This window comes from Rhea pennata, chromosome 5 (assembly GCF_028389875.1).
Source record: "Rhea pennata isolate bPtePen1 chromosome 5, bPtePen1.pri, whole genome shotgun sequence".
NCBI classification, from domain to species: domain Eukaryota; kingdom Metazoa; phylum Chordata; class Aves; order Rheiformes; family Rheidae; genus Rhea; species Rhea pennata.
In genome coordinates this window covers 63,715,668-63,835,141 of record NC_084667.1, presented here as the reverse complement: position 1 = coordinate 63,835,141, position 119,474 = coordinate 63,715,668, and the positions used below count along the sequence as shown (strand labels likewise).

Genomic DNA, 119,474 nt, shown 5'->3' with positions numbered 1-119,474 from the left:
GGCTGACCTCTGTGTCTTTTGCAACTATACTTTTTCTTTTTTTCTTTTTTTCTTTTTTTTTCTTTTTCCTGTTATATTTCCTACTTAACTTTTTCTAAAAAGCTGGAAGAATTTCAGTAGTTCTTTAGAAGAATAACATATTGCTTTTGTGCATTATTGTGCCCAATGCCTGCTATGGATATAGAAGGAATCTATTACTTAAAGAATAGAAAGTAACGCAATTAATCCAAATCAGTCTTAATTCTAGTAGGTTTTAATCTATATTATAATTATGCCCAAGAGTGTTCTTCAGAGATTCTTTTTTTTTTTTTTTTTTTTTTTTTTTTTTTTTTTTGCGGTCGCTACTATGTTTCATTTGCTTGAATGTTAATGTTCACCTTCAGGTGTCTCTCTCAGGTGAGTAAATGCAATTGGTATAGTCAAACAGGCTAAGTCACCCTTTAGCTGCTTGCTGTCAACCCCCAGTGATGAACTGGAGACTGCCCAGAATTAAAGAAACAGTTTTAAGGAGGAAAGAACCCAGAATGGCATTTTTAGAAGACTTTTACTGAAAATACTATCAATGGAATGTACAGAATGAACCAAAATAGTGTAATGCAAATATTTAATTACAGAAGTATATTAGCATGATGATTTTATAATCTTAAAACTTACAGAAGTTTTGGTATCAAGATTTTTTTAGTCTTCTGTTACAAAACATTAATAGGTGGCCAGCCTAATAGGGCTGAATCTTGCCTCAGTTTCAGATGCTGAGCTGGGGGTGAGAGTCTCAACTTCCCTGCACCTGAAATCCTCCGCATGAGCATGACTTCAGTGCTAGAAGAACACTGCTCCAGGCCACAGCCCATCTTTTTATTATTGAATAGCAAGGGTAAAGCTTCCATACTGAAGCTTGGTAAGGGGCTGTACTCGATTTATTATCTTGTTTCTAAATAGACTCTAACCTTAAGCCTAATTTTTATATTCCCTAGTTAGACAAATGAGTAAGGTCTTGTTCTGTGGTTGTTTTTTGCTTTTCATGTAAAAAGCACATTCCTTCTGCCACTTTCTGCATACACGTGATTGCTTTGATTCTTCTTCCCTCACCATCTCTTTGGGGCCTAAATCTTCTGGAGTAGTCTATAAAAGTCTACAAATTCTCTGAGTATTATCGTATCCCCTCTTGGCTTTTCTGTGTGCATTTTCTATTTTTTTCTATTTTAGGAATAGTTTGTGCTTTCTTGCTACAACATCTGGTCCAACAGAGATACTGCTGAAAAGCTAAAATCTTTCTGTTGCCTTTGCCAGAAGCCAGGTCATGCTGTAACGTGAATGCCTTGTCTCAGCTTATCTGACAGCACTTAGACGTCTTCTCCACTTCCACTCAGTAGGTCTCATGCTGGCAAAGCCCTACAGTGTATGATGAGCATTAAGTCCTGGATGAAGCCACCGAGATTCTCATGTGCTTAAAAGTAAGCCCTTTCAGATGTTTCTGCAGCACTGCACCGCAGTTCATTTCCTCCACTGTTGCTACCGGTCTTTATAAAAGAAGAAAGAGAAACAAGCAAAACGCAGTTGTACAGACTCCATGGCTGAGGCAAAGAATATTAACGGAGCTACTTTCTTCTTTGAATCTTCAGGTTTCCTCGGTTGTGGGTTTCCTCAGGTGTAACAGGGTTCCTGTATCTGCAGGAACGCCGTGAGTCTTCCCACGTGTATGGTTCCTAGATGATGCAGAACGCCCACGTGGCAGATGAATCGGAGTCCCGCTGTTTGTGTTGCTCTCAAAGTCACGTTCCCTGGTTCTCTCCTGTGTTAGGAACCTCTGCTCAAGGGGAGCGAAACGCTTCGTTCTCATGCTTTGGTCGTGGCACGCGCTTTCTAAACAGAGCAGCTTTAACTGGGCAGTGTTTACAAATCCTGAGGTGTGCGAGCTTAAGTGCAAAACGGGAAACATCAGCAATTTTTATCTTCCAGATGAAACTAGCCCTGTTTCACCACTCCTAATTCTGCAACGCTTCTAGCTAGAGAAAACCTTACGAGGAAGGCGCCGGGCAGCGCAGCCCGCTGGGCCAGCTGTCTCTTTTGACATAGATTTCGTTAGGCAGTTGTGGTTCTGGAATTACACACGTTCTGGGTCCGTTGCGTTGCGACCCCCAGCACAGCTGGTGACGTTTGGTTGTTTCACGGGGGAGGAGGAAGGACGGGAATCGTCTGTTTTGATCTCGTGGAAGTCAAATCTTTACGGGAAGCAAGCCGCCGTTCTGCGTGTCTGTGCCTGGTCCGAGGAGGGGCGGCTGGAAGGGGCCGTTGCTGCAGGTTCTCCCTCTCGCTGGCCGCAGTGAGGCTCTTGGGCCAGGAAACCTTGCGATTCCTAGCTCAGAGAAGATGTAGCTGTTCTCCTTTGGGTATGCGTAGATGGGGTCATTGACTCCATTCAGCTGAAGGCTCTCTATAATCGATTTTCCAAACGGGCTGAGGCCGTTGCGTTCTGTGCCCTAAGGCGTCCCAAGGATTTGTATGTTGTGTGCTTTGACCTGATTCTTTCCTCCCCCTCTCTCCCAACAGCGTCCTGAGGTAGATTTGCTCTGCTTTGTCGTCTCCTTTGCAAGCGTCTGGGGATGGGGGCGGCGGAAATCTGATTTAATCTTTTAATTAATTCATAGAAGTCGACATGTAAAATCTGCTTTTGTCTTTCCACCACCCAACCTTTGGTGTCGTTGACCCGAATTACGGCCCTGATGGGGCCCTCGCATGATGTGCTCAAGCTGCTTGGACCTCTGGCAGCACGGTTGCAGAAATGAAGCCGCGAGACCAGACCATGGGTCTCTGAGAGTTAAAGAAAATACGTGTCCTGAGTAGTGCTCTTTGTTTCCTAGTGAGATAGTAAAGAGCTATATGCATTGCTCTGCACAGATCCCTGGTCTAAGCAAATGAACTGAGCATTCAAGAGACCTTTCTTGTTCATTATACTCAAATCAAAATACTTTGTTTTAATTCTAACACCTGCAAGTGTTATACGGATCCATATATATTTGTGGCTGGTGCCAGTCCTCGTCACGGTGGAAATTCAATTTAGAAACAAAAGAGATTTCGCACAAATTAAGAATAAGGGAAATTTGCAGTGAAAAAAGAAGCCTTAGAAAGGAAAAGATAAGACATGGTAGTTCTCTGGATTAAATGTTGATTGGTTAGATCAATATTTGCACATATTGTGTAATATTGATTAACATTTGATAGAAGTATGAAAATGGGACAACTGCTTTTTGAAATACTCAGTTTGGCAAACCAGTCTATTCACGTATAAATGTCAGATATGGTCTGAGTTTAAATGCAGTCACTCTGCTGTTGAAAACAGATGTGTAAAAAGTCTCAAAAAAGTACCAAAGCAAATACATACCTACATTCCAGCTTATTTAATTACAAAAATGCTTTTGAAAACTGTATTAGCAATTCTCTCCACTAGCAAATCATCTCCTTTCTTTGCGGAACTGAACAATGGAGAACTGACCTAAATACACACAATTATGCAGGAAAATTTGCTTGGGGGCACAAAATGGAATTGTAGGCAGGGTTTGGAAGTTAATTTGAATTTCAGACCAAGTCCCAACTGTTGCAGAATGAAGAATCAAAGGGAACTCCAGTATTTCACGGATTTTTCCAGCAAGCTGTGAATACTGAATTTTCCTGTAGTAATATCCTTTTTATAAATGGGGCTGTTGCTTGTAAAATAGGCTGTCACCTACTGAAGTTTTCTTATCCTTTTCTCTCCTATACTTCAAAAATTGTCTGTCTGTTCTCAGGGAGAGGTCTTGGGACAGTCTCTTACTCCGGGTTAGTGATGAATGCTTCATCTGGGTTGTTGCCACCAAGTCTGGCTACTACAGAGCTGAGCAGCTGAAAATGTGACCAGTATATAGCCAAGGTCCAGGTCTCTCATCGCGGGCACTGGCCTTTCTCTGTGTTCCCAGTGGTCAAAAATTTGATGGTCAAATCTCTGCGCTTGCTTTGTCTCCCTCTCTGCAGAGAGGATATGCTTGCCAGATCCAAGCCAAAACACACCAATACTGAAAAATCCTATAGAAGAAATGGGAAGAGTCCAAAGTTGTCAGTTCCTCTCAACTGATTATAGTGCAGAGTGGGGAAAAAAATAACAGAAGAAACAGAAAAGTTAATAAAAAATCAAAAGCTGATGGTCCCTTAATGATGTAGGAATTGATTCTACAGCCTCTGGTCAGAAAATAGTTTCTTGCATTTGCAGCATGCTCCAAAATCAGGATGCTGCAATATGATATTCCTATACCAATGCCCTGCAATGGTTCCTGCTAAGCAAAAGCCTTTCTCTAGGTGTGCCAAAGCTATTGCAAGGGAATTATGTCCCTAATACTACTCTCCAGTTGTAAAATAGCATTTTCTTGTCTGCAAGCTTAAGCAAGTCAAAAAGTGAGAGGTACTTAGATGAGGTGGCAAGGTGGGACATAGTGATGTGCTCTTTTCATGTCTGGGTCCCGAATCTGAGTTACTGGTGAACCCAAAAACTCCAAAAATGCTGCAGTGAAGCCTCACACCCATTTCTGCGCTGGGCCCTTCAGCAGACAGGGATGAGGAAAAACCTCTAAGGGTAGTTGTAGGGTGATCTGGGAAAAGCATGGAAAAACAGGCAAGTGAAAGCTTGGTGATGGCTTAAGCATTGGCCAGAGCCCTCATCCCGCTGGTGGGTCAATTTCCGACAGCCTTTGGGATCAAGGACAGTGCTTTGCAGAAAGCAGAATTTATTCCTTTTTTATACTATTCTTTACCAATTTAAAATAACTTGTCTATGGCAGAAATATCTGCTACAGCAAACACTGGGGATTGGTATTTCAAATGCCTTAGAAGAGAAACATCCCTCAAGAAACCTATTTTCTGAAAAGCTTTGAGTTATAGTAGGTACCACAGGGAAATGGCAGTGTTCCTGATTTCACTTGCTAATGCCACTCTCAATGAGTGGGCAGATGGTCCTGGGCTTGTCCCAGCATCCTGGCAGCTGTATAGCAGGGTTGTTGGGAGAAGGGGCAGAGACTGGGAAGGGGGGACAGGTCTTTGTTCGCTCCGGAGAGGAGCTGAACTTCTGCCATGTAACAGGCTGCATCTTAGGGCTGTGTCTTGCTCCTGTCTCTATTTCTTTAGGAAGAAATATGCTTGACCCCACTTATATGTTACAGCTCATACAGATGGAGGATATAAAAACCAAGTGATGTAATGTCTCCATTTGAAACATCTGCCCACTTCCTCCTCCACCCTGCAAGTCAGAGGAAGCCATGAAAGGACATTCCTTGTGCCTCTCTCTGATTTCGCCTTGATAGGGCTCCGACCAGTGTTCCTTCAGTTAGTTTATTTTCTTTTAAAGCACATATTTCAGGGCACTCCAAAAGCAGGGTAGCCAAATCGCTGGTAGACCAGCATGAGTCAGAAGCAGCTGCAGAAAGGTGTCTCCTTAGTGTGTTTTACAGGCAGTGGGCACGCTCGTCCCAGAAGGAGCAGAGCTCTGGCACTGAGAGGTCAGACCACATAGCTGTGCTGATTTTAGCAAAGTCACGTGCCGGTGTAGTCAGCAGCACGTAACTCTCTGAAGTCTGTTGCAGTGCTGCTGCTTTAGGGATTTTTCGGAGAAAGCGGCTTGTGTACTGCTGCCCTCCCCTGAATTTTCTTTGTGTGTTTGGCAACAGATTAGAAAGGAAAAGAAAAAACACAAAAATATTCGGAGGCAGTGTTCCACCGAGGTGGGTTTTTCTACCATTTAGCTGTTGGGTGGACAGTGTCCCTTTAAATGCAATGCCTTCGACTAAGAGGAATGACATTTCCAAAGAAATGTTCTCTGATTACCTCAGCCGCCTGCCCCTCGTGGTGTCCCTGGCTCTCTGACACATGCGCTACCCTTGAGCCCCAGAAACACACCCCGACCCTTCCTTTCTCTGCTGAGGATCTCTATTGCAGTAATGCCTGTAAAACCAAATCCATTTTTACACCTCCTCCTGCAGGAGAGATGCCAAGAGCCCTCTGCTAATACAGCGTGGCCACTAGTGCAAAGCCCTCGACACTCCTACCAGCAGAGTAGCCCATACCTTAAAATTAGCACTTTCAGAGTGCAAAGCAGGGGGGTGAAGGTCCACCGAAGCAGCTTGATGGACAGGTTTAGGACTCAATGAAAGAAGAAAGGGATGTAAAGGAGAACGTAATGAAGCCCAGGAACACAGGTATAAGTTCAAAGGTATGAATGATACTATCCTGCAGGGCCTGTGCCAGAAGGGTTTGTTGGGGTGGGTGCTGTTGCTGGAATGGGAGCATCACTTGGTGTGATGGAGACGACATGCTGAAGTCAATGTAAACAACATCCACTGCTTTCTACTCATCTACTGAGCCAGTCATTTCATTGTAGAAGGCTATCAGATTGGTCCAGCGCAATTTCCCCTTCATAAATCCGTGCTGACTACTCCCAGTCATCTTCTTGCCTTTGGTATGTGTGGAAATGGTTTCCAGGCATGTCATGTGAGTCACTGTGTGGTGACCCTTCCACTGGTGCGCCTTTCTCTGTCCTCTGTCCTCCTGGTTGGAGGTCAGACTGGGAGCAGCCACTGACATTTTTAAAAGGGAAGATTTGGGATCACTAGAAAGCATTGCCAGACCCTAGCGCATATTCATTAGGAAGCAGAATTGCTTCTGCGAGGAAGTGACTGGGGCTCCCACTGCGCTCCATCAGTCTGGGTGAGACCACAGGGGCTGGGGCACGCAGGGAGCGGAGCAGATGCTAAACGAGCGGCAGCACCCTGCTACTCCCTTCCAACACCCTATTCCACGTGCTTTTCTGGAAAGAAAAGCAGTGAGAAGGCATGGGAGACACAGTGTTTGCTTGTCATCGTTGTCTCAGTAGTTTTATTATTTACATCTGTTTGTGGTCTGTGACCTAGTAATTTTTCTGGCAGGGAAAGACAGGACACTGGTTTGGACTGGTGAGGGGGGTTGTGCTGCAAGCGTCCTCTCATGCAGTGGCGTGGGTGCTACAAAATCTAGGGCTGACAAGGGGGAAGCAACTAGATTCCCTTCGTCCCCGTGGATCATCCATGCTTGAACGAGCCATCAAACCCCGTCGAAGGACAGGAGCTGCAAACCGAAACGCTCCCGCTCCTCACCTTCCCCGCTTATCGCTGTCCCTGTTCATTTGTCTCACAGCCGTGCCGGAGGGCGTCTATCGCGGGGCCGGTGCCAGCCAGGCCAAGGACCGTTGCTGGCCGCACACCAGGGGACGGGTCCTGCCCCGTGTGGGTGCAGCAGGCAAATTCCAGGAGCTTCTGCGAAGCAGAGAGGCCGCGTAAGGGCTGGGCTGCCACGAGAGCTGCCTCTCCGCCGCGCTTCCCTCGCCGCACCTGATCCTGAACGCGCAACCGTCAGCAAAGCCGACGGCAACTCCGCGCACGAAAGACTGGACTACACCGTCCGAGTCCGGCGGACTAGAGCAACCTTCTCCTAAGGGACGGGGAGAACGGGCTGAGCGCTCCTGCAGTGCCCTCCATCGGCGCTGAGGACCCTGCCGGCTGCAACCGTCCGTTAATTTAACTAGCACCGGCAGCATTTAGCAAAAAATGTGTGCGAAGCGCTGCGGTTGTGCGCGGCCGTGGGCTGCCGCGGGTGTAGCCGCCCGCCGGCTCGCTGCCACCACGCTCACAGTTTTGATAGGACCCAAAGCCTCCCGTCGCCGGAGACCCCGCCATCAGCCGGGGCTGCGGGCAGGCAGCACTGAGGCCCTTTCGCTCGCTGGGTAAATTCTGTTTCCCTCCCCACTGTGCCGTGCTGCTTGTCGACGTAACGCTACGCCCCGGGTAGGAGACTCCTACAGAGAAACTTCAGTGCGGGCTGGCAAATTGCAGAGCCGCGCTTGTGAATGGAGACGCCCTAGGAGATGGGCTGAAGCGAAGCACCTGGTGTAATTAATTACATGCTTGAAACGGGGGAAAGTAGGGCCGAAGGCAGGCTAAGTGCCAGGTGATTGTTTTGGATAGTAAAAAGGAAGAACTTTTCATGCAGGAAGAGCAAATGCTCTGCTCAGGAGTCTACTGGTGATGGAACGATTAATCTCTTCTTCTCTTTTCTTCCTCGTTCTTTACTTTGGGTTTTTTTTGTTCCTCCTCTGCTTCCTCCCCTTTTTGTTCTCATTCCCAGGTCAACACCTGGAGGTAGGGGCTGTCTTAGGAAAGGAACCCCACGGCGGCTTATTCCAGCCAAGATTGTATTTCAAATAACCTGAGTCTTCGTTTTGCCCAAATCCGCTTTGATCTGCAAAGCAACCCCCTTTTAAATGACCAAAGCAGGAATCTGAACACCAGTGATTTTGCTTTATCAGCCATCTGGGTTGGATTTCTTAGACCTGTAGCAACCATACTGCCCCCAGCTAATGTTGTGAGCGATGGTGGTGGTCCCTGACATGCACAGAGATGTGGAATACAGCAGAGCTTACCATGCTCAAAGCTGCTCCTCTTTTTTATTTATTTATTTATTTATTGGCAATTCTCTGTGTCTTCTGACACTGCAGGAATCAAACAAGCTCACTTGGGTGAAATAAGAAGTACATATGGAAACACAGCCATTCTTGGGAGAAAAACCCTTCTTTCAAGAAGGAGAGGAGAATAGGATTTGTAGGGCCCTCTGCATAAAGCCTGGTGCTCAGTAATGTTGTGGTTGCACACAGACTGATCCCAGACCTTTGCCAAGCTGCAGATCTGCCACACTGCTGACCAGGGTCCCACCTACAGCCTCACTGTGACCAACACAGGGAGAATGATGTACCTGCACTCTTTGCTTCTCCAGTCCTGGGGGTCATCCTGCAGTGAGCCACAGCTTTTCCTCTCCAAATGTTATTTTCAATTATACTGGTTGCCACTGGGCTGATAGGGAAGCTGTTGGCCCTTGGACAGTTGCGGCCTGACTTGCAATCCTGCCTCTCCAAAAGAGCTGCTGTGATGGTGGAGAGTTGTGGTGATGCTTCCATGCCACTTCTAGACACGGTGACATCGGGGAGAACACCCTGAGCCAAGTGCACAGCGCTGAGCTTCACCTCGCAGTGTTGGCGTGGCGAAAGGGGCTGGTTAGCAGGTCTCCATGCCTGGGCTCAGGGAAATAGGCTGTGTGTTACTGCTCTTCCCAGAGATTTGTTTTTGACCTTGAAAGGAACAGCGTGCTAGAACAGGCCTTGTGGAGATAATGCTAATGATGGGAGGTAACGCAGCCCATTAGCAAGGATTGTTTATAACCCTTAGAACCTTATAACCAGAGAAATGTAAATTCTGAAACAAAGATCTTAATTTCCATTCCATCTTCTTTTCCTCAAGTGCCTTGTTTTCCTGGTTTTAACTGAAAACAGTAGAAGAGTAGTTATTGTACCTTTTATTTATCTTTTTGTGATATTTTATTTATCTTTTTGTCTATTATAGTTCTTCCTCCCCCTTTCCCCTCTCCCCCAGTGATCACTGTAACTCGAGGGGAAAGAGTGAGGATTCTGGCAAAACCTGTTCCTGACTAAACAAGTGAAATCCTGCCCCCACTGACACCACTGGCACATTTGCACTGACTTCATTTGGGCCAGAGTTTCACCAAATACAGCATTAAAACTGTATTTCTGCAGATCATTTTGGAGCGGTCATCGCTAGGGAAAAAAAAAATTGGAAGCAAAGAAAAATACAAATGCAGAAGAGCCAGCAGCGGTGCAAGAGTGGGTGCAAGCAGCTACGCAGGCGGAGGAGCGGCCCCTTGGCGACTGGAGCCAACAGCACCGGAGCAGTCACGCGGTAGCCGGTGGCTGCTCCACCATCCCGAGACTGAGGCCACTGGAAGGAGGCAACGTAGAGGTCTTGCCTGATCCTTGACAGAACCCCGTGGTTGCCTGATTCGTCGTGCCGGATCTGCCTCCACCAGGCACGCTTTGGAAGGACGGGTTTCTAAATAAAAACAAAAATCCCTTCCTTGCATTTTCCTTAAAAGCATTTTATTGCTTTTCATGTTTAACAAGTCTGGGAGAGCGGAGAGGCTGGTGAAACCCGGACCCTTCCGCACTCGCAATATTATTTAGCTCTTGTCATGCTCTGTTTCTTTGTGTAGCCATTACCAGCGACTAATGCAGCGACACAGCACTGAGCACGGCTCTCCCTGGGGCTGGGGATCTCATGTCAGGAGGGTACGATCCAATTCACATCGAGATGGAGACATTAAATCTTTTTACTCTATGCCTTGTCAAAAAAAAAAAAAAAAAAAAAAGCCGATCTGCCTGCTATCAAATGCACTGAGAGCGCCCCAGCCCATAAAAGCAGTTTTATGTGCTCATTGATACAGAATAGATTGTCACTAAACCTTTCAGGCACTGTTGTCAAGGTCAATAATCCTGATCTATTTTAACACAGCGGGGCAGAGGGGGGAAAGGAATCCTATCAAGATATGACCTTTAAAGGACCTCCTCCTCTGAGAATCAAAATTAAAAAAAAAAAAAAAAAAAGTGGAAAGGATGTTATTTTGTTACCTTTGGGCTTATCTGAACTGGCAGTAGTTATAGACTTTAGCAAGAAAATAGCTCAAGAAATGATTTGGTTAGTAGCAAGATGTTGTAACCCATAAAACGTGCAGTGCGCTAATTTGGTGAATTCACACGAAGATGCTTGAAGGACATTTTTAGCAATATACGACTAGCTCTTTCCTTCATGGAGCACGGAGATTGCACATCCAGGAGCACTCATTAGGCCTGTCCTCGCCCTTCCCTCCTGCTCCTGTTACCCTACGTGTCTTTTCTGCTGGCTTCGAACCGATCGTGGCAGGGACTGTGTCTGCCTCTGCGCCGTGCTTAGGTCTCCAGCGGGATCTGGGCGAACCGCGGTGCCAGCGAGCACCCCGCGGGGTCACACACAACGTGTGTGCGCCGTTGGTGGGCTTCAGCCGTGAAGAAGGCAAAGTGGAGAGCGCGGCAGCGAAATTATTACCTCCTCCTGGGGACTTCAACCAGATTCAGTGTATACGCTGAAAGCAGTTCAGTCGCTTTACTCTCGGTCTCAAATCTTTGCTGGGCCTGCTCCTCGTATTGCTGTAGACACAAGAACTGAGCTCTTTCATCTTCCCCTTTGCAACCTCTCCCAGGTCCCTGAGATGGGCCAGCAGGGCAAATACACTTTTTTCCAGTTTTCTGTTAAATGTAAGCAGGCTTCATTGCACTATTTTGCAACCTAACACTGCTAGATACGGATCAGAACGTGACCTTGCAACCTTTTTTGGGGAACCCTGCTCTCCCTCCCTTCACTAGAACGAGGATAACTGGATATGGCGTTACACATCTAAACCTGGGACTCGCGGCCAAGGAGCTCACACACAGCTTACATTAGCCAGGATCTACAAGCATCACTGTACCGAATAAAAAGATCTGATACGCACAATCGCCAGGCTTGTTAGCCTCACTTGGGAAGAGCTATAGGTAGGAGAACAAGTGTATAGCACAAGCGCAGATTTTCCAGCCAGCATAAATAAGTCTTTGCCTACTTTGCTTCAGGGAGCTAATTTTTCATGTGCCACCAACACTGGCTTTTTCGCTTGACATGATCTGTATTGTGGCATATGCAGCAAGCCTTTCTCCCTTCCTCTGTGTTACATTTATTTCAAGCCAGTATAAATACATCTCTGGAAATCTGGAGAGAAGAGAGTCTAAAGGTCCTTCATGAATTCTTTTAAAAAGCTGGTTTTACACAATGTGCTCTGCACTGCCATCCTGGAGCCTACAAGCAAAATCCCGTCTGTTTCTGAGATCTGGTATGTCCATCAGCAGGCCCTCCCTCTTGCCTTAGCTGTTCCCTTCAAGGTCCCACCATCAGCAGTAGCAGTAGTAATCGCAGTTCTCATATCGCTAGAGACTGGACAATGAAAAAATGTGGGACTGTTGCCACAAACGTTGTGGCATCTTCCTTTTTGCACAGGGTTAGCCAGTGTTTCGTAACTGGGAACTGATCAGCAGGCAGCTGGCTCAGAGATCATCGTCACACTGCTGCACTGAAGTCAAGGAAGAAATGAATTTCCATCCCGAAGTCCTTTGCTCTTTGTCACTTAAACTTCTCGGGGAGAAGCCAGACTCGAACCAATTGCTGGTGGTGCTCCTCCGCTTGGTCTTATTACTTGGTCTTCCCTAATCTCTGGGCCAGGTTTCTGCCATGCCGGGTTGGGTTCCAGGCTGCGCTCTGGCATACCTTGCTCTCACCTTATGCAGCAGGGCAGCAAAACAGCGTTCAGCTGGAAGGGATTTCTTGGGTCACTGAGCTAAACTTTCCACCATGGGGAACCAAGTCGTGTAATCCTGTTGGCAGACAAAGAGAGGGACAAGAAGTGAAATGGTTGTTAGTGTTTTGGATTATCTCTTAGCATATAAATGGACAGACATACAAATGGATGACATAATTAGAGTAGTCAGTAATCACAAAACACTGACGTTTCCATAGCTTGGGAAAGTCTAGACTCTGTATACTGCTTGCTGTCAATTAAGATGAAAAATGGTGGGTTTAGCAGGTCAGCTAAGATATACCCCACACAAACCTGGCTAACACACATGCATTGGTGCCTAACAGAAATGGTCCATGAAGACCATGCATTATACTTTTTTAAAAGAGAAACCACGTATACAATTACATGATAAGGTTTATCAGAACCTGTAAGCTCTGCCAGTGTCCTGAACCATGAAAGCTGTAGATATTCATAAACGTCAGCAAGATCTGCAGTGAAACTGTAACTTTGATATTTACTTTGGGACTTCATTACTATTTATTAGTATGTATAAGATCACAGATTTGAAAGTATAAATAGAGAGGTTTTCTGTGGACAGCAGAAACATGGTTTAGAATATATGCATCTGGGAGGCAAGTGGAATATCTGATGCAAAGCAAACATTAAACAAAGGCTTTTTCTTGGAAATCTTTTAATACGCTCTAGTTCAGTTTATATTTCGGCTATCACAAACAGGGCCCGAGCATAGGCAAGGAGGAATTATGTAACTTTTGTTTATATTTCCATTATTTTAGCTGATGTATTTAGAATGGCTTGTTAAATTAATCATGACTCATGGGCCGATTCACAGAAGTTCGTAGGCCGTTTTGCACTCCTGCATTTGCAGAACTTTAACACGACGCGCTTAAACCTGGGATACTTGGCAAATTTTCTCTTCATTGACCCTATCCTGCGCCAAGCGCCTCCTGCCCTCGTACTGCTCGCAGGGCAGTATAAACCAGGAATTCAGTGTCCTCAGGACAGTTCCTGTGGCAAGAAGGGGGGGGTAAGATAAGTTTATGAAAGATGAAAAACCATCTCACAAGTAACATCTGACTCACCCCCTCCTCATATACACTGGCAAAAAACAAGATAAACATCATGTCATTGGGATAATTACAGTCAGATCTAGTCATGCATGAATACATTTGGGTTGTTTTTATACCAAAGAATTATTTTCTGCATATTTATTTGACTAAAATGAGTAATTTTATCAGGAATTTTCCGGCTTGATTTTAGAGACAAAATTACCCTTACTTCTTTTTCCTCTGTTACTCAATAGCCCATGTGTTTCTAAGGGAATCTGTCTTAGTTCCCTAGAATTTCCAACCGATCCACTAGCTTGTATCTGTTCTTCAGATCATCTGTCCCCAGAAGTAAATAAGGTTCAGCTTCAAAAAGTGCAAAAGAACTTGTCATTTTCTCTCCAGGTTTCCAGCTGCTTTAGCTCCTTCATATTATCTCCCTGACCTCACTGTCAAGTCTCATGTAATCTCCAAGGCCCACGAGCAGTAGCAGCTCATGACATTGCAGCACAGTGCCGCAGCGCTCTCCTGCTTCCCAGCTTTCTCCCACCCCGTGCCAGACGACGCTGGCCGTGTTTTTCCACAATGAACATGGCAGAAGGCTTCTTGTGCAGCAGAAAGGCTATGAGCAGCCTGGGGACGACCTGGCCACAGCGCGGTCCTGCCCCACCTCTCGGCTGCACGAGGCATGCAACGCCGTGAGCCCTCTTCTTCAGCTTCGCACCATGTGGCCTGTGGTGGATGGTGGGTGCTCGGGCTGGTATTCAGCCCTCAGCAAAGGGGGCAGCAAACTCACACACGTCGCTCCTCTTGAGTTATCATAGTCTGTAAGTTTTGGCACCATCTCCTGTAACCATCTTAAACCAGGAGTTTCCAATTTAGAGGCAGAGAGACAACCCTCAGCCATCAAACTCTTGCGGACCGACCAACTTCTGTCCTAAAAAACCCATTGCATAACATGGTTACACAGACCAAAAACCTCAGCGGCCGCTGGGAAGCACTCGTCTAGACCACCATTTTCAACCTGGACAACCGTGTGGCCCTGAGCTGCTGCTAGGTGACTGAGAAGAAGTAATAGGAGGGCCTCTTCTCAACAGGCTTCCCCTCCAACAAGGGAAAGCCACATCTCTGCAGGAGGATGTCAGCAGATCTCTGGATCTATAGGGAAGAAGTTACATATGTAGAGCACTCTGCAGGCTGCCGCGTTCTTGAGCTGCCGAAGGGCTAAACTGAGGCAGTACCAGGGAAAATGAAGTCAAAGGAAAAATAGTTGTGTTTAATGTGTAAAGTCTGGTTAACTAAATTTAGCTAAACTGTTCATAAAAGATTTGCTTTGCCATTAATGACATTAAACGTTCGGACTTCCGTGGGAAATTTTCGTTTCGAGTTCCCCTGATTTTAAGGAAAGTGACCTTGGGGAACGTTAAGCAAAGCGCAGGTTGAAGCTTCAACTTAAACAATGGATTTAGCTAAAACTAAAACCCAAATGCATCGCTTGGGCCCAGAGCTACACGTCCTCCTCTGCTCCGTCCCCGCACTACTCTTTAACCCTTGGGTTATCGCTTTGTGTGGAGGAGCAGAGGATTTGGGGTTTCTCGGGAGCCACCGGTGGTCTGTTTTCCACCTCCGTGCTGCTCTAGGCTTGGCGCTGCTGCAGCGGCAGAGTTGCACCTTCCAGAAACCCGCCTCAAAGAGCAGGACTTGGTCCCTGCGGGCTAACCTGTCTCTTCACGAAGACAGGCTGCCCCGTGAGATGAGCGGGAAGAGCTCCATGGGCTTCGTTTACACCCCTCGTGAGTGTGAATGAAGTCAATTTGCCCCAGGTGAATGATTCCCACCTTATTCCTTCCCTCCACGATTTGCTCTTTCCTTTCTCCAGAGCTCCCCTGCACGACTCCGCAGCGGGAAACGCGCTGGATACCCTCGATCTGACAGTCAGGCTCTCTTTTTTTTTTTCCCTTCCCCAGACGTGGCAGCTTGCTGCGAGGGGATTTTTCACGTGTGCTTCTCAAAGCCATCTCCACCCTTGCCGGAGGTTGCCCGGGGCAGCTAGCTGTGAACCCTCGCAGGTCCAGGTGGCACCTCTCCTGGGAGTGGCTCTACAGATGATGGGGCCAGCTGCGTTTAAGCAGGTGGAGGGCATAAAGGAGATTTTCTGGGGGAGTATGTGCAGTGACCAAGGAGCTATGCATGTTTTAATATGGATCTAGGAGGAGTGGGCAATTTGCATAAGCTGGGTGAAGAGCAAAGTGCTATTGAGGTCAAGGAATAGTAGTAGAATGAAATCAGGCATAGTCATACATTTTTATTGCAGTATATATTTCACTTAGTTAAGAGGAACACGTGTGCTCAGCCAGGGCCTGAATGAGGCACAAAACACCATGCATACAACATGGGTTGTGGTGCTCTACAGCTATTAGGAGGTAAATTTATTAATGTTTGCTGTTTTTTCATTATGAATGGGTAATCAAGCATGTTTATTGCTCTAATGACTACAAAAACAAGTGTTAGCTATTACCCAGGACTGGTGGTGTTTCTGCAAGTGACAGGTGACTTCATGCTGACCTTGGGCTCGGGACAAATGTTTCGTTTCAAGAGATGCATCCAAGAGGTAAATGATGCTAATGCTGCCGCAAAGCTTGTTCATAGCTGTCAGGTTTCCACCAGAGGACAAAGTTCCTGTGTATCTTTTTTAAATTTTTAAAAACAAAATAAATGGAAAAATACTGTAACATAGATGTGTTGGCTTGTCTGAAATTGTATTAAGTGCAAGTATCTTAAATATAGAGTTGTAAATAGGGCCATGGCACACAGTAAAGAGGCTGGGCAGTGTTTAACATGCTACTTTATTCAAATCAGCAAGTCCCGTTACAGTACATTACCGTAATGTTTTCTGTCATGCTCTTCCTTCTCTGCTCCGCTAGACCTCCGTGTCTCTCAGACACGCGGCGGCTGTTTGCGGGAGGTATTAGGAGTCCTGTCTCGGTGAAAGGTACTATCGGCGTCAATTATTTCCATTTCAGCTGTGCCGTTGTGAAAGTCAGCAACTGCACCGTGTTTCTCAATCTCGGATGTGCTATGCAATCCAGGGAGTAAAAGCTGAAATATCTACGTGTTATCTCCATATGTTACTGCCACGTGAAACGTGCAATATAATTTTGTGGGCAGGGGTTGTATTTAACCACAAGCAGAGGAAATGCATCGCTGGCTGAAGATGCTTCTGTGTCAGCTTATGATCGTGGTCTTTGACGTTTGGTGAGAACCTGGGAGCAAAATGGAGGGAGATCAGACGTGACCTCCACCGATGCTGAAAACATCTGCGTTGCAAACCACATGCAGACAGTATTTTCTAAGCGACTTAAAGTGGTTGGGTTCTTTTCTTTTTTTCCCCCCAAGAAAACAACTAGAAATATCTTTAAAAGGCCTGAATTTTCAGAGGACGTTTTAGCGGTTCGTAACAAAACGTGTGCCTGCGTTGCCTTTCAGACCGGGTGCTTGGAAAGCTCCTGTCGCTGGGGGGAACCTCGGCCCACGTTTAGGTTCTCTCTTTCACGCAGGAATCGCGGTCCTGTGGTCTGGTTTAGAGGAAAAGGCGACGGCAGCGAAACGCACGCTTGCGTCCGCTTCTTTTGCCAATGACCCCACGTTGTCGGGGGAAAAACCCTCCCGTCTCGGGTCTCGTTTTTCCAAGTGCCGGGCTGGCGGCAGAGGGGGCTCAGCCCAGAGGAGCGGGCTCCTGGTGATAACATCACCTCTCTTCTCCCCACCTTCAAAATGCTCCCTAGGACCCGCTTCCTCTGCGGGATCTTTTTGGGCTGACTTCCTCAAGGAGAGCGTCTCCAGCGAGCCACGTGCTGTGTGCTGTTACTCCGTAGATCGTGTCTCTCCGAGCGAGACCGGGAGCTCTGCAGGACAAGGGCCTGGTCGTCTCGCGTGGCTGTAAAATACCATTGCGATTTGCAGGAGTAACAATAATAACGACCTCTTAAATGGCCCTAGAAGATAAAATACAGAATTAGGATCACTCTCTGGAGCTGATTTACAGGACTCAATAGCACAGAGAACAAGGGTTTTTAGGATGGCTTGAATAAGCAGTAGAAACAATTTTAAATTACTTTGATTAGGGTTTTTGTAGCAACACTTACCAGAAGATTGCAACAAAAATCTCTGTCCACGCAGAAAAAAATTAAAACAGATATGATGCTGGGTTTTATCCAACTTTGAAAAAGTGAAATAACTTTGTCTGCATAATAAACCTTGTAGTTTCTCAAAAGGAAATGCTAGTACTTGTATTTAAAGCAGTTTCAACACCGGCTTTCATCGTTAAGGTGACATCACCAAAAATGGCAGAAAAGCATAGCTTCTAAATAAAATTAGTACCAAATAACCCAAAATTTATATGAGCTTGAAGTAATCTTGGGAATTTTCGGCAGTTAAAATACCACCTCTGCTAAAGCACTGTTGCACCATATCCAAATATCGAAATATCTTAAGGTTACAGAAACCCACCCTGAGTTTCCCTAGGTGGAAATCAGTCATTTTGCCCGGCTCAGTGTGACACATGTGAGCGGGGATTTATTTATTCTATGGGGCTTTGAAATGCGAGTGAAATTGCAAATCCTGTGGTCATCATTGCTCTTCTGCTCTTCTTCACGCTCTTTCTTTCTGATACATGTGTACATAGCTGGCTTATACTGTAACGTGCTAATTAAACTCCAGTAATTAAAACTTCCACTACTTCCTGCAGCTACGGCCAGAGTAGGCTGGCTTTTATGGTAAGAATTATTTAGTTGTCATTTTTATAATTAAGTCTGTGGCTTTTGAGGCTGAAATGTCTTTCAGAGTATCATTGCATGTATGGCTGCTAACTGCTAACGCAGAGACGACCTGGAGCAGGCTGGTTCCTGCTCATGGTGGTCATCAGCATCAGCCAGGTGAAGCTGGAGTGGTTTGATCCCTGCCATGCAGCTTGATTTCTAAAGGGATTTTTGCAAAAACTCAACACAAGAGGGCTCCAGTTCCTTTTGGCAGGAAAAAAGTCACCGCTGAGGAAAGGAGCACGGCAAGGCTGAGCAGAGCAGCTACCTCCTGGTGAGGCCTTGGAGCCCCGCGACAAAGAGCAGCAGGTACCTGCTGGCAGAAGATGTCTCGTGTGTGCCTGGCTTCCCCGGAGGGGCGAAGAAGGCGGGTCCGGCACAACCGCAGCGTTAATGTACCTGTAAAATGAATGAAACAGGTACAAAAGCCCGAGGTTTTGCACACCAGCATTCACAGATGGAGATCTGCTGGAGATCGTGGAGATCCGCATGCTACGTAACTGCACTGTTTTAGTGCTGGGAGCGAACGTGGAAGTCACCGCTGGAGCGTCTTCTGGGAAGAGCTCGCTGCGCTGGAGCCTGGAGCCCCGGCAGCCTCCGTGGAGCTGCACAGAGCTGGTGCTTCTGCTCAGGACGTTCTTCGGTGAAAAATGATGGTGCAAACGCTCTGCCATTTTCACGCACACAAAAAAGCAGCTGCTAGCCAGGGCCTGAACACTTGCTAATGGTGATAAAGGAGGAACTACTTGCATACTTACTAGCAAATAAGGGGATTTTAAAGACCAGAAGTAGGAAAGACATTGTCAATGATATCTGAAAATAGCCTGCAACTGAAGGAAGGAAAATGGTGTTAATCATTTCTACTTGTCATTTCCGCTTTGGAAAAATTTCTTCCAGAATCATTACATGGCAAGTCTGTTATGTGAGGGAATCTTAGAGCCTGCCACTCTTCTCTGTACTGTAAAGTACTTGAACGAAATCTTTCAACTGATATTGATAAGGAAATGGTTTCCCTTGTGAAGGATTTGTAGCATGTGTGTCCATGGCAAGAGGCATCTTCTGGAAATACTGCACCCAGAGAGACAACTCAATGCATCAAAAAAAAAAAATACACACACACACACACACACACACACACACACACACACACAAAGTAAAACACTGTGAATAGCAAAGACACGTGTCCTGTCTAGGCAGAGCAGCCTACAGGGCTCTGAACAGTTAAGATAAGGGCAGATGTGCAACCTGGTGGAAAAGCAAGGCAGCGAATGGAATGAGCACCCTCCAAATGTGCATTTAACAAATGAATAAAGCTGCCTTCAGGGAGAGAAAGTCTGAGCTCCAGCAGTATTATTCGTTCTCTATCTGATCCTTAGTCCTCATTAATGCAGATTTGATACCTTGGTGCATTGAAACTTTAAAGCTTGACAGGAAGAGCCAGGCTCTGAGCTCACATGGTGCAGCATAACATACAGGGATGGCATGTGAATCCTTTGGATTTCCCTCCCCAGTCCCTGGCAGCAGGCAGGTTTGAGCAAATGGCTAGACTGGGCTGAAAGCTGTGGTGAGCTGGGAGGCAACCGTGCAACTCCTCATCTGAGAGCACGGTCAGGCTGGATGCAAGTAGTGAAGCCACAGAGAATCCTCACTGTGGAGCACTGCATGAAATATGGCCACGAGGCACGCGAGGACCCTCAGCTGGACCTCTTTGACGCTCATAGGGGATTCATAGCAATATTAATTTTAAGTGCTTTCTGAATCTTCTCAGCCTTGGATGGGTGGTGCGAGCAAGAAAGCCCCACTTTCACTTGGACTCCGGTGAGTTTTCAGAGTTGTCTTACTTATCACCTGCTATATTTGGTGGTTTGCCTCAATAAGGTCTCTTTCCTGTAATCCTTGGCACCAGATCTTGCCCCTGGAAATGGCTTTTCTGCTGCCTCCCACTCTCTCCTGCAGGAGTTGGTTCTCTCCTATCAGAAGAGCTTTTCAAACGTCTCCCTGCCACTCTGACCCTTCAGTATGCCATCAAACACGGACAAGGGGTGGAGAGGCCATTTGCCGGAGTCAGGATACCTCACCCAAGATATATTATCCCCATATATGTTTTACTGTACAATTGAATGGTGGTGGAAAAATACAGTGTATTTTCCAAGGACTTTAACATGATTTTTACAAGCAAGTAAGCCTTCCATCTCCGATGGGAGGGGTTATATGCACTTAAATTGCTGGTATTTAGGACATGGACCTGCACATGCACGTGAAGCTTGCGTGGCTGAATGTGTTATGTTACAAGCCATATCCTCAGCTGTGTAAATAACTGTGGAGCCACTTTGGTGTCAGACTTGTTAGCACTTCGTCCCTTGAGAGTTTACACTTGCAGTCTTTCCTACTGCTGTTAGCTCTTACTCACACGAGTAAATAGATCTTCCACTTTGGGCCTTGCAACCCCTAAGCTGCTCGCTGCTCCCAGAAGAGCCTCAGTGTCTGCAGGCTTTCCAACCTCTCTCAGTGAGGCTGCTGTCATGTTCTTTGCAACCGTAGTATTTATTTACTAAAAAACACCTCATTGGTTCTGACCTGGCTCCTGATGAAGACAGTGGCAAAGCACCTCCTGGCTTCGGCTGCCCTCGCTCCAAGGCCTTAGCTAAGGAGCTGCATCCTATGAACTGCTGAGCACTGTAAGCTGCTCCAGGAAAAGGCTAAAGCATGGGCCAAAAGGTTCATCGCACCAACTGACTCCGCTGCCTGGGCTGAAAATCACTCCCGTGCCGAGTTCCCTCAAACAACTCGGCGCTATCGAGGGCTCGGCTCTGGTAGTCAATAATTTGGAAGGCTTCATGGCTCGAGTTAGTAACCTTTCCAGTTTGGTGGCCTTGCACAACTGCAGTCTCTCAGATATCGCTGTTGTATAAACCACGTGCTCTGACCCTCCTGAAATGCAAACTTCCTTAATGAAATTCAGCTTTAGAAAACGCAGGTGTGGCAACACCTGGTTTTACTCTGCCGACACGTTAATGCAATCAGCTTCCAAAAGCCTTACTATATGGGGAGAAACGACGTGAGAGCTCAAGGCTTTGCTGGAAGCAACAAGTATCTCTTTTCTTTATGGTGTCAGAATTTGGAGACAAAAAGTTTCATGGGTGGTCTGCAGCAGAGAGAGAAATCTTTTTCTTTCTTTTCTTTTTTTATAATTTTAACATCCTCCACAAACAAGCATTAAAGGATACATTGCTTTCAGCAGGCAGAATGTGCTGATTGCTTTTAATTGCACCTTTCAGTGAATTTACTAACTGCTCCTTTGCTATTTATTAGCCTGGGAACCCAGTGCGAAAAGCAGTTTTCTGTGAGGCAGACCTTGCTTTGAGGAAAAGTGGCAGTGTCCTACCCTGTAGCTTGTTTGACTGCATTCAGGCCCAGTCTTAGAGGTATATTTTTGATCTGCAGTAAAAATAAAGTCACAAAGCTACATGAGATTTTGTTTTCTGTTTGTCTGGTTTTGTTTTTGTTTTGTTTTCTTTCCTTAGAGAAAGCAGCTGCCCATATTTGGCTGAATTCAGACCGAACTGCATGTATTTACGTTTCGTGTTGCCTGTATTACACGGCCATGGGTTTCACAGATCTTGACGTTAATACCTTCCCACCCACGGGCCTTGTCTCCAGACAGGAATCAGCGACGTTATCCAGATCGTATCAGTTTAATCTCCAGCGCATCTCCTCCGGTCTCCCCAGCTGTCCCCTGGGGCTGGATGTGGACCCCTATTTAAACTTGCTCTTTTATACCCTGGCAACCGTGGGAAAACACTTTTGTGAGCTCTGATGTTTCAGCGCATTCCCTGAGGAGTGAATGTCCGTGTCCGAGCCCGGGCAGGCTTTCGTTGCACGTGAGGAGAGGAGCAGCTGGCCTGGTGGCCGACCAGCGAGGCTCTATGGTTGGCACAGAAGTGGTGCGTGAACAAAGATGGATTTTGGGGAAGCCAGCTCGCTCCTTGGCTTTGCCGCAGGCCCCCTCTGGGTTTTGTGTACGGCACGTAGATACCTCCACTGTCTCTGAGCGCCGGGTACTGTGGGCTTCCTCTGGGGTATTACTTCATCTAATCTCTTCTACTTTTGGAGATCAAATGTGGGCAGATGGAGTAGGTTCCTGGTTCCTCTTCTCGAGCTACTTTGGTGTTCATCTACGTCATCCCATCGCAGCAGGCAGACAGCAGGTCCAGCCCCGTCACATAACTCAGTAGCAGAAGCTCATCCAGAGCCCCACGGCTTGTCCCGCTTTAGGATGTGTTGTGTAAACACCCTGGAGAGACATCACGCTGACCTTGGTCATAGCGGGGCGGACGCCTGCCCAGCTGGTCCGAGCAAGGCTGCCCTTCCCCTCCGGGCTAGCGTGTGTCGACTGGGACAGAGACGGGACAAGGAAACGTGGTGACAGCTCCGGCCAGAAAAAGCCATCGAGAAAGGATTGGTGGATCAGCAGAAGTTCTCCTCGTCACCCGAAATCTGGCAGAAAAGAGTATGTTAGGGAAACCACATATTATAAAACCCTCAGCCTCTTCCCTCTGCAGTCACTTTGTCTAAATGTTTCCCTACAGTCCTCAATAAGCTCTAAATACAACATTTGATCCTGTAAGTTCAGCCCTATGGAGGTAGGATTCGTTTATAAGTATAACTCAGGTCTTCTTTCTACACACGAAGCAAGTTACCATTAACTTTATAATAATTTTAAGGGGGTGTTTGCTGGAGTATTGGCTGAGCAATGCCCCCTGGGCTTGCACCATTAGTTCAGCTATGGCTTGGACCACATTTAAAAAAAGTTATATGGGAAAGGAGGAAAAGCCTGACAGGTTAAACTGACTTATTTTACGATGAGATCAGCTGGTTATTAGTGTCGGCAATGTTTTCAGACATGTAGTTCTTCCTGCTAAAGTCAAACATGTGCAAGCATGACTTTAGCAGAGCGAACCAGAGACCCAAGGCAGGTGCAGAGCAGAGCAATGGATTTAGGGGGCTACGCAGCCTCTGGTAATATTGTGGTGACATTATAGACGTATTGGAGCGAGTGTGCACATGTGGCACAAGCTAGATTTGTGACACCTAGAAGGCAAAGTAAAGGGCAGTGCTGGGAATCTCACCCAGCTTTGGAGCATCCACCATCCTCACCAAGATCTAACGGAGAAAACCAGTTAAAAACACTTCCCCATCTTCTTTTTAGATTCCTCCAGTGTTACAAAATACAGATCCCCTGATATGATTTTGTATGTGCTACAGTTTCATTAAAAAGAGTTGGTTACTTTATAAGATTTGGTAACAGAAATGTATGTTTTGTACTCAGGTGCTTATTAGTACTTCGGTGCAATTTTTCCCATTTGTTCCGTCTTAGATGTGTGCTCGAATACGGCATTTCCTCCTGGGGACTGTAATTTGTACTCAGTGGGAAAAGAAATCTCAAGAGAATGAGGACTTTTCAAATAAAATATCCAGGGCACAAAATCTGCCTTCATAAAGCTATGGGCATGCTGTTCGCCATTTCCTAATCTTATCCCTGTGTTTTTTATGCTGTTGGAGACTAACTTCTAATGACAAAGTCCTTGTACAGAAAAAAGTGAATATTTTGACCAATAGCCTGAAATCACACATTCTTTCATTGAAAACAGTTAATTAGGAATTGAGCTCTGAAGTTAATTTCACCAAGGTCATTGGCCGTTCTATGGGGTCCAGTGACCCCGTCTTAAGTAATCACGGCATTAACATACAAGGTTATAGCTTTCTTTTCAGTTGATGACATAATCTCTTTAATTGGTGTCAGGAGGCCTGCTTGTGAAAGAACCACGGAAAACACCTAGCGACGATAATTTTACTTTCCCCATTCACGGAGCGAATGAAACGAGCCTTAAGAGCGTACCGGAGGCTCATTACGTCTCCAGCCTGTCAACACAAAGCCCCGGCGTTGCAGCCCGAGCATTAGGAACGATCAATTCTGTTTACTTCTAACTCCAGCCGGCGAACTATTAACCTTTTCAGCAAAACTGGTGAATAGTAGATGTCAGATAATCCTCTCTGAGAAAGTTAAGAGGGTAGATAATGCATTTTAATTGATCGAAACTTTCACGAACAACAGTTTAAAATATCAACGGGAGCATCCCTCACCATTCCTGCTTCAGGTGGGATGTGAGCCGGATAGTCTGCGTGGACTCCAGGGTCCACTTCAATTTTCATCTTTTCCAAGATCAAATTTTGCCCAAAACCAGAGCTGAAAAGTAATATCCTGCTTAGCAGAAATTCTGCTCTTCCAACGCAAGGTCCCCTCCTCAGCTGGGGTGCACCGGCGCAGCAGGACCGGAGCTGCATGGATTTAAGCCAGGGCAGGATTTACACAGTTTGTTATTGTAGGTAGATTTAAAACAAATATCCCTGCTGATGACATTTGCAAAACTCCAGCAACGGGTGTCAGTAATTTTATGGGTTCTCCCAGGAGTACTAGGAGTTACTTCTTAGCCTAGATATTTGGATTTCCCCCCCCCCCCCCCCCCCGTCAATATTGGCTCTTGCATGTCCTAGGATTGATCCAGCTCCTCCACAGGAGATTTTCTTTGCAGCTCCTGTGAAATCTGCCAGCACGCTCTGAGGGACAGCAAGGCTTAAATTCTTCAGCAAACAGCACTGCCTTGCTTCCAAGATGTATTTCACCTGTACCACAGTTATTCATGTCTTCTACTTTTTTTTCTCCCATCACATTCTCATAAATCTTTTATTATTTCATCCTTTTAGCATCTCTTTGGGGGGGGGGAGGCTTTTCCACTTTTCTCCCACTTCTACTGTTTCACACTATTCTCTGGTTTTATCCAACATGTGAAGCTGTCTTCTAAGTTCGTATTTACCAGTTGAAATGATCTTCATATTTGTTTTACAGTCTGGTTGAAAATAAATTCTGGTTTTAAAATGAGGAAGAAAAAATTTGGAAAAAAAAAGTGATTGTTTTCAAAGAAACAATCATTAAAAAGAGAAAAACCCTTTAAAGTTAAAACATCAGTTTTTCTCAGTTGTGGGCACTCAGCACATTCATGGCAGCCCTTCCCGATACTTTATTTTTTAACAAGCGTTGGAATGAATACTCCTTGCATTAACCCTCTCTACCCTCAGACTCGTGATGATTAAAATTAAGTACACAGAGCATCCAACTTGTTATCTGATACACAAAGGAAGAATGCAAAATGAGAATAAACATTAGACTGGCAAAAGCATTGACACGGAAGAGCGATTTTTAAACGTGTTTCAATAAACTCAGCATTACCCACTGCTTATTAGTGAAGCTTTATTCCACTATTTTCCTTATTCCATTAGAGGAGGCCAAGCCCAAGAACCGAGACGCTGGGGCTGGCTATCAGCAGAGGACCATAGCAAGGTCTGTGGACACTTGTCCCCCAATGTGCTGCAGCTCCGAGCAGCCCCATGCAACGCACTGGGTGAAGCCAACGAAACCGGCGGGGGAACGGATGGGCCGAGCGTGGTCGACCTGCCGCTCGGCGGTCAAACCTGAAGTACTGTACCCATCTGCCCTGCACCGGCCTGTTAGAGCCCTGACCGTGTTCCCTAAGGAATGCTCCTCTGCGAGCGCCAGATTGTACATGACACAGTCGCCTTCTCAGCTTCTCTTAGTTGGGGCACCGTGGTGGTTTTTTGATTTTTTGCATAGCTTTGGGGGGAGAAATCTCATTGCTGCATTTCCTCATGGGTAGACCTATGGCTTCTTTGAATGTGGCACAGGAAGAGAAGGCTGTTTAGATGCCTGGGGTGGAAAGTGCTTGGCCCACTCCAAGGGTGTTTTGGTGATGGGGCTTCACCCGCTGGGCTCAGCTCCTTCCTCCTCTGCATCGCAGTTTTGGATGTAGTGATGAGCTCCATGCTGACGTCCTGATTAGTCTCATTGCAAGAGTGCTGCTCAGTTTCCTTCTTGCCTCCTCCTACTAATTTCTGGAGGCAAGAAAAGCCCTGCCAATGGTTAAGCCATAGGACAGGACACCCAGGTGTGCTGGTCCAGCGATCTCTGCCATCCTTGCAGCGGCAGGTTTCTCCCGGGATGTGCTCGCCAGGCCTCCTCCAGGGACCCCAGTGGAGTTCACCAGGTCAAGACTAAGGTCTTTTAATCACAGCTCTCTGTTTATTCTTCATATTCAGCTAATCACATGTCAAAGCCCAGTCCTGTCTTCAGTGCAGAGGTGGGCACGTGTGCATATGTGTATGCACAGGCTGTTCCTGGGTTTGCCTATAATTTACCGCATGCGACCGAGTGATAAAACAACTCTTTTACTCAGCCTCCAGTAGCTTTTAGTTAATCAAATCAAATTTAAAATATATTCTGTCCTCCCCGCTCCCAGCTTTCCTTCCGACACAAGCCTGCTTCTCACCACTGCAGAAACACAGCACAATTTTCTTATTTTCCTTCTCTTTTTTTTTCAAACTTGGTTAAGTCTTTAGGAGCCGGCCTTGCCCATTTAGCAGCAAAATGCGTATGCGTGCGTGCGTGCGTGTGTGCGCCTCCGGTGAAAAGAAGGGGGAAAGAAAAAAAAAAACCCCACAGGTTTGAGTTTGTACAATGTTTGCCCCTTTTCCCAGCAGGGATGGGTTTTGAGAGCCTGGAGACAAAAAGCATGGCCTCAACAAGCTGAATTTAAAAAAGAACATCATTTTCATTATGTAGTCAATCTCAATTACAAGCAAATGTTTTCTCTGTTGAGACTTTTCTCTTTTCAGAGCATTATGCAAGGCTCTTTTGTGGGTTGAGAGAAAGGATCAGTGGTCAATAGGGAGCAGAGTGTTGTGTACAGCGGATTTTTGTATCCTTTAGTCTAGTACATAATGCGTTTTGTCAGGAGAACAGCCCAACATCCTGAGCAGATTTGCTGAATTAAAGAGCACAGCAGGGATAGGAAACTTGTTGCTAGGTGACTGACAACTGCTGCATGTCCGTATCTCTGCGCCGGAGGTTACTCTTTCCTTTTCTTCCCCTACTCAGTCTTGCCTTTTAATCTGCATCTCTAATTAACTCTGTTAATACCGCGTAGCCGCTTGCCTCCCTTTTGCATTGCCTCGGCTGGCTGCGTTACCCTGATTTCCTCTGGCACGGGGAGAGAGTTATTTAATGTTTGTGCTCGGCTTGGTTCGGGGGAGCTGGAGTCCCGCGAGGACCTTTCGGAGGGGCTCTGCCGGCCGCAGCGCCCCGCGAGCCGTCGCTGCGCTGACCCTTATTTCTGAGGCCTGTTTGTTTCAGTTCGACTTAATCGAAACACCATCGCTTCTAACCGGTTAGGTTTGGTGACCTTCCAAGCTCTTTTGCTTGTGTGTTTTGCAAAATAGATTTCCTTTGCATAAGGCTCTTTCTTAAGTGACGGGAAATCCAGGGCTGCATCTGGCCTAGATTTGCCACGGCAGAAGTCAGTTAAACAACAGTGTTTACCCTGCTTATTTTTAATGTTTTCTTTTCATGCCCAGATCAACCGTTAGTTACATTTGTGAAACTCCGTGTTGTTCCGAGGACGGAGCTGCACTGAAGAATTGCATCCCTGGTTTATGCTCACAAAGGGAAATGTAATTATTTTATTTTCAGTTTTCACTCCAAAAGCTGATGCAAAATACATGTTATCTAGGGAATGTCCTAATTGCAAGAATATGACTATTTGTTTGGGAGTTTTCACAGAATTACACAAAAATATGTGTCAGTCTTTGTTCTGAGTACTCTTCAGAACAACGTGTTTCCAAGTTACACATACGTGTTGTGAGAAAGCTGAATTTGCAGGTTCAGTGAAGTTAAAACAGCACTGAAAGCTCTTATTTTTTATTGCAGACTTGTAAGTAAAGTAACACTCATGATGAGTGTGGACCTTAGAGAGTCTTTATACTGAAAATTAGATGGCAATTTAGGATGAGTAGTCAAGTAGATTTGGGAAACGCTGCTGGTGAAAAGAGGCAGCCAAGTCATTGCTCCTTGGGAACTATCCCAATTGCCTGGTCGAGTGCTGAACTGATCTTTCTAACAGCCACGATTTCCAGGTTTGCATCTAGGCAGTGTGGTTGGAGGTTCATAAAGCCATAACATTTTTTTCTAATCCCTTCTCTTCAGCAAAGGGCAAAATCCTGCCTTGGCAACATAGCTTCAAAGTGGAGAGAAGGATAGGAAATGTTGCAAACTCTTCCGGCAGGTGTTTGGACAGGCGGCACACGCAGTAATGCAGAGGGCCAGGAGAGGGCAAGCGGTGAGTAGACACCAGCACGGGATGGTGGACTCATCCATATTTAGCAGCGTGGGCTATGGAATAATGTGGGGGAGGGGGGTTGATGAAGATATATGATCAGCTTGATCCAAACCTGAGGCTTTCCAACACAAACAAGGTGGCATGGATCCATTTGCTTTCATCTGAGTTTCCTGGGAGTCAGAAAAAGGAGATGAAGACCTTACCTTCTAAGGCAGGCCTCGGGCAGCAGTTTTCGTGAACCTGGAGTCACTGCTCCCCCGCTACAAACCCAGAATCAAACCCAGAGGTCAGAGTTTGTGCTTCAGCCTTGCTACAATTTTCAAGTGTGCTGGAGCAGCCCCACAAATCCGGGTCGGGCTGGGGCTGGGCTGGGCTCTGCAGTCTAAAGGGCAGGATGCATAGCTTTGCACAGTGATGTTCAACATGTCCTAATTCCTTCACGCTGATATTTCACCCACACTTCTGCTGACACGCTCTGCAAGAACTTTTGTCAAGGAAACAAAAGCAGATCCTTTCATGTGATTTTGAGGGTCACCTTCTGCTCCTTTACTCATGCAAACAGTCTCTTTGAAGCCACTTGGAAGACGTAAGTTGGATTTACTGTACCACTTGATGGATTGACCATGAATTCAAGTGGCTGCATTAGTCCGTCTGTCTTGTAATCTTCATAGTCATTGATTGATATTGAAAACTTGATGATTAAACTGCATGCTTTAGTGACAGGGTCAAATCCATGGCAGTCTCCCTGGCCTCAGGCTCATGCTCGAAGCACAAAGGCAGGTTTTGTCTTCCTTTCCTCGACTTGTGAGGGTGATCGGCACACAAGCATTATGCCACAGTTCTTACTAAGCAACTAAGAGGCTCTAATTTTCCTGAGTGGAAGGTCAATAAGACAAACTATACCACGAGCTACTTTGAGGTGACACTTACCTACCTGCTCTCCATCCCCAGGATGATGAGATTCAGTCCATTCCTTCAGTGAAGCAAATCAGTTCACAATTCAAAACCTATCCCTCTGGTTTCTTACCTTGCCATGCAATCGGCCACCTACTCAGCTGTGCTCTCGCTTGTGCAACGCTGAAGACAGGTCACTTAATGTTACGATGGCTTAGTTTTCTTATCCATGAAATGGCTGTAAAATACTTGGACATCTTCATAAAACACTCTGAGATAAAAAAAGTTACTGTATTGGGAGTATGACTGAACATCAGTCATCACACCTGCTTTGCAAACGTTGGCAAGCACCAGCTAGTGCTTAGAATAGACTCCCAGGGACTCGTTTGCTAGATAAATACGCAGGAAATGCTGCTTATAAAATAGTGTTACCCGCACGCTGCTGGCAAAGCCAGGAATCTTGAGGATAGAACAGCAGCAAGCAAATTGCTATGTAGATTGATATTCACAGTTAAAACGAGAAAGCGTTCGATTAGGATTCTTTAAAAGGAAGATGAGCTGAATAAACTGGAAGAAAAAATAAAGATTAAGAACAAGTTAGTGCTGATGAAGAAAAAATTGTCCCACCATGTGAACTTCCAGTTTTCTTTGCTGCAGACACGTCGCTGGTTGATACCTGTTAAATGTCTCTCACTCTGCTCATTTTCACTGCAGTGGCTCCCAAGGGCTGGTCCTACGTGAGTGCTTGGTGTTCCTCTCCTAATCACTTCTGTTCCAAACAGAGATGCCAAATACCGCCTGCGAGCAAGGAAGAGACCCAGGTGGACGGATCCATGTGATGATAGCACGTGAGGTGTTCAGACCACCGTTTAAGAAGGAGCCCAAGGAGGATGAGGAAATGGGAAGAAGGTAGCGGAGCCAGGAAAAGACAGATTGCTGAGCTGGAACAAGCAGCTTTCAGCATGGGAAGGTCTTCAGGGTTGTTCAGCCAGTTGCCGTTACTTGGTGTACGGTTCTTTGTAGTTAAGAGAGTAAACTAGACTTAGAAGTGTAAATTGAATGATACAGTATCTGTTTCATAGCCCAAACTATCCTTCACCCGCTAACGGGAGCGGTAGTTGTGCATCTCAAGGGTTCTTTGCTGACTTGTCTTGATCTCCCTTACTAATACATTTATGAACTCTAAGATGACGTGGCTAGATTGTATTCGTGTCTAAATTTAGCAGTCAATTTGGTTTATTGCTTCAGGGCTGCAGTGGAAAGAATCAACAAAAAAGCCTCCCTTACACCACTGGAGTTGAAAATGCATTTGTGTGAAAACAGAACCGAGCTTGCAGATAACAAGAATAACAAGAATTAATGATTTATTAAGCACACGGAGGGGATAGAATTAAAAAAAAAAAAAAAAAAAAAAAAAAAAAAAAAATGCACAACACCCTTTCCCTACACTTGTGGGGTTCTCCTTTGCATGCTTGGTGTCTATGCATTGCACTGGGTCTGCCAGCGCTGTTCCCCAGGCCCAAATGCTGCTACGGCAGAGTGCGGAGAGGACATTGGTGTCTCCAAGCTATCACAAGTAGAAGAGGCGCTGTCAGCAACCGCTCGGGACTGGCACTGCAGCCTCCTTGGGGCTAGTTTCTGACATTTCAGAAGCCTCTCCTGGATTTTAAGCTGCCCTACTAGGAAATAAAATTAAATCACTTTAGTGAAATCAACAGGACCAAGTAAAACTTCTCAGAAGCCAACAGACAACACAAAGGACGATGGTTTCCCAAGTCACTCTTTCAATGGAAAAACGTGCGTCGGGTTCTTGTAACAGAGTTTCCTCTTGTGGGAAACCCATCAGAAATGCTTTCGTTCCTGAACTAGGCCGTTGGCTGCACGTCTCAGGGTCTCTTGCTGAAGGCTCCAGTGCTGGCACCTGCTGAAGAGTCTGTTGGTTTATTGTGTTGAAGAAAAAATAGTGGGAACTAGGTTAAGTTCTCCTGTCCTGTCCCGTTATTAGTCCTTTGAATAGTTGTGGGATCAGAGTCAGTTTAAACTTACCCTCAAGGCTCAAGTGGGTTGAGTGACGAAAACTTGGGCTATATCTTCACTTAATCTCTGGTCCTTCTTCTTTTCTGCCCACTTACAGCTAAATTCACAGGCTGGGGATTGGGCTGTGCCTGGTTTTACCCATTTCTGCACCGATTCTTCCCCCACTGCTGCAAACTGGGTTCACAAACACCACCTCAGATTTACGTGGGACTTTCTTGCTATTTCATGAAGAAAAGGAGCAAAGATAATTCAATTCTTTTAAATGCTCCTCCAAGAGCTTTATTATTTTGTTGGTGAGGTGTTGGCAAATATGCTGTTGAGCCCAGGATTTTTCTCCTCTTTATTTCAAAACAAAAAGAATGTCAGAAATGTAGAAAATGATCAAAACTGGAATTTCCAGTCACCTTTTCCTGTTTGAAAATGAAATTCTTTAGAAATGTAACAAAACTTGTCTTTATTTATGGAGCAATGAGCTCCGATGCCATTAAATTAGTTGTGACATTTTAATGTAATTAGACAACATTAGTGTCAGATAAGATTCATTAATGGACCTTGATCTTTGGTGGTTGTTCAGAATTGCTTTTTGCACTGGAAATCTGTGTTGGATTAAAAAAAAAGTATTTCATAAATTCACCTTTCTGCTAAAATGCTCAGCTAATTGACATAAGTACATTAATGAGAGCAACTCACAAATAGGATTATATCAATATTCCCTCTGCATCAGTTAGAGACCCAGCAGCAGTGGTCATTAATTATTGCCTTACAGTAATCCCCGGTAGCTTTTGCAGGAGCTGGGCTATCCTTCTTCGAGAAGATCGTTTGCGTTGTTATTTTTCCTAGATTCGAGGCTTTGCCGTTGTTTATACCAATGTAATCCTCTTGGTCAAAACTTCAAACCTGAGTGCCTAAAATTAATCTCCTAAATGCGTATATTTTGCTACGCCTCCAAAACGTGGTCGGATTTTCTCCTCTCAGAATAGCTGCAATTCAAAGAAAATAGGAGGAACATATTTGAAACGCAAGATACTTTTGAGGTCAGAGCCTAACTGTGGATTGAACTGGATCGGGACGATCAGGAAAGGTGAGGACTCAATTCTTACTAAGAATCAGATTCTACCTACCCCAGCACTAAAAAAAGTCTAAATCTGAAAATTCTGGCTAAATATTTTAGCATAATTACTCCTGTTTATACTAGCCCCTTTATGTCCCTTGCCTTGAATGCAACTGTATTAAACTGAAAGAAAATGTTAAAACTGGTCAATTTTAGTTATAGGCCAAAAGTGATAAAATACTTCTGGTGTTTTGGAACAGACCAGGTTTTGTAATGTTAAAACTAATGGTGATATTTAAACTTCAATGACGTGTTTTTAGTGATCCTTCTTTATCTTTTACATAAAATCCAGCTCTTGTTTATCATCTCGATCTATTTTCTTTTCATCCCAAATGCTTCATGCAAAATAAAGCACTCAGTGTATGGCTGCACACAATTCAGCATTTGTGTGACATTTCTTGTACAGAATTTATTTTTTTCCTGAAAGGAGAATATCTGCATCTAAATGTAAAACAGCAGCGACACAAATAATGCCACCGCTGCGTACAAGAAACTGCATGTTTATTACCAATACCACTTATCTGCTCAGGGAAAGCTAGCCTATAAATAGATGAGATTCCTCTATTTATAAGCAGTCTCATTACAGTTAGGTCTAATCCACAGTGCTCTGAAGCCACAAGAGAAAAAGAAATGCGTTAGGTCCAGGTAACTTTGGAGCAGACGCTATCCGAAGGGAAACGCCTCCACTTGCAGGTACAGCTCCATGAGCATTTTTCTTTTAAGAGTCTGAATCTGATGCACAACAAAAGCGTTTACAGTAGAGGCGAGCACACAGGAATATGCCTCCCACCCCCGGCGCAAGGTGAGAGGGTTGTTTCCCGTCAGACAGTTTGGTGTCCGAGAGCGCGAACCCGCAGAGCGGGCAGAAGGTGCCTGGGCAGCCGCGCGCGGGACAGAGCCCCGAGCCTGTTCGACGCGATCCTGCCGCAGCCCTCTCCGAGGAGGCAGGACGAGTCGGTATCTTTGCAAAGTGATGAATTGCTGCGAGGCAGCGAAGCCTCGACTGCGACGGACACGTGTCCTCTGCCCCCTGATTTCTCCCCGCTGCAGCACCCCCCGGTCGTCTCGCCTGCTTCCGAATGCTGCGTGATGGTTAAATTCGACCTGCCCCTCCTTCGCGGGGGGACGAACCTGCGCATCTCCTCCGCTCAGCCATCGGTTTTCATGAAACTCGGGAGAAACCGCCAGTCTCTCGGACTTGGTGGAAAGTGCCCAAGGAGGTGGGATATTCTCCTGAACAAAATGATAGCCAGAGGTAGGAAATGCCTAAATGTTAGGTTCACTTCTAAGGCTATTTTCCGATTTTTTTTTTTTTTTTTTTTTTTTTTTACAGAAAGAGCACAGGTTTTTATTGTGCTGAGCTTAGAACGGGAGATTTTAAACAAACACTAACAACGGTAAGAAGTCGCCGAAGTAGTAAACACAACTGTAATGCAAATCTGCTAGAAAGAAAAATGGTTTAATACAGAGAATAAGGGCTCAAACCCACGCTTTGTTGCATTTGCATTTGCAGTTTGCAAACGACTCGCTATGCATCAGGCTCCCTAGGTACTTGGCGAGGGAGATGTGGAAGCCCAAGGGTTTAGGCAGGAAGGATGTACAGCTCAGCAGGTAGTCATGTAGCTTTGGGGAGCAGATTGATCATGGTCCTGGTTAGAACGTCTTCATTTGGGCACAACAAACATAACTTTTCATAGTGTCTTGCAGCTGAGCAGGGGAGCACAAAAAGCAGCTGTTTGCTTCATGTCCTTTGCTACCTGCAGAGCATGACCTTGCCATGGGGAGAAGTCCTCCATGAACCTAAGACTTGGCTACTCCGCTGCCCCAGCCCCACCACCTCTCACGTGCCATTCCCCTGACACAGGAGCCGTAGCTAAAGGGTTGCAGGCAAGACACGCTCTTGCTGGTATGTTGAAGGCACCCAAATACATGTGCTGCGCTTCGTGACGCAGCTGGAAGCCAAGAGCGATTCGTAGGCCCTACCTGTGGGACTCGCAAACTGTTTTACCACCACCACCAAGATGGAAGCATGGGCAAACCCACCAGCATGGAGGCTACATATTCAGCAGGGCTAATGTGAAGGCAGCGTGATGATTCCTGTTGCCATGTAGCAAGTGGATGAAGTCACCAGCAGTTGTATTTATTTAAGGTCGTGGAAGAACTGGTTCTTCAAGAAGCATTGAAAGCAGGTGAGGGTGATGACTTTGTGAAGCACCTTGGGGGAGGCTGTGAATTGTGGCAGCAGGGGAAATGCCAAGAGGTTAGTGGAGAAGGAGATGCGCAGGCTGCTGAAGTTGGTACCTAGCGCATGGAGGATGTGAGGGCAGTAGCAGGCGAAGTGGGGAAGAACTCGAATTATGCAGGGCACAAAGGCAAGGACAAGGAGCTTGAACAAGACGCTATAGAGAAAGGGGGAGTCAGTGAGTGATTGAAAAAGACTGGGCTGATCTTGGCAAAGACAGAAGGGGATTTCAGCAGCTGTGTTCTGCCTGGGTGGCAGTGAGGACAGGGAAAAGGAAGTTTTATTATATAACTAATAAGCAATATTCTAGCTTTTTAGCAGTGTAATTTGGAAGACAGCATTTATCCCTTTCTTTGCGTGCTCCACATGCACGGATCCTGCTTGGCTCCTGCCAGTGCTGGAAAGAGCTCTGGCATTTTATTCAGCTTTGCTTTCATTTTTATTGAATTTTTGTTCCTCAGCCACACGCACGGTAAATGTTTTTATTTCATCCTGGCTCAGAAAGGCTCAGATCCCATTCTGATCTCTCTTACTCCAGCTCCGTGTTGCTGCAAATCCATTGCTAACAATGCAGTTAGCACAGATTTTCTGCAGGTGTAAATGCAAGAAGCATCTAGCCTTGTATTTGGATCAGGAGGACTGACTGCCTCTTAATAGAAGCATAATGAAACCATCAAGAGTTTTCATTCAATTAGACTTCTTTTCCCTCTGGCAGATGATTATAACACATTTATAGCATAATGGGCAATTACTTTATACTCCTTGTCTGTTGACATCTTATTAAGTCTACATTTCCGTCCCTAACAAAGAGATCAGACATAATTCTTAGGAACTACAAGGAATACATAGGAACTACCAGAACACATTTAAGCAGAATGAATATGTATCTGCTAGTGAGATACATGGTATGTGATAGCAGCTTTCTCCACTCCTTTCTGCACTGGAGGACTTTCAGTTGCATATTCTTCTACTTCTTCATACATTAACTTTTTCTCTGATGTCAAAGACTGATCTTTGTGCTGGGTGGGTGTGGATTATACAACAAACTCTGTACTTGTGAACGAACTGTGTACTTGAGATTGAGAGATGCGATGAAGGCTGCAGAGGAAAGTTTTGTCCCTGGAGGCTTTGGAGATATGTGTAGAGCTGGGTTTTCTTAAACCTGCAGTGAGGAGGCAGGAAAGGCAGGGCAGGGGCAAGAACTGATGAAGTCAGACCTGTCGTGAAGCACAGTGGGTAAGGATGCGCCTGTTTTCTTTGGCTCAGTGATGTTTCTTATCCAGCCTCTGAAGAATCTTCCCGTGCTGCTCCACCACTTTGAGATGTCCTAGTGCCAGGCGTGTTCAGCATGAATGTGTATGAACAGGAGCTGTGCATACATACCTCTGAGAGCAGAACACAGCCTTTCATCACGCTACTTTCAGAGCTCTAACATGAGGATTTTAACGGTCAGGGTAATCCCAAAGAGGATGCGTCTGGAGAGGCGCTTTGCAGAACCAGCTCAGGTCACGCACACGGTCCCGATGGCCTGCGGCTCACCTGGCAGCCTGGAGATCTCATGTCCCCAGCAATAATTGCCTTTTGAACAGCCTTGCCCACTGTACTGCAGCGTTCACAAGTCCTTCCTTAGGCATGCTGCTAGGTGATGGGCCAGGAAGCATCCCAGTGCTGCATTAGGTTTGTGTGCTGTCAACTTTATCGAATTATTCGGTTAGGGCATGCCCTATTCCACCAAGACGCGAGCCCACTGGTTGTAGTAAACCATCCGAGTGTGTGAGGGACATGTACAGGGCTTTGCCAAATGCAGATGTTCAATGAGGTTGGCAGCTGCCTCAGTGCTCCTCTCGTGGTCCATGCTGGTGGTGTTCCAGGCTCGTCGTGTTAGAGTTTCTAATAACAGCAGTGCCTGCTGTCTCTTTACTGCCAGATTAAAGGGGAACAAACAGCACGTACAAAGACATGGAAGGCTTTTTTCCCCTGCTTAGTTTCACGCTTTGTTATTCCGTTGTGCTCTGTGACTATATCCCCGTGACTGACAGGATAAGGAAAGCCACATCCTGATGGAGTTGCCTGGGAGTCCTGAACGTAAGCCAATAATCCTACCTGGCTGGCCGCAGCGGTTCACAATTCAGCTCGGGAATCGCCTTGTAAAGAAGAGCTTTAAGAAACAACGACAGAGTAGTAACCCAGAAAGTTACGGAGCCTGAGGAAGAGGTGAACGTCTCATGTAGACCAGCCAGGAAAAGTAGTGGGCTGAACAGAGATAGAGTCAGATGTTGTTGTGTTGGTGCTCCATCCGTAGGGTCGGGTTGTGACAGAGCTTGGTGTGTGGAGTGCCAGCCAGGACTATGGGACAACTGAAGGAGGCAGTGAAATCAGTAAGGTGGACAAAATCACTTCATCTGTGAGTCCATTGCACAAAGATTCTCTTAATCACCGGAGACCTGACTCGTCTTTATCTGCTTTGTACTCTTCCCTGGACTGGACAGGGGCACTTGGGACAAGTAGACCTCTCAGACGTAAGGCCCTCAACATGTTAGTGTCCTCATCCAAGTGCCAAAGTGCTTCTCTGTTTTGAATGTGTTTTGGGGCTATCTATCTCTCAACAGTTTGGAGGATTCTTTTTTCCCACCCTTAACGCTGGTTTTGAAGTTTGGGATGTTTTTCTCTAACCTCTTCCGAAACGCCCACATGCGATCCCAAGCAGCGATGGAGCTTCACGTGAGTAAAGCTGGTATCGCCGCTGATGCTGGGAAACCTCTCAAGTAGCTGGTGATTTATCGTTAACCAAGTTGGGGTTAAACTGATGATAGATCCAGCGTCAGGAAGGAATTTGTGCCATAGATTAGATGTGCACAGGCCATCGGTCTATGGCTGTATTTTTTTGCTTTTAACCATAACATGGGGTAAAATCTTCTCCAAAGTGTCACCCAAGTTCTCAGCATTTTGTACCAAAGGTGTTAAATTGGTCTTGGATGTCTCCTGAGAGCATGGTGTGACATACAGGCCAGGAACTCTGCCCAGTCTTTCTGAATCAGCCTTCTGTCCCCAGATTGCGTGTGATGGCAGGGGTGTACCCTGGGGAAATGTGCAGCCCTTTTGAATTCTTTGTCCCATGCGTGCATCTATGCATTCCTTTGTAGGATAAATATACAAAAAAGTCGGTGCTTCTCCCTACTATTCACTCTTGCTTCTTCATCCCTAACATTACTAGTATTACTATTTTTTTTAAACTGCACCTAAATTATTCATATACCACCCACTTCCCACATTATTTCTTTTATGAGACAATTATTTGTTTCTTCTTAAGTTAAATACCTGTATGTATTTTGTTTTCAGAATAAATATGAATTTCATTATACTTTGATTATTGTTAAATAGCACTGGGGATATGCTCTTTGGGGGCAGCTTGGATTTTGATTCAAAATGTCAGGTCTTTTTCTGAATAGCTCCTTCAACTGGAGACCTTCCCCATCAGCTCTTTCATAAAGAGAAAGAAGACAAATGGGAAGATAAGCTAACTAGGAAAGAAAGAGATATTCCTTCCCTTGACCTAGAAGCTTGGCAGGACTCTTTTTCAATGCAATGTATTATGTAGTGGTTTTCACTATTATGCATATATTTAGCAACTGCCACTCACCAATCTGCAAAGGGAATAGGGTGGTAAAAGATGGAATGCAAGGGAGGAAAGAAACGTAGGAAAGGTTTTTTCTCTGCTTTTATACTGCAAAGCCCACACTGCAATACAACCAAGAATATATCTCCATTGTAATGTGGGACTCTGTAGCTTTTAATACCTTTGGTTTCTCTTCATTAATATACTTCCTGGTGACATTTCTTAATGAAAGGTTCACTTAAAACCGCTGTCAAGACCAATCAAGAAGCAGGTCTAATTAAAAACAAAGGTAACAAGATGCACCATACTGCAATGAGGAACACAGGGCCTACAGGAGGACATATACCAGAACAGTCCTCATCCTCCAGCTGGAGAACATATTCTGAGGAGGTCTGTCTAGGAGCTGAATTTTGTGCATCCTTTAGGCGTGTTATTTTTGCTGAGTTCCTAATTTGCATGCTGTATCTATACCAGCTTGCAGATTACTTCTGTCAGTGAACTCCGGCAGTGTGAGGGCTGGATACCTGCTAGTGTTTAGAATCTCTGTTTTAAAGACCTGCTGGAGGAAAGTATATGTAAATGCCAATGCATCGTTACATATCCTGAGTGTTGTTTCCTTGCCATTATGCCCTGGCAGATTATCCAGCTTGCAGATAAATCACTCGTGCATTGGGCACGGTGCAAGCAAAATAGATCAAGAGGGTCTAGCGCAGAGTCAAAACAATGCTGCTCTGCCCTTTCCGAGTCCACCTGAGTGTCTTTAGACCTGGAACAAGACCCAGCAAGCAAATGTGGCACAGAGACCTGCTCAGCTTTGCAGATAAACCAGTCTGGGTCAGGTTGAATTCAGCACTGGCCTTACCAGACCCAAGCTGTGTGGAGACAGCTTGTTAGCATGGTCGCACAGGTACATGGAGATGTTATCCAGACTTGAGCTGCCTCAGTGCATTTGGGCTGTGATATTCCAGAGTAAATAACCCCCTCCAGGACCGAGAATGTCATAGAGAGCAGTGCACAGGCTGCTCCAGCTCTGGCAGCGATAGCATTATCCAGGTTTTCCTTTTTTCACAGTGTGTCTGTTCTCCATCACACCTTCTAGTCCAGAGCTGACTGTATAGTATAATGCAACCCATGTGAAGTAAGCTAATGACTGAGCAGACCTAGCCAAACTCCTCAGCGCAGGGACTGCGTTTGCATAGCTCCTACCTGACCCTGCTGGAGGTGCCTAGACATGGCCATGGTGGATATTGTAGTTAATAGTACTTTAAGCTGGTATTTTCAAAGCAGCAAAGAGGATCTGTTTACTCAACTGCTAACTTTAAAATGAGACAAGCAGACCAAGCAGATGCGAATTGGTTCTGATGGAGGATGAGACTAAATGTTCTGCTTCAGCCGTTGTGTCACTGGCCTCCATAAGGACCAAAGAAGAAGGCAAACAGGCTTTGATTCCAAAAGGAGAGGCAAAGCCCTGAACCTCAGCACCACGATAAGCAACAGGAGAAACTGCACATCTGAATGGCCTGGTAAAGCTGCATTTGAAAGGAGGAAAACAGAAAAGGGTATAAAGTAATCGGAAGACCTTAAGCTTTTAACCAATACAGATTTGTGAAATAAGACAGTTCTTCTGTGTCAACATATAAGCTGAGAAAAAAATAAAGCCAAGGGAAGATATAATTTTCAGTATATATTGCAGTTAATTAATACATGTTTGGTGGGCCATCTCAAAGCAGGTATTTTTTTGCCTTTATGAGTTCAGACATCTGAAATATATTTGAAGTTCATTGCCACGTCTTTGTTTCAGCTCCTCTCTGGTCAGAGACAGGCCTCTGTGATCACCAAGTATTCACTAGATCGAACGGCCCGTACGGTGCAATAGCCTCCCGACCCGCCTGAGTCCCTCTGCAGTTGCAGCACTAATCCGCACGCAGGAGAACTTGAAATACGCGTCCTAGGCACAGAGGACCTGTTTCAGAGGACACGTGCAGTGCCTGTGACCAGGCTTCAGCCAAACGCACTCGTGGAAGTCGTGTCGAGGGAGGTGGTCCTGGCTAAAGTCGAGTCACTGAAAACGTCAGCGTTCGTGGGCGCTCTTCGCTCCGCTCCGCACGGCCCATATCACAGCAGACGAGCGGTTGGGTGAAAGCATCCGCGAACAGACTGAGCCGAATGTTTACCAGGCACCTGCTATCGATTTGCTCTCCTTTCTTCGGCTCTCGTCCAGCCCTTACAGAACAGGAGCCGTCAGGTGAGCCCGCAGCTCAGTCCTCCTGCGTCCGGGGGCTCGTAACGGCATAGTTTCTTCAGGGACGCTTTCTGTTTATTTTGCAGCAAAAGCCCAGCTTATTTTATGGGGTGTTTATTCTATTTTAGAAGCTTTTAGGAGCAAGGTATGCGGCTCAAGATAATTCTGTTCTTGGCTCTGCAGTAAGGAGAATTATTTCCTAAGTATCCATTACACATTATGATAACTATTTTTGAGTGGGCACTGAAGTGGCTAAGAAATCCTTAACACCTGGGTATCACCTGGTAGATGCAACTACCAGAGCCCAGATAACTGACAACTAACAAAGCAAAAAAAAAAAAAAAAAAAAAAAAAAAAAAATCCAAGTTTATTTTTCTTCATCAAAGTGATTATTGATTGGCTTAAGGCAAAGCTGGTGACTAACCATATGGGGATGTCTGTTATATGATTGGATTAGTGTTTGCATCTAACCGCACTCCATCTCCGTCTTGGGGATCAATGGAAGATGAGGGTGATAAAGAATGATTAGCCTTGTAGCTTCATTGCAGGTTGTAATTCTTCAGCCATATAGAAAAAGAAAATTGAGAAACTAATCAGGAGATTTAGAAAAATATCTATTATCTCTAGAAAAGCCATTCCTTCATTTCCTAAGCTGAGGGAATATTTGGCAGTAACCAGCAATACAGTAACATCAAATGCACCTTTTTACATAATGTAACTCATTTTTGAGGATGCCTCTACTGCTTAGAAGATGCAGAACTTTAAATGTTTTAGCTGTAACTTTACTTTGGTCTAATTCTCTGTCAAATTTACAAGCAATTTCTTTCTTAAAGGATGGGATGAATGATTTTCTCTTGTGAAAATACAAATTCAAGAAAACATTCTGAAGTTTTCCCTATATTTTTTCAAAAATATATTATCTGTCCTTCATTCTATTTTTAGAACATAGCACAGGGCTGTTTTTTTCTGCTTTGAAATTAATGTGAAAAATAGATTTTAATAGGAAAGATCCCCCTACCTTCCAATATAAGAAAAGGCTTGGGTTACTAATCCCTATTACCAGGAGCAGATGCTGATTGTCCTATTAATCAAAGCGAATCATTAGGCATTAATTACACTTAGTAACAGAATAATTGCTTGGTTTACCTAAACTGTGGTAGGAATGTTTTTTCCTCCCTGAGTAGGATAAGCTTGTTTAAATTATGTCATGTGCATGCTCGCAAAACATAATGAAAGTAAATCAAAAGCCACTATAATCAGGTTTGTTTTGCACACGGAAGAGGTGAGTCAGACTTTGAAACCACGTCAGTGGTTTGAAGTACACAGTCTAAGAAACGATCAGCTTCAATTACGGTTTGCAGAGGGAAAGATTGTTATGATATAGCAGAGGGAAAATAGTTAATAAATCTTATATCTTAATTGCTGCAAGTACTGGGAGCTGTTTTGTTTTTGGGCTTTTTTCTGCCTCCCTCAGCTGCTGTTTGAACGCTGGGTGTTCAGCCCTTCCACTGCTATATAAGTAGACAGTGCATGTGTGTTCTGCCTGGACTTTGGGGACCAAAGAGACCCTTTCTGTCCAGCTGGTCCTGGAAAGCAATGTTGGTGCAATTGGGACCTGGCCTCTGTACCCTGGCAGCTCCAGACGCGTGGGAGAGGTCTCAGCTGGGCTCAGGCAGGATAAGAGTTTCAGCATGAATACACATCTGCGGGTAAACCTCCAACTGAATTGTATGAGCTTTTCCTGCCGGTACCTGTATCTCCCCTTAGAAAGACTGTGTCTTTCTCTGCAAAAAAATAACACTATGTCCCTAGTGAATGAAAAATTCATCATGAAGACCTTTTTTCCAGGCCTTTTTAAACAACTGACTTTAAAAAGACAAAATTTAAAAGCTCATGTAATAGATACATTCTCAGAAGCTCATCTTTGACCTCACAACCCAATAGAGCTAGTAAGAAATATTTGTTATTATGAATAAATTGAAATGTCCTAGGCTGACAGGAATTTGCATTTCCCTAGCCAAGACCAGCAGCCCTCTTGCTAACCATGATCAGAGGACACACATTCTGCACTGAAGAGCGACTGGGAGCAGCACCCAGAGCAGACCGTTCAGAGCAAGCCCGTGTTGGCCTAAGCAGACATGAGTTTCTGATAAATACTAATTCCTGTAGGAAACCTAAGCATTTCTCACAATGCTGTCAAGCAAGATATGAAGAGAGCCGTCATCAGCTGGGATATTTGCTTTTCCATCAACACTAAAAGGTTTATCAAATCTGGCTAGTGCCACAGACCTTATTTTTCAGACTGCTATTTCAGAGTCTGTATTTTGTACACTGTGCAGAACTATTACGTATAATTATTTGAAATAAATGTTTCAACCGATCCCAGAGATTTGTAAACCATTTTCCTCAGGAAAAAAACTGTCTTCCTCAATACAGGAGAAGGGTAAATTTCAAAATGTCAACACTTCTCATAAAAGCTTCCATCTCCTGCACAGCTGTAGTCACAGGCTTAGGTGGCAGTGGTCTAAGTGCCCCGGATGCTCTTTTCTAGCGCTGTGTCCCTGGGTGGTTACAGTCAGCTTGAACGCTCCGTGCAGCCAGTGCTGCGGCACGGCAGTATCAGCCGTGCAGAGAAGTGATGTTTTCAGATGAGGCCTGAAAAGAAACGTGCAGCTGCAGTCACAAAATCAGTCCCTCGTGCTAGAGGCAGGAACGGCTTCGTGGCTTTTGCAGATTACAAGCTCAGCCTTTACGGAGCAGTGGGAGAAGTTACAGATATTGAAAAGAGGGAACAGGAAGGGAAAGAGGCAGAGTCAATGAGACAGGCCGGACACACCAGTGTCCACCAGGGAGGTGGCTCATCCGTCTGTTTTAGCCTGGAATCTCGGGATGAGTCATGCTTACGTATGACTAATGTTGTCATTTAGCTTTACTGGAATAGCTACTCCATGTGCAGACAGAGACTGTAACTGTTTTGTGTGAGGCACTCAACTCTTGCACAGTAAGAGCTAAATCATGCCCGTTCACTTCACAATCTAAACAATCAAAACATATGAGGAACACAACATAATAACTGAAGTTGAGTAAAATTAAAGAAAAATTAGATTTTTGTCCATATTGTTCAGTCTAATAAAAATATTATCTCCTCTTGAAAACCTTATGGCTCTTAATAGTAATAATGATGATGATAAGGTCATTATTAATGTTAATTTTTACCCATTGAGAAAGGAGGTGCAGGTAAATTAGTGATTTGCCCAGAGATTGACAGGAAGCCTGTGACAGAGCTGAGGGACAAATCCACCCCCCCCCCCAGAGGCTAAGCCTAATGAAACAAATTCATTTGGAGTTTGGTCGTTGGTCCCTACAGAATAGGACAGGCCTCAGAAATGGGGACACTGCCCTTATGGTTGTTCTACTTACATATTTATTCAACGGCACTAATAGACAAGGACATTGGCTTCTTTAACATGTTTACAGTAATTCAGCATTTTTTTTAACAGTTGCACTAGTATCAGACTTTCTTATATCAACATGTGCTTCAGGAAGTGAGAAGGTGACAGCCGAGGTGCGTACCTAACGGTGACTGCTGCTTATTTGCGTAAGTGGGTCTGTGTTTATACACACTCAGTTTGCAGAGATCACAATCTTGCCGAACAGGCACGCCTGAGCAGGCAGGTCTGTCAGCCACAGGAGCGTGTGAATGGTACTTAAACCATGCTCTAAGTATTGGCAAGAGGCGAAAAACTGAAGCAACGTGTACTTTGCCCTTGCCGGCTTTCCAAGAGCTGAGAAAGTATTAGGAATGTAACCGCATTCAGTTAACACTTGCCTCGTAATTAAACAAATTCATAGGATAAATAGTGCTGCTTTTGGAGTGCTCTGTCAACAAATTCATTTGCTAAAATCAGCTGGTAGCTACAGCTGTAACAAGACCAGGAAGTGAATTCTGAGTCCGAAAGATTGGCTCCATCCATTACAAAAGATCTCTCCCCAGGGACACATGTATCCTTCCTAACGATGCTGCAGATGTCCTCGCTTTCCTAACAGTATGTCCAAAGTCTGACAAAACACGAGTCCTGTTCCAATAGGGCGCAAGCAGCTGAGATGCAGAAATCAGTTTTAGCAGAGCCTGCCAGCCTGGAGCAGTACCTGGATTAAGTGTAGCCAACTTCACAAACTAAGACAGACTGTTTTGGTGAGTTCAGGTCAAAAAATGCAGCCCAAAGAGCCCCGGCATTCCCAAATAATGAGTCATGCTGCAGGCAAACACACAATGAAAAGATACTTTATGCAGCGGTCAAAAAGGGCTGGTGCACAAGAGGAGTATGCCAGGCCCAGCACTGAGTACAAAGGGAAGTTATGTAAGCAGGGGCACAGAGAGGCTTTGAAATTCCTGTATCGGGCTTTCCGAATTTCCGTTCTTTGCTACTGTCCATCTCAGCAACAGTTCTACTATCTGAGGAGCAGACCTGCGTCTGCCTTCAGATCACTGCTCTGCTGAGTTGATGTAACCAGCTATTGAGTTAGTAACAATAAGCAATAAAAGCATGAAAAAGCACTAGCAGTAGTAGGGCACATCGTGGGTGTACTGCCCAATTTCCACTGGAGTCAGCACCCAGTGGGGAGAGGATACTGATGAGATGAAGCATTTAGATCAAAGAAAAATGACTCAGCTGGAATTCAGAGGATCCTTCTGGGGACCTACTTTTTTTTTCTACCTAGTGCTCCTTCTTCACAGCTCTTGATCCTGTTCTGCTATTTTACCCTCTTGCTTTTATCTGCTTTCCTGCTTGTCCTTCCCTGCTTCAAATCTCTGTGTAAATGCCCCATCCTCTCACTTTGCACATGCCTAGCTCTCTGCTCCAGATCTTACATGTGCATTAACTAACCTATTGCATCTGGCCAGCTGATACTGTCAGCATCTTGAGGGCTTACAAGTAGTGACAATGTTGATCTGGGGATGGCATAAATAGGTTCAGTGAGTCACATCTTCCCTCAATTTATCTTCTCTCACAGCTTACTAACGTAGGAGTAGAAAATTGAGGATCAAGAGCCTGAAATGGAGGCCAAAATCTGCCTATCTGCGTGTTCACCCTGGCTTCAGTCTCATTGTTGCTGGAGACCGAGTGCCGGCAGCAGACGGCCCTGTGTTTTTCACTGTGCACATCTGTGTCATGCTGTGTATAATGTAATACAAACAGAATTGCCAGGGATTAAGGGTTTGTTTCTGCTCCTAACGAAAATAAATGGCAAAATCCCCACTGACTCTGGTGATATGGAATCAGGCCTTAAATGACCCATCATTGACATTTGTAAGAATCTTCCCAAATGCAAGATGTCTTGGATACAATTTGCACAGCCATATGGATGGCCTTCTTTTCACCTCCCGCAACAGCTGCCAGAAGCTGTAGTTCTGCCTCCAGTAATGACAATAAAAATAACCCCAATAGAGATGGTACTTACTGTAAGAAAAATACAGCCTGATTCCCAGGCTATTTACCTGCTAAAATGCCGTTGACTGCAGTGTCTTTATGCTGACTTACACTGGCTTGCATATGGACTGCTGTTGCACCAGTGTGATATAATAAATCAGGCTAAATGCTGAGCTATATGCATTTATGCCAAGGATCTACCTTACTGTTCCTGAATCTGCTTCTGGAAGCACTGGAGTGTGCAGGCCCTGGCTAATCCTACACAGAGTCTTACACACAGTCTGTAGATAACAAGGAAAAAGTGTGTCATATCTGTGGCACTAATTGTCAGTCTGTCTTTGATACCAAAGCTTTTCTCCGTGACATTTTTCATCTTGCTATTTGTCTCTCTTTCCCTTATCAGATTTATTCTTTCATCATCTTTCTAGACTGACATACACTTGAAAGGACATTCAACACTTTGAAAGCTGTTGTTTTTCAGGTTTTATAAATTTCTTCCAGCTTAAGTTCTTGATGACAACTCTGCTCAGAGCACAGCTTGTCAGTAACATTGATCTAGTGGAAATGTCCCAGTTTGAATTTGGTGCATGATGCATTTCCAAGACATCCTAATAAAATCTGGCCAGGAAGAAGAATTCTGTCTTAATTGCAGCCATCACAATTTTCAAATCACAAATATTTCTTTTAAGGCATTTTTCCTATTGCATGTTATGAAACTAGCAGAGAAAAATATTTATTCTCTTTTTATTTTTTTTTCAGTTGTTGCTTTCTTTATAGTGAGTACTACAGGCTTGACAGAGCCAACTGACTGGTATTGAGAGGTCCTATGCAACTTTAACTCTCACTGGCATCGCTGGAAACCCCAGCACTTGTGGGAAGCACTCAGCATTTTATGACCAACCTATCAGTATCTGCCCAGCCTATTTAAATTGTAAAACCTATAAGGTCTGGACTGTTTTTCGTTGTGCCTAACACAATGCAGTGTTAAATAAAGCTGCATCCTGTGAGCACTCCTGTAATGTAAATGATAATTGCTACATAGGTCTCCTAGCTATAACTACAAAGAAATCCAGATGCATGTTTGCCTTTACTGTTTAATGGAGAATGGGAAGGACTGCTCTCAAATTAATCCTTTGAGTCTCCTGTCGTAACCTCAGTGATGTTTTCCCAGCTAGGAATGTTTACACCAAGTTTATCCAATTCTCATACACACTGAGTAAGAAAGGCAACCTACTTTTTATTTAGGAGTAGCTGACTGAGCAAAACTTCCTGAAATCTCAGCAATATTATCAAAATACTTAGCAGTGCTTAGTGTTTTCTTTTGCTGATACTGACATCAGCACTAGTTATGCTGTGTAGCTCCATATAGCTACATAGCAATTACAGCGTAATGCAGTTATGTTTTGATACCTAATTACCATTTAGTCACGTGAGTGGAGAGTTAATTATATGACTTCTATATTTCGACTTTGCCTTTCTCTATAAACTTTTTTTTTTTTTTAATTCTGGTGCATTAATTAAACCATATTCATGCTAAAACTCTCAAAGATACAGTTAACCTAGTTATAAGGATTAGTGTTTCACTTAGAGGTATAGTTAAAGGTTAACTGTATGGATCATTGTTATAAAACTACAATAGCATTAGTCACTGAACTGTAATATATAATAAATAGCCAATAGAAGCACACATTCGTTCTCCATTATCATCCATAAATCACATAAATAACCCACTATTAACCGGAAAGGGTTTTTTTGAACAATCTTCCCTCCAAATTTTTTTAGTTTGTGAGAGTTGATAGATACGCCAGTAAGTGATATGCTGACATTTATTATCTAACATCTATTATCTTCTGTGTGAAAAAGATAAGCATAAAGAAAATGCTGATAGTTGGTGAGTGAAGTTAGCAAGACATTTAAACCAGCATTTCCAAAATGAATATTTACAGCTAAATACATACATCCATACTTCAGCACCAAAATTTGTAGTGCATTTCTTAGAACTGAGTAGCTGCTTATTTTGTTAGGTGCCTAAAAATTGATTTTGTTGTTTAATATCGGGAAACTGTACTAACATTTTCAACCATACTCTTGCTACTTCAGTTTTGTCTTTTGTGAGATGGAAATACTTTCTTCCACTCAGGAACTTGCAAAGGTAATAAATATTTCCAGAACACAAGAAGTTTTCAAAAGAAATGATGAGAATTACATTTTCATCTTCCTTGATTTATTACTGCAAAAATTATATTCTGAAGTTGTTGTGCACAACTTAGCAAGTACTAAGAATGTTACCAAGCCTGAATTACAAATACATGACAACAGGTTGCTGAGCTCCAAAAGCAGGAGAGAGACATTTGCTGATCCTAAATTCGTTTTGTAATTTACAAAGACAATGTATAAGCACTGACCATCAACTGTCAGTCCTGATATGATGGTAGTAACAGATAACTTAACTATTTCTGAAGCTCTGGAAGAAATCACTAACCCAGCAGCACTCCCTTGTCAAAAACATCACCATAACTGACAATGTAAGCCACAAAAGACAGAAAACAGAAATCCAAATCATTATTTTGCTTTATGCCAATACTTGGAAATGATAAAAGCGCTCTGCCCAGCCTTTGACAACCTACTTTATTCCAGTAGTGTCAGCTCCAATAAAACTCAACAAAGGGAACTGAAATACATGTAGGATTCACTGGAGCATCCCTCTTTCTCCATTTTGTGATGTAAAATGTTCTGTATTAAAATATTGACACTACAATATGTGAGCTTGCTGCTATAAACCTGCAAAGTGGAGCATAATGCTGCCAGCCTTGCGCTGCTGTGAAAGGGTAGTTTACACACTGAAAAAGACTTGTGCCTCAACCCTTGGCACTTGCTTTGCATCATGGAGATGACACTCTCCAAGTGCCAAAATAACACTGAAGCAATTTTGGCAACATAGGAATTCTTCTGTTTTAGAACAGCTATGCCTTCCTCTTTCTCCAAAATCACACAGGGATGTGAGCAGAAGGTATGCATGAATCTACCACATCACAGCAAATCCTGGTTATTATAATGATAGAAGCAGTCCATGCAACTTAAAGTGAATTCACAGACACTTTTAACTATTAAGGTAGCTGATCTGTATCTGATCATTCCAATGTTTCTGATTTCTCAAAAAAAGACACTCTAATGGTCCACTGATGCTAGCACAAAAAGCTCTTGCCTACCATTAATCATCTCAATCTTCTGCATGGGTGTCTAGCCCTTGGGACTATTACTATTGACAGCTATGCAAACAAATGTCCTTTACATACCCATAGATGGTCCAGTGGTACAAGCAGTAGCAACAGACTGAACAGAAGATCAGAGCTGACATTCCTGCTTGCTGGGGATTCCTGCAGGACCTTCAACAGTCCAATCCCAAACTCAGTTCCTCATTATGTTATTGAGGATTGTGCAAATCTCAGTCTCAATTACTATGATAGTGTGGCCATATAATTACCTGCAACAGATCCATAATTTCAATGCAACACAAGACAGGTTGTTCAAGTGTCCTATTGGTGTGTGCCAAGAATGTCTCAGGATTACTTCAAAGAGCAGTGTGAACAATTAATCCCTCACATCCATTAAATTATTGGCTTTTTTTTTTTTTTTAACAATTCTTAAAAAACAATGTCACTACAATTTGTAATTTTGATACAGCTCTATCTAGAATGAGTGATGACACTACATTCTTATCACATATGACATTAGGCATTTGGTAATTAAAATTTTAATCACTACTATTCTACATTAATTTGCAGCTAGCAAACTAGAATTACTAGCTTATGCAGCAAGAAGAGCAAAACCCCCCAACCCTAGAAAATGTAGAGACACTTTCATAGCTTTTAGTTATTTGAAGTTAGATTAAAATAGAAAAACTATCCAACACAGTCTTTGCAATCAGAATGTTTGTGCTAGCAAAAAAATCTGTCTATTTTGTGAAGCCTGGTAAGAGCACAATCCAAAGAAAAGTAGAAGTTTACATGAAGTAATGACCTGCTTCTTAGAATCAGCTTCTTTTAATGTTTTGGAATGGATGACCAACTTGGATTTAAAAGCAGCTCTGAAGTTCAGTGTTGAAATTCTCAGCATAATCTGTTTTTTACATCTCTTTTACCAAAACCCTACAGTTCTTTGGCCTCTGATGATGATTCATAAGTATTAGTTCACAGTGGTACAGGAATTCTGAACCCTGCACAGAAGGACAAACACAACACTTAGCAGAAAATGCAATATTCTGGAGCTAGAAAAGGTCTAAGAAGCCATGTTCTACATCTCTCCTCTTACAAAACAACAGCAGTGGCAAGCAACGCGATGTGCAATGAGCATAGATGGTCAGGGCCTTAGCTTAACATTTTCCTGTCTAAGATGGCATTGGTAGTAAATTGGAATATTTTTGAGAGCCTCTTCCAGCTGTGAGGGAGAAATAGAAATAGGCAGCTGCATACAATAACTCCTTCAGTGTAAGTGTCAATAAGAAACATGACTGGTCAAGTGTTTAGGATAGGATTCCCAAGGCAAAATCATTCTGAAGCATATACTGTTTCAGGTGACATTTGTCAACCCACATTGCATGATTTGAAATTGTGGTACACACTGGTCCTGCTTTGGGTAATAGCTAGAATACTTCAAAGGCTTGGAACCTCCCTGAAATATTATTACAAGGGATTTTGTAGATAACTGTAAGAAACATTTTTTTAATCACTTCTACTGATACCCATAGCTTCTGGACATGAGCTCTCTGCAGCTGTGTTAGTAATCAGTATCACTGATCACAGCGTCACGCATTTTGTGGAAATAGTACAACTAGCCAAACATGTGCCTCAAGAGAAAGAGAAAAAGCAGCAAGAGCCCACAGTTAGCTCAAGGCAGTCCTACTCCAGCAGGAGAGAGAAGAGAAGAACTGCAACCTCCAAACTGAGATTCCAAACAGATTGTCAGCTACCAAGCTTCCCACCAGTCACAACATCTGGTTCCCTGCTAGCCAGAACTTTTATCACTTAACCCTAGGCTTCTTTCCTTGATTTTCTGTAACCCTAACCTCAAAGGCTTATGGAATATAGTGTGCTGTGAAATAATTTTGGGGATTGTGAAACAACATGGAAAATAAAGTTTATGTTATTAAAATTTGATGTTAGTTCTCCTAGAGAATCATAACAATCAAATTATTTGCCTGTTGTATATGTTTAAATATTTTTAACATTGAATTGTCCATCTTTTGATATTTTCTTTTATACCCTTTGAGTAGCATCTGTAATCTGAAATTATATAAAAGTTGTATATTATTATTAGTGAATACAGTTGATTACTGAAAAGAAGAAAAGCTGGGACACGGCAAGGTGGGAAGAAGAACTTACCTTCTCAAAGGTGATGTGTTACAAGTGCTAAAAAGAGCATCGTCTTCACATCAAATCAAGCAAGGTACAGGATTCATGCAACAACGTGCCAAGAGGCAATTTCTTGGCAAGATGTTAGCATCAGAACACGAAGTGATGTGTCTGGAAGCAGAACTGCTGAGCTGCAAACAACCTGGGTGTGAGTCAGAGAATATTAGGACAGTGCCTGTCCACCAGGAGCATAGACTTGATTGCATGTGACTTGTGTCAACTCTGGAGACATCAAGAGCAGAACATAAAAGCAAGGCAACAGAGATATTTCTAAATGAGCCATTCAGCCTATAACGCAACTAATCTGGCAACAACTCAAATTCCAAGAGAAAAAGTAAGTATTCCAGGTTTGTAATCCATAGCTACAGCTTTCACTCATTTTTTTTCAGGAAGAAGATCACTGAAACATCACATTTTAAATTATTAAAAACCAAAGTCATCTCCTTTCAGTTTAGCCCACAACTGTGAAACCAGAATCTAGTGGCCTGTTCAGGCTCATTAGTGTCTTTGGAGCCTAATGACCCACTCAGCTGCAGTAAATGAAAAACTAATCCTTGTTTTATGCCATTGGCCGAAAAGGATTAACCAACTCTTGCTACCCATGCAATCAGCCTTGCAGTGGGGAGATTACTACCTCTAATACTGTAAGTCTACACATTCCAATCTGTTACAATAAGTAGCACTTAAAGCTTATTTCCTTGAAATGCTTAAGCGTATTAATGCTGTAGTATAAGATTGTTTTCTTATGGTGCAATGATTCTTCTACCACTACCCCAAAGTTTGCATTTACCCATACATATTTAGGCTGCCACTTTACTTCCAATGTGAAGTTTTAATTAAGTTCATAATCTTGAAATAAGAAATGAAACAAAGATGCATCTTTACATAGGGCCCAAATTTGCCAGGAACTCATGTACAGAATTTTCATGGAGTTCAGTACAGAAATTTTTTGGACTGTGTGGAAAGACTGCAACTCAGGCTGTAAACAGCTGCAACTGAAACCACAGTTTTAATTAACTGTTTGATTTTTAAAGCTCTAGGTGTTATTTTTTTCATCCTATAGTTAATCTTAATGAATAGCTAAAAATAGACCCACTACTTACATTCACCGTTCTCCAATCAATGCTGTGTGTTGTAACTCAATTTCATAACAATTGCATCACTGCACTTCTTCCAACCCAAAATTCTGGTTGCTCTGGCTATGTTACATATAAAATGAGTGACTAGTCAAGTGAAATGAGTGTACCGTGTGACCTTACGTATACATTTTTTTCACATGATGGCATCATTGAAAAATGAATATGGTAAAGAACCAATTTTAACACTATGATACTCACTGAACTTTTTTTCTGATGTAAAATTGAGTTTTTATCACTTTAAGGGTTATTTATAACAGTAGAATAAAAATTCTCCTACAAAATGTTAAGGTGTGTACGTGTTTGATATTGATAGACTTAGCCAGGAAGTTACAGAAAACGAACAAATTGCTCTAAACTGAGAAACTTGATTTTTCAGTGAAAACAGTTTGGTGATTATCTATTTTTTCATCAAAGGTGTTGCATGCAGCAGTAAAACAGGATTACATTAAAATAAATGCTATATCCCACAAGTGCTGGAAATCATTCCAGTAGTCTTTGCCTGCTAGCTTTTAAATTATTTTTTGTCTCAAATCTACCCATCTGTTGTTTATTTGTTAGACTAGACTGTTTATAAGCATAATTTATATTTGTATATCAGTAAAATTAACAGTTGAAAATAGTTGATAGGGTCCTGTGTAAATAGTTATAGAAATAATACCTTACAAATAATAATGAAATTCCCACTATTATGGTGCTTTTAACTGAAAAATGCTACACAGCTAAAGAGCTCTTTGTGGAAGAATAATTATTGGAGGATAGTGGGGTTATTCTTCTTAACATCTTTGTCATACTTTTTTTTTTTTTTTTTTTTTTTTACTGTAGGATAAAAAGTAGTACCTTGTAAATGGAAATATCCTACAACCAAATAGGATAAAGTAGGAACAAATAGGAACAAGAGCATAACAAATAGGATAAGTAAAGCAAACATGGAGCAATGCTGTTTCTGTTTTTTCTGATCAGACAAATGACATTCCAGTATAGGTATTATTACTCTGGGACAAAGATACCTGAGGCATCAGTGTCTTCCTCCTGGCAGCAGCAGGTTGAATGGCACTCAACAAATTTAAACAGCCACTGTATCCAAATATCATGATATTCCCTACCATTCTGATTGTCTAGTACATGTAACCAGTACTGATCCATAGCCTTCTATAATACTGGACATTATGCTAGCTCTTATAAGGACCTTTTAGGTGAAACAATATCCAGTCAAAAATGCCATTAAAAAATAAGATGGATCAATAAAGATAGCAGGGTCCTGAATAAACATCTGTCTTCTGATTAGGATACTTATATAAAATTCAAAGGAGATTCGAAGTCAAATTCCTGCTCTGCTTATTTAGAACAGGGATATTTTTTTTTATTAGCTCATCAGTGAGTTAGGAACCTGAACACTGTTTTACTAGGTACAATGCAGGGATAGAACAAAAAGACAATCCCCCCCCACCCCAAGGGTTTACAGTTCAAGTATAAAGTATAACCATATTATCACTTTGAAGACAGCTGCACTGCTTTTAAAAGATTATAGCTCCCCAGCTGCCCGTTGCTATCACTTTGCTGGAGGTTATGGTCTCTAGCTAAGTTGCAGTATGCATGTGCTACCTGTTTCTCATCCACTGGAGTCTAGCGTCAGCTGAGTTAGCTTTCCACACTTTCAGCTGTGATACAAATCAAGATCCTCCACTGAGGAATGAGAAAGCAGCACACGATCCATTTACCATATCTGCACCAAGGGGGCAATAATGTCAAACAAGTGGTAGCGAAAAAAATAGCACTTCTTTCTCAAACAACCACAGCTACGTTGACAAGAGAATCTCTGCTTACACTTTCAGACAGGAGACGGACATAGTCAAGCGTGTATGTAAAGGACAGAACAAAACATAATTGGTCATTGTGATGAGTTTTAGTCTCAGCAATCCAACAACATAACTGCTATTGATTTTATAGGCATTATAAGAAAGAATCATTTTAAGGCAGAATTTGGCAGATACCAATAAATTAGCTCAGTGAGTGTTTAAAAGCCACTTCTCCTGACCATATGTTACAGCACAAACATCTCTCACATCTCAGAAAATTATCCCAAACACTGGGCAGTTGCCACTTCTGTGGTAGTTTTTTCTTTGTTGTTATTAATCAAGCTATCCAATTTGTGTATGTGATCATCCAGCAAGATCTTGGACTATGGTTTCTCCTATTCCAGCAGCAGCCTTGACTACTGGACTATAAAGGTCAGAGACAAGAATGACACAAATCATCAGATGACAGGAAATGGAGGTTCAGTTACGGAATAACTAAGCTAATAAAATTGCACTTTCTAGCATCCTAAATTATCTAAGAAGAATATCTGTCAGTAGCATACCCTAAAACACTACCCTAAAAAGCTTAAGTCAGCTCTCAAATTTTCCTAGAGCTTAAGTGTTCAGATGTCCAGGTATGCAGTAGATAGATGAACAGATAAATAAAGTCCACCAAATCCGTGTGTCCCACTTATTCTGGATCTCAGCAGTGCTTTCATTAGTTTTCCTGAATCCTTCTTCAGAATCCTTCAAAAATACCCAACTTTTACCATTCTCTAGACACAAGAACTTAAGGAGAAGCTGGGCTGCATAAAGATGGTCCTAAGGCATATAGGGGTTTGGCAGATAAGGAGAAGTTGTCACATAGATAACTGAGCTCTCGGTCACTTAGGACTTTGCAGGTCAGCAAAGGGAAAGGAGACTCTACTCCTCTTAGAACTCTGTTGACAGTTCATTGGCAGGCTCTGCAGACTATAGCAGTAGGATGTTTATCATCAGCCTGTTCCGCTCACTTCAAGTGCCCCTGTGTCTATTTTATGTACTTGCAACATTTTTTGTGAAGTTTGGTGAGTGATGTGGTCTTCCCTTTACTTGCTCTGCTTACTTTTAAGTATCTTGCTTGCCTGCTGTCAAGGGTAAATCCTCTTTATGGTAAGTGACTGAGAAACAGACTTCCCTTATGAACTTCAAAAAGACTTTCAAAAATTAATAATCTGTGTTTCACATGTAACAGAAAAGATTAACTCAAAAATGACCCAGTATCTCCTTTAAAAGCCGTAACTCTGAAACTGCTGGTTTTGGGGAAGATGGTTTTGAAAAATTCACAGTGTATGGTATGGTGGATGGCTCAGAACAGACAGCATTCCTTGTGGAATAACTGTGATGTCTTCACAGCCAGCCATTCCAGAAGGAAAGCCATTTGTGGAGAACTGATGGATATACCTGTACTGATTACATTTTGACATTGGACACTGATTGTTTTGGTGTTTTTTTTTTTCAAAAGATATTAGAAAAAGTGGAACTTTTTCTTACCTTACCTTACTTTCCCTTGCTTTCAGTGTTTCAGTTTAAAAAACAGAAGTTGGAATGTCAAGTATTGTAGCTACAACATTATTTCACTTCAGACATTAACAGAACCTTACATAAAATTAGTAAAAATGTTTATTTCAAAAACTTTATAAATATTCTATGTGAAACAGATAGTTTAACAGATTTAAGAACACTGTATTTAACTCAAATTCAGCTTTGACTACTGAAGTTACTTTTACTAACACTTTCCACACAAGCTATTTATTTTATATCAAAGACTGAAAGTACTCCTCTACAAGTTTAAATGCTCTCTCACAGATATTCAATTAACTCTACATGCTATTGAAAATGATATTTCTGCTGCTTATAAGTGCCAGTTTGGGGAGAGCATATCATAATATTTTATGAAAACAACATATTTAGAAAATAAATAAGAAAAATAACACTGCATCTCAAAGCATGTGTGCTTGATGAACATATACATGCTCTTGCAGCAACTGCAATAATGTATTCTTACATGAAATGAAAAGAGAAGATGAAATGCTTTGTACTTTAACTTAAGAAACTGAAAACATTTGTCAAGGCTAAGTAGCAAAAGAATTTAAAAGGAAGTCAAAGGTATTCAAAAGAATGTAAATGGCTTTGTATTTTGTAAGGAAGAATGAAAACCTTTCACGGAAGGAGACTGCGATGATCTCTGATCCTGTCCAAATGCAAATGGAAAACTAAAGTCATCTTTTCCATCTCCAAATGCATGAGAAGACGATTCTGAGTGGAAGGGAAAGGCAAATGCATCTTCGTTTTCTGATTTCCCAAATAAGCTTCCTGTATGGAATACACATTGAATTAATTATTAGATTAAATCTTACTGAAAGAATACTGCATTCAGCATAGTATATTTTTGTAATAATGTTGTACTGCCTACATCGTGTTGAGCCTAGAGTTGTGTGTTTATTTATGCATTGCAAATGGTGCTTCAAGGAGGGTATTTCTAGGAAGCTATGTCGAAAGGAGTGTGAAGTACATAAATTATTTATAACAATACTTATTGGCAATGCACTGTGTGAAATATTTTGAGTATTAAGCAGCAGAAGTCTTTGTTCTTTAGAGGTGAAAGAATTCATACAAAGGTATCAACTTACAATGTGACAAACAACAGAAATATTTTGAAAAGTAAAGGTAAAGACAGAAAAGCCATTTATACCTCTTGTGTTTTATATCTAGTAACACAAAATCCACCTACTTTCCTCTAAAAGAGTTATGTATGCACACAAACTTCTATTTATCCATTTCAATAAAGTAGTTTTGCCTGTGTAGCACCTCCAAAAAATCACTTTTCTTATCAATAAAACCAGGATTTCACACTGAATGTGTAAACATGCACGGCTCGCTTAGTATGAGTGGAAGATATAGTTTATTAGGTCTGATTCTCCTCTCTCTCACTTCCGCTATTTTTATATTGTGTACTTCCACTGGTTTAAATCAGTGAAAGTCAGTTTACCCTTTAGATTTTTCTAACAAAATGGAAAACTCTATTTTCATTTTAGCTGAGGGCTAAAAAAGCCCAACAGGTGTAGTCTTCTAGCACTGAACTGGTAGCCATAAGCAGTAGCAACCAAGTACTATATCTTTTTACATTAAAAGGCTTTTATGAATGAGAAAGCTTACAAAACTCTGATACTATTAAATTTTCTTTTCTCTTGCAGCTCCTCCTAGAGTTTGTTGCAAGCATACCTAACACAATCCCTATTTCTTTCATTCCCACACCTCTTTTTTTCATGACATCTAGTACATTTCAAGTGCGAAGGGCAGGATATGCAGGGAAAGATTTATGCTGGTCAAAATACAAGTGTACACAATCACTGAATTACAAGGTCACAAATCAATATATAATGATTGAATATCCTTTTAGACAAGCAAGACTGCCTTGTTAAGCAGGATCATTAGTTTGTCAGTCATACAAGCACAAATAGAAGAGAGCTAGTATATACAAGTGCTTTTCACTTTCAAACTTACCAATATCTTTGTGTGGGGACACGGGATTTAAGTTTCCTGCAGAAAAACTTTCACCTGTCTGAAATGTAACAGTTGTTTTATTTAGCAATTGAGACATGAAATATAACCTCTAAGTCTGATATGCAATAAGTTCATTCTGAGATTGGTGAAAAAGATGCTTTCCCAGTGAATGTTCACATCCTTTATAAACTCTGCATTACAAATTTTATTACAGTTCTTAAAGTTGCAAGGTAAACTTTGAAGACAAAGTTTATCGTAATACTTGCTTATATTTCAGCAAACAGACTCCCTCTGCTCTTCAAAATGCATCAGTCTAAAAACTGACCAAAATCTGGTCTGACTTTCTGCTGTTTTTTAAACTAAAAAGAATCAAAATATTTTCATTCTGTGAAAACCTCTAAGCAGTAAAAGAACTACTCCCTCATGAGTAGGAACCGACAATACCAGAAGGAGCAGTAGTATAACCACTCTTGAGAAATAGTCCTATGGCTAGATTTGTAATTGATACAAAACTCCAGTCCAACTTCTGACAGTTCCACGTGACTGCTGGAGGCTGCTAAACTCTTGATTTCTGCTGCTGAGCAGGCACAGAATAACATGGCTTCTGACAGCATTAGGTGACTTAGCACCTATTTCTTTTCTAAACAATTCACAAACTGTCCACTAGCCTACTGATCCCCTGCATACAGCTTATGCTAGAAGATACCACCTATGCATGTCTTGCCAAACACAAAATAAAAGACATTCTTCTTCCCTCCTCCAACTTCTCTCTAGTTACTTCAAGAACTGAGCACACCCCAGGAATATGAGATAGTTGGATTCAGATCCCGTATTTATATCACGGAGTTTGAATCTATATTGCCAGCAAGCCATACCTAACCACTGAACTGTGCTCTTATGTGCCTAAATAACCCAATTATCTATCTGTTAGGCCAAGGAAAATAAAAACAGCTCTATAGCACTGTAGCTAGGGAATCTGCAAAGGAAAAGGAAAACCTGGATTCAAATCCCTCTTCCAATTAGTTAGCTACCTAAATCCTCCATTTAAATAAGGCTGCTAAGTCTTATTTGCTTTTCAAAATTCCTGATAGATACTCCTCTCTTTGTTCCCTCTTTGTTCTGCTTTTTGTGGGGAAAAAAACTAATATTCTTAAGTAACTGTTCCCCTTCAGCAACACAATAACAGGCGGGCTTGGCATGAGAGTTGTGAATTCTGCTAGGGTACCTTAAGTTTTACATTGCAATACTTAACCAGAAACCTTTTTGTGAATCTAGTCCCCCTATGTATCTGCACAAGAGTCTGTCATACCATTGCCCGTGTGGGAAAGATCTATACTTGATCAGAACTCATCTTAGTAGGATTACCAGGTAAGGAGAAAAGCATTTTCAGAAGATATCAAATGTAAAATTAAACAAGCTAGTTTAAAAAAAAAAAAAAAAAAAAAAAAAAAGATTTGGTAAAAATATAACAAGTCTGAAAAACCTCATTCACTGTCAATGCTGTTTTCTTAGCATGTTTTGCTTTATGGAAATTTAATGTTCTTAAGCACTCATTTTTACCTCATCAGATGAATTTTCTGCCCCAAACACAGAAGAATCAAACAAATTAAATCCAGGTGACTTTTGGGAGAAGCTTAAGAGAGAAAAGAAAGCAGGAGATTTTGGTGTTGCTTCTTCACAACCTGAATTATGAATGCTGTAATGACAAAAGAAGAAACTACATTAATAATTTAAGAAAGTAATGTAGGCAGCTTTTTTTCTTTTTCTGTTTTGTCACTTTCCTAAATTCCTACAGCTTCCATCAATACTTGCTTCTTGCAAAACACAACAAGCAGTATTACTCTGTAAAGAAGTGAAGTGCTTTTACCAATTCCCTTCCTTTTCTCCTCATACGCCAAGAAAATAATTTAAGGATAGAAACTGGTGTAAAAAAATATTACTGCAGGAGAAGGAAACAATCTGAGTAAAGGAGCTACAAAGAACGTATATCTCACACATTACTAAGTACAGTCCTCTTCTTTCAAAATAGCTTCAAACAGAAATGATACTCTAAGAACGAAATCTAATAAATTACCTAATATAAGTCACAAAAATTCTGAGTATGTTCAGAAGAGCTTTCCAGAGAAGTCTTTCCATAGTATCTTTCAGAAAGAAAGTAAATGCTTATAAAATAAACATCAATACAATTTTAGTCACAAAATCTAAATAAAAACTGAAATCATACAAGTCAAATGGAGGTGTTTTAGAGAACTGTGTTTTCTTTTCCTTTGAGTCAAGTGTTCTTAAAAATACAGGTGTTTCAGATGCTGTTAGAAAATGTTCATCACTTTCTTCTGCAGTGTCAGGATTATCCTCACTTGACTTAAAACTTGCATGTACCTCCTATTAAAAAGGAACATACAATAATATTCACAGCAGATATAATTTTCCAAATATCAGTAGTCTATTTATCTATAAATATATTCATTATGTGTTTTAGAGTTAGTTAGGTATTTTCATTCTGATGAAAAATAAAGGGAATTTAATTACATGATCAATGTTCTGTATTCACCATAGTTACAACTGTAACCTTATTTTAGCTAATTTAATATGGACTTCTGATTGAAACTATACATGAAAATTTTCATTCCAAAAATAAAGAAACTTGTGAGGTGACTGAAAATATTGATTTTGAATAAAAGATCTCATTCTAAGTTATGGGTTGGCATAATGCTTAAAGTCACACTGGAACCCTCTTGATATTCCCTACTGAAATAAAGGAACATCACCATAGAATCTATTTCAGTTGACTGAGATATTTTCTCTCTTTCAAGAAATGTTAAATGCGAATGTACACTTCAATTCCACGGAGCAATTTCCATTAGACTGAATGTTGTTTTAAAAACATTCTTCTCCATCAGCTGCCTGCAGGCATGAGTCTGTAACAAGTCACCCAGAAGATGAGGAGTATCTCAAACTTGATCTTGATATAAACCTGTATGTGCAAGGTGTACACACAACTGGCTTGAATATATTAGTGCTGTGAGCTTGAACTCACACTCAGGCACAGTTCATAAAAGCAGCGCAAATGCAGCCATACAGATTCTGTAACAAGTACAAAGCCTGTCTACTTCAGTTTGTGGGAGAAGGAGTTTCAAATGCAAACATTTTAGAAAAATGTCCCTCTGCATCTTAACTCACATTGATGAAAATAATATCTACCAATTCTATACAAAAACATATTATGTGCATAAGGTTAGTTGTCCTAAAACCCCAGTAGTTGAGGGAATATAAAAAGTCGCAGAACACTGACTTGATCAAGAGCAATGAGTGCTATATTAATAATCAGAAAGCACCAACTGGCTTCTCACCTGTTGAGTGCCTTACAATGAATCATATTGTCAGTTCCTGGGACTTGCATCTTACCAATAGATTAAAATATGTCGAGATACTTTGACTGCTCTTTATTACATAAGAAATGGTTCACTTACTTCAGGTACGTATGAAGAATCCTTTGACTCATCTTCTGCTTCTTTATCATCACATTTGGCCTCTTGGTTTGCTATACAAAGAAATCAGCACTGCTTGCATCATAACAACATTTTAAATGGATAAATAAAAAATACATTGTGGAAAAGAATCCTTGAAAAAGATTCACTAACTTAGCATTGCTATTGATAAGGAAGTGTTCTGCCTGTGGTTTTCATAATAACCCACTATGTGGCCATTTTCATAATAGTTTCTTACCACTTATTCACTATTGTTAAAGTAATGTTTAGGTTACTTCATATTGTTTGCTATATTCTTCTAATCTAGCTATTGCTCTCTGAGAGTACTAATACCAGTCAACAGAAACCATGTGAAAACAATATAAAAAGCACATTCATATGAGACTGATGAAGTGTATCTCAAACTGTATCTTGGCTAAAGCCAAGATGGGAAATGAGAATGTTACCAGGCTTTCTTCCCTAATTTTCAGGCTACACAATGTTTAATGCACTGTGCGCTCAGGTCTTGTGTCTCAGGATGTATTATCAGGATCCTATGTATAAAAAAGGACTGTAATTTTTGACACAGACCTAAACTGGCAATATAAGTAGAAAAATGTATTTAAACTAAAGCTGAGTGCCTTGCGATTTCAGAATTACAGGTGCATTTGTAACCATTCTGTTTTGTTTCTGTTTCAAAAGTTAACCCTAATTTTTAGTAATTTTATTCTGATGCTTCTAGATTTCTAAATTACTTAGTTTATTATCACCCTTTTCTTTGCATTTTCTCATTCCTTTTCTGGGTAGACTATCTTACTGGATTTCATTTTATCCATGCAATATGAGACTAGAGAGTAATTTATGAGCGATGCTGGGAGGCTCCTTTCATTAGCACCAGCCAACGCAGAATGCATCCCACATCAGTGGGCTACTGCTCAGTTCCACCCCCATTTAAACTGGGTCTTTGCCTGCCTGCTATACCCACTAGTTTAACTAACTTATCAAGGTAGAAAAGGAATATAAATGGTAGTCCACCTAATACCAAAGTTAAAATCCTGTATTTTTCTCTATCATAATTATTTTATCTGGCATAGCATAACAGCTCATCCTATCCAAAAATGTCAGTGGTACTTTACCTACTACTGTATTTTCACTCTCAAACTGTTCATTAGGAGTCATCTGCTTTGGAGGAATTACCAGTCTAAAACACAAAAACAACACTACTGTTTGTCTGAATGGCAATTATTTCCATAATCTTAAATCTGAATAATGAAAATTACTTTATTAAAGAAAAGTTACCTGAATTGTATTTGGTTTTGCAGGCTTGCTATCGATGAAAGTTCAGCAATTTGTGGACTGTTAGTCCCTGCATTGCCAATAACCATCTAGAACACAGGAAAAAATTCAACTGAAGTAGCTTATGAAATTTTTACTTCAACAATATTGCTCTGATTTCCCCTTAAACAGTTCAAATTCATTCTTTTAAACTCTGCCGAGGTGTCATAACTATGTTTTTTGTCTTTCTTTGCATTACCCCCAGCTAAACCTTTTTATAGTGTAATACCTAAAACCACTTGTACTGTTTTTGATAAAGTCTCACTTACGCCATTAATGGCTAGGGATAAATAACTAACTTTTTAGTCTTACTAGTAATATTAAGTAATAGACCAACTTTAGTCATGTTTTCTACCACTGCAGTCAGGTTGCTCCTGCTTGACAACACAGAAAGGGCCGGAGCCAGGCCCGTTTCTATCTCTAAAGGCCAAAGTGGGTATGCACATGAGTAAGCCTATCCCCTGGGCGGAGTGCAGAACTGCAGGAGACATAAAAACACTCCCCTCCTTACAGATTTTCATCAGATCAGAAGCCCCAGCTCTCACACATAGCATGTATTTGTGCCTTAAGGGCACACAGTGGCACTAGAAATCTATGCCTCAGCATTAGAAACACATTATTTTACAGGGAACTTTTTTTTTTTTTTTTTTTTTTTTTGGTAAAACATATCAAACAGAATTTAACTTGAGTTGGGGGACACAAGGGCTGGGTATTCAGAATCTGTCTGCCACTCAGCTCCTGTAGCTTATAGCACTCCTTTTCTGAACCATAGCAACCTCCTTTCCTCCATTCCTTTTATTTTTCCTCAGACTCCATCCTCTTTTCCTTGTTGCCATCACCCTTTCTTAAAGTTCCCTTAACCTTGACTTACTGCTTTCCACTATTCTCCTGAATGCAATTCTAGGTCCTACCCTACCTCCCCATTCTCATCTCTGGATTACCCTGGCAACAGCCCTTCCTTCATCCTCATCATGTTCAACTCCTTCAGTCACTCACCAGTCATAATTGTCTGATATTTCCTCTGGTCTTGCTCCACTCAATCTAGCCCTTGCCCTTAATGTTGCCTTATCTTATAAAGGTTTTTCCTTCTATCACAGGCTCTATCCTAAATCATTTAGTGATTGACCCACTTCATCTTTCAGGTCCTTGAAATTCCTAATAAAACCACAACTGGTTCTTGTAAGCTTTTACTTGAAAAACGTTGTTCATTAAAATTTGGGTTAAAATAGATTCAGTGAAATGTACCTTAAAAATAAAGGTTTTTGTATGAAAACGTCCTCAAACTTTTGGACAGCAAAAACTATTGCAAACAATGAACATACTTTATCTTCTATGGCCTTACCTTATCTGAGTATGTCTTTTATACTTTGCTAATCTATTGGCCTATGAAAGCTCTTGCAGTTAACGAGATTTTATTAGCAGTTTTATACCTATGCATGTTGTTCCTCCACCTTGTTTCTGGATTGTTTTGCTGTGTTAGAGTATTTAAGATATTAAGCTGCAGAACTTTCAACTTTTCAGAAAAGTGCCACAGGAGCTGGAGTTTTTATGAGAGGAAAAAAAAATGCAGCTGCAGACTCCTCAAGTGTACGCAGCAGTGCTGCCAGTGGTTTTGATTCCTCTGAGCCGGGCTTTTTTTTTTTTTTTTTTTTTTCTGACTGATTTTCAGAATTGAGCTGTTGACCATAAAGTTTTCTGTATAGCATCCTGCACATTTAGTCCTTTATGAAATCCTTCATTACGGAGCAGATGACTGATGATTATTCAGTAATGAAAGATTATGGTGCTGTATTAAAATTCCAAAAATTTGCTACATACAATCAAGTAAATCTACATAGGTTATTCTAAGCTTTAAAAAGTTTTATACAAAATGATTTGGATAAACTGTCCACCCAAACTTTGAGAGGGAACCAATATTAGAATATTTAATAAGACTATCAGTCTCACTTCATAACAGCATATATCATTTTGTAATAAGATACAAATTTCCAGTTGAATTAGAAATGACACTAAAGGAGGCAAGACTTAGCACCTTGGTTCCAGTGTTAACAAGTTTTATGTAAGATATAATAGCACTGGATATATTTGATGTATTTTAAATTTAAACAGGCATATAAAACATATTGGACAATCTTACGTTTTTACCAAGGGGAGAACTGCATACCTGTGCCTGATTTTCTGCGTGGCTGGAGGAACTGCTAGCAACCACTGAGTGTTCCATAGATTCTTCGTTTTCTTCTCCGCCTAGAGTAATAAATACTACTTAATATTGTTAATAGTACTAAGTATCCCAAGCATGGCATTGTTAAACAGAATTTGTGAACAAAGCTTATAAACTTTCCTCTTAAAAGATAGCGTAAAGAGAGGTATCTCAGAATATGCAAGTATCAAGCAATTTACTACAAAAAATATTCATTTACAAATGCTGCTAAAGGTAGGTTTCAAATCTTTCTGACACTACATATCACATACATCACTTTCCTCACTGCACAGATGAGAGAGGAATCAGATACAGAAGATTTTCAAAATATAAGGACGGCTAAGTATTCAACTGCTGTAGAAAGCCTGGTGCCAAAAAGCACAGTAGAAGTAGTTGAACCTGCTTTATTATCATGGTTTCCATTCATTTACTTCATAGATAAGCCAAAATCCTCACAAAAAAGATAATTAGAAACACACTGTACCTGTTTCTGTCCGTTGCATAGAGAATCTAATAGTCGGTACAGATTGGACTAATTTCTGAGGAATGCAAGGGAGATGTAATGGTTTATACAGCTGATGTTTCTCATTTAACAAGGATGGATGTTCACTCACTTCAAATATCCTAAAAGAAAAAAATAGTTAATAACTGTAAAAAAACAGGAAATCATAAAATCCAACTGCTTCAAGTAAATGGAGTTTTAAAGGGAGATCCATGCTTCCAGGGAGGTTCTACCTCTTTTAGCTCCAGTGAAACATAAACCTTTAAGTTTTCCTTAAAGAACAACAGACAGAAAATGTCATTCAAAGCAGATGACGTGAAGTAATAATGAGCTAACCATAAAAACACTGCCAGCTTGAATTTTATCAGTATCAAAGTATTATAAAAGTATAAAATCCCAACTACTAAAAGTACCCTAACCATTATTATAGTCCTAAAATCACATTTTCACATTTAGAAACACTTTTTCTCTCCCTGAGGTTGTCTGAAATACTCATACTGTACACACACAAAACAGAAAACTACAGCAAGTGCTTTCACTTGCAAGTTTATATATGTAGGGTAAATAGCCTTTTATAGCACAGATACAGAAGTTAGCAGGACAAAGCAAGGTAAAGTGACTATTTGGCACATGAACGTTTACCACTTTTTAAAATAAGGAGTTTCATTTTATTCTATTTCTGGCATTCCTGCTTGATGCCACTGTGCTTCTAGCTACAACGTCTGATTTATGGCTGACTAAGCAATACTAGTCAGAACTGAAGATTTGAATCAAGTTCTTTTTTTACTGAAGTTTTTCTTAAATAAAAAGCAAGAAAAAATGTAGAATGCACTTTATACGGTAGTATGGAGCAAAATTAGCAGTGCTACTGGTAAAACAACACCAAACTAGAAGTTGTGAATAAGATATTGGCCAACAACAAATTAAACTAATATATCTGTGCAACTCTTATTACATAAAATCATGAATGCATCTCAAACAAATAACTCTGATGAAAAGGACTATCTTCACCTGTAGAGCTACATACATGCCTTGTGCTGTACTAGACTCAGAGACCTAACAAACTGCATAAACCACATACCAGCCAACATATCAATTAAATAAAACAGGAATAATGGTTTTTTTTTCCCTGTATTTCTTCCAGTCTTAGTGATTACAGATGTTGCTTGTGTCAAGAATGAGTACTGCAGGAAATAAGATGTTCATCTGAATGGCATCTCTTCAAGACTGGATGTGGAGAGCTTAAAAGCAAGAAGAGATAAAACCAGAGCTGAGCGCAGAACGCTGGCTGAGTTTGCTTACTCGCCTTTTTCTCCGAACGGCTTCTCTAGCCACTTTATCACAATTACCATTCAATAGTGAATTAACTGAACAAGGCTGTTGCTGATGGTTACGAGTTCGATTGCCATCAAGTAGGCTTTTACAGACCTTAGGCTGCCAAATGGTGTTTTTAAAAGTTCCTGGAGTTACTTTCTGTATGTTTTTGTAAAATCTCACCACATTTCTAAATATTTGCCTGCCATGAAATAAAGAGTTTTTCTACATTTATCTAGTCAGAAGACTATATCAACGGCAGTTAAAAAAAAACTTAAGAGTTTGAGTCTTGTTTGTTTTTTAGTTTTAGTGATAAGACCTTCCTAAAAAAAGCCTGCAGTTAAATTTAATGCATATACAATACCTCTAAATCCTTCCCTCCCCCAAAACACTATTGAAAGAAAAAAAAAACTCATAGGCACCTTCTCTGACATAATTAATAACCACTGAAAGAAAAAAAAAATCAAGCTGCAGGCTGAGGTCAAACTGCAGCAACAAGAAAGATCATTTGTCCTCTTTATCTACTTCATTGTTAGTAGACATCTGAGTAGATAAAAAAATCTTTATCTTGATTGATATTGCAAAATAGATAATATTTTTGGTTTTTACTGAGTTGCAAATTAAAGAAAAAAATAGATATTCTTAAGTCAAAATAACATTGCATTTCCTTAGCAGTAATTTCTCCCTACATAATGAAGCCCAAAGATGAATATGGCTTTATCTTTACTATTGTACTTAAGTATATTTTGATTATACCTATGAAGAATCACACTGACTACTGTGGTATTTACCAGGGCTTTTTGCTAAAGCCGTATTCAGTACTCTTGTCACAAGCACGCTAGCAAGTTCTTCAGGAAGTAGGATTTTTAATGACTAACTGTCCTAATAACTAATAATAAAGTTATTACTAATAACCTATAATGTTATTAATTACCTAACACCTACCTATGAGGTTTTGCTCAGCACAGTGTTGGCTATTCATATGTATTTGCGCTTAGAAGTCCAGAAATAGTTTTATAAGTATTTTTCCAAGATTTATATTATGAAGTTTTTTCCCTTTGGTCAATAAAGGTAATCATTCATAATACAAACACACTGAAAGAATGGCAATAACCGTCTACAGAATATGCTTTATAAGAGATATTAACAAAAAAGCTCTCCTTTGGAGCACAAGATATTTTAGGTATTCAGAAGTAGAATTAAAATATAGAATCAAATTGAAGAAACAAATTTGCAGAATAACAGAATTAAATCTCTCTCAAACATTTTAGAAAAGCAAAGGGAATGAACATGGTATGTGCCAAAGCATTTACTATTTCAGCCTTTCTACATAATAGATATGATCTCTAATTAAGAAATAAAGACCAGAGATTCAAAAGAGTTCCAGTAACTTAGCAGTTCAACTGGCTTTAAAATTCAAACAGAAATGTGCTGCTATGTAGTGTTCCTATTTAGTGATTCATAAGAACCGTTGATTTGGAAATTTTAACTATGATAATTGTTCTTTATAACTGGTGTACAATGAAAGCCTACTAATTAGAAAAAAACAGCTTGTATGAGAAGAGGAGTCTGTGTTCTGCAGCCAGCCTGACTGACAACTAGCTGGCCAGCAGTAACTGATTCAAACTGAAATGTCCCAAGCCTTCTAAAAAAAACAGTTACCATTGACATTCTCCTGTCCAAATAAAAACATATATATCATCAGCTATAACCTTCAGGTTAGGCTCTTGTCTTGTAGCTCTGTAAAACATCTCATGAGTTTTAATTTGTAAATCGTTCCACTCAGTGCTTTCATTGCTCTGCTTAGTTCTTTCCCTTGATGCTTCTGGTTTCTCTTCATGCTGTTCTGCTTCAGTTCACGGAGATTCACAGTATAATTCTTTTTTTCTTTACTTCTTTTGTGGCAGAAGAAGATATGTCTCATTTCTTCATAAAGCTGCCTTTGCTCAGGAGTCATCCTGTAGTGACTGAGGAACAGCTCGCAAGAGACTATTGCCTTTGGTACCCATATTCTGTTGTTACATATATGTATGTTGCCTTGCATCTGCAAAGGTTTTACTTCATATGACTATAGAATATGCTTTCCAAGAAGTATTAGCAAAAAATGTCTCATTTAGAACATAAGATAATTTAGGTTTTCAGAGGTATAATTAAAATATATAATTTAGTACATTTTCTGTTTTTATAGTGATCATATTCACAGATTCATAATATATCTGTTTTAACATCAATAACTAATCAAATTATCTACTTCTATGCTTTCTAGTAAAGGTGATTTTAGCAAATGACAATCCTGATTTCACAAATGCTGTTTTTAATACACTAATGCCAAATAGGGATTTTTAAAAACAATTTTACACCTTTTGCCACAAGTCTTTATATTGTGAATACCTTTGACATGAATAAACTTAAAAATTTACTCTAGGCAAAACAGATTAATTAATAATCAGATTATGGTCTGATACTATCGCTCATATGCTGTACCAGGTAAATGCATACATGCAGGTTAGAGAAATGTGAGTTACAATAATGTAAAATGTTTGCAGCATCTTTTAACCATGATGCAAGCCATGCCATGGTTGCTTCAGTAACAGCATCTACCTCTATGTGATCAAGACACAACTTCTGGTGAAGGTGCAACCACCTGAAGACTCCATGGCACAGAGGCAGACACAGAACTGGCAGGTCTAGCAAGATGCCCTTCACAAACTCTTTCTATGAGAGGTTTGATTGGGAGCTTCTCAAACCCTCAGTCCCTAAGCAGATTTCCTCTGTCTTTACAATATTTCTCTGTCTTTTACAATATTTCTTTAATTAGCATTCTCCTCCCTCAGATTGTATATTTTTGGTTCCTTTGAAATTCCATAGGACAGTTTCCAACCTTTTTTACTTATTCTTACATCTCAGTGGATTTCTTGCTTCCCTGTATTCCTGAGGTCTTGCCAGTTAAGAAAAGCACATATATGTAAATAGAACTGATGAAAGGCTATAACCCATAAAAAGTTAATCACTTGAAAAATATCCTCTATAGGAGGATATTTAAAAATGTCCATGTGGAAAGGATCTTAGGGATAGTTACAATGACACATTTCTATACATACAGTGCTCTAAACGGCTAATTTAAAACCCTAAAAAGCTTCCTTTTCAAGCACAACAAAACGTAAAGTCACTTGAACCAAGGCTTTCGGATATATTTTCAGTTTCAAATGGAATTTGGTCTAATGGCACTAGCTCTAAGGATGACTCACAAGGATTCCAGGTGAGTGCATGATGATGCTGATGGTGATTTTCAGTCACTTGTAAATGATTTCCAATTAAAGTGAACCCCAGTTGTAAATGTCCATTGACTAATTTACTAAGCCATTAATCCTGTCTGTGAAACTTTCACTCATGCTTGTTTTTAAATTTCTTTAGCAGTTCAGAAATGAACACAAATGTCATTTGGAACCTGATTGCTTTTTGACCAAATATTTGTTTAGCAGAGTTAATGTATTTTATTTCTGACTGCATAGTCACTGCAGCTGTATTCCAGACCTATAAAGTTATCCACATAATACTCTAAGCAGTAGCTATGAGGAACAAAGATTTATATAAAATACTTCGGGACAGTAAGTTTCTAGAAACATTTTGCTTTCAAGAATCAAAATTCATGACCATTTTTTATTAAACCCTAAGAAATACGAAACTCTTAAAATTACATAATTAAATCACCTGCCCAGGGCTGGAGAAGCCTGACAATCACTATCATAGCAACAATTTGTGTTTGTTATAGTTTTTGCGTAAATGCAGAATTGGCATTCTAGATAAAAGCATGGAAAAATAACTCGTTTTTAAATGTACCTTTTTTTAACCTCCTTTGGTCTCTCTAGACTTTTTTTATTTGTTCCTTCCATGATTTCTGAATTATTTTGATCTTCTGTAGTCCCTTCAAATGTCTGAAAAGGTAAAGAACATATAAACATCAACATCATAAAAACTTGAAAAATTATGGTTACATGCTGCAAATGTTTCCTAAAACTGATGAATCAATACATAGTAACACTGTTTCTGTAGCCACAACAGTTTAAAGAAACAAGAAGAACAAGGTTTGAAGAGAGGGGCAATTTTTTTGTTGTTGGATCAACTGTAACTGGAATAAACACAGAAGTTTTTGCGCATAGACACTACAAACCTATTCAGAACAAGCAGCTTTTTATATGTTCTTCTTAATAGACACAAATTAACTGACCTCATCCCTTTTTACTCTATGTTTATACAGCACCTACCACATTGGGAGTTCAGTCTATAATTACAAATTATAAATAAAAACAACCACTGGCGCACAGTATGCTTCTGTCAGCACTAGGCTGGCTGCAGTGGACAGGGCTGACACAGCTATAACTGGAATATTTGATCATCTGGTCCAGAGAGGAAGAAGTGGCCAGCTGTGACACTATAAAAAATTACCAAACCCTTTAGGAGACTGGTATTCAGGCTTAGGAGAGACCGCTGACCTCTTAGTAGAGGAGTGGGTCGAAGTGCTTTCCTGACGAAGTCCTTTTTTGAAAGATTATCACTTTGGAAGGAGCATTTCTTCTTGTCATTGGAGCTATACTAATGTCCTGCCTTAAATCAGCAGGCTGTACCTCTGAGGTTTATTTATCCTCACATTTATTTTTTTAAAAATAGGAATTTATGTGACTCTTGCTGCAAACCACATTTAGTTAAGCATATCAACAGAACCTTCTAAAAACTAGTATAATCTTTGACAGCAATGCATTCAAGCCCTGGGGCTCATTAAGGAAGGGCACTGCTATATTTTGAGGAATATCATCTGGCCTTCTTGAACTACTACAGAAGTCACAGTGGCACAATGCCTTGAAGGAAATGATGGTGTAAACTGAGGTCAATAAAAAGCAAGCTTTAAGAGCTCTTACGTTCACAGACTCTTCTTCCCTAAGAAAACATATGTGATGCTACAGAAACATAATTACTAATTCTGGAATCCTCCTGTTCATCTGTGTGCTTGAAAATTCGTTACATTTTTTATGTTTCAGAAAATCTAATGGTATATATATATATAAATATGCATATAAAATAGAATTAAAATACACAGTTACCTTTTTAAAATAATTAATTTTCATTTCTAATTCTTTTATTTCTTTTTCAAATTCAATTGATTCTTGTGTAGCAACTGCAGCATGCTTTAAAATTTCCTGTGCTTTTTGCCTCAGAGAAGCACTTTCATGTTAAGGAATATAAACGGTACAAAAAATGTAATCATGTCAGAGAATAAAGATACTAAACCATAAGCTCCCTCTAAGCATTTTATTGAAAAGCTTTCCTTTTACAAAGCCTATCAAATGTAAATTGTACATGTAGGAAAATGGAGGATAAAGCTCCCACTAGACAATCACTGACGCTGGATTGCTCATAGGGTAAAAATCCTATGGGAAAAATGTAATAAATGAAACGTTAGTGAGGAACTCCCATTTTTTCTAGTGATGTGCCAAAGAAATAGTTCTTCATCGAAAAGAGCAGAAAGGGTCACTCGTGAACTTGGTGAATCAAGGAGATGAGGGCCTCCATGCAGGCCATGGGATTCAATTTAAGTTCTGATCCTATGAAAGCTACAGGAACAGGAATTTCAGCAATGCTACAAAAGTCTCTGCGGTAACATTACTTTTTTCAGGTTAGGTGTACTACGAAAACCCTTGCAGCTCTATCCCATAAGCACAAATGCTAGATGTACAGGAAGGTCTGACAAGTTTACATTTCCTAGGCAGATATTCAAATCTAACTTTGCTTAGTCATCTCTTCCTTAATGGAGCATTTTGACTGATATGCCATTAAATGAGATTTGTTTTTCTTCACCCAAAATGCTCCCATAAACTTTAACTGAAGCTTATTATTTGGCCTTCTATTTTCTCATAGGAAAATACCTATGCTGTCACTCTAGACCTAAACCTGTAAATAATTACGATACCTTTTAATAGAAAGTTGTGAAAGGTAGATATAAACTTTTCCACCGTAAACTGCATAAACACTACACAACAAGGATACATCTGTAAAGCCCAGTCATGAAGGGATTTAAAAGATGTAGGCTCTGCAAAAATAAATTTCATTTTAGAACATTAATTCACAAATCAAATTTTCTAGCAAATGTACAATAAATTAATAGATTGGGAGCTTTTATCTTTGGATTAGCGTATATGTAACAGAAATAGCAGTATAGAGAGAAAGACCATGGAAAAAGCATGAAAATAAATCTATAAAAATACACTGAAATAGACTTTTGAGAGGCTAGACCTAACGTAATTTTATTATTAAGGCATTTTTTACCCCAAGAAATCTAATGGCAAACCTCTCCCCCTTAGATTCATGGGTTGGAAGACTAAGTATTAGCATGCATATTCTAAATCCTTGTTCAAAATCTTCTCTCTCAAAAAAGTATAGCAGAAAAAAAAATTCATTAGCTGAAGACATACTGTGAAAAATTAAGTAGTTGGTGTTTGTACAGTACTTTTAATGTGCAGTGCATGCCAGTGTTTACACCAGGATTTACTGTCAAAACCTTGACAATATTAATGCTAAAATACCAATATCCAAGTAAGCATCTTCTTGCAATTTATATCGCTCAGACTGTTGCAAAATTCTGTTTTGGATTTCTTCAAGCTCTTTCTTTTTTCTGTAATATTCCTGTGCAAGTGGAGTTTCGGAATATTTCTCACGGTGTTGCTTCAAAATCTCTTTATACTGGATTATGTAATCCTGATACATTTTCCTATAAAAAATACATATCATTTAATTTTTTCACATGAAGCTATTATTCCTAAGGAAAAACAGTATTAATTTATGGAATCAGCTCAATTAGATTGTGAGATTATGCTCAGTATATCACTATTAGGCCCCAATTTTTCTCTTCCCGTTATTTTCAACAAAGATTATACTGCACATAACAAAGAATACAGTTGTGATGTGAAAAGCAGTCAGGCCTCATTGTCCTGAAAGGAATGCAGATTATACCATATTCAAAGGCAACTTTGCAGACATAAAATGTTTTTACTCTCTTTGTAGTTATCACGAAACTCACAGTAGCCCAAATTCCTTGCTGGTATACATTGGCACAACTCTGCTGATTTCAGTAGAGCTGTATCAAACTTACACTAAAAGAGAAACTGGCCTCATATCCCTTATTTAGAGGAGCCTGATGCATCACGTAAGTAAGAACTGCCTCCAAGGATATGCTGAACAAGCTGTATCTGACTCAGGGAAGTGTTAAACAGGTAAATTAGTCACATAAAAACAATAAGATTATTCATGCTTAAGGTTAAGCAAACACATAAATGTTTAGCTGGCAAAGAGCCAGAATGCTCAGTTCCTTTTAAGACTGCCCTCTAAATTAATCTTACATTAATATAATTCATGGACATTATGTGAGTACATAGTTACAAATGAATAAAGTAGGTAGCATCAATTAAGAGGCCCCATTAAATAAACATTCACTGCATTTTAGAAGTTTAAACTGGCTATTGTAGAAATCACTATAAAAACAAATAAATACCATAACAAATAATTGGATGCAATTCATCACATAAAGCTGAAAATTAATCAATAGCATGTTTGGAAAGATGAGAAAGAAAAGTGCTGTAGCACACAATCTTGTGTTAAATCAATGACAGTAACTGCATTGGAAAAGACTTTCCTTGGTCTGTTTCCCTATTCAGGCAAGGAATTTATAGGATAGATTGCTAATGACAGATCAAATATTCAACTGTCTCATCAGCTGAATGAATCAACCAGGGGAGGCTGGACTACATGATCTCCAGAGGTCCCTTCCAACCTTACTGATTCTATGATTCTATGATGAGTCTTCTATGTACACCAATAATGCTGATGAGCATAACTTTCATTGTAGGTATTTTCCAGGGCAAAAGAAGTATCTTTTGGGGAAAGTGAGTAATTAACAATGCATCAGGGAACTGGTTCTAGTTTCTTAATGTCACGCGCAGATGATGTAAAGATAGGTCTGCAGGAAGTCTATATTTCACACACAGACAAGAGGTTAACTATTAATGCTTTTTAAAACTGAATAATAACAAGCAGCACCAGATATCTTTATTTCTTTCTGCCTTGGAAATTAAATGCTTAACTGCTTAAATGAAATTAAATTTTATCATTTTTCAAATGTTGATATTATACATCTCTTATTCTTGAAGAAAGATAAATTTGAGCATATGCAAAATGTATTACAGGAATTCTATGCTGAGAATTTATGTAGCTAGTGCATGTTAATAAAGACATATCACAGGTACAGGCATCTACTGTGTATTGTTACTGCAGGCTCATCATTTATGAGAAAGAAATATTATACAAAGTTGCTTGAGACTAGAATATGCCATTATAAAATCATAGATTTGAAGCAGAACAAAATGTAATGCTCTAAGAAACGGTAAAAGTGACAACAGAGAAGGGGAAATTTTAGAATATTAAGTTATTAGCACCCATGCAGATTAGCCAGAAATTCCTTTATGAAACAAGTTATGTTTCTAAACTAAAGCCAGAAATTCACCTGTTTGCCTGCAGCATTAATAAAACGTACATTAAGGAACATTTTCATTACATGAAAAGTATTGCATAGTATTCCTTTTTAGAAAAAGTATTTCACCATAAATTCCAATAAATCATTAAATACAATAAGGCTGAAAGGCAGACATTTCTGGCTGCCCTATGGCTAGGCCAGACAACGGAAGAGAATGAAAGTTGTGTCCAAACTCAATAGTGGACGCTTCTGCTCTTACAAAAAAATACCCTCAAAACAACAAAAATAAAAAGTAAAATCTTTATTATCATAGGAGAAAAAAAAAAATCTCAGCTTTCAAATAAAACCATACTCCAGACACTAGTTTCTGTTAAATTGACTCAAGATCAAAACAGTTATTTAGAGGAACAAAATTCTAATTCAACGCTGTTATGATTCAAAGTTGTGAAAACGAGGAATTGAGACATCTCAAGCTTTGTGTTAAATGGGGCATTAATATATTTGCATTTCAACACAGTCTTGTGACTCTAAAAAGTTATTACTGTACCAAATTTTCCAGGTATGACTTGTACATTTCAAACTTTGAAAATAATAAGGTAAATATCAAGTCATCTTCAAACTTTAAAAGAATACTTTTCCCAAAACACATTTTCCACAGATTAGTAGTTATAGCTGTACATAATATAAGATATTGGCCTTAAGAAATTGTCACTATTTTTAATATTTCTTCTAACCAATTCACATTCTCCGGTCACCATAGTTAAACACTGGCTATTAAGCATTCAGCAGTACATTAAAGTCATTAGCATAAGTTTTAATTTCATATCAGTGGGAAAAGGGCAATAGCCAAAAAAAAACTTGAACAGTATATGAATAGCTCTTATTTCTTCTTCCTTCTTCATATCACTTATTTTCAGGATTAACTTTCAGTACTAAATGTTCTTATATGTACTTGAAATTAATAATAATAAAGAAATGTGGAACATTTCTAAAATCTCTATAATAAGAGCCTAATTAAATGCAAATTAAAATGATTTTTCCATCTAAAGCAATATGTATTGAATGTCCTCAAATGCAAGGCTAACAAGGCATTGCGCATATTAAGTTTTAAAAGTACTTATTTTTCTTCCTGATTTGTTTATTTAGAATTTGCTGAATGCACATCTTACTCTTTTGGAAAAAATTATCAAATGCTTCAGTACAGAGGGAGTATATTTGAAAGAACTATCTGAAGACCATTGTTATAAAATGTATAAATTAAATTCATGTTATGATTTATAGTCATAATGTCTAATAATTACGCTCAGGAAAACAAATTAAATCAAACACTCCTGTTGCAATTGAAACTGGTCAACTAAAGAAGCCATTTAAAAGTAATGCTTCTCTGGCTTGTCAGCTCAGATTGGTGAATGTCAAAACGGCTTTATCACATACTAACAGAAAGCTAATTTAGCCTTATTTTCACCCAATATAGAGCTATGAACAAGAAGACAACAGATAAATTACTAACTGAGTTAATTAAAGCTTATTGGACACCTAATGCTATTTCTGCAGTCTTAAACAATTGGCAAAAAGAGCACTTACAAAAAAAAACAAACCTAAAATTTTCAATTATAATTACCTAAAGTTACACTTCAAAATTGGTATTCAGACATTTAACTAGATCTGCCCTGCTGTCACCACATGGCAAACCAATCTTTAATCCTTCCCAAACAGATCAGTAAAAGAGAGCCAGCCTCTCTACAATGAAAATCAATTTTATTTGTTAAATTCTAAACACAAAGGTACATTCTGCAACAACATTCTTTAACAAAACAAATGATCTCTTCAAAATGCAGAATCAGTTCTAGAACCTTACTCACCATTAATCTTAAAATGTTATAGATCAGGCTTTCTGAATCACTTACCCTATTTTTCAGGATCTAATATTCAATTTGCATGCTTATGCTCATTATGAAGAATATAGAGAAGTATACAAAACTTGATTTGAATGTTCTAATAATATCTGAATATTCACAAATAAAGGTAACCACAAAATTATCTGAATATATCTGATTATTACTTTATTTAGTGCATAAATTAATTTAAAACCTTAGATTCAATCAAATGATGCTTCTGAGCAAACACAGAACTTCAGTATTTTCCAAAAAGTCTACCTGAACCTGAATATTACTCTGAAACTACTGATATTACAGCATATTTGAAGGTATGTCATCACAACAACAAAAAAGAAGTCATTTATAGGAGAAACATAATCAATTTCTTGTTAATAAGCTCTGACATTTCATAGCTCTATCAAAACTTAAACATTCATTGCCTCTATTTCATAGGACTTTTCTTGAAATTGCAGCAAGTTGAACAGTGTCCTGAAAATTCTCATAGGTATTTGGGAAGCAGTGGGATTTGTAGAAGCCATATTTTATCCTCTCATTAGTAACTACAGAATAACAAACGACCTTCAAGTAATGTAAACTGAATTTATGTAATTTTAATTTCTCAGTAGGTTTATTACCCTAAAAAGTTTACAGAAACAATAGCTCTCTTTAAAGCAGAATGCATTATCTATGCTGATCAGTTTAGACTGCTTAATAAGTACTAATGCTTGAAACCTCATCTCATGTGATCATACATACATCTCGTTTTCTGTAGCTTCTTGACTGGCTTTCATTTCTTTTTTCAAATATTCTTCATACTCGCTAAGAATTATGTAAGTGGGTTTCCAGCTGTGAAAAAATCAAAAAAAAGGTACATAAATAGTCTTTTCTAATAAAAAGGCATTTAAAAATGAAGTCATCAGTAAAGAAGACACTTCAGCTAGCTAATTAGGACAAGTCATTCATCTGATATTTTGAAAGTAAAACATAGATGTTTTTAGTACAGAAAGCTTTTATACGCAGACATTTATTTTCTCAAGATTTTAAAGTCACAAATTAAAGAACACGTATAGGATTGCCAAAAAATAAAAAGCATTTTTAGAAAAAGAAATAGAGTAAGCTTCAAAATTTTTGGAGCCTAATGCTAAGCAGTTGGACATCTAAATCCAAAACATAATACTTGGAATAGTGAAACCAGTAAACCCTTTAGACACATACATTCTTCTTGTTGGTGATGAACAAAGCATTGGTTTCACCAAAAATATCACTTGCACCTATCTCATACCTAAATGCAAGCAGTAGTCACAAACACAGCATCTCCTCCATCGGCTAAGCAAGCCCTTCTCAGAAAATCGCCAGAAAGAGATGGTCTTTCTGTAAAATAGCCCAGAAACTGGGAGTCACTACTGACAATACCAGAACTCAAACTCTGCCCTTACAGGAAAACATCCCAGAAAAACAGTTAATAAAAAATGAAGGGCAGAGGAGAAGTGAACTTCAGCTGCTGATGGGTAACATTCTTTTCTGCTTCTGAGTTATTATCCACATACATTTTCCTGGGGGGAACTGGAAGGACTCCAACTAGTACCCAAAACAGAGAATGTTTAAAATGTATATGTGACACTGGGCGCTTTCTGTATAAATGTTCAGCTCTTCACAGAAATATCAGGTGACAAAAATACTAATGATATTTGCAAAATCATTAGAAGCTAAAAAATGCAGCTGGTATCTGGCTATATACGTTACACCTACATTGATAAAAGCACCCATTCCAGGAACCTGTCTCCTGGCAAGAGGTGCTAAGTGGCTCATGCCTATTCAGCTCATAACTAGATTCCTCTAGAGTAAATTAATCATTCCATATAATGTAATCCTTAGCCTAGGTCTCCTCTTGGTCTCACGTGGTCCCTCTACTGCCTTGAAAAATAATTATTCATTTTTTTGTTATTTTTTCCATTTCAAGTGCCTCATGTAATGTGACAGCTACGAGGCAGTCCATCAAAGTGATCTTCTTACAGCAGGATGCTGCAGCTTGTACTGAAATCACAGTAACTTCAGAGAATACATGAAGGAGTTAGTGCCCTGGAACTAAACCAATACTACTGTCTCAACATCCAGGTATGCCTGGATGCCTCCTCCTTGGATGTATGCCAAGTATGCCAAGATGCCTCTTCTTTGGCTGTATGAAATCTAGAAGACAGGCAAATATATTCCTGATTTAAGTGAAATGAAGAGGTGATCTTTGGTAGAAGCAGATAATGGGTCTTGAAAAAAAGCATCCTATCTGAAAAAAGATACAGTAAGGACCATGAGCCGTTAAGGCATGGATGTCTCCTTCCCTTCCATAGCAGTCATAAGAAAAAACATTTCAACAGAAAGTTGTAACTGAACAAATGGCCAGGGTATGGCTCAGTTAGAGATGATGAAAAATAAATTCAGAAACCTCTGGTGCATGCAGCCTTTGGATAGGGAGTGAGACTTATATGTACTTAGGTGTTCTGAGGTGACAGAAATAACAAAACAATGACTCAAGTCTACTGAGCTAAATAGGTGTATCTGCTAGGGACAAACATTTCCCTCACTAAGGGAAAGTGAGTTCTGCAGTGAGAGGCTGTCAGTAGCCAACTTCTGAGGTGCAGAGAGCTGAAGTTCATATGATGTCTGCTCCTTATGCATTACACAAACAGGCTGGGCAAGAGTGGTACATAAATCTCACTTCCTCTTAAAAAAAATTACATGCTCCCTCCACAGAAACTTCTGTTAAAAAAAGTCACAAACCCTCTCTCTTGAGTCCTATATATCCAGCATTTGTCCAGAATACACATTTTTCTAAAGCAACACAAACACCTGGAATGAACTCTGTATGAGTGCAAGTACCTGTCTAAGGAGATGCACACAGAAAACCCAACTTCACAAACATTTATGTAGATCCTACCAAAGCTACAGATTGACGAGACAGAAGAAGGAAGAGTCTGTAAGGACTGAAGTGCAGCTTTAGCTGGAGATAAGTGAATCTGGAACAGCACAGATGTGGGGCAAAAATAAAATTACATTTAAAGGAATGGAAATCAACAATAAGAGGGGAAAGGGCAATACAGAACAAGGTTGCAACTGAACAAAGCAAGTAATTCTGTACCGGACAGGCAAAAGCAACTGAGAATGTATGATGCACGTTGCATTGCTTATTCATGACTAGGGCAAAGAAAGGGCATTTTTGGATGTGAGAACGCACTTTTGTTCATAACTGGAGTGTTTGTGGCATGCAATCACATGAAGTACAAATGTGCACTTGGATAATCACTCCAAAGGTGGAATAAAACAGAGGCTTCAGAAACAGCTAATTTAATGTAATCTCCACCAAGGAAATAAATGAAGAACAAAGACCTGACATTTAATTTGCTGAACAGACGTCCAATAACCTTGAACAAAAAATTATATACTCCAGGTGCCAAGACAACACAAGAACATACAATCAACATTTATAACAGCATTATAGTTTGCCAGCAAAAAAAGCTGAATGAGAAAGTGAGTGCAGAGTCCATTCAGGAATTTAGTATTATTGGTACAAATTGCTTGACGTTATTGAAGATTAAAAGTGTAATTGGAAAATGCTACTTCACACAGTTGTTGCAAATTCAGCAGAAAGACGCATTTTAAAAGGATCAGATTTTTAAAAAGTAGGAATCAATAGTACTTATATAAAAATGCACTAGCATACAAACACTGTGATTTTCCCCCACTCTGAAAACTACATGCCTTTCTTCTTCACTTTACATTAATATCATTGCTTATTCTTTTTAGGACCTGAGAAAAGGCCATTGAACTTAATGAGTAAAATTCTGATCAGATCCCTCAGTTCTACCTTTACTTCTTTATATGCATTATGTAACAGTTGATTTGCAACTTTAAAAGATACCTGAGAAAATAGTGTGAAGAGTTTTAGCAGCTTATCAAAGTGTTCACTTTGTACTGCACTAGAGGCAAGTATTTAATGTAACTAAAATTGTAATTTTCCTTCCAAGCTTGAATCTTTTCCTAGCTCTTTCTATGCTAAAGCTGCCGATCAGTACAGAATGACAGCTGATCCAACAGCTAGCCACTATACCCACCCCACTCACTAATGATTCCATTCCATCTTTCTTCGCTTTTTTTGAATAGTTCAAAATAAACCTAAAAACAACACTGAGGCTATCTTCACTTCTCTTTTTATTTTTAGGAACACCCACATTCTCCATTCACGTCTTAAAATTAAAGAATACCTTACAGTGTAATAAAAATGTCAAATACATTTTGAAGACATTTTTTGAAGCATTTATCTTTGTATAGAATTGCAAGAACATAGGATAGGATTTGCTAACAGATCATCACTTGAACTGTAAAGGAGCTAAAAAACTGTAGAAAGATGAACACTAGAATGAAAAAGAGATGATTACATAAATCTGGGCCAAACTTTCTATAGTGTCAAATGCAGATTTTCCTGATTTGGTATCTTGGTAAAGCACACCTAAAATTTTCATTTTATAAAACAAGACTATCCATGCCAGTATGGAGAAACCCTTTGTAGCCAAATACTTACTTGAAGAATTTCCAATTATTAAGGCCCCAAACTGATCTACATTTAAACGTTCTCTGAATAATCTGATAAAAAATTTTGTCTACAAAGAATACTGGGGGATTCATCAAAACAGTATGTGTAGAAGAACAGTTTCAAAGCAGTAAAAATTATACCAGAATCTGATGTAAAAGTATGCTCATATCTACATACACAGGCAGTTATGGAACTATCTTAAGAGAGAATATGTATTAGAATAAAAAGCACAGTTTGTGAGCAAAGGAGTAGAAAGATCCTTCAATTTCAGATAGCCAAATTGAGTATTAAACAAAACAGAACAAAATGGAGCCTTATTATCACTGACAGTTATTATCTTGTTAGCAAAAAAAGTATTCTTAATACTGTTCACATCTCATAAAGTTCAGATAGGCAAATTAAGAAAATTATGTTTCTATTAGCTGCCTGCCCAAATTCATCAGCATGCTGCAGAGATGGCACCTGTGATCTCTGAAAATTATTACTGATTCTAATAAAGTACTAAAACAGAAAGTAACCTCTGTTTCTATAATGTACTTTATCAAGGGATAGATAATACTACAACTTTTATATCTCATGATTCACAGCTTAAAAACATTAGGAAAATACTAAAAAGATTTCTTTACTATCACTCCTGTCTGCCCACACACATACATATCTTTACACTATTTTTCCACTGTCTTTCCCTGACTTTATTATTTGTAAATAAAAGTTGAGCATATATTATACTTACTTATTACAGCTTTCCTTACTGCTCTCATTCTGCTTGCACAAACGAACAATTGCATCGTTGCTGTTATCTATCTTTTCCTGCAACCTAGCGATTTCATTCTTTTTTTCCACAATATTTACAGTGTACACTGAAATAAAAAAAAATATTTTCAAGTATGTCTTACCCATGCAGACAAAATATAATACTCTGGATGTATACAACAGCAGGATTTAGAAGAACAGTATGTCCACTAATACGAGTGTTACCAACAATTACAATGTTACTAGGGGAAGTTTGATAATAGCAGCATTTTTGCACATGGATACGCAAGATTTGATTTCACGTGCTTTGTAAGATAAGAAACCACTTTTTTCAATTGTTTGTTCCATATATTGCTTAATATAGTAACCTGTAAAATAGATATAATACAATTGCTGAATTGCTATAATATTTACTTTTATGAAGCAGCAAAGACTTCATCAACTTTCAATCTAGATCATTTAAAAGAATTCTAAGTCTTAAAAGCAGTCTCACAAACTATAGCTCCTCTCAAAAGATACGCTGATTCATATTCACATTGCTTCTCTTTTAAAGGTTATGTCTCTCTCTTTTATCATCATGTGAAAGATGCTTGAAAACAATGGAAACCGACTTTTGAAAAAGCAAAACCTGCCATCATCAATATGCAATGGACAGCAAATGAAAACAGAAATGAGTAAAATATTCTCTTTGTATCTTTTTCACTCTGTGATGTTGTATTGTGTTACGAGATATATTTCGTAGTCCAGGTAAAACATTATCTACTGAAGTAAGTAGCTGAAACTTGGTGTTTTAAGAAATCTAAAAATTTTGATCCCACAGAGGGTAGAAAATAAATGTAGAGAATAAGAACCATTAAGGATAACGTAAAAGGTGATGAGTTATGATACGAACATTCTTATGCTTTTATTTCAGAAAAGGATACTATTGCATTCTCTCCTATTCTGAGAAAATGTGGATGCAGTCCATAAGACAACATGATTTGTCCACTGTTCATTACAGGAAATTCATTTAGAGATCCTGTAACCATGGAGCAGTTTTGTTTTCCATACATATTTTCAATATATTTATGAAGAAAGATAAGTCTAATTACTGGAGGATTCAAAATTTCTTCCAAAACACCTCTTGATAGTGCCAGATGAGTGGGAAGCCTGCAACTAAATAGAGCAACAACAGAGTCAAACACTGAGGGATTTTGAACTGTGTGGTGAGTTACCTTAATTTTTATTTAATATTATGAGATTAAGGATGAAGAAAACATTATCTTACGTTGTTTCTGCATCCTAGTCTACACAGAATTAAAGTGACTATTTGTGGTGAAATAAGAGCAATGTGACTAGCAGTTAAAGCTGACCCCTCATTTTTCTAGAGAAAGATACATCTCCAAGGTACTAGAAGTGGTATACAGGCAAATTTGAGTGTAAGGTACTTTGCCTTTACTAATGCTTGCAACTGGGGGAGCTGATTGAAATACAAAAGTTGTCTGAACTAAAGATTTCTTTTAAACATTTGTTTTCTTTTACGTAAGTCCAGAATTACAAATATTCTGAATTGGAAAGCTGACTACAAGAAGGCAGCAAGAAAAACATCACTAACAACATATAAGCAAATGACTTGTAGAAACACTAGCAGAGAAAATTCAAAAAAAAGTAATTTACTCTAACTTGAGATGTGTAAGGCATGATAAATTAATGTACTGAGTCAGAAATAGGGGTTAATTTATGAGGTGAATTTATTACGATGACAAATCCTCAAGCAGCAAGATATTTGGGAGGCATAGATTCTTATTTCTGCCTTTTCTAACAACAGACAGATAACAGGAGGAAATATTTTCTTTAAAAAGCAGTTAGTAGAATCCAAATTGATCAATTATTTTTCACAAGTCACAGCTGTGCGAGCTATCACGCTTGGCTGCAAAGCACTGCAGTAAGCACAACTGTGTGCATATTTACTCCATGTGCTGTTTATTTCTTACAGTCTCACACAGTGTTCTACATCTGTTAGTGCAAAATCAGCCCTTGCCATCATTGCTGTTCTGATGCACCGTGTGCCAAAGGTGGAGGCCTGAGAGGCGCCGGGCAGAAGTCTCAGTCACAGACTTACTGCCCTTCTCATCTGTTTAACTTGGAAGGGCATCTTAGTTGTGTGGGATGTGTCTTGGGTTGTGTGAATTACTGCTCTAGAACTCCAGATCATCCTGAAGTTTGGGCCTGGTTTCACAGCATTTGCTAATAGTCACATTCAATCCCAGCAAGATTTACACCACAGAATATCTGTCAGGGAGAAACATCAATAAATGAAAAGCAAAAGATTCACAACATATTTTGAGTAATCTTGAGTAATTCTGATTATCTTTAATATCATGAATATCTTGAGTAATATGTTTTTACTTAGTATAAGGCATATTGGACAACTGACATATGCTTCATTTCTGTGAAAGAAGTGTATTTGGAAGCAGGCTGCAAACCACATTTTGAGATTCACCAAGATAAAAGTATTAAATTTTGCAGCACAGGTCTTACATACAATCATTAAACTTCAAATTGTTTTAACGAAAGTATCTATTATATATGCAAAGCTAGGCACTTAACATTTTCTATAGTATTTTCTATAGAGAAACACTTCTGAGATAAGTGTGAGTTCTTCAATTTATTGTTCTATTTATTCTTTGTGAGTGCATTGACATTGTGGATGAGGTCTATCTCACTTAACTACAGTGCAGGCATCCAGGACTCCTACCACACTCAGTTGAGAGAAAGGCATTTTTTAAAGTATACTCTATCTAACCTACTTTAAACTCTCTCTTTAGGTTGAGATGACTCACACCCTAAAAGTGCCTATTTCCCTCCACTGATTAGAAAGGGAGTCAAGCCAAAAAGTCCAGATGAATCCCACACATTAAAATTCAGGGGCTGAATGCTACAACTGTTCCTCTGCCAAGTAATACTTACACAGAGACTAAATTAAATCAGTGGAAGTATTTCTGGTAGGCTTCTGAAGGATTTAACCTAAACTTTAAAAAGACTGAGGGTCGGTTGTGCGTTCATATATGTATGGATATTTCTAATCTGAACCTTCAAATAGCAATGGCAAGGTATTAAGCAGCTTCTGCATTTTCCCTAAAAGCATGCGCATTTACAGTAAGATTGCATAAATGTTAAGGAAAATGCCATCTCTAAGTTTCAATTATATGACCAAATAGCTAAAACAAAATTCCAAGTGTACCAGATTAGTGCTACAGATTTTTTTATATTTAAGATACTTCAATTTAATATTGACAATCCTCTTAGCCTATAAATATGAGCTTGCACACATCTGTCAAGATTATTAGGAATGTTGTCATCAACAGGAACACCAACCAGACCAGAACTATCCCCTACTCTTTTTTATAAAGCTTACAAGCTTCAATTTCTACTTTAAAATGTACCAACGATGAGCAGAGTTGTCCTCAGATTGTCTGAAGAATCTTCTCTGCCACAATCAGGCCCATAACTGAGTGATACCACATAGCAGCATGATAAAAAAGATCTGAGCCTGTAATGTTATGCTGTATGTTAGTCCTGTGGGAAAAGAGTATGATGTGGAGTAAGACTTTCTCATTTGATTTAGTGTTTTGAAATTTCAAGAAAAAGTACAAGCTGCCAGAATGCAGGGAAAAAAAAAGAGGCTTGAGTGGGCAATATCAACTGAGAGAACTTTTATTATTACAGAAAGAAAGAAGAAACAGTGAGGCAGAAGTCCAAATTTGAGAAGAATACAAAAACGTGAAGGAAGAAAGGGAGGCAAATGGCAGATGTATTGAGCAAGCACAGCTGAATCAAAGAACTGCCAGTGACTGTGAGGAGCTACAGAGTAGAGCAGGAAATAGCGCAGTATGAAATTGGCTGTCCATGAGACAGCTGAACACCTCCAGCTAAAAGTGGAAGGCAAAAGCAAACTCTACTAGGGAGAATGAGTGAGTATTGATGGTAAAAGATGAGGTAGGGTGAAAGCAGGACATAGGACAGCCTTCATTATTAGGCTTGCTTCCGTCTTTGAAACTCGAAACATCTATCAGGTCTAATGAATTAAAAGCAGTGTGTTCAATGTCTGATAAACAGTGTATCATTACTTACAATTTATCTGTTGCTTCAAGCATTCCTTAGCATAAGAGCTTTGTTCTAGCTGGAAAACTAAGAAGAAAATAAATATTTTTTCGTACATATCTATAATCAACAGTGAAACAAATGTATGCTGTACAATATTTATAGCACAAATAGTAATTAAGATTTTAACATGCTAAAATTACCACTTCAGACAAACCATTAAATTGTAGTTAGCCCCTCTCTCCATAAACTCACAGCTAACAAATCATCATGTAGGCAAAAGATCAAAACTTTATTCTCATTATAAATTTGCTCATTTTAAGTTAGTATAACTCTTCAAAGCTTAAAACATCACTCTAAAGTATGTATTGCATTAGAAATTAAAAGTTCAGAAATACATAATATGACCTACCAAACTCAAGCAGAAGTTTGTCTAAGTTCATTAAGACTCCGTCATTCATTGTGTAAACTACAAAAGAAAAATGCAATTCAGGGTTTTACAGAGAAAGTCAAAAGCATTGTATCATGATACAGCAAACTAGACAAAATTACAAGGAAAAAAAACATATATTTTAAGATAGAAGGGGAAAGGTAACTGCATTTGAATTCATTATCTAAACCATTTTAGTGGAACTAAACTTCTCACTGAGAATGGTAATGGACTCTCCGAAAGTCAAAGCCACTGTAAGAAAAGGAGGTGCATCATCTAAGGAGAGGTTGCTGGAACAGTTCTGTTTTTGAGAGGCATGATGACCTCAGAAGCCTTGAAGAATACAAGAAAAAATGCCTGTGCACAAAATGTGTAGCCTCTTCTCCAGCTGGTTTAATGCCATCAACAGCTATGTGGACAATGGAAAAGCTACTGCCCATTCCATATACTCCTGTAGAAATTGCAAGGTACACTTAAATCAGAAGGCATGTAAGTGTGATTAAAAACAGAACTCACATGCAATGAAAAGTAGGAAGGTCTATTACTAATTAATTTATACTTCTGTTTTATAGTGCTGCTATGAATAGAAATTCAGTTATGTTTTTTCAAACAATAGGGGAGGGATGCAGTCTTCTAAAAAAGAAGCCTTTAGTATTTTAGCAGAACAGTACTGAATACAGGTAGTTAACTCAGATATATTTAAATGTCATTTATAAGTAAAGCTATCTGAAATTTTACTGTCTCACTGTGGCTTCACCTTAATATTGTGTAAAAAGTAAAGGCACAACAAATTGGTGATAAGGATGAGATCCAAATCCAGGATAAAGTGGAAAAAAAACAACTGCAGAATTTAACTAAAGTGGCCTTAAGACTGCATACTGTAGTACTGAGACTAGGAAAAAGGGGGAAAGGCATTTAAAACGCTGCATGTCTGACAGAAATGAATCTGTCTAACACTTAAGTGAGGATCAGAATATCTAATGCAAGAGACTAGATTATAAAAGGCTGTGATGAAACATATGAGAAAGAGATAATAGTTCTACCAAATGTATTCAAAAGCTTGGACCCCTGTTTCTTAACACCTTAATTTCCTAGCACCTGGCAACACTTCTAAAACAGCAGACAAAAACTTTCTGAAAAATCTAAGAAAATATGCCTGAAGCCACAGGTCAGTGCAGAGTATTTTTGCTTTTACACACTGTGAAAGAAAATTATGTAATTCTTTAAGATGCAAAAATTAACATTGTTTAGTACACAGGATGCAAAATGAAAAAAATCATGAAACAATGGAATGATGTGGATTTGACCCTAAAACATATTTAATTCAACATTGCAAATAAATATTCTAGGGAAGCTTAAGTAGTACAGCAAACCTGTATCATTAGTAAGCTGGAGGGTCAAACCTCAAGCACCATGTGGATAATACAAAAGACTTGTTCTTTCCTTCTCTAGAAACAGTTTAACAATGTTAATACTACTTGGTTTGTAGACAGCTCCCATAAAAACTGCAAGAAATTGGGACATGAACAGAAGGTAGGTAGGTAAATGCAAAAAAAAAAAAAGAAAAAAAAAGAAAAAAGTACAAACATTACCTTACATAGGTAATATCAAAGCCTTTCATATTCATTGGTTTACAAATCACAATTCAACATCCGCTAAGAATAGAGCAGAATGTACAACTGCTTATTATTAAGATGATACATATCATTCTATCAACTAGTCCTAGTCATTAAGACTATTATTATCACTTGAATACTTTTGTAAAAGAAAGGAACAGAACTAAAAATAAAAGTTTTTTTCTATAATTTCACAATACAGTACAACTTATTTAAATGGTGAAGTTGCAGAAAATAGTGCTTCTGAAAACACGCATACGGAAATATTTGGTCTTGTGAATATTATTGAAAGAACTAACATAACTGCAAATGACAGATGTTATTCTGTGTTGCGAATCAAGAGGATATGTATGTATTGCTAATAGAAAGGGCTGAAAGATTTAACAGCATTGGCAATCTATATGTTAGCAGATTTACAAAACAGGGGTTAACACCAGCCTGAAACAAGAAACATCTGAACTGTCGGACAACGGACGACTTCCAGCATGTGACTGTTCTAAAGACTCATTGTTTGTCCTGCTGGAGAAAAGTTGCATCAAACATCATCATGAAAACCATTAGCCCAACCTTGGATGACAAATTCAGAGAATGTTCTCGTAGGTGGTGGGGTTTTTGATAAACGTGATAGAAGCACTATAGAGCAGAAAGGTAACTGTAGTAGCTCGTGCTTCAGTAGAAATCAAGAACTTTTTAGAATATGCTGTGATGCTTATTTTCCAGAGGAATCATAAATCAGAAACTATCAGTGGTGTAATCTATTTCACAGATTGTTGTATATTACATTGACAGTTTTGATAACAATGCATTTGTCATTTTTCCATACTTCAAAGAGCAAGGAATATGCAATATACAGCAATTGGGTAAAATAGTGGTAAACAGTATATGTGCTAATGTATCTCCCTGCCTGCTACTGTCAGTGCTATTCAGAAAATTTCCACAAGTAAAATATTAATATGAATATTGCATTTTCATACTATATTAATAAAAATAATTATATGGAATTCAACCGTGCTGATAAAGTTTCATTTATTTCAAGGTTTCATAGACAGTAGAAACCTAAAAAAGATTGCCTGATTGAGTCACTAGCCATTACCATGATACTAACATTAATGTCATTTCTCATAGCAGACTTACAGTAGTATGATTTCATATCCTATCTGACAACGGCCATTACTTTGTTCTTCGTTAAAAGGCAAAAAATACCAATAATCTATGAGATTATCTTCTCCCTTCAAATCAAATGCTTAGCACTTAGATTGTGTCCTGAAACATGTAGGCATCCTTTATAAACATCTTCCTGAAGTAACTGGTGACATATTTTTTACTCGTATGACTTTTAAAAATTCTATTACAACACTTAATACCATATATTGTTTGCTGTGCAAAACGGTATTAATTTCTCTTGGGTTTATACAAATAATTTTAATGATTTAAAAATCATTTGAATGATTTTTATAAAACATATTTTTATTTCTCTTTTTTACCCTGAGAAAGTCATATTTCTCCAGTAGTATTCATTATTGCACAGAACTTTTACAAGAGTAATTGATTCTTCCTGAAATTACTAGATTTGAGATTTATAGATGAACTTTCTATCTCTGATTAAAATAAAATAAAATAAAAATAATGCCTCTCATAGTGCTGTTATCTTTCTCTGGCCTTTTTTGTAATATCATTTTGGGGACCCAGTAATGAGAGTTGAACACTGTGTTCAAGGTGAGGTTTCTTGTTAGAAACCTGCTGCTGTTTTCACTGTTGTTAACAGCGTTTAAGCCCCTTCCTGACTGGCGACAGTTCTAGTAAGTACATCTGAGTTAGCATAATCGTAACGCTCTTCATTTACGAATTCTCTGTTTTTAACCTTTATGTCTTCAAACACGTTGCCAGAGTGTGTTACGTACTGCGACGCAGCTAGTAGGAAGTAATAAATGTATTTGGAAGTCGGAACGCCTCTTGGGTTGACACATTTTGCTTTTTCCAGCCCGTACCAAATAGGATGTAGCTGCAGAAGATTCGCTGGATTGCTGGAATTAAGAATTAAAGCTGTTTGGGGAAAAATAGCATGTGTGTGGGGGGGGGAGAACCACCCTGCGGGATACCCCGGGGCTGTGGGTGAGCGCCACAAAATGGCCTCGCCTCAGCGGCGGAGGCGGGAAGCGGGGAGAGGGGTCGCCGCCCGCCAACTGCCGCCGCCTCGGCGGTGCGCGGCGCCCGCAGCGCTTGGGAGGAGGCCGGCGCTGGCGGCCCTGCACCGCCAGGGAAGGAGAAGGCGCCGACTCTGCCGCCAACCTACCGCCGCCGGGTGGCCGCTGCCCGCCGCCTCACAGCCGCGGCGAGGCGGGAAAATGGCCGGGCGCGCTGAGGCGGGCGCGGCGCTGGGCGCCGCGGCGGCCGCGCTGAGGGAAAGGCCGGCGCCGCGGGCGCCGCGGGGCTCGGGCCGGGCCGAAAAGCGAGGCGGATGCTCCATCTACCGGGGAGACGGCGCCGAGCCGCCCGGCAGCCGCCTTGGCGGTGTTTGATCGACGGCACCAAGAGCGGGGGAACTGCCCATGGGCTCCTCGCCCGGGCTGGCCTGGAGCGTTGTCATCAATTTTAGCTGGTTTTGGGTAAAGCCAGCAGGGGTTTTTCCCGGTTAATTCCCTCTCGGGACTGCCAGGAGCTGGTCCGCAGCGGAGCTCTTCTAACCCTTCTATTTATTACAGGGAGACCGGACCCGATATAACCGCCGAAAAGGTTTTGGAGAAAGGAGAGCTTTGTGTCCCACCAGGTCCTCCTTGTTTGCTTTGCCTTGTTTTGCAACAACATACCTCAATTTTATTTTTTTTTTTTATCCTTTCTGCTAGCAGGAAGGACCCTTTCGCAGTATCTCTCCGCTGGCTGAGGAACGGGTTGCGTTCCTCTGCAATTTGGGGGTTTCAGTGCAGGGAGAGGACAGGCCCTCAGCCAATGCTGCAGTGGGTTTGGGGGGGGGTCTCCAGGGCCACCTGGCCAAATTCCCCCCCCACACACACACAAAAAAAAAAAAAAAAAAAAAAAAAAGAAAAAAAGAGAGAGAGAGCAGGGAAGCGCCGTTTTCTTTTGCTTCCTCAGTCTGCAGTGATTTTCCTCCCGGAGAGGGAGAGCGGCCGATGTCTAAACTAACACAATAGTGGAGCGGCCGGCAGGAAACGGGGTTCCTGCAGAGCGTTTCGGAGACGCAGCGGGGAAGCGATCGCCGCTGGAGAGGAACAGGAAAGGGATAAACGTGTCCCAGCTCCATGCCTTTCTTCTAAACCCAAATGAGTCTTATTATTTCAGAAAGGAAATGAGCAGGTAGCGCGAGGAGCTTGAAGTGCTGGCGCTTACAGCTCTGCAAGGTTCAGGGAGCTGCTAGCTCCCTGGGATCGTCCGAAAAATGGGCTAATCCCATTTTTTTCACTCTTCCCATGAATTGTTCACATTCTTGCTTTCTGTTAAATACGTGTTTTCATGACAGCCCTCGTCCTCACGGTGGGGGGCAACGTGTAATATTTGAAGGGTCTTTCTGCATTTCCATATGCTCGAAAGAGTTTTCTGTACGACTCCGGCTCTCAGTTTCCTTCCAAGGAGTGGGGAGAGTTGCAAGAATGCTTTCTTTTCAGGGGAAAAACTTCCTAAGGGGGAAAGAAGGTATAAAGGAGGGACTCCTGAGGGCATTTTGCCCATTTGAATGGGCGAAAGCATCCAGATTCATTTGGAGTACTTATTTTTTGTTTCTTTCCTTTTACTCAAATTTTTAGAAGAAGCCCTGACGGAAATCAGACTTCTAAGGAAAGAGACCATTTTACCTGAAACACGAGTTAAAAAAGGAGATTCAATGTATTGTGTATTTACCTACAGGAAAAGGTACCAGCCAACCAAATCCAGATGGATGAGGGGCTGTAAAACCAGGCCCACAGCTATACCCTCAAGAACTTTGAGGAGAAATCTTGGCCAGTGGATACTTCCCACCAACTGCTCTGGCCTTGGCAGGGGCCTCATCTTTTCTTCTGGATCGTCTTTTCTTACCTGTCTCTGAATAATTCGGGCTTTTGAGTTTTCGGTGCTTCTTTCTACTATTACTAAATACATCAGCCAATGTCTGATACTCTGGCATTTCAGGAAACTGAAATCATAAGCAGAAGGGCAAAGAGTTAATAAATCCATGATCTGAGAGTGGAAATGGGTTTTCCGGGGACCAGCTTGTCAATCAACAAAGTTTTAGGGACATTTCAGTACTTCCAGCGAATATCAGTAATTTAACTGAAGAACCAGCCTCTTCCTAGTTTTAAGGAGATTACAGCTTTAAGCATAACTCTTTTTAGGAGGAAAGACTGATAGGGGCTGCTATTTCAACAAGGATGACACTCTAAAAATAATAAAAGGAAACACGTGAAACACTCGGTGACACTGTGCATCTCCATCGTTGGCCTGAAGATTTGGGGGGACCTTAAAGCTACTTAATGCTTAGCCAACACGGATTTTCTTTGGGGCGCGGTATTCAGTGTTTAAAGTTGCTCGCAGTCCTGGAACTAAACGAAACGCTGAGGGAACGGGTTTGTGCGAGGTTCAATGCTAGAAATACTGGTCGTTTCCTTCCCAACCCGTGGCCGCCACCGAGCCAAACCGGGCTGAGCCTGAACTCCTTCCTCCACCGAAAGTCCCGTCCGCAGGTCGGGGGGGAAGCGGCCCCGGGAGCCCCGGGGCGTCCGGACCGCGGCAGCGGGACGATGACACGGGTATAAAATATATATATATATATACACATACATATACATATATATATATATATATATATATAAGCTGCCTCGGGCAGTTTCCTCTTGCTGAGCGTCCCTCCTCCTCCGACTGCCCGGGACGAGCTGGGGAAGAGGGCAGAAAGCCAGGCTCGGGGCCAGGGAGCTGCCCGCGGCTTTTCATTCCCAGGAGTATTTTTTATTGCAATACTTAATACCGATCAGAGGTTTTTAGCAAAGGTATTAGCACTTCTGCCGCGCTTGAAAACTCCTTCTGGATAAATGACCTCTAGTGACCGCGATTCTGCGACCGAGTAGAGTTGAACTGCTGCGTATGAAGGCATATGGGTAAACCACTCAGCATATTTAGCTTTAGGACACTGTCGAGGAACGTCCCGTCCGCAGGCCCAAGAGCTCGTTGTGTCGGTGGGGCCCGTCAGGCAAATACAGATCGATGGCAGTATTTTATTTCTGATGAAATGATGTGCGGCTTTATTCCTCACTCTCAAGCGGGTTAATCTCTGCAGGGGTAACTCCTCGCTCCACCTGTAGCAAAGCTCCGAGCTGTTACCTAAATAAGGCCGTTATTAGCGCTGGTTAATAACGCCCTGAGCCGTGCCCCTGCTATGCGAAAAACGCAGGAAGGAGACGGAGGCTCCCGAGCGCACCTGCCTGCCGCCCACGCCGCAGCTCGGGAGTTGCTTCTGTAGCCCCAAATTCTCTCCCCATAGGATAACCGCCCGGGGGGGGGGGGGGGGGGAGGGACCCGGTGGTGCCACTGGTGCCATTTGGTGGCACCAAATACCCACCCCAGCTGCAGGAGGCGCAGAGCTGCTGGAGCCGAGCTGTTTTTTTCCCCTCGGTCCCACCGCAAACGGTTAAGACAGGGCTCCTAGGTGTTCGCTGTGCCCCCTTCTTCCCCCTTCTCCTTCTCCTTCTCCCCGCAAGATGCTGCCAGCATCTCCCCAGCCGGGTCCGTTCCCGGGAGCAACGGCGGGGACCGGGGGCGCAGCCCCTCGCTGGTGGCGCTCCCTGCGCTTCCTGAGCAGGCATCTCTGCAGCCTCGGAGGCCACCAGCCAGCCTGGGTCGCTCTGCTCATGGCCATCAGGCTGCAGCCCAGTAACTCCCGCGCCGGATCATGTGCACGCTTAAAAAAAATTAAAAATTAAATTAAATTAAAGAAATAAAAAATAAGACTTACAAGGATGGCAAGAGCAATAGCAATACGTCCCGGCTGGATGAACCAGCCATTAACGCCCTGGACGTGGCAGGGTTTCCAGCCTCCAGCCTCAAGAGCACGGCAGGAAAGCACCCGGCTCTGCACAGTTTGTCACCCTCTCACCTCCTCGCTAGGGAAGCCCGATGCTCATATAGAGGAAGGATTTTTTTGTTGTTGTTGTTTTTGCTCTTTTTTCCCTCCCCTGTCCAGTGGAGGACTTTGGGATCCTTCACCGAGACGCTCCAAAGACCGCTTCTCCCTAGCAGAGAGAGGATGGGTTAGAAGGGAAACTCTCACTCAGTGTCGGAACCTCAGCAACATTTATAGATTGTATTTTATTTTTATGTGGTGTTTTTCTTTCCTCCTTAAGCAGATTGACATATCAAGCCTGGATCGGCAAGGTGAAGCCGGAGTGTAACCCTCCCTCCTTTTTCAAGTTTCTGTTAAGAGTCTCTGAAGTCGGGAGTTTTGTATGTGCTTTTACGACTCCCCAGCTCTGTCGGGTTTTATGAAAATGAGCAGTATTGAAAGCTTTTCCATCCCGCTAGCTGTGAGCCTCACATAAATGATGTAAATGGCTCGGAGGGTTTTTTTCAAGTGAACTGTGTAGATCTGTGAAAATAATATCAGGGTTTTCCGTCAGAATGAGCTTAGCACTGTACTGAGGCGTACCATAATCTGACCCGACACCTCCGACCATCTGCGCTATCTATCTGCCTTCTGATTTACCAAATCTTCACAAGCAAAAGACAAATTGTACTTGATACTAAAGAAAAGACGGCGAGCCCCAGTCCAGCTCTTTTCTGCGCAGAAATGATTGGAGAAAATGAAAATCTAGTTAATTTCAGTCTATGGGCAACTGGCAAAAGAGCTTCCTAAAAAAAAAAGAAAGAAAAAGAAAGAAAAAAAGAAAAATAAAGAAACAAGGAAAGAAAGGAAGAAAAGAAACAACAAGAAGATATCAAATTAAGGAGGCATTTTTCTGACAAGTGTTCCGGAAAAAAAAACGCATTGCAAATAGCAGAGGAGATAACATATTGAGCTTAATTCAAAATATATGCTGCCTTTCCAAGCATGGCCCCTAATATTCCCGGAAAGAAATTGTCATTGAGCAGCTCTATGTAGAACAAAGCGTGGCTGCTTGATTTTTTCCCTCTCTCCAGGTGACAAATTGTTTCCTAACAGCTCAGAAAGTGATTTCGTTCCTGTCTCGAAAGTCCTGGAGGTTACCCCGCTCCGCTTTCCCTCTGCGGAGGATTGAAAGGGGTGAAAGGGGCAGTCGGGCGTTCACCTCCCTCCCAGCCCAGAGATCGCTCGCTCGAGGCGTGGGGATAAAAAAAAAAAAAAAAAAAAAAAAAAAAAAAAAAATCCCGTGAGGAATGATTACTACAAAGTGATCAATATTTCAAAAGATTCCTGAAATCTACTTCAAGTTGCTGTCCTGACCTACAAATGACTTCTCACTCCCCGCGACTATTCTCGGTGTTTATTCAGGGCCAGTCAGCCGAAAACAATAAGGTTTTAAATGTTGGCAAAAAAGTGTGTGTGTGTGTGTATTTATATATATATATATGTATAAAGCTATAAATAGATAGATAGATAGATAAAGCTTTAGTTGAACGGAGAAGGGCGCTGAGCTCTTTACAGTTAATTACTTTCATCAGAGATGGGAAGTCACCTATAGGGAGAAGGGAGAAGTTCATTCTTTAAATCCAGGCTGCTCTTGCAGCCCTCCAAGCTGCATCCGTTGCCGCGGGCCCTCCCAGCACCGCTGGATCACGCATCCGATCTCTCCCCGACCTGGCGGCCGGGCCGCGTCCCCCTGCCCGAGGGTGCCGAGCCGCGGGGGACGCAGCGCCAGGCCGGGGCGCGGCGGGCGGCGGTGGAGGAGGGTGGGGAGGAGGGTGCGGAGCGGAGAGGGGGGGGGAGGACGCGGTGAGCGCTGCGCCGGGGCGGCTGCACCGGCGGCGGCACCGGCGGCGGGCGGCGGCGGCCCGGGCGGGCGGGCGGCGGCGGCGGCGCCGGGCGCTGTCGAGCCCTGGGAGGTGCTGAAAGCGCCGCGGCGCGCTGCCGTCGGCCGCGATGGGCAGCGGCCGACAGTGAGTGACAGCCCCCGCCATGGAAACCCGGCAGCCAATCTGCCGAGCCCCGTCGCTAACCGGGCTCTGCTGCAGCACCGCGTGGAGCTGAGTGCGTGTGCGTGTGCGTGCCTCTGTGTGTGAGCGGTTTTCCCCCCGCTTCTCTTTTCCTCTTTCCCTCCCTTTCCCTTCGCTCCCTCCCCCCACGCCCGCCCTCCCCCTGCTCCATCCTCCTCCGCCTCGCCCCTGCCCGCCGCCCCCAGTCGCCGGAGCCGCCGAGCGCTCCCCATCGCCTCTCCCGGCACAGCCAGCGCCGCCGTCCCTCCCGCGGCAGCTCCGCGGAGGCAGAAGCGGGCTGCGGGGCGGCCGCGGAGGCCCCTGCCCGCTCGCCCGGGGCCGCGGCGGGTGCGCGGAGCGCTGCGCGGGGCGCGGAGCGCGGCGCCGCCTCCATGTTCCAGCTGCCCATCCTCAATTTCAGCCCGCAGCAGGTGGCGGGGGTATGCGAGACCCTGGAAGAGAGCGGCGACATTGAGCGCCTGGGTCGCTTCCTCTGGTCGCTGCCCGTGGCCCCCGCGGCATGCGAGGCCCTGAACAAGAACGAGTCGGTGCTGAGAGCCCGGGCCATCGTGGCCTTTCACACGGGGAACTACCGGGAGCTCTACCACATCCTGGAGAACCACAAGTTCACCAAGGAGTCCCACGCCAAACTGCAAGCCCTCTGGCTGGAAGCGCACTACCAGGAGGCGGAGAAGCTGCGGGGCCGACCCCTGGGGCCGGTGGACAAGTACCGGGTGAGGAAGAAGTTCCCGCTGCCCCGCACCATCTGGGACGGCGAGCAGAAGACACACTGCTTCAAGGAGCGGACGAGGCACTTGCTGCGGGAGTGGTACCTGCAGGACCCTTACCCCAACCCCAGCAAAAAGCGGGAACTGGCTCAGGCCACGGGACTTACCCCCACGCAAGTGGGCAACTGGTTCAAAAACCGCAGGCAAAGGGACAGGGCAGCAGCCGCTAAGAACAGGTAGGTGCTGCCCGCCCCGGGGGCTCCGCGGCCCTTCCGCGGCCCTTCCGCGGCCCTTCCGCGGCGCTGCCGAGCCCGGCGGCAGAGGCAGGGCAGTCCCGGCGCTCCGGCGAGCCCCGCTTCAGGCGAAGGGGAAACGAGCCCAGGCGCCGGGAAGCTGCTCCCCGGGCAACGCAGCGAGTTAAGTTAGGAGCCGCGGGGAAAAGAAAAAGAAAAACGACGATTTTTCTGTTATTGTAGGCGAGGGGAGTCGGCGCCCGCGGCTGCCCGCTCTGCTCGGGGAAGCGGGCAGGGCAGAGACCGCCCGGGCACCCCCGCATGGAGAGACCCCGGAAAGACCTAGGGGAAAGGGCTACATTTGGCAGCTAAGCAGAGAGAGACACACCGCCGAGTTTTGCCCGGACACACAGACACCCACCTGCCGTACCCGCGGCTGCGGCGGATCCGGCGGCGGCTGCTGCTCCGGGCCGCCCCTCCGCAGCCTCGCTGCTCGCCCTGCCGCTTGCACAGATTCGCCTCGCATTAAATCTCAGGCGGGTCGCAGCCACTCGGGCACGTTTCTTGGGATTCTTCTGTTACTTCTTTTTCTATCTTTTTGCTTTTCCCCACCTTTTTTTTTATTTTTATTTTTTCTCTCATTTTTTTTTCCTGCGGTCCCACCCAGTGCCTTTTGCATCAGCCGAGCGGGAAGCTTAACGGGCTGCCGCAGAGAAACCCGACCCGGGCGGGGGATCACTAAACCCGCGTAGTCCAGCGGGAAATTCCCGACCCTTTGGACGAGGGCGGCTGGGAGAACCGCGAGCGAGCAGCCGCCGCGGGGGCCGGGGGCAGGCGGCGAGGCCGGAGCCGGGTGCGGGGGCCCTGCCCGGCGGCGGGGCCGGGGGTGCTGGGGCCGGGCCGCGATGCTCAGTTTGCCGCTTCCTTGCAGGCTACAGCAGCAGGTCCTAACGCAGGGCTCTGTGCGCTCGCTGCAAGCGGAGGAGGAGAGCGGCGGCGAGGCGGTGGGGGCCGCCTCCAGCCCCGCAGCCAGCCTCTCCAGCAAAGCGGCCACCTCCGCTATCTCCATCACGTCCAGCGACAGTGAATGTGACATCTGACCAAGGCGCCGTGGCAAGGCGGGGGCAGCGGGAGACGCGGCCACCGGCGCCGCGGGGCTTCGCCAGCGCCCGGCCGCGAGGGCCGCGGCAGGGCGAGCGCTGCCCAGCGACACGCCGACCCTCCCGGCCCGCAGGAGACCGCATTAAAACACGTGATAAAAATCGTTGTCGCCTTTATTTCTACAGGATTTGCAGAATTGATGCCTCAAAAAAAAAAAAAAAAAAAAAAAAAAGCAAAACAAAGCAAAAACAAACGAACAAACAAAAAAACACAGAAAACGAATGCCAAGTTGCAAAATGTCTGAGCGCCTTCCCTCATCCCGTGAGGGTTTTTCATGTTGAAAAGATGCCGTTCGTTTGGTTGGGTTTTGCTTTACTTTAAAGGGTTTTATATATATATATATAAATATATATATAACGTTTATTTACTTATTTAAGGGATTGCTATGGTAGATTTTTTTCTATTATTATTATTAATTATTATTATTATTTTTTGCTTGTTCTCTATGTGCACAGGTGACTTGTAGAGCATGTGCAGGACGAAACTGTATGAAGCAGCCTAAAACCATAATAAAATATTTGGTGAATGACCCTCGGATCTGCTTTGCAATGACAGTGCCGGTCCCGAGCCCGCCAGCTGAGGCAGAGCAGCTCTCCGAGGCCACGGGCTTCCCACCGTCAGCTTGGCAGGAACCGAAATAGCCGGGTCCCCGGGCCCGGAGGTGTTTGCGCTCTGCAAGGCAGGGAGCCGGGGCGGGGAGAGGGGCCGCGGCCGGGCAAGGGCGGCTGGCGGAGCAGGAAGGGTGCCCAGGGAAGGGAAGGAGCAAGGCAGCGCCGCGGCGTCTCCTCCGCAGCCTCCGAGGGCTGGGACTTCGTGGATTATCGGCGGCAAATTATCAGGGAGGGACGAGGAAGAAAGGAAGGAAAAGAGGGAGAGAAATGCATGGGGACAGCCCAGCCGGGGACGCCAAGCACGTTTCCTCCCTGACCGGGTAAATGCAAAGAGATGATGCTCGGGAATTAACAGCCCTCCATGCCTGGGAAGGGTCGGTTTAGAGGAGAAATAAACCCAAATCTCGGCCCCGCGCTGGGGCAGCGGTAGTCTCCGCGGTCCGGCTGCCTCGCTTCGTTTTGCAGCGGTTTTGCTGGAGGAGACCAAACGCCAGCTCTAAGGAGCCTACTAAGCTTTTTCCCTCAGCAGAAGGATTTTATATTATACAATTTGACATTGATCTTTAAATCGCCTGAGCTGTGCTTTTTTTGTCTGCTCGGTCTCATTGCGTTTGCTTCGCTGTCCTCAGAGAGCTGCCTCCCCAGTAAGCTGATTGCTCTTCTCGTTTTAGCAGGTGAAGCCTTGCAGCCGGGGGAAGCCGGGCAGGGCTGCACTACACCGGCTCCGAGAAATGCCCCGCTCTGACCGGCTCTAGCTGCCCTGGAGAGGCAGGGAGGTGGGCAGGGGGCAGAGGGGCCGTGGCCACTGCAGCTCCGTTGATAGATGAGTAATTGCGAGCCTGGCAGGAAGCGTATTCCCGTGTCAGCGCCGGCTTTCCCCTCCTCTAAGTTTGCATCTGAAGCCTGAAATACGTCGGCTCTGTAGCTAAACCTGCATTTGACCGTGTCCATGCGTGGGCGTTAGTTTTTCTTACAGAGCATCAGAGGGATTGAGCCGGTAGCAGGTATTTCCTAGCTGCTTTTTATGTCTGTTTAGAGGCAACTACTTCTCGGGCGGGGAGTATCTCACAGTGTCGGGAACGGGCAAATCCGGGAGCGATAAATACCTATTTTGTGCGAGCGTAATCAGCGGCGCGCTGGGAAGGGGGAGCGGGGCCAGTTTGCACCTCGGGGTTTTCCAGTTCCCTTTGAGGCCGTGCAACTGGGAACAGGGCTGGAGCCGCCTTGCCCAGGGGAGCTCGGTGCCAGCAGCCAAATACTTTTTTTTTTCTTTTTTTTTTCTTTGGGGGGGGGGTGCGGGGGGTAATACCGGGTGTTGTTACCTTTTGAACCCGGCCGGGTTTGTCCCCGCTGCTGCTCAGAGCCCGTCGCCACGGGCACCGCGGTGCGTTTTGCCCCTTTGAACGCCGCTCGCGTTGGTTATTTCGCGGACAGGCAGGACTTTGCACCGGCGACTGGGGAGAGCAAAGCCTCATTCCGACCCGAGAACGGAACACGCTAGAATAGACCGCATTATTTCATTTTTTCCCCAAGAATTGTTGAAGTGGATTGGGATTTCTCCACTGGCTTCTGCGGGAATAGCAGCTAGCGTTTATTCGCAGGGAATTAAGGCTTTCGGAAAGAACATATACAGAGGTAGATAATCATATGAACATGTACGCTCAACTTCTAGGATAATAAAGAATTTCTTTCTAACTAAAAAGCTCGGACAGTCAGCGGAAGTGTGAATAACTTCCGATATAAACATTGTTTTGAATCTTCCGCGTGAGCTATCTGGGCATCTCCCTGCAGCCGCTCCGTCCCTCTAACCACAGGGAGAGCACACACACCCCCTCCCCAAAGAAAAATAAAATAAAATAGAAATAAAATAAACCCCCAAACCTGTAAGCTATTTCGATATGGTCGCCGCTGCGTAGGAAAATAGAGCCCAGAGCGACCGGAGCCGGGGCCGAGGAGCGCTGAGCATCGCCCGGCGCCGCTCACTCGCGGCCGCAGCTCGGCGAGGGCCGAGGCCGGGGCTGGAGCCGGGACCGGGGCTGGAGCCGGGGCCGGGGCCGGGGCCGGGGCCGGGCTCTGGCCGCGCCGAGCCGCCGCCGCCCGCGGAGAAGCCGCTCCGGGTGCTTCTGGCTATTCCGGTAAGCCTCGCAGAGGAAAAAAAAAACGTGTTTTTGTTTTGTTTTGCTTTGTTTTTTCCCCTCTGCCCTTTCCCTTCCCATGTGTACGAAGCCCTTGGTGTTCTCTCTCTCTCTCTTTTTTAATTTTGTATTTTTAAAGCTCAGCTCGAGCTGTCGCCCTCCAGAGACTTCGGCTGTTTTAAAAATAATAATTATAATAGGAGGGACCTTGTATTTACATTAAACAAAACGCTCGGAAAAGGGTTGCTAAAAAGTCTGCCTTGACCCTTCTCTCTCTCTGGCTTAACAAAGAAGGAAAATATTGTATCAAAAGTGAAGTGAATGGGGAGGGCGGAGAAGAGAAACAGCTTTTCCTCTATTCAGCTGGGGAGGGAGGGAGAGATGTTTGAATATTTCCGTTTCTTTTGAGAAGCGGGGCAGCCCCGGGCAGGCTTGAATGGGAAAGTCTTGCAAGCGGGCTGGGAGGCTGTCAAACTGCTCCGAGTAATCACTGCTAATGAAGGGGGCTCCAGCCCTCCCTGGGACAAAAGACGCTTAGGAGTGCTCGGCCGGGGCTGAATAGCTAATAAGTTTGCAAAGGGCGGGGGGGGGGAAGGAGTGAGCTGTCCGCAAATGGATTTTGCAAGAGGAAAAAAAAAAAAAAGGGAAAAAAAAGAAAAAAGAAAGGAAAAAAAAAAGGCAAGGCAAAGGAAAGCAAAAAGCTTGCAGGTTGGGGCGAGCCTGGCCCCGGTGCAGCTGCGGACAGAAGCATTGTCCCAGCCCGGGCGCTGCAGACGCTGCCGACGGAAACAGCCACGGAGGGAGGCGCGGGGCCTTGCAGGAGCCCCCGGAAAGCCAAGGCGGCCTTTGCAGGCCAGGAGCTCTGCCCCATCTGCCACCCGGCCCACGCGTGTGCCCCCCGCACGCCGATCTTCTCGCTCCAGTTTGCACGGGCCGCGCTGAGCGCCAGCCCCAGCGCTGTCCCGCGGCCTGTTCCCACATAAGGGAGCAACTGTTCCTTAATTGTTTTGCCACCGCCTTTTGCCCACCGCCTAACTGCAGCGTTTTCTTTGCAGAACAAAAAAAAAAAAAAAAAAAAAAAAAAAAAAAAAAAAAGGATGGAGGATGGATGTCTGGAAATCTATTGAACATTTCCCCCCACCCGCCTCAGCTGGGAGGGCTCTCTTACAAAGGGCCTTCTCTGGCTTGCTGTCCTGGGAGCTTGCTAGCATCAGAGGTTAGAAAGGAGGTTTGGTTCATTAGTAAGCGTCCTCGTGTGACAAGACGATGGTGTGTCTCATGGTAGGAGAGATGGAGCATGAGAGCGATTTGCATTTTGGACCTTTCATGCATCCAATTAAAGGCTTGGAAGGATCAGAGTCGATCTCAGATCCAGTTACCCCTGGCTCATGCAGGGGTAATACCGTGAGAGAAAGCATAATACTTCCCAGTGCAAGCTGTACCTGCCTCTCCACCACACCTTGCTCTGACTTTTTTATATTCTTCTTATTTCTTTTCCAGAAGAAGATCCAAATGCACTTGCTGGAGTGGAGGGTGGAGGCATGGGAGGCCAAAGGGAAAGGGCCTTGTGGCTTGTAGAGGGATGTCAGACTTTGATGTGTGTCCTCTGTCCTCATCTGCCTCCTCAGCAGCCCCTGCACTGGTGAAGGAACCTGAATCCTGCAGTGAACTTGCAGTGCCACCCTCCAGGGGGAAGAGGGTGGCCTCTGGAGGGCAAAACCTAGCTGGGAATCAAAGGAAGGACCAGGTCATTTTAGATCCTCCAAGATACACAGCGTTTTGCCCTCTATCAGCCTTTATTCTCAGCATGGGGGTGGTGGATGAAGCCTTTTTATTTTTGTCCCTTTTCTTTTTCAGGACTACCTGTAAGACCCTCAGCCAACGTCCAGCAAAAGGCTCTCCTCCTTTCATCGCTTGCTATATTCAGTCTAAACTCCCCAAAATGTAGAAATTCCCTAGCAAGCCCATTCTAACCACAGCCACCTTCTGATCTGTGACACAGACCCTGTCACCCCCTCTGTGACACAGACACACCTTCCCCTCAAGAAATACAGTCTGGGAGAAAGTTTATAGCTTGAAAACTCATAAACTAAAGCGGGCTGGTGTATTTGTTCCCCCTGGCTGCTCCGAGGGCCTTACACACTTCATTTGTTGCCTTGATACACTTACCGAAGATCAGAGGAGGATCTGGTGCCACCTACACCGTCTGAGGAGCCAGTCCCAGGGTATCAGCCCACAGCACTGCTTGCACTGTTTTGGTCACAGAAAGACTAAAATTGGGGCCCAGTCACCTAGTGCTCCCAACTCCAAGCCTCCTCTTGCACCACACGAAGTAAAACCCAAGAGTGGAACGCGACACGTCCTGGCGCAAAGGCTCACTGGCGTTGGGTGGTCTGCTCCACGCTTTTCAGCCCTCCCATCCTCCGAAGCAGGGTGTCCATGTCTGAAACGACGACAGGGAGGGCTCTGTAGCCCATGTTAACTATTATTTATTAGCAGTCTGGTATAAAAGAAGAGATATGAACAGACAGGTTATCACAGTCTAGCGGCAGGGACAGGAAGACAGTGTCCATTTGCCCTGAGTATGCCCACGGTGTATTTGTGACAGCCTCAGAAGTTCAGTCTCTTTGTAAACTTCACAAGAGCTGAACGCAGACTTCCTAGGAGAGCTTCCAGGAGATGAACAGCCGCTGCTGAGATTTGCATACCTGCATACACACGCACGCACGCACACCTGTATTGAATCAGCCTTGATTCAATAATCCCATAGTAACCCTCAATGACATGTTATTTAGAGCTTTACTAAGACAAGTGCGTAGTTTTATTCTAGCACTGCCTTCTCCTTTTCAAGACCCTTTGATTTCAATGGAGAGCTCCACAATGGGAGAGCAGGACATTAATTTTTTTAGCTGGAAAACTTTTGTTGTATTGAATCTTCTTTCAATGACCATTTGTGGTTCCACTCGGAAAGAAGACAGCCCGTTCCTCCTGATTTCACCTAGCCCTGATACCTATTGAAACACACATTTCTTCAGAAGAAATTCTTCAAACACTTTCATACACCATAGTTGTATACAAAGGCCAGAATGACAGTTTGCTTTCTAGAACACTTGTATTTGAAGATAACACCCCATTAAATGTACAGCTAAATCAGATAGATATAGGGATACACGGGCCTAAAATTTTTCAGACACTTCAAAAAAACAAGGATATGCAACTGTTCTTCTCGGAAGCAAATCACTGTGTTTATATGGTGGAAAAAAAAGCCTTCTCATTAACATCTCTATCAGGACATTTATATAAGAAACTGCTTTTCAGACCATGTTATTTTCTGAGTCAATCTGCAAGCTTTACAGGTCATTCAGAATTACTTGCTCACCATCCCCTTCTCATGTGCTTGCTCCTGCCTACTTCTCAGCACCAGACAGCAGGCAGATCCTGGAGCTGCTGTGGGGATGGAGAGCTCCAAAGCTGCAGTTGGGCAGGCTCAGCAACCCCGGACTCCCAGGACAGCAGTGGGAGAAAGAACCTCTTCTGGTAGATGCCTCCAAGCACCTAACCTCACACTTGGTACATGAGCACAGCAATCCAGCACAGTAAATCTGCCTTTGTTGCCAAGTGAGACAGTCCCACCTTCTTCCCCCTCTGTCCTTAGCAGCAAGAAGATCCAGGCAGTGTTGATGAAGACCAGGTCATTGATCAAGTTCACCATCTGCAGCAGCTTGTCTCTCCCTGTTGGCAATGGAGGTAGAGGAGACTCTTGAGGTGAAGCTCTAGCTTCTCCAAGTGTTGTTCTTGCTCACTCTGGGATCCTGTTGTCTCATTGGCTTTGTCAAGCACTGAAAGAAGGATGTTAACCTATCTGGTTATTACGCTTAAACCACTGGTGAGTTCCTCATCAGACTCGTTGGACAGGTCACCCAGGGATCAGAAGTACTTCAGGGCTCCAGAAGTGAGGTGCTTCCTGTGTGCAAAAGCTCTTGAAGAAATATCAGAGTCACACAAGTACTTGTGAACCTGTAGTTCTTGGCTCCTTGGTGGATCTGCTCGCCTGTTTCCATATTTTAAAGCTGCTTTTCACAGTATGTTTCATTTCATCACCATGCAGTGTTAATAAACATTCATATTATAGTATTTTAGCTGTTCTCTCTTATTTTCTTCTGATTTTGTTTTCTGCTGGAAAATTGCTATCCCCAGAAGCCAAGAGGTGATCAGACTAAGTTCTCTGTTCCAAAAGCTCTTTGCTAAATGGAGGCATGGGAACTCAGCTGAAAACCTTCTCTACTGTGGCATCACTGCTGTGCACAGGACTTGATGCATACTGTTCTTCACCCTGGGGCCTTGCAGTGTTAGGCCTTATCTTTCACCCATCCAAAGACTTTATCACCCACTGACTTTTAAGTGTGTCATCTCAAAACTAAGTGTTTGTAGGATTGGGGCTTTTAACAGATGAAATATAAAAAATTAAGGTGTGTAATGCAGCCTCAAAGTAAAGTGAATGAGCTGCTCTTTCTGCTGCTTGTTGTGTTAGAGACAAGTATTTGTTCTATTACTTATTGATGTTGCTAATTGCCATCTGAGGCTTTGGCTGGGAGGGGGAACAGGCTTAGCTCCCAGATGTGGAAACCCGTCCGAGATAAAGGAATTCTGCGAGGTGAAGAGTTTGCCGGAGCAGACCTGGAGGAAGCGCCTCGTTCGACAAAGGCACCCAGCGCTCTGCATCTCCTTGCAAGCAAGGAGAGCTGCACGCACTCCGCTCTTTTGTTTAGGAATCCAAAAAATATAGGTATAGATGCCTCGTTTCAAGGTCTTGAATTTGAAAATGCTGATACCACAACTCAGGTTTCGGGTGTGTTTTAAGGAAGGAAATGTTCTTTATATACACACACACACACACACACATATATATATGTCTTTTCTATTTGAAAAATCAAATGTAAATGCCTTCCTTCAACACCAGATCAGACGACCCCACCTGGGAAATCTTTGTTTTCCTGAATCAAAAAGAAAAATCTTCTCTTTCTGTCATGCCTACCCACATCATACACATATATATACATACACGGGGAGAAGAAGGAGGAGGAAACAAGGGAGGGAGCCCTTAGTATTCCTACTAAAATAAATGTCCATTACCAAAATAAATGTGCTCAAAGAAAGAAAACATTGCATCCACATTAGATATCTAATAGGTTATTTCTTTACATGCACAGTATACACCTTTTTATACAGCTGGTATCTCTTGTATTGGAGCATAAACATTAACCTTCTACAATTCACCTTGGTTTGCAAACTGTAAGAATCAATTCAGCTAAGATGGATGCTCACATCTAGTTAGCTTTCTGCATTATCTCAGCTGGAGAGGTCACTAAAAATAGTTGTATAGCACTTTAAATTTTCAACAGGGAGACTTTATTATCGTTTAGATCCATCATTGTTACTTTACCTACCACGGTTCTTCCAGCTGAAATAATGCACAGAGCTGGTAGTGGCTAAGTGTTTTCAGAGTTCATGCACTGATGAGCAGGACAGCTTGGACAATATCTGAATTGCTAGCAACAGCAAACGGAGCAAGCTGCATGGACAATGTAACACTGTTCTAGTAAATCCCCGTTGCTTTAACTATTTCACCAGAAGTGCCTTTTTTTTTCTTTTTTCTTTTCCTTTTTCCTTTTTTTCTTGTTCTTTTTTTCTTTTCTTTCTGGCCTCCTGCATTGCAGGAGCAGGACTGAGCTTTCACCATATGCAACCCTGATCCTGCAAACTGTTACTCCCGTGAGTAGTAGCCCTTAGTCTCCTAAGCAGCCTTGCTGGAATCTATAGGACTGTTTGTGCCAAGAAGTTTCAGGGGCTTTGCAGGGTCGTATCCCGCTTGTGCAAGACAGGGTGACAAAAGAGTGTCTGTTCTGAACAGTGCTGCACCATGATTTTTGTTTGCCAGCTGTACTACTTTTAACAATTTCCTGTGCTTTGTAAAGAATAAGTCACCTGAGATTCTCCTGCCCTTCCAGGTACTGAGACTTGCTGTTCACATCACCCCTTTGCATGTCACTATATATATACACATGGAAACAGATATATTTTTTTGCATATACTTGTAAAGGTTCCTATTAACACCAGATTCAAATCCTCTTAAGATTTGCAGAAGGATTCTTGCTGACTTTAGGGGCCATCAAATTGAGCCCTGATAGAAAAACATGCAATTGCAGCCATCAAGGCTTTAATTAGCTGGACCTTAAAAAATCTGTAACAGCATGCATACCAGAGCCAATGGAGAAATCTCTTTCCACCCTTGCGATTCTGTGTGGTAATGCCAGAGGAGCTTGTGCTGCCAGGCATTAAGAAAATATGCTGAGAATCTCCTTGTCCCGGGTGTTTGTGTGGTCACATTTCTGCCTCTCGTTTCTGCCTCAAAGACATTTCAGGATCCAGTCCTAGAAAAAAGAGCTACCTAATTTTTTTACCCTGAAAACACTCACAGGGAGAATCCTTCTGTGGGTGCTGTTCATGCAGTACAGGACTGATCTGATCCGAACGGAGGCTCCTGATATCCCAAAGTGAAACTTCCAGATTTCATGGATGTTCATGGACTTTTACTCAAGGGGACTCCAGATTAACAAAGCTCTCAGTAGAAGTCAGCAAACTCAGAAACCTGTAAGCTGGGAGATACATCGATGTGATGCTAAATGTGGCTTTGGCAAGTTTGTGGAATGGATGTTTCTAAGTACACAAACACTGCGGGGATTTCTCTTTCCCTCTGAACAGAGGAGCTGAAGGAGCTCAGCATTTCACAGGATGGTGTTGGTGCCCCTGAATTTCAGCAAATCCCACAGGTATTTCTAGCTCCCTCCAGAAAGCACCCTTTCTGCCCCGGTGGCCAAGACTAGCTCTTCTCACTTGTACAATGATTATGCTGAAATTTCAGTTGTTTACAGTTTTCCTTAGATCTTCTTGATGCATTTTAATGAGGCTTCTCATGACCCTTGCTCAGTTCGGTGTGTTTTTGGTTTTGTGCAGCCCTCAGAGGGATGCCCACAGGCACCTGAGGTGCATGGTGCTATCATGGCCATCCCTGGCACTGCCTCTGCCGTAGTTATTAGATGCTGGTGGGTTGCAAACGGGAGGCTAAGCTATAACTGCTTCCCTCTGCCGTTTACTTGGCATGATTCCCTGACTGCCAGGCCTAACCAGACTACCTCGAAACACCTGGATATCAATGAATTAAGGCTTTTCCAAGACAAACCCATGACCAAAACCCTGCATTTTTGCCCTTTTTGCTTTACACACAAGAAATAAAAACAAACTAATAGTGTTGTTATCTCCTGCTGTAATGATCATTCATCTTTTAGAATCATACAAAAATCATAAACACTTGAATTTTATTTTTTTTTGTATCAATTGTGAAAAATTAAAGCATTGTTTGTTTTCTTTATGGATGTTTCCTTGGTGCAAAATATAAGAGTAAACCCAGACAAAAGCCACGCATGAGAGGGACCCAGCAACGATTAAAGCACCTTACCCATGGTGTATATAAGTCACATTGGACATAATCCATGGATGCATTTTGATGCATTTTAATTCTGTGGGTTTTAGGACTACAAGGGAAAGATTTGACTAGCTGGAGGAGAGCTACTGAAGAAATAAGGGTTCTTTGCAAAGGGAAGGAGAGATTCTCCCAATGACTTTTCAGTCTCTTTCCCCCACTGTAAAGAAATATTCTACTTTTCTGTGCTCTGTCTTAGAGGAGCATTTCCTCATTGAATTGCTGGCAAGGTCATGGACAAGGGAATGTGTATTTTGAATAAAGATAGCTTGTAAAGATCTTAAAAAGATAGGTGTGATATCTGCACGGAAAGCTACCAAGACATCGTGGGGCTTGTTGCTGAAAAGGCTGAGCATACCCTTTCTTGGTAATATCAGCAGGTCTCTCTTGCACTACCTCCACAGCAGAGCCAGGTAAATGCAGGCTGAGGAGAGGAAACAGTCCTGGAGCCCACAGAAACCAGCCAGAGAAGGCTGTCCCTTTGCCTTTTGGGAGCAAAGGGGGAGCAGCCCTGTCACCCATGAGATTAAGGCTAAATGGATTTGTGCTTGAAGGACCTGAGGCCTCTAATTGTTGGGGTCTTTTTTTTCTTCTTCTTCCCTAATTCCTATAATCCTGGATGATTTGGAGCAGATGCTTTGAGATTACTGCCAGGCCCAAAGGTGACTGCAGGAAGAAAACACTCCACTTCCGAATGCCAGGAAGGCACCATGCCATGGAGGTTTCCCTTCTTCCCTGCTGCTCCGAGGGGCTGTGGCCAAGCTGGAGTGAGCCTGAGGGCCAAGTGAAGCCAGGTTCAACCCTTCCCCAGGTCACAGGGCTGCAGAGGTGGCTTGAGTTGCCTTTGTCCTTCCTCCAGTCTCCCAGAGCGGAGCAACTGTGAGCTCAGCTGCAATCTCAGCACCAAGGCCTGGGTGCTGGGTGGGATTTTCCCAAAGCTTGTTGATGAGAAAGACAAAAACATATGACATTGCCAGAGAAGATTTATTTTCTTTCCCGCTCCCAAGCGTGTGTGAAAACCCCCTAGGTGTTGGCAGACACGCTAGCACCTGAAACTTCAGCAGGAGACGGAGCGAGGCTGCCAATGCCACCACACTGGGCCACCGTTGCCTCCACAAGCACAGCGTGCCGAGGAGCCAGAAGCATCCAAGTCACTCTCCTGCTGAGCCCCATGGAGCAGCGCCGCCCGTGGGCATGCTGGAAAGGAGAGTGTCCGGGCCGCCGTGGGACCTGGGCCAGCACCTGCCCAGCTTTCACAGCAAAAATGAAGGGGAGAGTGTTGGCCAGAAAGCTGGTCAGAGAGAGGACAGGAAAGTTTGTCTGATGGGACGAAGTCTGGATCCAGAAGCAAGTCTATGTTCATCTATGTTTCTCAGCAATAATTTGGCAAGTCTCTGATGCTGCAACTTCAAGCAGACATTTAGGCTAAAATCTCTTTTCTGATCTTAAATATTTAACAAATACCATACAAAGATATGTTATATCTGCAATATTCATATGCTGGGCTGCAGGCTGGAAATGCTTGGATCTGGTCAGGGGTTACGTGAGGCTTTTCTTTGAAGAGCAGTAGATTTCTGTTGGTTCTTTCTTGGTGGGCATTGCCATACAACATTAACAACATGCAGCTGATAACTCGTAGACCATTTGTGCTAAAATGCTGGGCCATGGACCATTGGAGCAAACAAAACAATAGCTTAAATAGCTTAAACAAGATGCAGTCTACAAGCTGGCTTGCTTGAGGCAGAGATTAACGATTATTAATAATTACAAGCCCCAAGCCAGGAAAGCATGTAAGCATGGTCTTGCACCCCGCTGGCTCCCCGGGGCAGCCAGTCCATGAACGTGAGGAAACGGGCAGGTACCGATGCACGCCACTGGCACAGGCTCCGCGAGGGAATACCGCAGCTCCAGAGCTGCAGCGACCCTCTGCAGTGAAAATCGCCATGCAGGTGAAGGGCAGCGATGCAGTCAGCATGGGATGGATATTGCATTTCTCCTTAGCTTGGAAAGAAAGAGAAAAGTTTATCTGGTAACGCTAACGTTAAAGGTTTGGAAATAAAAGCTTACAGCAAGGCAGTTTTATCTCTGCTTGACAAAGCCGGCTGCTCAGAGAGGCTTTGGATGGGGCTATTTCAAGGTGAGGTTGATTCCTCAGCCTCCTCGATGGGCCTGCACAGTGGACAAGCTAGATTGCCGAGCGGGGCAGCGAGAAGCAAAGGCCAGGCCACGCGGGCTCGGGGAAAGCGTGACGCGCGAGCAAGGAGCCAAAAGCGCACGTCGCGGTGCTGGCCGCAGCAAGGGCAGCGGGACGTGGAGACGGAGCAGCGGCGGGCTGCCACTGCAGAGCCTCGAGAAGCCGGCCTTCGGGAGGACGCGTGCACGGCCCCTCTGAAAACGGAGCTGCTGTGACAGATTAAAAATGGAAGTGTCTTAAACCCCCAAATCTCATGTTATTATTATTACAGCCTCCTATATATAATTATATTATTATTATATCCCCTATGTTATATTTGGTTCAGGTATCTCTGAACCAGAGCTCTGGGCAGGGCTCTGCGCTCGCCTTCCCCACCTCGCCCGGCAGCGCCGGCTCCGCGCCGGCTCCGCGCCGGCTCCGCGCCGGCTCCGCGCCGGCTCCGCGCCGGCTCCGCGCCGGCTCCGCGCCGGCTCCGCGCCGGCTCCGCGCCGGCTCCGCGGCCCTGACACGGAGCAAGAGCTCCCCCGTGTGCAGAGCTCGGGAGGCACGTCGGCGAGCCCGGCCAGCGGCGGGTCCCCTCGCTGCCTTCCCCCCTCCCCGTTTTTAACCCGTATTTTACCAGGGCGTTTAGTTCCTCGCCGAAAGGAAGGGCCGTGTAAGCGCCCGCAGCCAGCGCGGGGCTGCTCAGCCCAATGCTTCGCATTGCCACGGTGAAATCCTGCTTCATTACACCTGGCTAGAGCCTGCTGCAGCTCTGCGGCCACTTGATCATTTTCTTTTACGCCGTTCCTTGAATATTTGCAGATGGACGCATGCTCTCACAGATTTCCCTCTTCCCCTTCGCCGGAATGCATAAGATCACAGACTTGTCTTTTTGTCCTTTTTTTTTTGGCTTGACTTGCAGTTGCAGCAGGAGCTGCGATTGCTCCACAGTCATGCTGGGGTTTGCCTCTCACCACAACAGTCCAAACCCTCGGCAGACCACAAAGCCATCGTTTCTTTTCACCCACACCTCAAAAATATGCTTACCTGGGTGTCTTATCCCATCCTTTTGCAACACTTCTCAGCTTGGTGCCGAAACCATCACCAATTCAGTGCTAACTCAGCCCAGCTGTGAAGCTTTCTGGGACTGAGTTTGGGGCCTGCAAAGCTTGGCTTAGCAGGGGCACAGAGCGCAGCCTGGGCAGCTCTGGCGAACACCGCCAACAGCCAGCAAACACCTTGCCAGGACCACTAGCAGCCGTGCACACGATGCAGGGTAGCATCTCTGTGCTTACGCCTGTGGACAGTGGTGGTGTTTCGGACCTTTGCTCCTGCTAGAGTGCTATCATATTGAGGGAAATCCTGGGGACTATGTTTGCAGGGAAGGGCTAGGACATCTCATCTCCTAGCCTGCAGAATGGAAATATGGGGCAGTGCTAGCATACAACAAGTTAGGCCTCTTGGGCCAAAAAGGTTTTGTTCTTTGTCCCCAGTCTCTGGTGTCAGAGCCACAAGGTTCCTCTCTGTTTTTTCTGCCCTGTGAAAGGGCAAGTCTACATCTACCTAGATTCCTTGGACTGAGGACAAGACACGGGGTGGTTTCCTCTCAACCTTTTCGGTAACAGCAGTCACCCCGGCACACACACATCCCTATGTTCTCTGTGGGCTGACAAAAAACATGGCCATGGAGCCTTTCCTCTCCCCAGACAAGACTTGGGCTGCAGCTAATACTAAAATCATCGGAGGAGAGTCCTAAATCCTGCGCGGAAAGAGCTCTCCCAAGGAGAGCCCAGGTCTTTTGATGCCACCTTGTGGAAATCTCACCATGCTGCTGGTGCAGGTGCCACCCTAGGAGCAGAGCAGGCAGGAATGCTGATGGCCGAGGGGAAAATGAGAAGGGGTTAGATGCAGCTGATCCCATTTAGGCTCAATCAGGGACAGAAAAGTTGCGTTGGAAAGAAGAGGGTTATCCCAGCCTAGTGGTGGTGCGAGTGGAGTGCAGACTGATCTGCTGGAGGCTGCAGTTGGCTGCGTTATCGTAGCCGTGGTGAAAAGCAGCAAGGTGAGGATTGTGAGGCTTGTATTAGATCAACAGATACACTTGGGAAAAAATAGATCAGCTGTCAGGCACGTAAGTGTTCTGGCTTCTGTTGCTTGTACGCTTTGTTCCTCTTGTTGCAAGCCGTACGGCGAGAAGATCAGCTGCTCTCAAAAGGACTGAGTGACCTGGAGTAAACCTTGAATAAACCTTAAGCATTTCAATCCAAACCTGCAACACAAACCCTTTTATATTCAGCAGCCACTTAACCTCAGCGAGGCCAGAACTTGTCTTTCTGCTCTTTTGGAGCAGAAAATCCTACATATTTGCACTTCTGTGCAAATCCACATGGCCTGATCTGAGCAGCTCAGCAATGACCTGCAGTCCAAGTCCTGTCCCATGGGAGAAAGGTAATCGGGTAACTCACCTACAGGACCCAGATCAGCAGGCATGCCCAAAGCATTTTAATATATGGACAGGACCAGTGTCCTCATAAAATGCAGTTGTTGATGTTTTCTGATTGTGAAAGATCACCCAGGGAAGGGGAATTGCTGGTACTTGTACCTGTAGTAATCTTAATAGCTTTAGATGCATTTCTCCCATGAGAGCATCTTTGCCACCAGGCCACAAGGTCCTGGAGGACACTGGAGTCACTGGAGCGTAGGAGGGGAACCTCTGCCCTCCTGTTGGGCCTGGACAATGGCTAAGTCAAGAATCATCAGGCCAGCAAGCAAGAAGACGCATGGCCTTATAGCCTAGGGCACTTACCCAGAACTGGGCAACCTGTGAGCCCATCCTTATTCCAGGGCTGTTCCTACGTTTTACATCTAAACACTCTTTGGTTTAGAAACATGAACTACTCAGGGAGTCAGGTGTAATGACGGGTGCTTGGATGCACTGGAAATGTCTTCTCCAGTAGGCTGGAGCAACAGGCTGTTTCCCTACTCCACTGGTTAGCCGAGCTCGTGCCTTGGTGTCTCCAACACAGAAATATTTTGGCTAGGCTGCCAGGCGGGTGCATTTCTGAATGTCATTTCTCTGAAAGACAGGCAGAGCTTTTCCCAACCACCACATAGTGTCACACATCGCCCAGTTTACAAAACTTGTACAATCTATGTCTTAAATCTTTTAGAATATCTTGGCATAAGCCCGTATACCCTGCTGACATGCAGCTCTTACATTTTTCGACTTATATATGCATCTTCTCCTTTCATACCCAATGCAAGCATCTTAAGGTTATCTTTAACCTGGAGAGAATGGCCTATGAATAAGCATCTTCAAAATTTGGAAATAAATAAGAAGGTAAATACAAAACGATTTCTTTTTTTGGTGTGTGTTCCTATATCTAACTGCCTCTTCCTCTCAAGCTTATAGCTTGTTGTCAACATTATCACTGAACTCCCCTTGTCCTATGCCAATGGGATAGCATTTTAAAAGGTATAGCATGTTCTCATGTTTTCTTTCCCTTTAAAAACCTTTAGACTGAACCACAAACTATATTTTTGTAGGAAATCCAGCTCCTGTGCCCAAGAGACGGTGTAGACGGGCGGTAATGTAACGTTCCTTCTCGAGCCTGATGGAAATGTGTCTGCCTTCATGAATTTAAACATCTGGCTCAACAGCAAAGTAGGTCAGAGCTCATCTGTCAAAGATGGCTTTGTCAGAGATATGGGGAATTATGTTCCCTCCCACCTGCCTCCTTCCCAGAGCAGCGTCCCCTCTGTAGGTGCCGAGAGGGGGTGGCTGGCTCCAAAGAGTGTAACTATCCCCCAAGGGTGGAATTAAGTGGAGCCCTGAGTGACGCTGCCCCAGTTGGTCCCAGTCCACCCCAGTCTGCAGACCATCCATCCTCAGCAGGGCAGTGGGAAGGGAACAACGTAGGAGCAAGTATGGGCCAGCAGTGATGACAGGTGCTGCAGGGCTGTCCTTGCTTGGACACTGCGTTAAGGGACACCCTGTGTCACCCCCCCCCCAGCACATCTGTACAGGCATCGTGTCCTTGTGCTGGCACTGGCCTCACTGAAACCACCTGGGCGTCTCCCTGCCTCGATGAAAAGTCAGAAGCACAAACTCCATCCTGGAAGTATCAGAAGGCAAGTTTGGCTTCCCAAAGTTTGGCAGACTTTTGTCTGCCAAAATCCCCAGTAATTAAAATCATTTCTTTGCAGTGAGCAAGTGCTGCTGCAGCTGGCAGTACTGGCAGCGGGGAACTCGCCAGGCAGATCCTCCAGGGCAGGAGGGCTGCCCGAGAAATGCAGGAACGCAGATGCCCACAGTGTTACCGTGCTGGCTGCGACCCCTGGGAAGGGATAACGTCAGTGCCCTCCTGGGAAATCCCGGCCGGAGAGCCAGCCGCTGCCTCCGCAGGGGCCCAGCTCCTCCTGCAGCACCCACAGGGCTCTTCCTCCGTCGTGACAGCGCACGAGCCACCCACCACTCTGCTCCTGCCCCGTCCGTGTTCCCGAGCCACCTCCCAGGGGAAAGGAGAACGAAGGCTTCGGGAATCGGCTCCACACCAGGGATGGCTCAGGAAACCCTCATGCCCCCCGCGCCACTCCCAGAGCTTTCCTGTGTTGTCTCTGCAGATGCTCTGGAGCAGGGACAAATTCCTGCTCGGTATCTGCAGAGCACCTAGCAAACAGAGCTGATTTTCCCCTAGGCTCTTTAAATTCTCCAGGCTGGAAATTGGTGCAGAGCACACGGATCCACCGTGGCCACCGCCAGCACCTGCGCAGTTTGTCCGGAGAAGGGGTTTGCGCAGGAGCAACCTGCTCCGAGCGGGAGCTGGGCCCTGTCTGTGCTACGCCGTGGGCAGCCCAGGGCAGCAGAAATCATGGATTTGTTTGAGGTTCCCATGGATCATGCTGTTTGGAGCGGGCTGGGCAGGGGAGCTGCACGCATGGCGTAATGCAGCAATGTCCCTTCCACAAACCGTATTCCACGCTCGTCAGCAGCGTCCTTACCGGTGAGGGATCCAAGTATTCCTTTCTTTTTTGGAGCCACAGCTGAGGTAGCACCAATCTATAACCTAACTTCATTTTGCAGAGGCTCCGATCACAAATGACCCACGTTTCTCCCTGTTGGCACATGAATGCAATTTTTCCTGGGATTTTTCAGTATTCGCTTTCATGCCAAGCAGTGAGTAAGCAAGAAAACATCAGTCTTGCTTGTGCAATGAAAAATTTGGAAAAAAAACACGCACTCAGAAATCTCAGATTTCTCTCCACGCTTTCCAGGGACGTGATTTAGCACCCACGAAGTGAAGCGTTCACATTTCCTCTGGTGCTGGGGTGACGGTCCCTCACCGCCCGGCTCCCTCGCTGACCTGCGTGCCCGGGAGCCGGCTGCAGCAGCCCAGCGCCCGTGGAGGATCGACACTCGCGGCGCCCGGGCTGCAGCTCGCAAGAAGACCCACGAGCAGCTGGGCGCTGGCAGCAAACCGGCTCAAAAACGCTAAGTTTTGCTGCTTTTTGGTGAGCTGAAGTGCTTTTTTTGTCTTGCTTTCCGGATGCTGACGGTTTTGGGTGTCGGGTAAACTGAATTTTGCTGTCCCGAAATAATAATATTCTGATGCAAAAGGGTCAGCTGGGTACGGGGACGCCCTTGATCGGGTCCGCGCTCTTGAAACCGTGCGGTGGCTCTTCCCGTCTGCTCTGCGGGGATGTGTCTTAACCAGAGCCCCGGAGAAGCTGGAGAGAAACAGCTCCATTTCCAAAGGAGTGGGACAGGGAAAATGCGCCGAAGGTCTCCGCAGGGCCAGTCGAGCGCCAGGCGTGGTGGGAGAGCAGGAAGCCTGGAGGGAGGGAAGCATGCCTTGAGCATGTCTGCCTGTCCTGAAGTGAGGCGCGTTTCCCAGGTTTTAGCAGGTGGAAGTGCGGAGCGGCAAAGCCTGGTTTGCAGGACATCCCAAGGCACGAGTCAAATAGACCCGCAGGAATATAGGGATATAAGGGAACCATGCTGCATCCCAGCTGCAAAGACTGGGGAGAGGGCTGTGCGGAGCCCCGGCAAGCACTGAAATGTCCACGTAGGAAAGGCAGCAGGCTGAAAAACAGGCTGCAAAGCCCAGATCTTCTCCTTCCTAGGGCCAGCTCCATCTCCTGGTGTCAGCCCAGCTGGGCGAGGGCTGGTGCCCAGGCCGGCCCCAGACCTCTGCCCAGCTACAGACCGGGAGGCACCTCGGGAAAGCAGAGAAACGAGCAGGGAGAATAAACATCCGGGCGAGGGCTGAGGAGGGAAACCAAAACACTGGGCTAAGCCAGGAATAATATGAACCGAAAACAAACAGAAACGAGCTAACGGGAGCAGCGGAACTAAAAATAAAGTGAAAGAACAACATCGGGACGGAGGGACGGGGATATTTCAGGGGCCCAGCGAGCCACGTGGCACCCTCAAGGCTCAGCCCCCCGGGCAGAGCCGGCGTCTCCCGGCGGCCCCGGCTCGGCCCCATGGGGCTCTCGCGCCCTTCTGCTCCTCCTCTGCCCCGAAACCGTGATGTCCTGGCTGGAGGCAAATCTCAGTTATCCTGGGAATCGTCCCAGGGCCACGGGGCTCTGCAAAAGCCCGTTTGCTCCCACTGGCATTTATATGCTGCAAGAGATGAAACCCCTGGAAAATCAAAACCCTTAAGCAGTGTCCTCAGCCAAAGAGCACCTATGGTGGGTCTCCAAGGTGTCAGGATGGTGGCATCTCCTGGGGGCTGCAGGGAGAACGTGAATGCGCTGGTTACGCAGGCTCCTCTGAAAGAGGAGAGGACGCTTCAGCCACCTCTTGCCTCCAAGAGGAGCTCTGCCGGGCTGGACCTCTGCTTCCCTGCTGCCGGATCTCACCAGGGTTCCTGACTGAAAGCAATGGTGAGCTCTAAAGACAGGAGAAATCAGACAATAAAAATAAAAGGTATCGGTGTGAAGGAGAAGACAAGGAGGCCACGTGCTGGCAAAGCGAGCTGCGTGCTGGTTTGGCATGGCGGCAATACCGGGCTGGTTGAGCAGAGACACCAGCCCGGCGAGGACCGCAGCAGCCCACTTTTGCTACCTAATTTTCAGCAGGTAAAATCAACCCCCCCCCCCCGCCTTTTTTTTTTTTTTTAATGTACATTTTTTTCTCAGCATCCATGCAGGAAATGATGTTTTTCCTTTAGGCTTTTCTGCAGGGCGAAGCCACTACCCACCGAGCTGCAAGGTTAATGGCGACGACGGTGACCCGGTGACGACGGGCGACCCAGGGGAGCGAACTGAACACGCACCATCTCCCGTGGGCAGTTCTGCGCTGCTCCGTAGCACCCTGAGCGCGGCCTCGGAGCCCAGGCCGGGGCGGGGGGACCCCCAGGAGCCGGGCTGCGGGGTGCCCCGGCAAAGGGCAGCGGTGACAGCAGGTGGCACTGCAGCCCCGGCTACGGGCGCCTGCGGCGGCCCCGCCGCCACTGCTGTCCTCCCACGGAGCCGCTTTCGCACACTCACACTCACACTCACGCTCACGCAGGGCCAGCTGCGGCGGGACGAGCCGGTGCGAGAGGCTGAACGCGCCCGGTGGGCGCAAATGCAGAAAGCAGGGTGACAGGGTGAGAAGAGCAGTGCAGGAAATCAAGGCAGCCCAGGCAGCGAGAGCACAACCACCAGCAGGCACAAATCGGGGCAGTTTTGGGGAGGAATGTGAGTTGGTGTAAATCTGTGAATCCGAACATGGGGCGGGGGGGGACTTCTGTTAGCTATACTAATTCACGCAAGGATCTGGCTACCAATATTTCCAGCTGTGTCTGCTAAGAATATAGTGAGAGATAAATCATAACCTCAGTTCCCGTCATATAACAGCCCTGTGAATTTAGCCTTTTTTTTTTTTTTTTTTTTTTTTTTTTTTTTTTTTTTTTTTTAGCCTGGCTTCCTCAGGGCTCTGCATCCTCTGGAGAGAGGATTTTCTGCTGAATGCCAGCCTGCTGCTGAAACCCCCCTCCTCCCCAACGTCGCCAAAGGCCTTGGCCTTTTCAAGCAAATTTCAGAGATAATCCGGTCAAGTGTTGAGAAAACTAGAATCCAAACAGTGAAGACAGAGTCCGACTGGAGCATCCCAGTGGGAGACAGACCAGCAGGACTGGGATGTGCTGCTCTCGGGCGGTAGCCGGTTGGTCGCCTGTGGGAAGCGAGGATTGCTGCAGGACGAAGGCAAAAAAGAGCTTTTCCCTCCGTCGTTCTTTGATTTGGCTGGCAAGTTCCTGCCAAGCTATTCCAGAGCTGCG

At 43.1% G+C, this 119,474-nt stretch overlaps 2 protein-coding genes and 1 long non-coding RNA gene across 3 annotated transcripts; 2 read left to right on the top strand and 1 right to left on the bottom strand.

Annotated features, from left to right (window-relative positions):
- The first annotated feature begins 5,869 nt into the window (after positions 1-5,869).
- On the top strand, positions 5,870-9,975 carry LOC134141498 (uncharacterized). The gene is made up of 2 exons (XR_009958626.1): positions 5,870-6,229; positions 9,635-9,975. It is a non-coding gene; the product is annotated as an uncharacterized LOC134141498 (long non-coding RNA).
- Positions 9,976-56,455: 46,480 nt separating this feature from the next.
- Positions 56,456-92,646, bottom strand: C5H14orf39 (chromosome 5 C14orf39 homolog). The gene is made up of 18 exons (XM_062577705.1): positions 92,559-92,646; positions 86,899-86,955; positions 86,517-86,573; positions 82,384-82,510; positions 77,822-77,911; positions 73,246-73,430; positions 72,710-72,752; positions 71,767-71,887; positions 70,508-70,602; positions 65,336-65,475; positions 64,816-64,895; positions 62,616-62,701; positions 62,453-62,517; positions 61,320-61,390; positions 60,074-60,231; positions 59,410-59,545; positions 57,850-57,907; positions 56,456-56,658 (listed from the first exon to the last, which is right to left on the bottom strand). The coding sequence occupies exons 1-18, from the start codon at positions 92,644-92,646 to the stop codon at positions 56,456-56,458; spliced, it is 1,860 nt and encodes a 619-aa protein (XP_062433689.1).
- Positions 92,647-97,012: 4,366 nt separating this feature from the next.
- On the top strand, positions 97,013-98,681 carry SIX6 (SIX homeobox 6). The gene is made up of 2 exons (XM_062577054.1): positions 97,013-97,584; positions 98,513-98,681. The coding sequence occupies exons 1-2, from the start codon at positions 97,013-97,015 to the stop codon at positions 98,679-98,681; spliced, it is 741 nt and encodes a 246-aa protein (XP_062433038.1).
- Positions 98,682-119,474: the final 20,793 nt, after the last annotated feature.

What these genes read in the sequence shown, in the direction of transcription:
- C5H14orf39 (XM_062577705.1), bottom strand. Translation starts at nt 92,646, where the DNA reads ATGCCAGAGTATCAGACATTGGCTGATGTATTTAGTAATAGTAGAAAG. An exon ending in AGTAAGGAAAGCTGTAATAA is followed by an intron (nt 77,912 to 82,383) that starts GTAAGTATAATA and finishes ATTTTTTCACAG; the next exon opens with CTGGAAACCCACTTACATAA. An exon ending in AAAACACCTCCATTTGACTT is followed by an intron (nt 59,546 to 60,073) that starts GTATGATTTCAG and finishes TTGTCATTACAG; the next exon opens with CATTCATAATTCAGGTTGTG.
- SIX6 (XM_062577054.1), top strand. Translation starts at nt 97,013, where the DNA reads ATGTTCCAGCTGCCCATCCTCAATTTCAGCCCGCAGCAGGTGGCGGGG. An exon ending in GCAGCAGCCGCTAAGAACAG is followed by an intron (nt 97,585 to 98,512) that starts GTAGGTGCTGCC and finishes GCTTCCTTGCAG; the next exon opens with GCTACAGCAGCAGGTCCTAA.